The sequence below is a fragment of the Nesoenas mayeri genome (assembly GCF_963082525.1).
Source record: "Nesoenas mayeri genome assembly, chromosome: Z".
NCBI lineage: Eukaryota > Metazoa > Chordata > Aves > Columbiformes > Columbidae > Nesoenas > Nesoenas mayeri.
In genome coordinates, this window is record NC_137542.1 from 35,823,044 (window position 1) to 35,967,222 (window position 144,179).

General features: G+C 40.1%; 2 protein-coding genes across 2 annotated transcripts in view; both read left to right on the top strand.

Annotated features, from left to right (window-relative positions):
- Nucleotides 1-9,565: 9,565 nt before the first annotated feature.
- Nucleotides 9,566-84,811, top strand: GAK (cyclin G associated kinase). Its single transcript, XM_080361953.1, has 28 exons — nucleotides 9,566-9,902; nucleotides 19,301-19,362; nucleotides 20,748-20,807; nucleotides 22,711-22,825; nucleotides 23,121-23,263; nucleotides 26,270-26,395; nucleotides 27,549-27,638; nucleotides 34,177-34,312; nucleotides 34,938-35,050; nucleotides 35,636-35,747; nucleotides 37,881-38,004; nucleotides 45,736-45,785; nucleotides 45,883-46,031; nucleotides 49,349-49,471; nucleotides 52,778-52,911; nucleotides 54,151-54,345; nucleotides 55,365-55,482; nucleotides 57,936-58,015; nucleotides 58,362-58,555; nucleotides 60,431-60,589; nucleotides 61,377-61,835; nucleotides 63,745-63,915; nucleotides 73,203-73,337; nucleotides 73,685-73,804; nucleotides 77,288-77,500; nucleotides 78,921-79,069; nucleotides 80,436-80,612; nucleotides 82,274-84,811. The coding sequence occupies exons 1-28, from the start codon at nucleotides 9,761-9,763 to the stop codon at nucleotides 82,373-82,375; spliced, it is 3,951 nt and encodes a 1,316-aa protein (XP_080218079.1). The 5' UTR covers nucleotides 9,566-9,760; the 3' UTR covers nucleotides 82,376-84,811.
- A 34,815-nt stretch (nucleotides 84,812-119,626) lies between these two features.
- PIGG (phosphatidylinositol glycan anchor biosynthesis class G (EMM blood group)) overlaps nucleotides 119,627-144,179 on the top strand; it is a 94,280-nt gene continuing 69,727 nt past the window's right edge. The window contains exons 1-7 of the mRNA XM_080362773.1: nucleotides 119,627-119,782; nucleotides 130,118-130,173; nucleotides 131,656-131,861; nucleotides 132,989-133,198; nucleotides 134,707-134,895; nucleotides 136,384-136,522; nucleotides 138,946-139,158. Of these exons, the coding sequence (XP_080218899.1) occupies nucleotides 131,769-131,861; nucleotides 132,989-133,198; nucleotides 134,707-134,895; nucleotides 136,384-136,522; nucleotides 138,946-139,158 (844 nt within the window). The 5' untranslated portion in view covers nucleotides 119,627-119,782; nucleotides 130,118-130,173; nucleotides 131,656-131,768. The remainder of the gene's footprint in view (nucleotides 119,783-130,117; nucleotides 130,174-131,655; nucleotides 131,862-132,988; nucleotides 133,199-134,706; nucleotides 134,896-136,383; nucleotides 136,523-138,945; nucleotides 139,159-144,179) is intronic.

The window sequence follows — 144,179 nt, forward strand, 5'->3', positions numbered from 1 at the left end:
TGGGGGGGAAGAAGAAGCTAACAATACATCTACCATGGTTTTATTGTCATCCCGTAATCAAAACCTCGACACAAAAATAAATTTGTAAAACAAAAAGGGGCAAGCTTTTGGCTGAAATATCAAATCTGTGTGCCCAATATAAGCAGAATATGCATGGACTTCAGCTGGGACAGTTACAGTTCTGTGGCTCCAATAAGAACTTTTTTGTGAGGTCCTGAGATACAGAGCAATATTGAAAGTTCAGCTGCTGAAGTGATTCTATGTTTAAAAGCTCTTCTGGTTCATCTCTCCATTTTCCATAGCAGCTTTCTGATGGCACTGATGGTGTTTTCTACGCTTGGTCAAGCAACTTCAGCAAAAGAGACAAAAGAAAACATGACTATTACAGAAGCAATTCATAGTCCCTCAACAAATCGACCAGTGATGAATGTATCTTGGCTGGGACAGCTGCCTTCTAAAACACAACCCCACTGTCACAGGCAATGGAACACTTTTGTTGCAGGGAATTTGACTTAATTTGTTGCCAAGTAACAAACTTTTAATTACTGATCCTAGTATTAAAAAATAAAGACTACAAAAGATCACTTACGGCAAACACTCCAGCTTCCCTCTGGACACCTCTCTTCCCCACTTCTGGGCCTCAGTCCCTTGGGTGAGGCACTGGGGAACAGAGATTTGGCTCAGTGTGCTGTGATTGCTTTTCTTTTGCGCCTCCATGTTTCTGTCTTCACTCCTCTGGCATGGGCTCCTCCAGCATCTGCAGATGCCTTGAAGGCGTAACCGCCCTGTGTCTTCTTTTGTACATCTGCACTTGCGTGGGTGTCTCTCTGCTCTAGTCCTGCTCGGACAACTTCTCTTGAGCCTCCTTTTTCTCCAGTATCCTCCTGCCTTCACGTCTTTCCTGTCCTCGCACCTCTTCCCTCTGTACTGGTGTCTCTTGCCCCCATTTTTTTTTGGCTTCTCACTTACAAAGGTTGACCATTCTTTGTATTTTTTTTCCTTTTACATTCAAGGCTAGAGTTGGAGTATACATATACCCTACAATATAAAACATGCTAAGGAGCATATGTTGAATGAGAATAGTGTATAAGACACAATGTAAAGCAGATTTTTAGAATGCAACATAATGTGAATTCATGATGGAGGAGACTGGAATTCTTCATTTTGAAAGATTTTATGTGATTTGTATGAAGTGTTGTATGGAACATGTAACTTGAGCTTAAAGCCTATCTATTGTACAGAACTGAAATACCTCCAGGCACACAAATCTCTGTATGACTTGTTTAATTTTGCTTTATATCATAACAAATTCTGAAGCTAAAGAAAGGCAATAAAATAGATGAGTTAATGGATTTCATAGGCTACTTCTGAAAATCATTAACTGTGGTTTAAAGTCTTTGTCTTTATTGCTCTCCTTCATATGCATTTAAGCAATCATTGACATCTGAAAACTGATGTTTTTTTGGTGTTATGTGCTGAAAAATTTTGTTGTAAGGATAGATTCAAAACAAACAAACAGAAAAGGCAAACCCGAAAGGGGTGCAGACAGTCTATTTCCTCTAACCTGGTTACCTCTTCATGTATCACTCTGTAGGGTGGTGGTTTTCACTGAGGGTGAGTGGCCTGTTGCGACACACTGGATACCACTTGAGTTACCACAGGTAGGCAGTGCTTTCTTCAGTCATTCTTGCAGCTGAAATATAATATTGCTTTATTTTTTCTGAGGGTTGCCTTGGACTCATTTGTCTAAAAGCTTTGCCTTCATTAATTTTTTTATTACCTCATATATATTTATACTCAGAAGTGTCCTGAAATGAAGACATGCTGCTTCCTAGCAGTGAAGGCTTGTTTGCAGAATGGACACACATTTCTTTTAAGATATTTGCTGGTGGCCTGGCAGGTGGTACCAAAAACTTGGCCAAAAGACTCTTTAATAATGTTTTGAAAGTGTTAAAAAGCAGGCACTTTATTAAGCAAGCTGGCTGCATGGAGGATCACTCCTCTAATCAAGCACATGCATGACTCACACTTCCTGGTTTTTATTACACACACCAATTACATATTCATTGCTTTCTACTGCTTAGTTCATCCATTAAATATAGATTTAATCACACCTTTTGTTGGAAGTAATTTGTTGGTAGTTGAAGGTCTTCATCTGGGGTTTGTAGTGGCCTCCGGTGGTCCTAGCAGCCTGGCACCCACTGGATTACAAGGGTCTGCTCCTTGACCTGGTTTCTTCATCATGCGTGTTGTTGTTTTGTGCTACAACACAGCAAAAGTCATGTAGCTCTTTCTTTATCTAGTGGAACATCCTGTTTTCCCAGCTTGCAAACCAAGGACATGCTGCTTTGCCTCATGTCCAGTCTCTATATAGCTATTGTTTCTCTGTTAAGTTCCTGTTACATTATGCCTAGCCTTGTTACATTACGCTTGGTCTGGTTTCTATAGGGTTCCTCTTATCAAAGGGGATGTGATTTGCTTGTGATGGCCAGTAGTAAAGCCGTCAGTTGTAGCTGAAGTTGTACCTGCATCTCAGCACCACTCTTGTTGCTGTTTGACATGCTTTGGTTATGAAGCAACATTTTCAGACATTACTACTGATTTAGAGAAGCTGAGGTCAACATAGTGTATGGCAGCAGTGTAGAGCTGCTCAGCAGGACAAGATTTTTAAGGCCAGATGCTCGTGTTGTTGTTTCTTGGTAGTTCTGTGACACTGTGCTGTCCTGTGTTCTGAAATAAGCCAAAGGCAAAGAATGCTTCCAAAGGGGCAGTGCTTCTTCACTTAGTCTAGATACTTGAGTCCAGCTGTTTCCTACTAGCATCTCTTCATCATAGTAAACGGTATGACAAAACGGGTCTGTAAAATTAATTGTGAGAGCGTGACCATTGACAAGTTTAAGATTTACTGAGCTAGGGCATAGCTTTTAGTCTCAGAATTCAAGGTAACATAATGAATCTATCTCTTCATTACTGTTTCTGCAGAACATGCTGCTGTTTGCTCTACAGCTCCTCACTTAGCCACTGAAACAATCAGTATTTGGGAAGAATCATAGAATCATTTCCGTTGGAAGAGACCATCAGGATCATTGAGTCCAACCATAACCTAACTCTTGAACCATCACAAACACTTGTTTGCTTTAAAACACTGCACTGTATGTTGTAATGGTACACATAGATGAAGGCAATAAAACTCACTAGTTGTTCCAGGTTATACTATTCCTGCCTGAGCATCAGACCCTCTCATGTGAACCAATTTTGCAGTCTTCAGGACTCAGTTTGCCTCAAGGTTGTTGACAAACTAGCCAGATGACAAACCTGGCATTACTGATTTTATACTTGATTGCACAAATGATTTCTGGGTCTGGAATTATAACCACGTGATGTTTCTATCTTTCAGCTTATGTCCTTGTGTCTTCAAACTGTGGTCAGTTTTTATCAGTGAATGTACAATATGACTTAAGTAAGTGACCAGTATTCTGATTGTCTAGAGTAAATATACTTGCAAGAAATTTCAGTGGCCTTAGAACAACAGTGTAAAGAGATCAAGCATGCTGTATCCCATGGCAAGAGTGATGATGCCACTGGAGCAGGGGATCAGGTAATGGGATTTAGTTTCAGTCACTTACTCAAATTTAGTTTATGCATAAGCAGTTAGAATAGCTTTGTACCAGAACGTTTCCTTAAAAGCTATTGTGCAAAGTGTAAGAATTAGCAGCTAAACACTGTACACTCTCTTAATCACCAAAAGTGCAAAAAAAAAGTAACATGGTCTTCACTAGTTTCAGTGAAAGTGGCTTTTTCCATATCCAGTGACCTTACCAGAGAGAGATCTTATACAGTTAAGCTTTTTATCAGTTGATGTCAGTTTCTGGTCTTTCTAGATTTGGGTAATCTGGTTTTACCTCTTAGGCATCAAATGCTGTGTTATCTTAGTTGTCATGTACGGGGAGAAGACCAAGCAGTCTTTCTGAGCTTTATGTCTATTAAGCCTTTGCAGTGGATTCTTATGGATGCTTAAGGCAGACTCATTCTTGGGAACTAGACCCTGCTGTCACTCCGATTCTTATGCCTGCAGGCATATATATGTTATTTCAGCCTGGTATACATTGAAGTGTATTGACTATGCTTGTTATTGCTGTCTCTTTCTAGGCTTGGCTGGCTTTAAAGTACTATGTGGCAAAGACAGGTGCAGAAATTGAAAGAGAACATGGAGACTGGTGACTTAGTTCCCCATTTTTCAATGCAGTCCCTTGTTTTTCAGTGCAGGGTTTTATGTTTGGCTATGCCACTGGTGAAACTGAGGAATGTATGCCCTTAACAGTTCTCCTGGCACACAAACTGACTGCACTTACAAAGGTTCTGGAACAGAATGGAACATGGCTCTGGATTAGACCAGATGGGAAAGCACAGGTTTGTAACATAAATACATGGACCATAAGAGTGAGAAACAACATAAATAATTTACCCTGTCTGCTACTAAATCAGAATTCACATTTATCAAAAATGGTGCTGTCATTTTCACGTTGCAAGGTGGTGTGAGTTTCATAATGTATGTTTACATGTAACACACATGACTTGTTTAAACAGTTCTATCAGTGTCTTAGAGGGTTTCTTCAAATAACATTTGTATTTTCCTTCTTTTCTCCTGGAGATTAAGAAGACTAACAAATTACTCACCACAGGTTTGATTTTTTTTCTGAATAAATACCATTCCAGAAGCATGGACTGGGATAGTGCTATGGTTCCTCCATTAAAACACAGCTGTTCTTGATCCAAACCTTGTGTACACTATATTGGGCCAGTGGTTAGAGCCACTGATGGCTGTGTTGGAGAGCTGAGTGGATGAATCATTGAATCTACTGTAAGAGTGATGCACTTTGGCAGTGTCAACAGCAGTAAGTTCTCTGTCTTCCAGGCTATGAAATCTGCAGGAGAGGAAAGGAAAGCCAAACATGGCATTTCAAAGACAGAAAGGTGTTTTAGTCTTAATTTCTGTTGCCTAGTAGAGATGAACTCCGTTGAGTAATACTCCTGTTGTTCTTGCAGTGTCTCCATGGATTGTGTCCCTAACTTTTGTCAGCAGAGCAGAGAACATGTGAATAGCCTCATTTATTTATATTATATCCATCCAAGCATTTTTGAAGGATGTTAGAGCAGAGAGGACTTCTTAGTCTGCAAGAAAACCTATATACTTTCAGATCTCTTGTACTATTTTAACTGAACTTGACAGGCTGGACTTCTTGAAAATTTCATGACATACTGAACTAATGGAGAGAAACGCTATCTCTTTCTCCTTTTAAGGCAGCAAACATACTAGTTCATCCTTTGTTAAACTCTGTGAAATTGACATCAGAGCTCAAGCTGGCAATAGGTACCAGCAAGAACTTGACTTCACACACACAAGAACTACTTTCTCATTTTAAGCAATATGGATTTTAAACTCATGTTCTAAAATGCTATAACATAAATGTTGGCTATCTTATTATTTGAGGAAAATGCATTTAATGATTCATTTATCTTTTAAATCCAGAGCTATTAATATAATTCTAGTCTCTATATTCCAGATGAATCTTCAGTGTATTTGACTCTGAAGGGAGAAATGTCAACATGTTAGTGAACAGGAAGTTTCTTTTTTTCCTTAGCTTCATCCGTAGTAGAAGGCTGTATCAATATTCAGCTAATACAAAAAGCTATGCGATGAAAAATCTGTATTGCAGAAAATTACTTGGGTATACCATACTATGTATACATGTAGAGGTATTAGTAGCTGTTCTAGAAAACAATTTTTTCATATAGTGAATTTGGATAGGCACTTCCAAAAGCCGATGCTTCTTGCTGGATTAGGTGATGCACAATTAAACCTAAATCTTTCAAAACAGCCTATTTTCATTCAAACCCAGACTAGCCAATAAGGGAAGAAGATGAATGAAACAGAAGTGCCAGCTTGGCTCTGAAAGTGCCTTTCGTATCTTCCTGGTCTCAGAAGAGATCAAAGGTTTCTACATGCAAAATGAAGACACTAAGTTAAGAAAGTTCCAACCTGTTCTGTTTGCTTTGTGTCAGGATTAGCTTTGTGACCCGCGCTTTCTGAGTACATCACAAGAACAGCTGCACAAAAAAAATACAAATCTTGGAGATGCATTTAATCTTACTTCTAAGATGTACTTTTGAAACAGATTTTCAGCTGTGCTGAACCCAGTAAACCCTATCTAGAGCCATGTAGACATTACTATATTTGCCATTTTCCTAGCTATATTTCAATTAAACTCTATACAGATAAATGCAATGTAGAATGCTAATGTATCACTATTTAATTTATTCAATTCCTAAGGAGCCGAAAGCAATTACTGGAATGGAAACTCAAGTGTATATGTTTACTACATGCTAGTAGACAGAATGAAATTTTCATTTAATAATTCCCTGGTTTATAGCTCTGCCCTGCCTTGACCTTATGATACAAAAGGAAATCCCTTCTTTACCACCTTCCTCACACCAGAGTTTTGGCCAGAATGATTCTTGGCTCACTCTGGGTGAGGATGCAGGAGGACGAGGACTAGATGAGAGTGAAAACAGGACGGCTGGAACAGAACTTTTTCATAAGGAGCTCAACCAGCCTTCAGTAGTACAAGGGGACTGTGAGAATTGGGATGCAAATTAGTAACAGATGGCACAACCTTATTTTCCTCTGCTTTTCAACAAGGATGATGCCAGCATATAGATGGATGAGCCCCACTACATTTAAGAACGAAAAGAAAAGAAATCCATTAGCCTCCCAAGCTGCATAAATAAAACGAACACATTACTCCTTTTGGCCAAGTACGGTTAAAAAACGGAGTTTTTTACCACACTTTTGTCTCAGCAATAAATAAAAACGCGAGCCTTCTAGAGAACTGCACACATTTCAAACTGCATCTTACTTAGTGGCCTGCTTGAGCTCTCCAGTATAGTCCTGGATATTTAAAAAGACAAGGTCAGTAAATTATTACCCAGGCATTCTTTTCAACTTTTTGCCCAGAAAAGCTGCATCTATATCAAGGCCCTCCTAGCATACCTGCAGTAGTTAAGAGTCCCCAATCCATCTTGATTTTTTCAGATGTAACGTTCCTGCTTCTCGTGCTACATTTTTTCTTATACTTCCTTCATATGTAAGAGACAGTTACTGCTCCTGCAACCTTTCTTGGGACAAACACCACTGTATGCTATGGCTGTCCTATTTAAGCAGTATCAAGCAACCAGAGAATTGTACAAATCTTTAGGCTGAGCTTTCAGTAACAGACCTTACAATTGGTGCCTATGTGCATACCGTTTTTTTGATTGAAATTTTGGATTATGTGTGCCAAGATCCTTTCTCAACACTTAAATCTCTCTTTCATGAGTAATAATCCTGCAAACCTTTAAATATAATCAGTTTTCACTAAAGGCTTTTTATTTGCTAATTTTTATACATGAAGAATGGATACATTGATAAAGAATCAAGATTTTCAGACAGTAGCTTTAAGGGCATTTCAAGCAGGCATAAGCTTGGACTGCTGCTGAAAGAAGTAAATAGTCCTGCTGATTTGTCATGCTTGGCTGTTTTTTCCAGCCTTTGGAACATCTCTTCTGCACTGAGGTACACGTGGGGCTTAGCAGTGAAACAGTCAGGAAACTGGCCATGTTAAGACTGGTTAGCAACAACCAGCCAACCAACAAACCAGCCATCTGACTTTGATGTTTTAAACTTTTTTTTTTTTTTAAATAAGGTATATAAAAACATGGGACTACTGTACAAATCTGCTGGTGAATTAGACCACACTTCCTGACTGGTAAAGGCAGGCATCTGGGGGTTCTGGTTGATGGCAAGTTGAACATGAGCCAGCAGTGTGCCCTGGCAGCCAAGAGGGCCACCCGCGTCCTGGGGTGCATAGAGCACAGCATTGACAGCCGGGCGAGGGAGGTGATTGTCCCACTCTGCTCTGGTGCGGCCTCACCTGGAGCACTGTGTGCAGTTCTTCGCACCACAGGATAAAAAGGATATAAAGCTACTGGAGAGAGTCCAGAAGAGGGTTACGAAGTTGGCTGAAGGGTTTAGAAGGGAAGCTGTATGAGGAGCAGAGGAAGTCACTTGGTTTGTTCAGCCTGGAGGAGCCTGAGGGGAGACCTAATCATGGTCTACAGCTTCCTCACAAGGGATGGAGGAGGGGCAGGCACTGATCTCTTCTCCCTGGCAACCAATGACAGAACCAGACAGAATGGCAGGAAGATGTGCCAGGGGAGATTTAGGTTGGACATTAGGAAAAGGTTCTTCACCCAGAGGGAGGTGGAGCACTGTAACAGGCTCGCCAAGGAGGCAGTCATGGCCTCAAGCCTGACAGTATTCAAGAGGAGACCAGACAACACCCTCAGACGCATGGGGTGAATTTTGGGGTTGTCCTGTGCAGGAACAGGAGTTGGACTTGATGATACTTGTGGGTCCTTCTACCTTGAGACATTCTATGATTCTATGATTACAGGACAGTGAGGGAAACACAAGTTGCCATACCCCTGTAATTTACACAATAGCATGAAGAGCATCAGGTTTGTAGTTTATGGAAGCTGATTGAGAAATATGACTTAAAATATTTAACTACTTGTGTGGGAGAATGTAAGCATGGCTACCTGAAACCTTATGGAATTTGGGAATGTCTGGGATCGCCTCAAAACGATGACTGCTGGCAGGAAGCAGATTTCAATAGCAAAGAGACATGATTTTTTGAAGGAGTGTCTTGACTAGCAGTATTCTTTCTGAGACAAAACGTTCTGAGCTTTTGGGGATCTGCTGTCTCAGGTCATACAGCCTTATGCAGGAGATACGCCTTACCAGTTAGTGATCTGCCAGTGCAAACAGAGAGGTCAGCCTTACACCTAAACATGCAGCTAATGTCCTGTGCAGATTGTAGCAATTACCAATATTTATGTCTTGACCATGCAGGGGCACACTGAAAAGGCAACCGCGTTCTTCCGTGCATTCAGATGCAGGCAATGGAGATGGAGGAAGGGCATTGGAAGGAAAAGAGGAGGAGGAAGATCCTGAGGACAAATGAACAGTGAAAGGATTACAGTAATACTCTGTGGGAGAAATGGCCACAACACCAGAGTGTCATCTGCCCAGGGTTGAGTTACTGACTCGATGAACCTGCTGGTTACCGCCAAGCTACTAAGTAATCGCAGTGGGGAAAAAAACCCTGCTGCCTAGCGAATAGTGTCCCTTCTCCCTACCCGGCTCTCCTCTCCAAGCACGGCCCAGCCGCCCGGCTCGCTCCCTCGTGGCGGCCCTCGTTCTCCGCTGCGCCTCCCGGCGCCTCCCAGTCTTCCCCGGGCCTTCGGCTCCAGCAACACCCCATCGCGGCGGTGACACGTGGAGCGCTCGGGCCCCACCGCCTGCTCTGACCTCGCCACCCCAGCCAAGCGCCGCCTGCCAAGCGAGAAGGTGAGCTTCGCCCCTCCGCCCGGCTGCCAGGGGCGGGGCTTCCTTCCCTGCGGGGCGGGGCAGTCCGTCAGGCGCCCCGGCTGTCTGCGGCGGCGGGCGGAGGGGTGGGCTGGAGGAGTTGGCACCGTGAGGTCATAAATGACGCAGCACTCCCGGAAGCAGGCCGGAGCGAAAGATGGCTGAGTAGGTGTCGTGCTGTCGCTGTGGTCGGTAGCTTGGAGGAGCCACCCCGCCCCTCCCGCCGTGCTCCATTCCCTGGTTTCGCCGCGGCCACCGCTCCCTCTCCCCCGCCGGACAGTGCCTGCTGGAGATATGTCGCTCTTCCAGTCTGCCCTGGATTTCCTGGCGGGCCCCGGCTCCCTGGGGGCCACCAGCCGCGACCAAAACGATTTCGTGGGGCAGACGGTGGAGATGGGCGATATGAAGCTGCGCATCAAGCGGGTCATCGCGGAGGGTAAGAACGGGCGGCGGTGACAGACAGGCCGCGCCCGGGTCGGGCCGGGACGTGCGGGGCGGGCTCCGCCGCTGCGGGGCTGAGCTTGTCGTGCTTCGACCCTCCCGGCCCCTCTGCCCCGTCTGCACTTTCCTGGCCGGCAGGGCTTCCTGCTCGGCAGGCCGCGCCCGGCGAGGTGCGGTGCTGTGGGGGCGAACGGGCGCGGCCCGTGCGGCGGCGACAGTCGGACCGGGTCCGGGCCGGTGTTTACTTGCTGCGTGGGCAGCCGTCCTCCCCGAAAGTCTTGTTGCATGAATTAGGGGACATGGATGCACTGAGTTGATGTAAGTGCCACGGAAGGTGTTTTGCGAGGACCAGGTATGGGAGCAATAAATGCTGCCTACTGTAAGGATACTCACTGAGAGGCAGCATGTTGCGTGGCAACTCCTTCAGTTGCTTCATGATTTGAAATACTTGCACCATGTAGCGGAACTCTCAAAGTTTATAATCTATATAGGACCTCATGGAAATGTTGGATTGCGCATATATATATATATACACAAATATATCTCTCTCTATATATATATATATGGATATAATTTTTTTAAAAATGTCAATCTATAATATTGTGCCCAAGGTACAAGTTTGTCTGTGCTACTTTGGTTTGTTTGGAAGACTGTGAAATGCAGGAAAGAGATGTTAATCTTCAAACACAAAAGTCAGGTGGCTGATCTCATTCTGCATATGGGCTTTGCTGGAATACAGGAATTAAATGGGCAGTTTTCAGTTTCAGTGAGTTTTTGAGTAGTCATACTGGCACACTACTTGCTAGTCTGTTTTAAAATAGATGCAGTGTCTGGTGTGTGCAAGCTACTTAGAAGTTAGCAGCAATTTGGATCTTGTGGTCAGAGGAATTACTTTATTTTTTCAAGTACAAGAGACATTGGAAGCATGTCTCAAAACACTAAAATGTGAATTTGTCTATAGTAATGCAGCTAAATAATTCATTAACTTTGTACAGGTTCTTGATGTTATTTAGGTTAAATATCCCAAAGTTCTATTCAGAGCTCCTTTCCATTATGGAAGTTATTTCCTGTAGTTGATTCTTGTAATTATTTTGTATTTAAGTGGCTTTATAAATAGATTTATTAATTTATTTTTTTTCCTGAGTATTTTTTTTGTTGTTGTTGAAAACTTAGTGACCATGATGGAAAGAAAAGTTTGATTACTCAAGATTAGCTACTTTAGTTAAACTTATAAAAATTCACTGGTGTAAAACGACAGGACATTGGTCTTCACCACTGTCTTCTTAAGGGGAAATAAGTTGTAACTATAATCCTTAAGCATTCTTGGCATGTGATCTCAGACAAAACTTGGCAGTTTTTTAGGTATTAAATTGCATTTAAAACAGTGCTAAATGTTGAGTCCTATTTTACCTTCAGCCTTTACTTACAGCTTCCTTAGATGCAGTTGGAGTTGTGAGTGAAATGTAAGCACTCAGTGTGATGTGACTGTGAGGTGAACGCTAAATGGACTGGCTGGTGCTGCTGATAGGAGTGACCACAGCAGTGCCCAGACAACACTGAGGGAAAGGAAGGGCAGGAACCTGTGTTTGAGATGTCTGCTATTTCGTTCTTGGTTCAGAAAACAAGCGTTTCATACTTTGGCTGAAGTCTACTGTTTCCCATGATCTGACACAGGGTTTTTAAAATGTCAGGCGGAAGATGCTGTGTTAGATGTTTTAAAGCAAATGGATGCTTTAAGTCTAGTGTTCTTGAGAATTTATCAGTAACTGCTGCTTTTGTGTTGCACATTTGCCTCAGTGTTACAGTTTTATTTCTTGTTTTTTCTTCTATATTTTACTAACTGAAATTGGGCCTAACTGCTCGCTTTCGCTAGAAAGTAAGACTTTCTAGCTAATGTAGCTAAAACAACCCTTAGAGTATATTCAGTATAAATTTAAAATATATATAAAATATAGAAGTCCAAGTTTCTTCTGCTGTCTTCAGTCTTGAATTTATCTGTAGCATATCATTTATTTTGTTGTCAAAATTGAGCTCTCAACCTGTATTTGACACTTTCTGACACATGCTTGCATACCTTTGACTTATAAGCATTCATTTCTGTGCTTACAGATACAGAATCTCTTTCTCTTTTAAATAAGTCCTTTCATGCCAAATTCCCTACTAGAAAGTCAAGTGCTGCTTTCTGAGTTTAGATTTCAAATCCATGGTGAGTTTTTGTTCTGACAATGCAGAGAGGTAGCCTTTTCTGTAAGATCATACAGTCTACTTCGGTTTTAGTTGGTGTGAAGAGAGTGTGGATTAACATTACACAGTATCATATGACAGCATAAGTTCAGTTGTTCTCTCACCTTCCAACTCTTCTGCTCTGTGGCATACTGCCCATCTGTGTTGATGCAAATAAGCATTTGGCTATGCTGTATGCTGAGATACTAGCTGCATAGTTCACTTGGATGTGTTTCCCCATTCATTTTGCTGAGATAACATGCCAGGGATAGTACAGGGCTGGCTGAAAATGTGATGTGAAGGAAGCGGAGAGCAACCCAGAGGGAGGTGGGCTGATAGTGATCTCTATCACTGATACTACCTCCAAATGTGTGAACAGGCCAAGTTTGTCACAGGATGGACTGAGTGCTCATAGAATATGGTCTCCTGTATTATCTGCTTGGGCATTTCAGTAGCTCACTGCAGTTAAGAAATTTTAGAGGATGTGGGTTGGGTCATTTACATGTAGTCTCTACTTGCCCTTTGTAAGATGGTGACTTCAGATGTCATGGTTCTTTTGGGTCCTCAACTTAAGTGCATAGACTGCCACACAATTTTAATTAAGGAAAATAATAATTGATTGCATACCTAATTAGTAAATATTAGGAAATGTATTTATCTTGTACTCTTTCATGACAGAGGGCACTCTCTTGTAAAGCCGTAAGACTTGCCAGTCCAAGTATTCTGTACTTGTGTATATCACAGCATGGGTGTCTGCTCTCACAAGGGTGTCTGTGTACATGTAGTCCAGCTACATGTGATGAGAGTTCTCCAAATACTTAATAACATGTTTGGTTTTTATAGGATTGGGTGAAGGTAGCTTCAACTGTAGACTCTCTGATTCCTTGCTGTTCATGTGAACAGTATGTGCATTTTTATGTTGACTTTTTTCTTCTTCAGTTGACATCCTCGAGTGTTCTTCCCCTTTGTTCAGGAATGTCAGGATTCCTGACCAGTCTGTACCAAATACTTGAGAGACTGAGATAGTCCTTACTGATTCAATGATTGATGTAGCCTGCATGTTTGACCTTGAGGGACAGTGGGAAGAGCAAGTCACAACAACAGGCTTAACAGTAGTTTTTAGAAATTTCTTGTTTCCTCTCCTGAAAGATGACATATTTGCACAGACAGACAATCTTGCAAATCTGTTTTTCAAATGCTAGATGCTGCTAGCTATTTGCCTGTGTTGGGCAAATAATCTCTTCTGATAGACCTTATGCTTGTTTACCTGCTTAATGGTGGCACTTAAAAATGATGAACAAGTAAATATGGGAAATTTCTTGCTCTCTACCTATGCTTTAGAAGGAATGAAGGAATAGGACCTGGTCACTGGCCTGTCAGTGTATTCATTGAGAGACTGATGATGCCAAAGATGGTCAGTGAATTACAGAAACTCATTCCTCAGTTCTGCCTAGTAATACTACTCCAATGAGAGGGTAAACTTGATAAGAGAATAGCATGTCTAGTAACATACACTGTCAAGTTCCAAAATTACAAAGAAAGTTGAATTTTTGAGAATTGTAAATTTTACTGTTATAACAGCTTTGGTAGCTAGCTAATTAAAGAGAGAAGCCTCTTTGCTTTGTGTTAAATTAATATTTAATAAAATATTTCTACCTCTTACAGCACAAATGAAAGGCAGGATGATGGCTGGATAGCTAAATGAAATTTATAAAACTGCTTATGTGCTTAAAAATTATGTAGTCTTTAAATAATATTCTTCCTTGAATGTTTTTATTGAGCCTTTTTTGTAAAAGCAGATAGCTGTTGCGTTGACCAGGTAGCAGAAACAGTTACAGCGGTTCATAAATTATTTCATCTGTTTGTTGATAAAATAAAAATTGAGTATATAAAAATAAAGAACCTCTCTTCTAGAGATTCTTCTCTGAAAATAGAGAACTTATCCATTTTTATGGTCATCTGTGGAACAAAACCTGATACTTTTCAATCTCTTACAAGGTTGAAAGGATAAAGGAATCTTCTGCAAGCTTTATGTTATGTGTTTGGTTAGGTTAGGTAATGTTTTTTTAAGGGTTTTTGAAGGGTTAAAAATCAGTAGACAAATCCTAGGGGTTCCTGTTGCAACTCTGTGCATAATGTAATGTCCCTACAAATACTCCACTGCCAGTAAGTGAGATTTTATTTACTACTTGACTACTGTTGTTGGGTTTTGTATGTTGAATAGTAGATATGAAATGATCAATGTGTCCTGTTTTTAGCTTTATTAAATTTTCTAGAACAGGGATCACACTGGCAGAAAAATAGTCATTAAAAATTTTTGAATATTTATCTCCTGGCAATTTTGAAGTGAGATAAACCAGTTAAAAATATTGCTCTGTTAGTCCCTTCAAGTACTTTTTATGAAACACTTTGTATTTGAGTTACTCTGTTTCTTGATATCCATGCTGAAGATAATTGGATCAGGAAAATCACTTTGTCATACCTGCTGTTTAAATTTACAGTTTTCATCTTTCTCAACAACTAATTCAACTGTAGACTGATTACCTTTTGAATAGGCTATGGGTTTTGCTTCAATTCTTGAATATATAGTTGCTGTTCTATGATGTACAGACTAAGAATTTGATTTTACATGAAATGGGGCAGTGGTATCCTGGTTCAACTTAGGGTATTTATATAAAACAACTTAGGGTTTTGTTAGTGGAAGGCAGTGATAGCATGAAATGAGCAACACTTGTCCTTCAGAGCTTATTGAGAAATGTGCTGACTGCTCATGCATGCTAATTGTAATGCGTTTGAAAGGTGTTTCTGTTACTGCTTGGGCCAGGTACTCTTTGGCCTGACAAATATGCAGCAAAAGCTGAGAATAAGTGTGATGTTCTCCTGCAGAAGAGTTGGGAAGTTGTTAGCATCAATTGAACAGTCAAACAAAGATGGAAATTTCACTATTTGTGTTAATACCCTAATGAGCAGATTATCGTGGAGTGCTTGCTGGATCTTCAGATGCCAGTTGTATCTCATAAAACACATTGACTTCATAGTGCTGATTTATGTATGGGATAGGTGAAAGAAGATCCAAAAAATGACTTTTCAGACAGTGCAGTGGTACTAGACAAAGCAGAGGAACTTCTGTGCCATTTCAACATCACTTCCTTTGAATAAATTGCAAGTTTGTAATACACCCAGAGTTCATTTAGCCTTAGTTTTTCTGCTAGGTAAGGGGTTTTCTTTGCTACATTGTTTTACTTGTCCTGCAGTTTAGAAAGAACCACTTTGAGAGTAGACATGGATTTTTCCTCCTCTTGTGGAGGTTGGGACTCTGACTTTCTATTTCTGCACCATCAAGTCTTTAAGACTTTTTGGCATGAGTTAATGTAAATACTAGTCCTTTATTTGTCCTTAATAGAGCATTTTCCTCTCAATACAACAATATTTTGCAAATAAGACAAAATGAATCTTCCGTGTGATGTGTCACTTTGTCTAGTTGTGGTGCAATTTGAAGGAAGCTCCACATTGCTAGAGTCGATTTTCTGTATGCTGAAAGAAAGCCAGTGAAAATCAGGATTGAGATATATGGAAGGAAATGCCCTGAAATCTCAAAATATATGTATCTGGGTTACAAAAAGAAATATTACTTCTGGGTCCTCTTTGCTTAACTATCCATGTACACTTCACAACTCTGCAAGGCTTTTGTTCTTGTTTTGCATAGAAGATGGACAATTGAGAATAAACCAGGTGTATGGTTGTGTCAAAAGCAGGGAGCAAGTTCTGTAGCACACATTTAACAACCATTTCTCATGTGTATTAATTTCTTATGCTTCCTTTGAGCAACAAGCATAAGCAGAAGAAAAAGAGCGCAGAAGAGGAGAAACATGATGACAAAAAATATGTGTTATTCAAACTGCTGGATCTGAGTCTAAAACTTTCACTATGAAAAAAGAAACATTCCTTAGTCAGAAAGGTAGCAATAGACCACAGACTTTTTTTTTTGTATTTTGAAAAGCTGTCAGGAATCACATCTATGCAGATGACTTGTTATTAGCTGCATTCTGACAAAGTGAAACTTGTGTCTGTTGTTAAAGTATCAAAATTGCTGCTTTAGCCTTCAAGGCTTCTTCAATATTTTGAGTGTAAACAGGCAGTATTTCAGTTTACCAAGCTTATAGGTACAATTTTACGGTCTCTGCAACTCCTGGATTCACAATATGGTGGTAAGGTAATTAAATGCTATTTTTGGATGGATATAATTTATAAAACTCTTGGCAGCAGAGGTACAATGAACATTTAATGGTTGAATTTATGCAAACGTTGTTAGCTTGATTTGCTGATGGGTGTTTAGAGTTATTATGAAAGGAGGAGAGCTCACATCAAGTCAAAGAGAAGTTGCAACAGCTTGTGGTGTAAATTATGAACTGAAAGTTACTCTGCAAACCATGTGTGCGGCAAACTTTTTGGAAGTGGAGAAAAAAATATTGCAATATCCAAAGAAGAACCAAAGCACTCTGATGGGAATGTGAACTGGAAAGCTTCTACTTTACTGTAGAAGTAGAGAAGTTTTCCAACATGAAGCAGAACAGTGCTGGTTTTTAAAGCTGGTATTTCTCAGGTATAGCAGTTCCTGCTTGCAAGGGACTTCTGGAAGTTCGAAGATGTTCTGCCTCTCCATTTCTCAAGATTGTGGGAAAAAGTCCAGATCTTTGAGTTAGAACCATACTTCATTTTTGAAGCACTTTTGTTTTGTTACTGGGACTTTGCAATTGAAACCAATGCATGACTGAATTTCTTCGAAAGTATGCTTATCAATCAATGCTTGGAAACAATGACAGAGCATCCTTTCTATTTTGATTAAGGGTGTTGCTTGCCCTGTGGACAAAAAGCATCTGTCTGCTTTCAGGTAAAATGTACTATAATTGTACTCCAGACTAGAATTATGGTGTTTCAATCAAGTCATAATTGAAACATAAGATACTCAAAATTGTTTTGTAAACAAATTTGGTCAGTATTTGGGAGGGAAGTGAACAAGTCATATAAAGAAGTTACAGGCAGGGAGTTATTTGCACCACTCCTCTCTCATGATGAGTTAGATGTGTAATGAAACAATGCATTACAGAAGCAATCGGTTTTGTATTTTTGTTCATGTCCCTGTTTTGTTGCTTCACTAGCTGACAAGTAGGAATAATGTAGTTTCACTGAAATGGTTTGAAAAAAAAAAAGTGAAGATAAAGAGCTTGTAGGAAAGCTTGTTGGACTAGTTGAAATGGTTGGGAAAGTATTAGAAACAGTTATATTTTGGAATGCCTGTATGTAGGTCTGTGGACTTTTTGTAGAGGTATTAGCAAGATGTGTGCTTGAAATGCAGAGTAGACTTGCCACATTCCAGCCCTGGTAGGACCCTTGACAGTGTACACAGCTGAGCTGAGCTTGCAGAATAAGTATTCTGTAATCTGGGATGCCTCAGTTTTGCTCTTGAGTAACTTCCAGAAAAATAACTGAAAAGTAATTTTGTGTACTAGGAATTTGTGCTGACCTGAAACCCCTCACTTGTGAAGTGAAGCATATACCTTCAAGATGCAGCTTGCAGAATTATTAGAATAAAATCAAAGAAATATTTTATCAAGTTGAATATAAAGATTTTCTTCTGTAGGGTCAGCATCTGTCTGTCATCTTTTGTGTTCTCATTGATACTTTAGCTTTTCTATGGTGCACACCCTCTTTTGTGTGTCTTCCCTGCACCTGGGATGGTGGTTTTGCTGATTTTGTGTATAATTCACTTTTATGTACCAAAAGTAAAGGTGATATCCATCAGCCTGTCACTTATTTGTTTCATGTTGTGGATGCTACTGGAAAAGTAACAAGATGTGTGGGCAGTACCATTCAGGAGTATGGATGACAATGTGATGGTCAGTTGCCATGTAAAACTTTTGAAAGTACATATGGAAAAGACTCGTATTTGTTTGAATTGCACAAAGAAAATACTGCGTTCACTTCAGCCTCGTGTTTATATTCCTTATCCATGGAGAAAGTATTGTGTACTGTGACTGTACTGATTTCAATCTGGCATCTTTTTAAAAAAGTGCCTTGTCAACTTGTTTCTTGTCTGTGATAATTATTCCTTAATTATCCTATTCTCTTAGCCGTCTTGACCAGTAAAATTTTGTAGTTCACTGACATCTGTATTTATTCTCCAAATAATTGCTACAGAGAACATTGGTATGTAGCTTAATGAAAACAGAATTTATATTAAAGGAGTAGAAAGACAAGTCATTGAAGTTTGTTACTTTGGCTGTTTATCTACTAGAGATACTCTACAATAGATGGAGAGCGTATATGCAACCACACTGTTGGTGTAAGCACAAAAGCAATGTTCCCAGAAGCAGCTAGCTGAAGTAATACTACCATTTTTTTTAAATTGAGTAGAACTGCACAAATATCTTCTTTTAATACAGTTAGATTAACATAATTAACAACTGAGGAAACTTAGCTGACCTGTGACTTAGTTTTAGAGTGGTTTTGTATTGTAGAAATTTGTACAGTGTTCTTGAGCAAATTGGTAGTGTTTGGTGAAATAGATATTCTGACAAAGGAGTCTGAAGGAGAATGTTGTGTGGAATGACAAATTGAGATTTAGTAACAGAATCACCCTTATTGGGAGTGTGTGCTTCGATGCTCAAAAATGCTTTCTGCTTATAGTATGAAGCCTGATGCATGGCAGTTATCCTGGAAGTATGAAGAGGTGTTACTTAACATTTTATGCCCCTTGGTTGTTGCTATTTTCATAGGAAGCCTAACAGTGTATAACCCGGAAATAGTTTAATTTTTAAAATTAGGTAATATTGGCTGTATTGAATCTTAGTTTTGTAAGGGCCTGCATTAAAAAAAGAAATCAAAAAAATTGTTTCATAGGAAACCTGCATATGCAGACTAACAAAATGCAGTAGCAAAGTAGCAGAGTTAGTGTGCTTCTGGCTTGTGCAAAAGGAAGAGAATGTTTCAGCTCTTGTAGGCAGGCTATCCATACTCTTGGCAGGCCACTGAAAAAATATATTCTTCTTGAATGTCGTCTTACATTCAAAAAACATCTAAATTCATGTATTAATAATAGCTCTGTTAGACAACAAGGAATGGTTTACCTGAATGTTGAAATAAAAATTGACTTAATGTGCTTTCTTGTAGGTGGTTTTGCTTTTGTCTATGAAGCTCAAGACCTTGGAAGTGGCAAAGATTATGCTTTAAAGGTAAAATGAATTTACTTCGGTACAGGTTTACAAAGTCTCTTTTTACTTTAGCTTGACAGTTAATCCTTGATGTATGCCACTGAGCAAGTCATTTGGAAAAATCCAGAATGATAAAGTGGTGTTTGTAGTACACTGTACCTGTATTTAAGATGCTATTCCTTTTAGGACCTTGCACTTCAGATACAAAAGATGGGAGTTGCTCTGTTAGGTACTACTGCTGTTTGTCTTAATTCATGACCCTATCCCAAGCATTTTGTTGCATGGGTAAAAAGAATCTCTCCTAGTTACCTGAGGTAGAGCACAGGAATATTTAACTCCTTAGAAGTAGATTTAGCCTACAGGTTAGCCTAGCTTTGTACTTCCAACATAGGTTTCATCAGTATTAAAAATAATGCTCTGTACTTTGACTCATTGATCAAACATTCAACCTTGTGCTTTTCAGAGGCACTCCTCTGGATTCATGTTTTGTGCAGGCTTGTAACAATGATGGTAGAGCAGAAAAACTCAAGTAGTGTGGAAAGGACAATAAAGTAAAGTCATTTACTTTGTCATATTTTGCTAAAAAAAAATTGTCACTTATGTTCACCACAAAATGGCTTCATTTTTGGAGTAGGGGTGTTCTGTGACTTATCAGTATGAAGACATCTATCTTGGAGAGAAGTGAAAAGGGTAGTAGTATGAGAGGTGGGAAAGGTAAGATGGCATTACACTGCCAGTAATTACTTGGTCTGTGTTTTTTTTCTTTTCATACTACATTCTAATGTAAAAAAACACGTGACCATACTCATATGATATGTGTGTTCAAAATATCATCTACAAGTAGCTCCATTTAAAAATAACAGATAAAAGGTGAACTATTACTGTGCTTCCTCTGTTTTGTAAAACTGGCATTTTTGTAGGAAATGCTCAAATCATTTCTAGTCAAATGTTGACTCCAAATCCAAGTGATACTGGAGATAGTAATACTTGATTTTGCTGCCCATTACTCAGGTAGAGTTGGGCTACATATTTTGGAGGAGTTTTGGTTGAAATGGATTGAAGGTTGTTCCTGAAGATTTGAGGTAGAAGACAGATCTTTCCTTGTCAGTGCACAGTGCTGTAGTGAAGAGACTTCAGTGTTTTATACAACCGAGTACTGTCAGAGCAGTTACTTTTTCTAATGTCAAAGGTTATAACTGCTCAGTTATCAATAACCCTGAACAGTACAGGTAGCTGGAAAACAGGGTATTATGTTTATGGCAGTATGTCCAAATGTACAATAAGCCTGCTTCGTTTACTGTCTCTTTGAGTTCATTAGGTTTTTGACAGTAGCTTATCCTTTGTGTTATAGAAAAAAAAGCACTGTTTTAATGACTGTATCTCTCAATTGTTCTGTTCTCTGATAGCGATTGTTGTCTAATGAAGAAGAAAAGAACAAAGCCATCATTCAAGAAGTTTGTTTTATGGTATCCTTTTTCATAACAAATTTTAATATGTTGATTTAATTGCCTGATATGGAAGACTGCTTTACAGATTAAGTTCTTTCCTTGCCATACATTGCTTAAGAAGACTGACAATTTGAGAAGGTCTGGTTTCCTGGTTTGTCAGGAATCTGGCACCAACATCCAGCAAGTTCAGTTCTTCAAAAATTGCAGGAATTTAATGTGTGCAGATAAATTTTGAAGCCAGTGTAGACTTTGTCATGTACTTTGTCTAGCAAGAAGTGAAATTCTTATTTGGGCTTTGCAGTCCTGTGACTGTGGACAAGAGGATGAGGAGACCTTTTGACTATTCAGGTGATACTTAGATCTTAAGTAGACTTCCATCACATGCACTGTATTTATTGTCTTTTCAACTACTCAAAACTTTGCTTTTACTCTCAATGTTTCTTAATTTCTACCTCAGATGTGTCTGGCTTTAAAAAGTAACACTGAATATCAGGGTAGGAATTTCAGTAGAATGTATGGATCAGAAACAAAGAGATATTTCTGTGGCGGTGCTGTCCTTTTCATCCTCAATGATGTTAAATGGTAGGGCATAGTTTAATCTCAGTGTTTTTAAAGGCTTGGTGTTAGTAAATGCAGTATTTGCTTCCCAGCATCTGCTGTGAGACCCTTAGTTTGTTTCAAGACTCAGTGAATAGCTGTGGCATGCTGCTGTTTTGTTTTCCACTCTTGAATATTCAGCTTCCTTTTGAGTTACTGGGCAAAACCACTGATCTTAAATTACTCAAATATTTATTTTTATGATTACTGAAATGCTTGACAAAACCTAACACTAAACACTATTCCAGAGAAGTATAAGTAAAAAGGATGGACTACCATAGCACTACACATTTTTTTTTTAGCTACTCTGACCATGTCTTGCCAGGATTAAAGAACTGAGTGTTCTTTGGATATTTTTTCACAGCTCAAACTCATTAAAGCGCATGTACCAAGGTTTACTGTTGCTAACTTTCCAATGTATTACCATGAAATGAAATTAATTCCTGCAGCTCTGAGTAAAAAGTTATGAAGAGGTGCAAAAGACATAAAATAGTACTTGGATTTCATTCTAACTTGTTGGATCCAACTTGCCCTTTTTAGTAGCTTTGCTGTACATTTGATGTCTTCTTTCTTTTCAGGCTTGGTGAATGCATCTTGTAAATACTGTGTGTTTGTCTCATAGGCATGAGTCTCAGTATTTGACTAAGGTGATGCACATCAGAGACAAAACAAATGGGCATAATGCAATGTAACTTCCACTGGCAGGAACTGAGATCACTTAAATTTTACTGCCTTTTACATAGCTCTATAATGATACCTTGAATTTTTGAGCTGGAAGTAAAACACGACAAAGGTTTTAGTATGGAGAATTATTACTAATGGTGACTGGATAAGTTCCTCGATCTTTTAGAGCTTTTATTTGTTTTGAACTTTATTTGAATTACTTTAAGTTGAAACATGGCATACTTAATACTTGCTTTGGAAAGACAGGTGTTGATACAATAGCCCTTTCTTGATCAGCAAGCTAGAGAAGCAGCTGATAATTAAAAGATCTCTCTGATACTTGTGCTAAGACCTTGCAGTCATAGTTAAATGACAAAAAGAAATAGGCCTGTTACGAAGTCCAGTTTCCTCAGAGCCTTAATAACAAGGGTGTTTTTGTTTTATTTTTACTTTTTATTACATTACCTTTAGTTGCTTCCCTTGAAGTCTTTTTTTTTTTTTCAGCTGAGGCATGGATTTCCCTGTTCAGCTTAATATTTTAATTGCAGTTGTAATGCTTTTTGTGGTTTTAAGCTAACATTTCAAATGAGATGTCTGAACTGCTGTATACAATATTATCAATAAATTTTGCAGTTGTCTTCTTTGAACATGTTATGTCCAGAAAAAACTTTCAGGCCATCCCAACATCGTCCAGTTCTGCTCTGCTGCATCTATAGGAAAAGAAGAATCAGACACGGGACAGGGAGAGTTTCTCCTGCTTACAGAGCTATGTAGAGGTAAACCTTTTCCCAGTAGTGCCTGTGGCCTCTGACAGCCTTTTTGCACAGTTTGCCTCTTAAAGATAACACAGTTCAGTGGAGCTTGAGTTCAGCATAATTTTTTATAAGGATAATGTTCTTTGAGACTACAGTTCAAAAGTATCTTAAATACGAGATAATCATGTGTTTGAGAATAGTCAAAGGACTCAATGCTGTAAACCTTCCTTAATGACAAGAATATCTATTCATGCTATGCTTTAAGAATTTGTGGTGTTCTGTGTGTGCTTATGTAAATTTCTCTGATTTTCTGCAGGACAGCTGGTGGAATTCTTAAAGAAAGTAGAATCCAAAGGACCTGTCTCCTGTGACACAGTTTTGAAGATATTTTATCAGACCTGCAGGGCAGTGCAGCATATGCATAAACAGAAGCCTCCTATTATCCATAGAGATTTAAAGGTACCTTACAATGTTTAAATAAAGGCTGAATTTTTAAACAGCAAAGGAGCCTGTCAGGCTGAATCAGTGTTAACACTGTTGATCAAGTACAATGGACACTTCTGAGGCTAGTGCGTACATGCATTGCCTTGCCAAGACTGCTGGATGTCAGTGAAGCTCATCACCAAAATACTTGGGTCTCCAAATGTCTTTTTCTTATGCTTGTGGTTAGGACTACTTGTCCTACTATCTGAACATGCTGACAGAAAGGAAGTGTGTCATGGTTCTCTCATTAAGTTAGTGTTGAAGGTGTTTGCTTTTGATAAAATAATGAGTTACAACTTGTAAGTTGCAGTTTTGGGGTGAGCATGTTTTTGAAATAGAAGAGATAAAGCTTTGAAGGACAAAAAGGTAGTGTTGGATTTTCTGTGAAGGATTATGTAGCCTTTGAGGAAGTGTAGAAGGCTCTTAGTATAAGAACTAATAATTTGCATTGAATTTAGGACTTGCTTTTGACTTGAATTTTAAAATTTGGTAGGCATAATTCATAGATTTTGCTCCTGAATTTTTCATTATGCTAACTTTTACTAAGATGCTGTAGGGTTATTCTGTGAAAAGGGTTGTTCCCTTAGAAACTTTCGAGATTCGAAAGGGCTTAATCTGTATTTGAATTTAATATTTTGAAGGCAGGGGTTCACCTTTACGTTTATGCTATGCCTTAGATGAAGGAGCCTTAATAATCAGTGAGATTCTGCTGTACTATAAACACATTTGAACCTAGTGGATGTAGGTAGTCTTCGTAAATGTAAACAAAATCAGGGAGGGAAGTCTTGAAACGGTCTGAATTTCCAGCTTGATATGATATCAACTGAATATTTAAAAAAAAGGGAAAATATGTTCCTCAAGTAAGCATGTACTTGATTACTTTGGGGAAAGGGAAGTGAAACCATACTTTAAAAGTAAATATGTGCTAAATGTTTTGAACACTGTTGGAACTTTTGTTAGGCAGTAGTATAGCACCTTAATATAAAACTAGTTTTGATGATGGAGCATTCTTTTTTTTTCTCAGTACTATTGAGCAGGCTTCTAGGTCATGACAAAGAAATTTGATCCAGGCTAGGACAGAACTTTCTTGGTGTTACTTCCTAGAATAAAGTCTTCTATTATTCACTGAAATTTCTATGCACCAGCCCCTAGAAAAGATGCATCTCTTCTCTGAAAAAGGGGTAAAAATATTTACAAATAAATATACAATTTTTTATATAGCCAGCTCCATAGAAGTTAAGCTAATGCTGTGATTCAAAGTCTGCTTTACTTGTCAAGTAATGTAAGTTCCCAGCAGAGATAAAACACGGAAAAAAGGCAGGGATTTTGTTTCACGTTGGTTTCATGTTACAGGTCCTGCAATGCAAGATTAAATGATAGTTGTGCTGCAATAGGCAGAGACCTTACTGCAATCAAAAGCTGAATAGGCTGTACTGTCCTTTCCAGAAGGCTGAACTTAGGTCAGCAGCATAAAAAACTATTTTGAGCCAACCTCACTAGCAACCTGAGATGCTAGTGTAGCCCTTGGTAGGTGTAGTAGCATGGAACGCTAACAACGTTTTGTCAGTTATTTTGGTGAGAAGTATAAGGATTTGTGAACATCTCCAGTGCAACTTAAAAACAAATTCACCTTTGTAGTCGTGGCTGTTTCTGTGCTCCTGTGGTTTCTTTCTCTTGCTTGTCAGTATAGTGCATTCTTTGTTCCTGAACCCCTTTGGACAAAGTTTGCACTTACGGTGTGTATACACAGCACTGTGAGAGCCCAGATAGTTACTGAGTTGTAAAAATTGTATGCTGGTTAGAGTACAATTTATCAGTGCTTCTCTGCTATTATAATTGTCTGGATTTGAACTTTTCAGGATTTGCTACGCAGCTCACAGCTAGTTTGCATGGCACGGGTCATTATTCAGTTAAAACCTGAATAATCAGCTGGAATGTTCTACATGATTAACAGTATTTACCAAAGCACAAAAATCAGAATGTAGGTGCACTGAAGCTTCATCTCTGGTCTTACTGTGACCATTTTAGGCTATAAATTTAATCTGATGTTGAATGCACACCTTTCTTGTTGTCCATGGAGACAAACAAAGGATATCCAACAGAGAAAGGAGTTCAGGTTGCTCATTGAGATCAATATTCTAACCACATCATTAACAGAGCTTGTATCTTCCTGCAGGGTAGTCAAAATTAATTTGGTGGAAGAAGCATGTGTAAGGCAGGTTAGTAGGTTGTTCTAAAAACTGAGGTTTTGCAGAAGGGAGACTAAAGGTGATGTGCTTTCAAAGGGAAGGGGAAGATGAACCTAGTTATCTGAAGTATGGTGCTGTGATCTTAATAATATGCCTCTATCTTTTACACCTTTTCCTGACTTCATAGAGAGAGAAAAATTTTCAGCCCTTTGTGGTTATGACCCCCCACAATATGTCTGCCCAATACGTACTTTTACGTTCCTCTTTAGTTTCTTTTCTGTTTCACTTAGCAATCCAGGAAGGCTGGATTGTAGAAAAATGGAAGCATGATGATGAGCTATTCAGGCAGCATGTGGCCCTCAAATAGCTGGTTTCTGTCTCTGCACAGGGTCATGGCTTTGAGTGTCCCCCAGCAGCCTGCTTCTTCACTGCACTTAAGCTAATAGTGTTTACTTTTATGCCTAAAAACATTTGGATCCCAAGATACGGTTTTTGCAGGTGGTCCTCTGAAAAGCTGTCCATCTCTTAGGCACTAATGAATTAAGGGTTTTTTTTCCCCCTGGTTTATTTCCTCCTATCTTGAATGTTTCCTGCTCATGTGTTTGTTTTTAAAAATTGGTTGTATTGCTGCCGTACAGTACTGTCTGACATCTTTGTGCTCCTGTAAACAACATTCTGGGTTAGAGTCAGTATTTTTTATATGTATGCACAAGTGAATAGATATTTAAAAGCATGTGTGCTAGTGTACAGAAAAAAAAGTATCTTTAATTTGTTGTTCTGCTTCTTTTTGAAGGTGGAAAACTTGCTTATTAGTAACCAAGGGACAATAAAACTCTGTGACTTCGGTAGTGCTACAACTATAGCTTACTATCCTGACTACAACTGGTCTGCACAGAAGAGAGCATTGGTTGAAGAAGAGGTGAGACTATTTTAATGTGATTAACTTTAACGCTGGGTTCATTTAACTGTTACTGTTAATCTGATATTGATTCATGGAACTTCTAAGGCAACTAAAGATTGTCTCAGCTGTAGTGTTGTTCCTAAAGCTTTGCTTTTGTGTTTGTGTTGCCAGGGTTCAAACATTGTCTGCAATGACAATCATAGCTTTTGTCCTGTAGCTGCATATACAAACAATGCTTCAACTTGAGCAGTGTCCATTATGAAATCTGGTGTGAAAATAGAAGTGATTACTAGAGCTTCTAATTGTGCTTTTAACAGGAAGTAAATTGGTTATGCCAAAGTGATTCCCACCTTCTCATCTTATTTTTCTCAGTTGAATCACATAGGAAGATGTGACAAATTTACTCAGCAGAATTTGAATAGTCAGTGTTGCGGTGCCTTTAGAACTACAGTGACTGTGTCAAGTATGCAGTGTGCTTTTTCAAAGTGCCTTTGTTCTTAGTTTAGAGTTGAGTGTAATGATGGTAAATCTAATGCAATACATCAACTGGATTCAGACTTTTAGCTGTGGATATCAAGTGACAATTCAGATGTGAGTTCTGATATAATAAGTGTCTGTAAACTGCCCCTGTTTCATAATCCAGCATATGTGGAAAGCAATCTGTTGATTTCTGGAGAAGCAAAAATAATATTGTACCACTATCTTGTACAGTCTATGCAAAAAGATTGTAGAAAAGGTCTTTTCAGGGATCTTTGTGAACATAGCTTAACTCTTTGGACATGTCTGCACTGTTAAGTGTGATGAGGAAGAGAGGAGTACACACTGGACCATGAAATCACTTTTTGGCTTATTGGTGATTTTCTGTATGTGTGCCCATATCCCTTTTTGCCTCATGCAGAAGAGGTATTTTACTTTACGTGCTTTGCAGTTTGGAAGGACTATTGAATATCACAATGCTATTTATTTTACTATTGCTGTTTTTATTTGTCATATCAAACCTGTTGTGAGTACTGCAGGATTCAGTTGATAGTTTCTACCTTGACAAGTATTTCTGAAATTTATTTTCAAAATGAGAATGCAGTCCATTCTACATGGAGAACTCTTTCCTTGGTTGAAAGCTATTAGTGCTTATTATTCAAGTTTCTGCTTCAAGAGGTTCTCTGTTCTGCAGATCACAAGGAATACAACACCAATGTACAGGACACCAGAAATGATAGACTTGTATTCAAATTTTCCAATTGGTGAAAAACAGGACATTTGGGTAAGCAATTTTTCTCTTGCTGTATTATAGCTGTTTATGTCATAGTGGAACTGATTTTGCAGTCTTCATGTTACTTTGTTGGTAAATAAATAAAAGCACCAAAATAAATGTAAGATGGTCTTATGGCAAAATAAACATGAGTACTGTGAACTATGTATTTAAATACTAAAAGATTGAGAAGGAGTATTTGAGGTTTTCTCCAAGATCTAGCTTGACTTGCACTGTGAGACACAATGCTGAACTTCTTTGACATGCAGTAGAACCGTTGCCTAGTTGGAGCTTGCCACCATACAGCCAGAATACTTAGTCCTTAATTCAAATTCTTGCCTTTAATGCTCTGCAATGCATGTAATCCTGGGACAGCCTATGGCTGAGTTCAAAATTATTATATCTAGGTATTGCATCTAGATCAAATACTAGCAAGTGGCAAGGATGTGAATGATGTAGAGATCATTCTTGCTTTGTATAGAAAGAATGATAAACTGTTAATAATCACTAAAAATCTGTAGTCAGAATTAAATGGAAATACTAAATCCTCAGTTGTACCGTTTTCAGTTGTGTAATACCGTAATAGTACTGAGGTACTGCCTGGTGACTTTACACTTAGGGTCTTAGTTTATTGGATGTTTTTTACAGAGTCAAATGCCAAGCTGTTCAGCTGTTACCTATATTGGCAGTGTGTCAAATGACAAATTGAGGAAATGTAATGCTGGTGCTTTGGAAGTTTTTATTTGGAATCTCAAAACTTCTTTCGGTTTCATAAATTAGTTACAAGATATTGTGGAAACTGTTATTCAGCTTCTACAGCTGTTGGCAGTTTTCTTCTGGCATGTGAAGAAACACCAAGAAAATACAAATACGTTTTTTTTCTTTGACCATTTGGTCATTTCACATTTGTTAAAAACTGGTAGTCTGATCCAAGATTACATCCAGTTAAATAAAAAGCTAGAAATACATTTAACAAAAGCCTTACTCGAAAGGGCAGTTGCAATTTTTGTTTGTTTAGAATAGCTTTGTGTCTGTTAATATTAACATGGTGGTTGTCTGCTGCTGTGTCTTTGGAAGATCTGTTCCATTTACCATGCCTTTGTTGCAACATGTTGTTCTGTGTGTTTTCCTTTATACTGTGGGTACAGTGAAAACATGTGAAGTATTTGGCCATAGAATATGGTGCTTTCTCAGGAAGCCATAACTGATGTTGCAGTTTGTGGTTAGGACAAACAAAACAGTTTTCTGAAGAAAGCAGGTAGGGTGAGTAACACTGTGTGCTTGTCAAGAGCGTGAGCTTAAAAGCATACAGGAGAGAGCAATGTCTTAGAACAGCAACATACAGGAAACATTAGTTATTAACCACATAACCTCCTCAATGGGAGTGTGATTTGATACTGGTTGTCAGATCAGAGGTCCTTAGGCCTGGCCAATTGCTTTCTGTACATTTCCTGCCTAGGTCTAGAGGTGTTCAGAAAACAATCACTGAACCCAAATGCCTCTAGTTCCTTTTTTATTTTCTGAATTAATTTGATTTCCTGAACTGAAATTCAACTGAATTCCACTCAAATAACAGGCTTTACCTTGCCATAAAGATTTTTCTTCATTTAAATTATGTTTTGGCTTGGAAGGTCCTTTGTACAGTCTCTCTTACAAATTTCTGAAAAAGCAAAAGAGTGGGTTTCAGAATATATTTAAGAAGCAAAATTTCAAACCTGGGTTCCTTACCAATATCTAGTTAAAAATTCTTCTAGTCAGTGCAAGACATCTTGCAGATTTTAATTCTGCATGAGCTGAAGGATATCTTTAGATTTCATGTAGTTTAATTCTCTTCAGAAAGTACTTTGGTACATTACCTGTGTGTCATCCTGCAGCTATACTGTAGAACTTTTCATCATTTTAAGTGTGCTGCTTATTGCCTGAAGCTGGTCAGTGGAAAAATAACAGTATTTTGGTTTGTTTCAAACAATCCCCCTCCAAACCCCAAGCACTACCATAAAACCCCAAAAGCTTTACTGTCCCCTTGAAGAAGGGTCAGATTAGCTGCTGGTAGAAGCACAGCAGCAGGTCAGAAATCTGTTCTTGGTTATTTTTGGTCATGTTTTTATGCTGCTTTTTACCTGCTAGCATGTGAGTGCTCAGACTGACCCAGGCAACTGCTGTAGATGAACTGTCTGCAGCTTTGGGGCAGCATCTTCAGCATATGGGCTCTTTTGTCATGCATATCCATATTGTGGGTAGTGTTGGCTTTGAAGAATTGCCTTGCTGAAACTGGAATTGCCTTTTAGTTAAATTGAATCACATTTGGTGTTTGAAATATTCAAAATATATCACCGTTACAATCCTAAGCTACAGATAAAGGAAGGAATTCTTTAGCAATTAAAGCACAGATCAAATCTTAAGTGGTCTCTTCATTTCCTGTATATTCAGCTGATTGAATTTGTGCTTTTCTACCCTGCGTGGCTCTGGATGAGGTCTTCTGATGTGCATAGTGTCTCAGGCTGTGCAAGGTGTAATTTCATTCCTCCAACTAAATTATGATCTGCCTTCTTTGTAAATAGGCATTTCTGTGGCAGAGTAAGTGGTATTTCCTGCACTCTTTCAGTGTATTAAATGTGGACTATATGATGCTTCAGTCTGTATGTTATGGAGAGCTTTTTATCAGACTGACAAAAATTTGCTTGCTATACAATAATACAGAATTGATATATGCAACTTATTTCTGGCCCTGGATTGAGAGGCTCAGTAAGTGTTTTGGAGTAATTACATTTCAAACCTTTGACTTTAATAATGTTCAAATTTTTGAAACTGTTCTTGGAATAAATTGACAAGCAAGGGCAGTTGCAGACAGTAGACACAGAGGACTGCAGATAGTAGATTTCTTAGATAATGTCTTTTCTGATTTGTTTTGTTTGTATGGACCATAAAAGCTTAAGCAACTAAGCTGAGGTTCAGAAGAAACTTTGAGGAGGATTTTTCCAGTCTGTTGTGCAAACATTTGCTTGGAGTAATTGGATGCTCTATTATCAAACTCTTGTAGGCCAGATAGAATATTATTCTATTGCAATAGTATAACTCTGCTGGTATATTTTGTATGCTAGCTTATACTAAAATATTTGTCTAGATCAGCTTAATTACTCAAGTAACAGCTGAAATTATCATAACTAATCTATAACACCTGTACTATTAAGAGAATAATATTCAAAACTGACTTCTGGCTTTGGTGATTGTTCCCTTGTCAGGTTGAGCAGGTCTCATCTTTGGACACATGAAGGGATTTGAAAGTTCCCAGGATATGGTAGTCCTGGTTTTGTAATTTTTGAGGCTTGAATGAACCTGTCTGAAAAATATCTTAAATTTTATTAGAAGCATGGAATAGCTGTCTGATTGAAGGAAAAAAGGGGCAGTCATTTTGGGCTTATTTTCCTCAAATCTTATCAAAACAAGCATTTTAGCAATAATGTTGTGTCCCTCTAGAGTAATTTAAACAAGCTGATTAGCACTTAAATGCTTACCTAGCTGGTGTGTTGCATAACAGAATGTATCTGAGTTAGAAATACAAAAGGCTAAATTCTGTCCCCACAAATAAAATTATTCTTCTTGAAGCACATGATGAAGATGTGAAATAAACTCCTGAAGCCTTTTGTAAGAAGAACCCTGTTCTTGAACATGTTCAGTGTCACAAGACTATACTGTGAAATTAATAAAATGGATTTATTGAAATGATTTTTAAAAAGACAGTAATAGGAGAATCCCTGAACCTGAAAAATTCCATGAAAGGGAAGAAACCCCACAAGCCTATTTAGTAGCAGTATTACTGTTTGGAGCTCTCTAATTGACATGCCAAACAAGTGTTTTGCTAAGTGTTCTGTCCTCTGAAACATCAAGACTAATTGTTTCTCAAGTAGTGTGAAGCTGATCTCTACAACACTGGGAATATATAGAGTTCCATGAGTAGTTGAGTGACACCTGTGATTTGCAAGCAGTGTTAGGAAGCCTAATTTAATAGTCTAAAATCCTGCTTTAAATATCATTGCTTGAATTAAAGACATCATAAGTGAGAAAAAACAGCCAATGGGTTAATGAATCAGAAAATCTGTATTTATAATTTTTTTTTCATTCTGTGATAAGTTTCACCAAAAGAAGGTGGGTTCTGCAGAGCTCCTATTGTCTATGGCTGTGTGGACCTTCCAGCTTCCTGTAGGACAATGATGCTATCTGTTACAGGATACAAGATAAGGTGCAGAGGTACAGGATAAGGTATTTTGTTATCCTTGGGTCAATATCCTTGTACAAAGTTGCAGCACTCCTTTGAGTGGTGAAGGAGGAAGAGGATAGAATTGTGCCATGATCTGGCCAATCCTGTCTTTGGCCGCATCAAAAGGAGCGTGACCAGCAGGTTGGGGCAAGTGATTCTGCCCCTCTGCTCTGGTGAGACCCACCTGCAGTACTGTGTCCAGCTCTGGAGTTGTCAGCACAGGAAAGACATGGGCCTATTGGAGAGGGTACAGAGGACACCACAAAAATGATCAGAGGGCTGGAACACCTATGAGGAAGGGCTGAGAGAGTTGGGGTTCTTCAGTCTGGAGAAGACAAGGCTCCAGGTAGACCTTATTGTGGCCTTTCAATACTTAAAAGGGGCCTATAAAACAAATGAGGACAGACTTTTTAGCAGGGCCTGTTACAATAGGGTAAGAGGTAATGGTTTTTAAGTAGAAGATGGGAGATTCAAACTAGATTTTTTAACAATACAGGTGGTGAAACACTGGCACAGGTTGCTGGGAGAGGTGGTAGATGCCCTGTCCCTGGAGACATTCCAGGCCAGGCTGGATGGGTCTTTGAGCAACCTCATCTAGCTGAAGATGTGCCTGCTCATTGTGGGGAGGTTGGACTAGCTGACCATTGAAGGTCCCTTCCAACCCTGCTCATGTCCCTGTCTGGGGCTGCAGCTGTCAAAGACAGGAGAACCACCAGCTGAAGCAGCCACTCTCTGCCATGGGCAGGCCCTGTCTCCCTGCTTTCCCAGCCTCACACCAAGGTTGTCCATTCTGTGCCTCTCTGGCCAGGGAACACCCATCCCGTGCTAAAAATGCTGGCCACCACCAGACTTCTGCCCACTGACATGGCCACTCCATCACTTGGGCTAGTTGTAGGAGTTCAGTCCCAGGATATCCATTGAAAAATGGCACAGAGCTCCCTCTGCCCATGCCTTTGGGGAGCTTTCAGTTCCCTGTAATACCACCATAGGGTAGGGCTTGATGTTATCTGTCCTGTAAACTGCTGGCAACTTTCCAGCTTAGTGTCACAGGAGGAAGAGGACAGGAGTGTGCTGTGGTTTGGTTGTTTCCTTATGTGGATGTCCAGGTATAGTACAAAGCATCCACCTTCCATCAGCGTGGGCAGCTCTTGCCACCATGCCCTCTCCTTCCTACCCTTGCTCACCTGGCTACTCACTCACCAGCCTGTGCTGGTGGTGTCACCAGCTGCCAGTACCAATGTTCTACCTGCTGTGACACCACCATGAACATGTGTAGTGTTTGCTGGGTGAAAAACTGGCTGGGTGGTTGGACCCAGAGAATTTTGAGTGGAGTTAAATGCAGTTGGTGGCTGGCCACAAGCGCTGTTCCCCAGGGCTCAGTATTGGGGCCAGTCCTGTTTAATATCTTTATCAATGATCTGGATGAGGGGACTGGGTACACCTTCAGTCATTTTGCAGACAACACCAAGTTGGACAGGAGTGTTTATCTGCCTGAAGGTAAGAAGGCTCTGCAGAGCTGGATCAATGGGTTGATGCCAATTGTATGGCATTCAACAAGGCCAAATGCTGGGTCCTGCACTTGGGTCACAACAACCCCATGCAGCACTACAGGCCTCAGGGAAGAGTGGCTGGAAAGCTGTGTGGCTGAGAAGGACCTGGGGGTGTTGGTTGACAGCTGGCTGAACGTGAGCCAGCAGTGTGCCCAGGTGGCCAAAAAGACCACCAGCATCCTGGCTTGTACCAGAAATAGTGTGGTCAGCAGGACTAGGAAACTGATGGTCCCCCTGTACTCAGCACTGGTGAGGCTGCACCTTGAATCATGTGTTGAATGAAGCTGGCAAAGGGTCAGAAGCACAAGTCTTCTGAGGAGCAGTTGAGGGAACTGGGGCTGTTTAGCCTGGAGAAACAGAGGCTGAGGGGAGACCTTATTGCTTGGTGCAGCTACCTGCAAAGAGGTTGTAGCACGGAGGGTGTTGGTCTCTTTTCCCACACAGGAAGTGATAGGACTAGAGGAAATGGTATAAGTTGCACCAGATGAGGTTTAGATTGGTTGTTAGGAACAATTTCTTCACAGAAAGGGTTTTGATGCAGTGGAACAGGCTGCCCAGGGAAGTGGTTGAGTCGCTGTCCATAGAGGTCTTAAAAAATGTGTAGATCTGGAGTTTAGGGATGTGGTTTAGCTGTGGGCTTAGCAGTGTTAAGCTTACAGTTAGACTTGATGATCCTAAGACTTTTTCAAGCCTAAATGATTCCATGAATCTATAAAATATTCCTGTGTTTATCTCTGTGTAGGCTCTGGGCTGTATCCTGTACTTGCTGTGCTTTAAGCAACATCCATTTGAAGATGGAGCTAAACTTCGCATAGTCAATGGAAAATACATCATCCCACAAAATGACACCCGCTACTCTGTGTTTCATGATCTCATTCGTAAGTTTACAATGTTATTTAATTTGGTGTCTTTATGGATATATGTTATTATTGAAAGTATTGTATTACTGATAGTTAAATGTTACTGACGTGGTGGTGAAAAAGGTTAACTGTGACAACTTATTTTATTGAAAATTTTGATCCATTATCAAGAAACTTGGAAATTTTAGATGACACTTCTGTTTGGTTTTTTGTAGTGTAGTTTTCTGTCATGCTTAGGATACGAGTTAGTCCATGGGAACAACTAGTGTTTTGATATGATTTCTTTGAATTTGTTTTAGAATTTCTACTTTCTTTACATTTCAAGTATTAATAGGTTACTGAAAACTTAGTTAACAGTGCCAGAAATGTCTCCCACTCCAACAGTATTAGATATAAAGTTACTTCTGAAGTTATTAACTAACTCATCCTAAAGTATATTCTTTGAAATATTCTTAACCCTAAATGGTATTTTTTCATGGGTACTTGTTATGGAAATTAACTTTGTATACAGATTTAGCAGTTGCACCATTCTATTAGCATTTGATTGCTTGTTGCACTGGAGTGCACTGAAGAAATTATTCACCTTTGCTGGGAGAAAAGCTCTGAAGGGTTTCTGTTATATTGTTTGTATCTCCTTTTTCAGATTCCATGTTGAAGGTGAACCCAGAGGAGAGATTGTCAATTGCTGAAGTTGTGAATCAACTGCAGGAGATTGCAGCAGCTAGGAATGCAAATCCTAAATCTCCCATCACAGAGGTAAAGATGTCTCATAAGGAGTATTACTGATTTTTTCTTTTTTTTTTTCTCCTTTCTCTCTTCTCTTATCCAGTGAGTGTGCGTTTAGTACCAGATGTCAGAGCAGGTCCCCTGTTCCTTAGTCTTCTGAAAATTTCGCGCTAACTTGTTTTGAAATTCAATTGAATTGATCTCTGTCACTTGTAGGGTCGTTGAAAATATGTGCTTTAAAGCACAGAGCTTGCGTGACATTGAAGGAAACTGGTTGTAGTTCTTCCTGCTGGTTTAAAAATCTTCTCTTGATGTGGGGTCACTCTTTAGTATGCAAGTGCTGTTTGACACGCTACATTTCATCATAATTAACTTGCACAGAAAAATCTACTATATGAAGGCTCAGCCTACAATAACTTGAAATCCACTTAGGCATCTTCGATTTGATGGTTAATTTGGACAATACTGCAAGTGAATCCATTAGTGAATCTTAACTTTCTGGCTTTCTTCTGAGGTTCAGCTTACTTGTTCTCACCAAGTAAAGGTAACGTGCAAAGTGTAACAAGTTGGCTAAATGGTCTAGAAAACATTTACAGTGAATATTAATCTCCTCAGCTCCTGGAACAAAATGGAGGCTATGGAAACAATACTCTGCATCGGACATCTGTGACCTCTGTTTCACAGAGCTCCAAGCCTGCAGGACAGCTTAACAGTATGTGTAATGCAGGTAAGTGCAGAAACAGATGACATCTTAGTGTAAAAATAATTTCGTATCTTCTATGTGAAAATTTAAAAAAAAGAGGGTTTTAGACATTTTGTGGAAGTACTAGCTATTTTGCATTTATATCACTGTTTCTAACCTTGTTTTATTTTTTGCGAGGTTTGGTTTTATATTGATAAATGCAAATGAATTTCTTAAGTTCATCGCTGGGCAAGATGAATTTCTGTTTCCTATGTAAAACAGTTGAAACTAAATTGTATTATTGATCTGTAGAGTTGGGAGAGTTGAAATAAGTGAACTGAAACTTTTATGAAAGTGGTGGATACAATAAACAATAATAACAAGAGCTGCAGAGAGAGTAATATTGAGGTTATGACAAACGAATAAAAATGGCTTATTTTAAAACCAAAACTTTCTGATTTCCATGAAGCAACAATATTTTGTCTTGTGTAAAGAGGAGAATTTAAGAGGAGTTTAAATTTAAACTGTTCAAAATCCTCTCAGAAGTGCTGTATCTTAACTGAAACCTTGTTGCTTTGTGGCAGAAGTTGCTGAAATCAGTGTATTTCCTGAGTTTCTGCGCAATTGTGTTTGCTTTCTAAGAACTACTTAACATCAGATATCTTACAACTTAAAGATAGCAGCTATTGTGTGGCTTTTTGTATAACTTTATGCTAAAAAGGGCTTGTTGGTGTCTAATGGTTGAGGTAGTCCAATAAAGAAATGCAGAAGCAATTGCAGGGATTTTAACTGTGGACCACAGTAGTTTGTTAATGCTGAGGAGACACTGAGCTGATATTTTAGCCTACAAAAAGTCTGTGTGAGAAGAAATACTTCCCTAAGCATCTGGGGTCTACCTCTCCCCTTTCTTCTATCCCCCTGTAAAGACTTCTGAACCCCCATGATAATCTGAAGTGTGTCTGACAGACTGATTGTAGTCTAAAGCTATTTAGTTTTGTCACTTCCAAAACACTCATGTCCAACAGCCTCAAAGGGAAAAACCAGCAGCCTAAACTCAGTTTATTGGCTATCGAGTTGTTACTTTAAGAAATGGCCATAGCTTGTACTCTCTTGATCCCAGCTACTTATGGGAGGATTGTTCAGGGAAGACTTCAGGAGGTAGTTGTACCACAGAACATCAGTGGTGAGGAGAAGGAGTTGTGGTTCCATCTGAGGAAAAACAGTAGCTGGACTAGCAGTACTAAACTGAGTCAACCAAAACTTGTCTCCAAAATGACACAATTGAAAGCTGACCTAGCCTTTCTGTAAAAATAGATATTCTAGAGTTCATTCAGTTGAAAATACTTGAACCTTAAGAAAATGAGAAGCTTCATAGGCTTATTTGCATCTTAATTTCTTATTAAAAGGCATTTTCTGCACCTATCTTATAATAACATATTTGAACATGGAACGTTTCCAATAATTTAGAAGATATCAAAGGAATATTTCATACTGTATTCCATTTTCCTTTCAGCTTGATATTTTTGGTTGATATTACTTATGCTGTATTGCCAATGAGACAAAGGATATTAATGGTCTGGGGAAACTTTTTAAATTGGGAAATATTAATTGGAGTAATGTTATCTGTATATCAATTTCTGTGGAAGAATCCAGCTTCCTAATAGGATTATAATCAAAACACTGTCTGGCCATGTGTTTTGTGCAAGAATGAATACTGTTTCTTGTATACAGTCATATTAATAGGGATGTTGTGCTTGAAAAGTAAATTGATTATGCCAGCTGCTTCTGAAACCCTGCATTAAAATGTATCTCTGGGGGGTGCTTCATTAGATTTGCTAACAGTAAACTGCACTTTAAGGATACTAAAGAAGACAGTATTTTGCTGTACTGACAATATGAAATAAATGCTTTACGTTGAGAAATTTTTTACCTTGTTTTCTTTTAAATGCAAACAGTCAATTAAACAGTGTGTTAAGCAATTCACTACTACCTCCTGACTGCAGAAAGTACTGTTTTTTGAAGAGGTCCTTATTAAGGAGGACTTTAGAAGTATGAACCTTACAGCAAGGCATAGCCTGTATGTGCATTCACTTCCAGCTTTGTAGGCAATTTACTTTAGTATGGAGCCCATTCCACGATATGACTTAAAGTAAAATTATTTTTATTCAACTACTCTAGGCCTGACCGTTGCGGAATGTGACCAGACTTATGGAGGGTTCTTTGGTATTCTGAGGGGTGGAACAGAGCGATTTTTCACTAATATTAAGGATACATCTTCTAAAGTTATCCAGTCTGTGGCCAAGTGAGTAAAAAATAAAAAAAAATGTGCTGGTAAGAGTTCTAAATGAAGGGTCAGGAGCTTATTCCAGAAATTATCAAATTCAGCATACTTTTCCAAGCATAAGCCCTAACAGCTGGTAGCTAGCCCTGAGATTTTTATGAATTATATTAACACAAAAGTTACATTAGCAATTATATAATAGAAATGAGGATGTTGGGGGCAAAAGCCTGTCCACAAGTACTACTTTGCCTGCTGTATTTAGATACTGAAAGCCTGGGAGAAATGAGCAAGGTGGAGAGGTATGGAATAGGACTGTCATGGTTCAGAATGAATTATTTGAATTAGTGGATAGGATCTCCATGAATAAGAAGGAAAAAAGATGGAGTGGTGAAAGGTATAAATAAATGTAATGGAGGTGAGAAGAAAAACTGCAGGGAAATAGCATATGAGCTCTTCTGTCCAGTTCAGTTTTCAGGTGGAATCTATGCTCTCAAGGCAAAGTAAGGGGATCTGCACTGTTTGTCTCCTTTGCCCTGTGTTATATAGAAGAATACTCTCCTGTTTCAATGTATGTGTCCTCAGATACCTAGTGGGTGATTATTTTTTTTCTAATCGGATTTTTCAGTCTCATTCCAAATGTTTCTAGCACTTCTATATGATTGATATTAATCTATTTGTACGATTTGTACATTTTAAGATAGTAATAACTTTTTATGCAGTGTAAAAGCGTTTTGTTAATTCTAGGGAGAGCAAGTAAGTCACTACTGAATACTATGGCTGAACTTGAGCCTCGTATGGAAGACTGAACCTTGTCCCTCACTGTAGGGTTTGTGGCCCTTTAATTTTCACACTATGCTCTGGCTTCTGAAGTCTATTGCTTGCAACATGTTTTTCTGTCACAGAGTGTAACTTGCGTGTAGTGCTACTCTGACACATTTGTAATGATCAGGTAAGTTAGATCTGTTGATCTTGCATCTCTGTAGCCACTTCAAGTGCATTTTTAGCTGTTTGCTCTTAGTCTGTTTCAACTTCCTATGTGTGGCTTAGAAAGGCCAGGTACTGTATTTTTTAAAGGTTGTAAAAGCTATGCAGCTTTGGTTTGTTTTTAAGCTTTCTACAGAAGCAATTGACTTAGTGGCATCAAACTTTTCACCCTGGGGAAGCCACACTGACTCAAGACAAAAGGAGGACGTGTACAAGGGGAACGAGCTATTGCATAATGAAAGGCAGTGACTTGTTAGCAGCTTAGCAGAACTGTAAATTTCATGTACAAAGTAACATGAAGAGCTACAACCTTTAGGCAACTGCTTTCCATTTTATTTTGCATGTGCTGCCTTGCAGGCTTCTGTTCTTCATCTCCTTTTACCTGCTGCTTTCTGTGGAACTGATCTTCTTTTCCTCTTCAGTCCTATTCCTGTTCTTTTTGTGGTATCTTGTTAAACGAAATTTTCTGTATAGTAAAGCATGGAAATATTCTGCGGATTCTTTACCTTTGACAGCTCTACTATTTATAAACTTGAACGTTATTTCCTTGTCTTAAATTCTGCCAGTTTTGCTTAGATTTAGGTCTTGCAGTAGAGAAATTACTGTTCTTCCTCTGTGACAGATAACATTTAAATTCTCCTCTACCTTTGACAAAGTTACAAGCCCTACTTTCACATGTCCGTTTTCCGCTATTAGATCTTACTCTGTTACTGTATTTTGGTTGTATACTACATGCTTCTGAAGTATTCCTGCACTTCATTTTCTTGTACTCTTGTCTTCACGTAACTTTCTGGATCGTTGTGCCCCCATCAGTCAGTTAGGCTTGAAGAGGTTTCCTCTTCCTGCTCTTCCAAGTGGTCTCTTCCTTAAAGACCACTTTCTTAAAGGAACTTTAATTACTTTTTAAAAAATTAATTTTGTGCCGTTTTCCCTTCTCCTAGTGGTGGATTAGGACTTTGTAAAATCAATATTTTTTTTTTTAATATGGAATGACTTATGCTGTGCCTGCATCTTATTTTTATTTCTCTTGCCTATAAGGTGTATGTGGCTTTTTGCTTTGTTTGATTTCTTTGGTTCCATAATAAGTGTAATGTGCAAGCAAGGAATAAAAGAATAACTGTACATCCAGTTGCAGAGCTCATCTGGCAGTTTCTGAAGTATAGGACAGTGAGTATTTGCTGTCTGAAAAAGATGCTGTTCAGTTTACATGCTCTTCTGCACAGTTGTTTGTTTAGATTATAGTGACTGCCCAAAATTAATCTTGTATCTGTTTGTTCTTAAGAGTTTCTGTGCTACTGCTGAATTGGTAGTTAGTGTTCTGAGGCTGAACTAAAGGCTTGACACTTTAGTTAGAATTTCTTTTCTTAAAAAAAAAAAAAAACAAACAATGGGAAATATGATTGAGATAGAACTTGAGGCTCTTGAGTCCTGCATAGAGCCCTATGGCAGGTTTATTTATGCCTTAAATTTACATGGGACATAAGGAACTGTTGGAATCCTCTTAAACTGCTTCAAACCTTACCTGGCATGACTGTCTGTGGTAGTGTTTCAGCCTCTGTCAGGAATGCAGGTGCTGTTGGAGATATTTAGGGCTTGTCTTGTGGAACTTACTAAATATTAGTCAAGTAAAACTCTTCAATTTTACATCTTATTTGTATTAATTATAGAAAGTCATATATGGATGTTTACTAGAACTGAGTAGCTGGTGAATGTAGTTGTTTTACATGGTTTTGGTTTGCAGCTCTTAATGGGTGGGAATATTGTAATATCCAAGTTAGATAAATGAGCCACAGACCTTTTCCAGCTAATGGGGGATACAGCACTTCCATGTGCTGTGATGGATTGACAGAGAATTGTCAGGCAGTGTATGTTAAATCCCAAGGTTCATCATGAGATAAGTCCCTCACAGATGTTTTGGACTGAGCTGATTGAATAAGGGTTTATATTTAGGTAACTTGTGTACATCACCTCTTGTTGACAAAGTGTGTGAGACTGTTGATACTTGTTTAAGCTCTGCACTAACATAAATATTGTTTTTGTGGAGGACTCTGTCTTCATACAACTGCCATTTTGTTTTCCTATGTTACCTAAGTGAATTTGTTCATTGGTTTGTAGAGTGAGAGAAAAGGAGATAATGCACCCTGTCTATAAATATGCTAGTGAGAACTAGTTTCTTCACTACTTATTTTCCAGATAATACTTAATCAATACGGAAAGAGAAACTCTTTCCTCTTGCAATTTGTCAATATTCTTTACTTGCCCTTTGTTCTGTAATTTTCATTGCTTGACAAGTCTATCATGTGTATTTCAAATTTTAAATGTATGTAACAGCTCACTGAAATGGCAAAACATTAGTTAATGTGATCAATACTTAATGTTGTGTGGGACCTAAGGTAGTCTCAGGTTCTTTAGCATTTAACGTTCTCTGCGCTGCTGAGACTCCCACCACTGGGCTTGTGCATTCTGAAACTATTTGTGCTTTAACCAAGCTGCAGTGCTACTTCTTTGTTTACATGTGCTATGGGATGTACCTGTTTCTGTCATGGTTGTTCTTTTGCCTTTACAAATTTGTGTTGTGACTACAGCTGATGCCGTCAGGGATGTGAGAATACCTCTTCTACTGTTGCATCCTTGACTGCCTTTCCAGAACTCTTCAACCAACATGAAACATTCTGGACAAACCAAAATGCCTCTTGTCATGTGTTTTCCTCAGCAGACTTATACACTCCTCATATTGGAGTCTGTCATCTCATTAGGTAGGCTCTCTCCTTCCTACTTATCTTTGCTTTTCTGAATTCTGGAGTAATTGCCTTTATCTTCAGACAGACTTCTTTCTCACTGAATCCAAACTACAGTAGTAGAGTTACTGTTTTGTAGGTTTTTTCTTCTCTCCCATGGCTGTCTTTATCTTAACTTAAATGTTGGTCTCTTGTTTATCCTAATAAGTGATGATTTCTGAAAACTAAAACACATGTCACAGGCTACTTGGAACAGGACAGTGAATGAGGGACATCTTGATTGTCCCCCAGGACACCTCACTTGCAGGTGTCACAATCTCTGTTGCAGATTCAGGTCAGACAGAAGTAGTTTGTAGCTACATGAGGGAGAACACAGAACAACAGAGGTTTAGCTCTCTCTCAAACTGGCCTAAGAGAAAGTAGTAGGGTGTATACACAGATACGGCAGAGCAGTGTCTGCATAGAAGGGAACTTTGTTCCAGCAGATGTGCCTGTGTGTGTATGGTAACTCAATCTGCAGCCATGCAGCCTCAGCGTACCTCCATTTGGCTCATCTCTCTCTTGCTTGTGATGTCACTGTGCCCTTGAGCAGCTTTTATGCTTATTGAGTTCTGGCATCCATGCAGGTTACAGATACCTTGCCAAAAAACATGTAGTAATGTTGTAAGTATCCAGTCTTCACTGGTCTTGAAAGCAGCATGCAGAACTTTAGGATCATAAAATTACTTTGCTTGGAAAAGACACTCAACATCAGCAAGTCTTGTTTTGCGTTGTTAGAACAGTCTCTTCAAGAGATTATGATCTAGTAATCTAGGAAACAATTAGCTGCATTTTATTGCTAGCTTTCTTTGCTTCTAAGGTAACTTCATTCCTGGTTTGATGCTGAATTAGTGTTTTATTTTGTGGATTTTTGTGTTGTACTAGATGGTTCTGTTTCACAAAACTGAATCATTCAACTAAGTGGGAACAGATTGCAAGTTTCAGTCCTGCATTTTCTTCTGGCTTTTAAAAATTAAACTGCAAAAATGGTGGTGTTTGGCTAATGAATAGATATTTTTCTATACTTGTGAGTGTAGAGATGTCTGGAGGAAAACAGATTAGTCTTAGAGCATTACTTAACTGAAGATAATGGTTTATGTGCTCACATTGTAACTGTGCTGGTGATTCTGTCATTCTTTATTCTTTCACATCTTCAGGGGCTAGTAACAAAAGGTAACTATGGACTGTTGTAGAATTTAGTGCTGTATGCCAAGTAGTTGATTTTGTGAATGTAATTATTTTTAACTTAATTTGTTGGAATGATCTTTTATTTAATATTAGTTATGGTCTTTAAGTACAGCTCTTTTCTGGCAACATAGATGATGCCAACCATTTACATATTAAAAGGTTTTTAACATCTAATTAAAACTTCTACTTTTGCTTAGGTGTTTATTCTGCAAAATGAGAATTCATATCTTATTTGCTACATATCCCATTGGAGTTCTCACTAAAAGGCCTTGAAGTAGTCTGGTATCATCAGAAAAGTGGCTGATTGTAGGTGTCATAACATACTTTCCTGTTTAGCTTAATTAGAGCCTTAAAAAGCACCCTGAGTTTTCTGTATGGATCACAAGCCAGAAACCCGCCTTACAGTCTCTCATTTACATGTTCTACTCTTATCACCTTCTAGCAACATTAATGTGTAAGTCAAATTTCTGCTGTTAACAACATGAAAGGAAAGACTTTATTCTTGATATTTAATTACAGGGTTATATCTTGAAATGTGTAGGAATGCTTACCAGTGTCAAGAATAAGCATTTTTTTCACCTTCCTGCTATTTAAAGCAATCTCAGTTACCAGTCTCATTTACAGAAGAGTAGCTTGTGTTCAAGTCTTACTACTGAAATAGCTCAAAATAATTCAGAATAAAGTTCAAGAAATAGTAATTCAAGTACAAGGTCATACCTTTTAAGGAGACTTGTATTGATTTTGCAGTTTTGCAGCTACATTTTAAGACAGCACAAACATTTTGAAGCTTTTTTTAGTTGTAACAGGCATACAAGATTATTCCTGTGAAACAGCAAAATCAAATCGGCTGTGCTCTGTTAACATACTAAGTCGCACTTTTTCAGCAATGTGTGATGAGATCCATGCTCCTAATAATGTTGCATTTTAATTTAGACAAATGTAAATAGCAAAGCTAAATTGGGTGGTGTTGCTAGTAAGAAGTCAACATAAAGAGCTCTCGCAGAAATGGGTGTGGGGAGGGTCTTTTCTTTGCTCTTAACAGTTCTGTGCTTCTGTTTCAAGTTTCTGCTTATCCTCAGTGTTACAGTATTGATGAGATAATGGTTCCTTGTTCTCAGGATATCATATTAGGTGGTTCTTTATCTTGATATCAAAAAAAGTTGGTATCATTAGAATGTTCTATGTGTTTTCTTGCTTGAAGCTGGTGAGTTTAAGCAACAAATAACATTTAACACAATCATATAGACTATGCTCATCACTGATCTTAGTAAGAAATTGTGATTAGATCTGAATGTTTCTGCCTAAACTGGTTTGGCTCCAACAGTGTTACCACTTGAGCTACATGATGTAGTTATGTCCTTCCAAAAGTGTGAATAATTTTGAAATGGTGTTTACTTGCCCATTTTGTTGACTTCCTTATGCACGATTTTGAGGCTGAGTTTTTTTAGTGCTTTGTGTAGTGAGACTCTTGAACTTCCTTGTGGTGATTTCAATTTCTCTTGAGACCTTTGATCATTATCATTGTTGGGACACTGATTATGTCATTCCACATAAAAACTGTTTAATGTCCTTACTTTCAGAACTGTTTTTCTTCCCTTATCTAAAACCTTCCTCCCAAACCTAGTAAATTCAGTAATCTTTTATTTAATCCCTCCAGCCCCCTTCACGTTTACTAGCAAGCAGTAAGGAAGCAAAGCATAATGTTCTCTTCTGACATTTCAATATTTGAGTGCAGTATCCTAGGTCTGCTCTTTCCACCAGTGTCTTGAAACTTCATAGTGATAGAAGAGTATTGCTTTAATAGTGCCCCTGCATTCTGTAAACATGCAGCATAGTGTTGTGATGATACTTTGATATTCTAGAGATAACATGTGATTGACTTACTTAAGTTAGAGATATCTAAACCAAATTCTGTAGATGAGGTTTGTTCTTATTTTGCCAATCAGGAGTTCAGACCTACATGATAATATATTCAAGGTTGCTGACCTGCACTGTTGCTTCTTCTGTTTTTCCCAAGCTTTTTCATGCTGCTACGTAGCAGATACTCTAGAAACAAACAAAAAAACCCAGTGGTCTTAAAACAGTAAATTTATTGGTATGATGAGAGTGATTAGATAGAGATGAAGGGAATGGACCTAAATTAAAAAGAATTTAAAAATAATTTTAAAAAATCCCTGGGAGATTATTTTTTTTAAAAAAGACTGCTCTTTAGAACTGTGTACAACTATATAAGAAAGAGATGAGTAATGATTGATGCCTTGCTCACTATGGGTGTTTTGGAAGTGAATTTTTTGAGGAATAATTTAAATGAGGAAGAGAGGTACCCTCTGTTCATTTGGAATCCAGAAATAGGGCAGCACAGTCATCTGGGTCAGATAGTAATGTTCCAGAGTTATACTACTTCAAAGGTAATGTTTCAACAATTTGTCCTTGTTTTAAGCAGCATGATGCATTATTCCGACATCTTTAATGGAGGACATCCTTATTAGGCTTACAAACTGATACCTACGATGAACATTTATCAGTAAGAGAAGGGGCTAGAGGAATGAGTTAAACATTGAAGGCATCTGTACAAAATCTCCAGAGATGTTTTTGTTGTGACTAATGTAAATGAGTAACTGTTCAAATACAATGTTTATTCTGAAAATTCTACTCTGAAAACAAAGTGTGAGGTAACAGGCCTCACATTGAAGAAATGAAACATAATTCATGGTGGTGTGTATAGTCTGAGACACCTGGGTTTCAGACTTCTGGCTTGAATGGTTCTATTTCCCAGTATTAACTTCAATGTGTTCTGTTTCAGTTATGCAAAAGGAGACTTGGATATATCATACATCACTTCCAGAATTGCTGGTAGGATAACTATATCTGTCTTAAGAATAATTTCTGATTGTTCTTAATATGTGGAAAAAGTGAATATTTCACCTGGTGTTTCTTGTTCTGTCTTCAGTGATGTCCTTTCCAGCTGAAGGTGTAGAGTCTGCCATCAAAAATAACATAGAAGATGTGCGGTTATGTCTGGACTCTAAACATCCTGGCCACTATGCTGTGTACAATCTCTCTCCAAGAACATACAGACCTTCAAGATTCCATAATAGGGTGTGTATAGCTTTTGTGTTTTTCTATACAAGGTCCTTCAACAATATCTTGATTATACCTTCAGCTTTTTACTGTGAAATATGTTTAAGTATGCTGCATAATCAAAAAGATGTCAAAAGTATAGGTTTATACATAATGTCAATGATTAAGCTATAATCTGCTTGTCTTTGCTTTCAATCCAAGCTTAAGTGACTAAAGAGTCATCTTTAACTCTACTGACTAAAGTCTTTGTTTCCTAGGCTAGTTGTATCTTAAACATATACAAGTACCTTACATATTTCAGATTTAAATGGTGAATACTTAACATAATGAAAAATCTTACTAAAATTTCAACCTCTCCTACATTCAGAGATTTTCTTTTATCAAAGGTAGTATTCCTTTGACTGATTTACACAACTTTTTTACTGGATTTTCTCCTTAACCCACTACATACCATTTGACTCCCATATGTGGCTCAGCACTAGCTGACTACTTGTTGGTATTGCTTGAAATATTGCTATAGCTTACCTGAGTATCTGTTAGCCATTCTGGCTAGTTCTCTGATACTAAAATGAAGACAATTGCCTAATTCAGTAGCAAGGTGATGAGGACAGCTTGTTAGGGGCTGAGATATTTAACTTTAATATCTGCTTCTAAATACACCTCAACTGTTCTGTAAGTAGCTCAACAGCAGAGACTGTTACTGTGTTGTGAGTTGTCTAGTACTGGCCAAATTAGACCTCAGATAAACAGTCTCTAGTAATCGTGCCTCTTCCGCACAGTACTGACTGCCCAGAGACCTTTTGGGCCTTATCCTGCAGAGCCATCTTTTGCATTACTTCAGTTATTCAAGTTCCCTTAAACTATCAGGTTGAGGTATGTTTAATGTATTCTGTCTGGTGCTTGCTTCCTTCATTTTTTTCCTTGTAAACTTGTAGACAAGACAAAGTCTTTTCACACATGGAAAAATACCCAAATGCTTGTTGCCTTTTTTGGGTGTAGGCAATCAACTTTTTTATCTGCATTAGGTTCAACATGAGGTTTAGGTAGAGGCTGTTCAGTATGGAAGGCAAAGTTTAATTGTGCAGGAAACCTCCTGCATGATTATTTGGAGCAGGTGCCTCAAAGCAAATTCTACAGCAATGCTTCTTAGCACTAGATTGCAGGAAAGTCTGAAGCAGCGATAGTGAAGTGATTTATTCCTCTTCCTACAGAGCTATCAATCTCTTTTTGTGGAATGATAAATTCTTTGACTGGGAAGTTGTTTACACTGTGGATGGATTTTTGGTTATGTAAGTCTGAGGTGCCTATACACTGATACTCCTGATGTATTGGTACTGTGAACAGTAATATGAGCACAGCTATATCTGGCAGTGATCTGGAACTCTCCTGGTCTACATTTATCTTTTTTACTTTCATATAGTATTATGATCTTTGTGTTGCTGGGAAGTAATTGTAGATCATAACTTTAAAAATATTGTAGGTTCCTGCCCACTTCATAGGCTGAGAGTAGGAAGTTTCTACAAAACTTTGTCTTCTGTTTAAAAACAAAAAAGGCAGCTATTTTACTTGGAAAACAAACTCTTTAAATATATTGGGGAAATTTTCCCTGTCCATCTCTGAAATCCAGATGCACAATGGGCAATACTGACTGAATTCATTATTCAGTGCTAGCTGAGAGCACCTTCATGGGAAGCTGAGGAAGCTTAGTTTTTCTTTAGTGCTTGCAGAAGATTATTATGGCAAGCCTTAAACTCGATCAAAGGAGAACAGCTTCTGTAATTCTTAATTCTGACACTTTGCTTGGTAGGTATTTATGAAATTATATATTCTTGCTGTATGCTTTCTGTATGCAAATTTTACAAATTTATTTAACCTTGGTTAAGGTAGATGGTAGTTTTGAAGTCATCTTTGTTAGTTTTGAGTCCTACTTGGAATAGGTTGCTCAGAGAGGTTGTGTACTCTCCATCATTTGTCTAATGATCGGAACATTTTGAGCTTGAAACATAGCCAAACATAAGGTAATGTTGTAGGTTGTACATCTTGTAACAAAACTAGTGTTTGAGCAGAAAGTAAAGAGTAAATCAGAAAGGTTAGTTCTTTTTGCTTCTTTGGACACACTTGCTTTTCTATACTGTTTTCTGGTTTGTAGCTGTAATATTGCAATATGCCCAGGAAAAGTGGTGGAGTCACCATCCCTAGAGATGTTTAAAAGGTGTTTAGATGATATTCTTAGGGGCATGGTTTAGTGCTAGAGTTAGTTTAGGTTATGGTTGGACTTGGTGATCCTGAGGATCTCTTCCAACTGAAATGATTCTATGATTCTTTCACTGCTGTTGTAATATTTGAGGCACACCAAAGCCCACATTGAATTCTGTGGTGATCAGGAATATAAAGGACTGCTTGCCTTAGTTCACTGGTGACTTTGCAAAGCTTCACTAACAAAAGTATGTCCAATTTATATCTCTCACAAAGTGACAATTTCTGAAACTGCCTTCCTTTTTAATTGCACTTCTAGAATACAGTGAAAAACTGCAGGAGACTTTTAATGTCAGACTGTTTCTTTCAGCCTCCTTTCTTGTGCTTGGCACAAAAATGATCTTGTTGAGAATTTATAATAGCTAGTTCAGGTAATTCATCTTGGAGTAACTGCTGAACTCTCTTAAGTGGGTGGGAAAACATGTTGGTGATAGCAAAACTTTGTCTTCCACATTCAGTGATTGTGGTCCTGGCTGAAAAGAGATAAGAAAAGTTTGCTTTTTAGGTTGTTTTCCTGGTCCTGACAGAAGATCTGCTTTTAAGTATTGCAAGTGCTCAAGGATCAGGTTTCATATACTACCTTTTTACTAGACAGCTGCTTTTAAGAATATAGACTCCCAGTGGTGAAGCTGATTATTTGGTAGTGTTCTATAGCACTAATTGCAGAAGGAATATTACTTAGCTGTTGAGGCTCTTTGAATAAAAGACGCATTTAAAAGCAAACAAAGTCTTTGTTTTTCTTTGTTTGTGGTTTTTTTTTTTTGTTTTGGTTTTGGTTTTGCTTAAGATGTGGACAAATCAAGTTGAAAGCTTTTTTTACTTTATTCCTTTCTCTAAGAGAATTTCAGATAATAGTCTGAGTTGTTGATACACCAGAGACAAGACTGGAGGTTTTTTTGCACTTAATGCTATAAAATGGTGCTTACAATGTGTAAGGCTACTTTTCCTGAGCATCTTGCTTAATTTCTACCTAAAAGTGGCATTAAAGTGTAAAATTGCCTTTTATATACACTTATGCTATGGAAATGTATGTGACTATGTAATCTCATTTCTCACCTCTGCTGTCTCTTTCATTGCAGGTTTCTGAATGTGGCTGGCCACCAAGACGAGCACCAAATCTTCAGAATCTTTATAGCATATGCAAGAACATGCATATATGGCTGAAACAAGACCAGAAAAATGTTTGCATTGTGCACTGCCTTGTAAGAAATTGTTTTAAGTCTGAAGTGCTTTGCTCAGTCTGGCTTTAAATTGTGAATAAGGATGCTAGTATCCACTCTGAATATTACTGTCGTTCTTTACTGTGAGACCTGGGGGCAATTCCATCCTGTTATGTTTTTAGGAAAGTTATTTGCATATATTTTACTCCTTAGGCAAATTAGTAGGGTAATGTAGCCCTTGTTTATTTACATGTAGCAAGGCAATATTTAGAAGGGATTAAGGCAAAGTAGCCTTTGAGAGAAACAATCTGCTCTGCTGTTTCAGTGTTTGCAATGTTTTTTGTTCATGTTTTCTGAGTGACAACTAGATGTACACTTCATTTCTGAGTACTGTCTGTTTAGAATTTAACCTGTATCTGCAGAACTGAAGAAACTGACTGAGGCTTTGGGTGGAACTTGCCTTTGGTGACAGTGGATTGCTATGTAATTTGCACTGTTCTCTGTGTATCATTAACCTTTATATAACAAAAAGCCAATAAAACTATTGATAAAGAGCCACCTTATCTCAAACAGAGGGGGAAAAATGAGTTTAAATAATAGTTACTATGTTCAAGATTTGAAAACATGAGGTTACTGTTACATTTACATAAGAAAATCTTGAGTAAAATTTTGACATTCTTATTTGCCTGCACAGTAAAAAGAGAAACATGACAATTGTCGCAATGCTTATGATGCTGCTGGAAAGCACTCAGGATCACTCCTTTGATATGGTATAGTAGTCTCTGTGAAGTATCACTGTCAGTATCTAAAAAAGGATTTGCTAATCTGGCAAAGTGTACTTCCTTGAACAGTTTTGGAAGGAAAAAATCAGTTAATCCCAGCTCCTGAAAACCAGTGGGATTTTCAGGTCTGCCTTTGAGGTTAGGAATCTAGTTCTATATTAAAGTAATAGTATCTCATTATCACATAATTGCTGGTCAAGTAGGTAAGAAGCAGTGTCATGAATTAGCACCAGTTTTTGTAGCAGCTTTCACTTAACTGTATCCCTTAAGGTACCTTTTCCACAGGGAAGCTGGTATATATATATATATATATATGGCTGCATGCCAGATGTGATGTGAAGAGTATATACCAGAACTACTAGAAATGAATGATAGATGCAATATGTGTCTTGGATTCATCTAGCTGGAAATTTTTTAGATTTGAAAGGTAGGAAATCTAGGTTGAAAAGAATGATTTGTCTGGTAGAGATAGAATGTTCAAGTTTGATACAATTTCTTGGATAACAAAACATGGAAGTTGCTTCTTGTAATGGTGAAACTGCCTCTAGGTGGCTGGGATTCAGAATCAGATAAGGCTTCCATGTCTTTTGACCTTTACTGAAGAGGTTTGCAATAATGCAGTAATTCTCAATTTTTTTACATTGTAATTTGAGTGATCCAGTTGAGAAACAGCAGTTGAAAACAAGGTTTAAGCTCCCTGCTTCGGTTACAGTTAAGTCTTTCTGGACTGGCAAGGACTGGGTTCTGTTGTTAACTGGCATCCTGTTTTGTTGATATCACAAGGCTGTAGCATGTATGCCAGCGGCTGCAGTAACTCCAAACATCTGCAGTCATGCTTTGCTGTGTGTAATTATTTAGTCATGCAGTGATGGTCATTCTTCAAAAATTGCACAGCTTTAAGAAGATCTAAGTACAAGGTCATCCTGGTGGAATTTAATGGCAAAGAGACTTGCAACTGGGCATGCTGCAACTCTTTACATGTGTTTGTCTTCCCTTTGCTATATTTGACCTTGTTTAAATGAAACAAATTAAGAAAAAGTTATGTTTATTTTATGAAGGTTATTTTATTTTCAAAATGGTTTAGACACAACTTCTCTAGCTTTTTGAGGCTTTGGAACAAAACTTAGGCTCAAAATCTAGGTTTTTCTAATAGTTTTTTATGGCTGCCTTAATGATTACTTATGCCTAAGAATGGTTTCTTTTTGTAACAAAAAATTGATTATCTTTATAAAAGCATACAAGGAGAAACTGACATTCTTACTGTCTGTTCTCCATATGGGAGTGCTTTTTTTTTTTTTTTTACTCCTGTGATTTATCAAGCTTCTTTCTGAAGTGCAAGGTTCTATCATCAGATTTGTTTACTATGAATAAGATATTCTTTGCTGTACTTCTGGTTATAAAGTGGTCTTTAAAAGTCCTTTAAAGTTGTCCTTTATGCCACAGTTGCACAGGGTTTGCTGTGACTTGCTTGCTGACCTCTTTGTGCAATGATCTTTTTTTCCCTTTGGTGTGCTGCTTTAATTTGGAAGTGGCTTTGTAATGCAAGTGTACATAGGACGCTGCCTGTCATGCTGATCAGTGTAATTTCATTCTTTCCTTGCATTAATTAATGTTTTGTCCTATGTGTAGGCATCTAAGGGTAGGGCCCATTTTTTGTTCCGTCTGTATGAAATTTGACTGAAAGGCAGTGTCCAGCCCATCGAATTGTAGACTGGTTTAGTGACTTCTGGAAATCATTGGGCTTGCTAGTTACACGAGCAGCAATAATATTGATTTGTTAAACTGCTCTTTAAAAACCTGGCTCTTGTGATCCTGTCAGACCTTCTTTTTATTGATCTAAGTAATGATGAGAATAGAAGCCTAACTTTGAAGGAAATGCCTGTTAAAAGAAGTTGAGGAAAAACATTTCTTTCTTCCATACTTGTATGCCAAATGACTACAAAAAATCTTTTACATGTTGCTAGGAAAAGCTTGAGAGGTCCTGTTCTATCAGTCATTTCCCCTTCTGAATCTGCAGTCTTCTATAACATAGGATGAGTCTGGGATGTCTGTAGCTATAGTCCATAAGAGGTTCAGTGTTTTAATTTAATTCTCTTAATTTTGTGGCAAGCTATTAATCTCAGGCAGTTTTAGTGAGAAGACTAAAGAGTTTAGTGTGGCTTAGTTCTTCTGAGTTCTTCTTAGTTCTTCTGAGGACTTCTCTCATAGCAGAAATCTGTGGTTATCAGCCAAAAATAGCACTGAACTGTGGTTTCAGATAGCAGCCAGGAAAAAATACTTTCACTAATACTCATTTTAAAGTAATGAACATCTACTTAGAATTTCAAACTGCATTGAGCTAAAGGAATTTACATTTGAGCAAGCAGGTAGTATGTAGTATCTTTTGGATTGTGTGGAAATCAAATGAAAACATATCATATTCAGATACAACCTTGAAATCTAATGTTAGCACTAGACCTTTACTTCATTACATTAAATAAGGAGATACCATGTTCTTCAGTAACTTCTGTAATGCTTTTTTTCTTGAGATTCAATAACAAAGTTACAATTTTATTTTTTTTTGTAGGACGGAAGAGCAGCCTCTGCTGTTGTAGTTTGTTCTTTTCTGTGTTTCTGTCGCCTCTTCAGTACTGCTGAAGCTGCAGTTTATATGTTCAGTATGAAACGCTGTCCTCCTGGCATTTGGCCTTCTCACAAAAGGTACAGTATCAGATTGTATGGTACTGTTGAAGCAAGTAGTTATACAACTGTGAATATGTTACCATAATATTTTTACAGGATGCTTTTTGGTAAGAAAAGCTATTTTAGTAGCGTCTGTGTTTGAACAGCAAAATACTTGGAAAAACAGATGTATCATAAGTAGAGAAAGTAGTTCTGAATTTTTTTAGCCCTTAAGTTACTAATGATGTTCTTATCAGAACTGAGTCAAATATGACCTGTAGTGAAGAAATGTTAGGAACAAAAACAAGGCTGTTGCAGTGCTATTGAAGGCACTATTGAAGTATAGAATCTTCTTTCGCATGTGTAAGATTTCCATGTTTACTAGGTTATTACAATAAGTTTTACTATGTCAAAGTACTGCAAGTTCTTTTGAAAAACCAGTAAGTATTTCTGTCAGTATTTTCTGTTTAGGTAAGAATGCCTTCTGCTTTTTAAAGGAGTGCATGCTGAGGTGACTATCATATACTTTTGCAAATGTATAAAACTGATTATTTGATTTAATCTGGTAGATCTTATCACAAAGTCTCAATAGCAAGTCACACTGGTAGTAAGGGTGTTTTCTACAGAAAGGATTAAATTTAGAAAGGTGAGAAGTAAGGGTTAGTTAAGTATAAATGACAGATTAGGCTGTTTTACAGATTAACTTATTATATTTAATGGGTCCTCTACAAGATAACGTATTAACAAGGATGAATTTAAAGACTTCAGGAAGCTTTGAGTTACTAACTTCAGAAATGCTATGCAACTGTCATCCATTATGTGTAAGATATAAATAGTTCTCCTAGTTCCCTGTTTTAAGGCCTTTGGAAAGAGTGGCTAGTTTGTTTTACAAGTAAATATATGTAAAGCTATAGAGGCAATGTCTGGAAGGTGGGACACAGATGCCAATGAGTTAATATGCAGTGCCTTATTCAATTTTCTGGGCAGTATATTTTTCTGTTGTGATGCAGCCATCAGGCTTTTGCACAGAGACTGTGTTGCTGTCCCTAAACTGAGAGGCTAGCTAGGCATCATAAATATTTCTGTTTCCATTTCGTTTTCCTTTTGTGAAATTATATCAGATTTGAAAATCCTTTTGCTGAAAGTGCTATTAAGTGTTCCCAGTATTTTATTGTTACCATTTGTCACCTCTCAGTGGCTGGAAATGAACAGAAGTAACTTGTGTATGTGTTCCCCTATTTTTAGAATTTGGTTCTGACTACCTGTTGATTTTGGCAGATACATTGAATACATGTGTGACATGATGGCTGAAGAACCCATTATTCCTCACAGCAAGCCCATCCTTGTCAGATCAATCATCATGACTCCAGTTCCTCTTTTCAGTAAGCAGCGTAATGGCTGCAGGCCGTTTTGTGAAGTTTATGTGGGAGATGAGAGAGTAGCCACTACCTCCCAGGAGTATGACAAAATGAAGTAAGTACAGGCTATGATTTGCTCTGAAACAGCATGTTATATTTTTCTAGACTAACTTAAATACGAAGCTCTTACTGTAAAGACAAAGAATGATTGTGCATGTGCCAGTTGAGCAGAAAGCTTCTTTAAGGTATGGAACAGCTCCTCTGTCCCCCTTTAGCTGATCTTGAAAGGTATATCATGGAGAAGAGACAATGTGGTTATAATGGCAACTTGGATCTGTTCCTGCAGAAAGTGGGGATAATGGTGGGGTGCCACAGTGGATGCTGGGAGGCAGAGGTGAGCAAGACCTCTCACTCCACATGGTATAAACTAGGAAGCTTGATCCCTGATGTACATGTACTGAACTGCACATCATGTCTCCGTCATGGAAACAGTAAGCATTCATCAGGCATGGTAGCTGTAAGGAGAGTGCTTATTAGCCCCTGTACAACACTGGTGTTTGCTGTTGTGACAGAGCACTGGATTTGTGAATGGTACTAGCAGTACTAGGTGTAGATAGCTACAGACAGAGGAAAGATGAGAATACCAGAGTCCTTCTAGCTTTGCTATAAATTCAGGCCCCATAAGGAGTTTAATGAACTTCAAGAGAGCAGGAACAGGAACAGTGTTACAATAACAGTTTTCCCATTTTTCTTTACCACTTTCGCTCAGTGGGAGTCCTGATATATCACAGCAGTGCAGTTATAGTTTCTATCTGCACCTCTCTTTGGAACAGCTTTCTTCATAATATTTTGTCTCTTGCATTTCCCAGCAGATCTTTGAAGGCAGGCTTTTCCCATAGTTGATTTGAGAACTGTGGGTCTAAATACATCTGCTCTGCTATAGGCAACTGTTAATCTTATTTTTTTGAGCAGCCTTTAAGTTTTAATCAGTTAGAGCAAATTTCTTCTCTGTAATAGGAACTTGAAGCAGATTTTTATGGGTTGATATTGAAGGCCTTGGAGAAACCAAATTAAACATAAGGTAGTATACTATTTTTTTGATAAAAATTAACTGTGGTTATGTGTTTTCTTCAGGGAATTTAGAACTGAAGACGGGAAAGCTGTAATTCCACTAGGTATAACAGTCCAGGGAGATGTTCTCATTGTGATCTATCATGCCAGGTCAACACTAGGAGGCCGACTACAAGCCAAGGTAATGATAAATTTAACAGTCTCCATGGAGGATTTGGTTTTTCTTGTTGCAGTTTCGTATTAGCCTTGTATTTGTGATCTCATTAAGCATGTCGCTTTATTTGCTATTCTTTGTTTAATATAGTGTGTGTGAGAGTTTCATGTACGTGGGAATTCAGCTTTTTCAAGCCTAATAATTATGTCCATTCATAGTGCTCTGCATGTAGAGGCTTAGGTAAGCATTTCTGGAAATTACTTTAGTTATATTTGCATGGAAAGCCCATGCCCAGTTTTGTGGGGCAGTGGTATGTGTTAAATTGCACAAGCCAGAACTTCTTAATTCTTTGCACACAAACTGCAACCAAAAGAAAAATACCACTCAATAAAAAAGTGGAATTCCAGGGACTGCCTGTACAAAATAGCCTGGAAAAATTCATGTGGTTTTGTACTGTATTTCTAGAGCCAGACTGAATTTTTAATAGCTGATTTTGTTACTGGCCTTTGTTCTACTTGGGAGAATGCATGTTTCCTTTTTTAATTCAATTATGGATGCAAATGTATTGCAAGATCACAAAAAACTTGCTAATGAAGCCTGTCTTTAAAGTTCTAAAAAAGGATTTTTTTTTTCTCCAGATGAATAACCCAAATTAAACTTGCTGATCCATGTAAAAGATAGGAATGGATAGTTCAAAGTTTAGGGTAACTTGGAACATTGTGAAAATTGATCCAATGGTTCTTCAGACAGTTTCCATACACTTGTGTCAAACAATCGTATTTATACAGGTCTACTATTACTGAAATAAATGTCTTTCCCTGTGGTGTTTATTTCTACTTTCTGTGTAGGAAGGTGAGTATCAAATCCAATCATGTTGCAGACGTTTGAGACTTTCTTAATGTCCCTGGAGTGCTAAGGGCCATAGCTTCCAGAACATCCTAAAACTGAAAACTCAGTGAAATTACTCTAATGCACAAAAAAACCTAGTGTATGGTTCAAGGTCATCAGTGAAGAAGGCATAAAATTGGGGAAAATTTCAGCCAAGGTTATCTCATACTCCTTATGCAATCTCAGTTGATGACTGCTGCTTTGGTGTGGTTTCTCTGGCATTAATTCATTGATTGGAAAAGATGAAATTTTTTCATCTATCTGCTGTAATGTGTTTAACAGAAACACAACAGTGTTTCCAAAGCTCCAAACCAGGGTCATCAGAATAATATTCAATGTGTCCTTAGTTTTAAGTACTCTAAATAGCCTCCTGAAGCTCTCTGTAGAACTCTTACGGAGATCAAGTGTGACATTTCAATATTGCTGTTAAGTACCTAGAGCTGTGCATTGTGAACATCTCCCACTTGTTCATCATTGTTTTGAGTGAGAATTTAGTTTATCTTCTAGAAAATGTCTTGCGTAGTAAGGGGTTAAGAAAACTGATTTAATAGGGTGTTCAAATTTTTGTATATAGTTCAGGGTAGGGATGTATGAATGAGAGGAACTCTCTCCAGTATGTCCATGTCTCTCTTGTACTGAGGAGTCCAACACTGGACACAGGACTTCAGATGTGGCTTCACAAATGCTGGATAAGAGGGAAGAGATCACATCCCTCAACCTGCTAGTAATGCTTAGCCTGCTGCTTGACTTCTGGTTATGATGTAAAATAAATTCTCATTTACAGGGAAAGCTTTCATAATTCAATTTTGTTCTATCATATTTACTGGACTATTACTGTATGACTTGCTTTGTAAGAATTGACGAGACTATTTAACATACGTTGTAACTTAAACCAGGGAACAAACACATTGTGGATTGTCAGTTTGCTGTAGCTTGGATTTGTGCCAGACCAGGAGCTACGTAAATCCTCTACAGTAGCACTTTCTGTATTCTTACATGCTGATCAGACCTAGGAAAGTACTTTTTCTGGCAGCGGAAGAAATAGGTGGGGAAAGTTTAATGGTTACAATGAATCAGTTTGGAAAAGCCCTCTAGTTCTTTCTGGGGTTGAATGGTTGACTTAAGTTGCACAGGAAAAATAACTCTTTGCATGTCTTATGAATGTCTTTTAAATGTGATACATTGAAAACTGTTCTGAATGAACTCCTTTATATATGACATGTATGTCTTAATTCTTGTATTGCATGATGTTTTTTTCTGTATGTATGTTATTCAGAAAAGTAATAAAGGCAGTTTCCACCTCTAGAACAGGGTCTGGATATACTTAAGACTTTGACAGTTTGAGGTTAGTGTTGATACATAGGTCTTTTGATTTGTATCTGGAAGTAATATATTTATCTATGTTCTGTCTTAAACTGCATTTAAATCTCTCCAGATAAAGTATACATGGAATTAAACTGAAATGGTAGCAAAACAAATGCTTTAAAATATTTCACATACTGAAAATAGTTAGCCTCATATTATAAGCAGAACACTGTGCCTACTGTTCATGTGGATTTATGCAGTTTCTATGTACTTCTTATTTTCAACAGATGGCTTCAATGAAGATGTTTCAGATTCAGTTCCACACAGGTTTTGTGCCCCGAAATGCCACCACAGTGAAATTTGCCAAGTATGTTGACACCCTTTTGTAGGAGACTAGAAGAAATTTCCTTTGAAACTATTTAACCTGCCAAAGCAACATATGGCAGAGAGAGGAATAGAATCAGTGTAGGAAGCAGATGACTTCAATTGCAATAAGATACTTTGGTTTTCTCACCTCAAGGAAACTGAAGGTTTTGTTCGTAAGAAAAAAATTTCTATACCAAAATACCACATGTTGAAGATACATGAACAAGTAAACAAATACAGCATGTTTTAGGCCTTATACTAATTGCTTTAAAGTTTTGTCTTGGACTGCGGTGAATTAATCTAGTTAGCAATCAGTATCAACAATCTATTTGTATGCATCTTTGCAGATATGATCTGGATGCCTGTGACATACAAGAAAAATACCCTGATTTATTTCAAGTCAATCTGGAAGTAGAGGTGGAACCCAGAGACAGACCTAGCTGTGAACAGCCACCGTGGGATAACATCAATATAAAGGGACTGAATCCCAAGATCCTTTTTTCTACCCGAGAGGAACAGCAAGATATTTTATCAAAATTTGGTAATGAATCTCTTGAAAAGCTAGAGAACATGATAAAGTTTCTAATGCACTTAGTGTTTGAGGCATTTGTTTCTCTTCTGACATTCCTTTAATGAAAGAAATTTAAAATATGTGAGTTTTGTAAATATCACTTAAAAATTTCCATTATATGAACGAGTATAAACTATCTTGCAATAAGGGATTATAATGATCCTTGTCTTACCTCAGCTGTTGTTGTATTTGCTTGCTTTAAAGTGACGAATATGCCATTTGCAGGGATTTTAGCAAATGAAATTGTGACAACCAAGATTTGTACGCAAAATGTCTTGAAAGAACTATATTTGGCTAAACTGGCACCATTACCACTTCATTTAAAATCATCTGAGCATTCCTCACAAATGGTCTCAAGTAAAAATGTTTTTATCGAGGTCTGTCTTACGTATAGCAAAGTAATGCTGTAATCCAATTTCTCAACTTTTCCTAATGTGGTCCAGCAGATGTTTTCTTTTTCAATACTACATATTCTGTGCTTCATTTGTAGATGCCTTGCCTGCATTAATTCCAGTTAATGCTGTTCAAAATCTTTCTTCTTCTGGTATCAGTAATTAGCTTTGACATGTTCATTAATGCTCTTAAGCCTTCTTTGTGCTTCCCAAATAAAAAGTGTGATGGAGATTATTGTTGTGATTTTAGCACATCATTCATGAGATCATACTCTCTGCTCTTAATATGGTACATCTTAATTACTTTTTTTTTTATACAAGGTAGTTGCTACTGTGTGTTTTTTTTTTTTCTTTTCGTAGCAGGATATGTTTGTTTTGTATTATGATTTAGGTCATTTTCTTCAACTGAATTTATATAGATTTAAAAAATTCTACTGTGAGCACAGTGCTTAGCTCACTAAAGTTAAGGTGTTTCAGGATCTATAAAAATTACTCTTATTTTAAGTCACTTTAATTTTCTGACTGATAAATTAAAAGTAAGGGTTTCAGATTCCTTTGACAATATTTCTTAAAACTGATGAGATGGGAATAGGACAAGACCAAGTTCTGTAAACTGCTTTTAGAAAACTTGCCTTACTAAAATTTAATTAGCACTATTTCATTAATCATTATCTTTCATGTATGTTTTCTGAGACTGGCTTTTTTTCCAGTATCTCTGTAAACTACAGCTGAGTATGTGGATGGAGGATGAAAAAGCACTCTACCAGTTTGGTATATAGGTTTAGACAAATAGCTTTCTCCCAAGCATTCATCCCATTCTTTTTTAAACAGTGGATGAACACTACTAATTTAAGGAATCATCTTATTTGTCTTGAGGAAATCTGCTTTTTGAGATGATATAGCAGTAGGTAACATAGCCCAACTCAGTCTTACACAAGAGTCATTCAACATCTGATCTCAGTAGAGTAAGAAATGTAAGGAGTAGTTGGTCACAGCACACAGCATATTACTTAACTCCTTTGTTTGTTAACAGCTCCATGTTCTTCTCTGACTTTATACTCTGGGGTTTTTCTATAGCTCTATTTGGTCTTTTCTGATGTTCTGTTCCTTATTGCAGATGTTGTTCATAACTCTTCCATGTTTTAGGGGATGGCTGGAACAAGTGAGGTGTTAATTACATGATCCTACAGATGTAAATAGAATGCTTGAGTGTTTTGCTATGAGTTTGATTTAATGTTATAGTTGAAAATATGGTCTTACCAGCTTTTGCTGTTGAAAGAAGTTAATGCTAGTTTCAAATGAGGAACAGGGTAGGAATTTGCAGATTAATAGATGCTTTGAGACAATTGTTTTGGTATAGCAGTCAGTCTGCAAGTGAAATACCAGCTGCCATGACCAGGACTAAATTTCAGAAGTTTCCCTCTAAGGATCTGGCTTAAAATCTCTTCCGTAGGGAAACCAGAGCTACCTAGGCAACCAGGTTCAACTGCACAATATGAAGCAGAAGCATCCCAGCTGGAGCAGTCTTCAGAAAGTGCACCTACTGATACAGAATCCCCACAGAGCAGTAGTACTGATGCAAATAACTTCTTTCATTCTCTGGACTGGAAAGGTACAGGTGTTCCTCTGAAGTAACTATTTGTTGTGTGTTTGTCTTGCATACCTTCCAATGAGTGCTTAGGCCTTCCTGTGTAGCAAAATTCACTATTTCGCCACACATGAGAAAAACCTATTTGAAGAGTGAGCTCTACAGGTTAACAAGTGGTCATTCCACTTCATTTAAATAAACACCAAGTAATGGGTTTTAGTGTTGTATGAGACTTACATCCTGAGCTAATTTTTTGTGCAAAATCTTAGCTTTAAAGGTCTGTGAGGAAGCTGTTGTATTCCCACAGCCCCATTTAAACTGGCTGAGGAACAGAAGAAATGCAAAGTAGACAGTGGAGTGCAGAGCATTATATATGGACTGAGAAAATAAAACTTTAATGTGCATGTGTAAGTCCTTTTTCTGGGTTTTGCTTCGTTGGCAAAAATGTCAAACTACTTATGCTGTCATTGAATGCTATAATTGAATGGAGCAGCAGCCACTGAGTAATCTTCCGTGCTGTAAGTGATATGATATCCTGAGATGAGCTCCTGACTGTCCAAGTCAGTCTCATTTTGAAAAAACTTGTAATATGTGCCCCTGCAGAGTGGCAAGGGTGGTAGTGAGCTGCCCCTCTGCCTGTCCTGTACAAAGAAGTGGTAGGCAACTGTTAGTACTAACTTCATAAATTCTTTTGTGAGCCTTGATTAATTAAGGATTCATTTCATATGGTCTCATCATGTAAGTCTGCCATATCCTAGTTTGCAGAAGAGTCTTTGTAATCTAAAGCTGTTATTTCTTTTTATCCAAAAAGGAAAAAGTCTGGAAAGTGGAATAGAGGACAGTTCATCTAAAAATGTTCATATTCAACTACCTGATGACAGAGAGGAGAGTGATCCTTCAGATGAGGAACTCCCTACATTTTCAGGTGAAGAAAGTGCAGTAATTATTCATGAAAAAGACTCTACTACTCCAGAAGGAGAGTTGCTTTTTGAAGCCCTATCTGCACCACTACAAAAATCTCTTCCTGAAGAGAACATAGACTTACTGGGACTGGACTCTGATATTTCACCAGAACAGAGAGAATCTATGTCAGAAAGAAACTCTTCATCAAGTAATGCAGAATTGTTGAACAATCTGTTTGTGGCTAATGCATCACAGATTTCAGAAGAGCCCACTGGAGATCTTCTTGGAGAAGGAACAGATTTCTTTTTCAGCAGTCACTGTCCAGCTGCTACGCAGGGTACATCTTCAGGAGCAGCTATGTCTTCAGGTATGTAAATCTAACATCAGTACTCTTTGGCTAGCTGACAGATAAAAACTGCTGCTTGCATTGTGCTTAGAAAATGGGTACCATGTTTTGATCTGTACACTGAAAACATGTCAATCTACAGCAAGTATTTAAATAGAAAAGGTGTTTTTACTGCATGAAGGAGTGAAATTGCTGTATATTATCCAGGTTTTTTGTTATGTTGCCAATATCCTATTAACTTTAAACTGTGTAAACAGAAAAGTGTAAAATTTTGAGCTTAAATGAGATTCAGTATCCTTAAAGAATCCATAGCTTTCCCATACAAACCTTACTGCTAGATCCTTTTCCAAATTCAGGTGTAAATAACTTCTCTTGCTAAGACATAGAATTGCAATAACTTACTGCGTTCTTACACTTTATGTAAAGCATTAGCATTAGATGTGGTGCAGAGTAGTGCTGCTTGGGTTGAACGTCTGTGGGAATTTTGAGTCTTGATCATGTAGGACTACTAGGCAACTGGAAATCCCGTAGATTACCATTTAAAGCTCAACAGTACTGCTAAGAGGTGTTTCCTTGCTGTTTTTACTGATGTTGGCAGGTCTTTATCCTAAAAGAGAGCATTACACACTGCTATCTGGTATTTAAAACAAGAAGTTTTAGTTCAAATGTTCTGTTCCTCTTACCAATAGTTACTCTTACCAATATATGACTAAACTTCTGGGAATACCAATTCTCTGCCTTAAGTTAACAGTAAAATTTTTGGGAATGGTAATCAATCTGGGAAACGGCTACAAGGTTTATCTTATTGCACAATAATTCACTTGTACTAAAAGCTTTAATCTACATACAGCTGTAAAGTGGGTTTTTACAGAATTTAGGTGATTTCAATGCTTTTTTTCTTTTGAAGCAATTCATTATTGAACTTTGTTACTGTGGTCAATGAAGAACCACTTAATTTACCTTTTTTACATAGGCAGAAGTCTATGAAAGAGAAGCTTTATTACTTCACATTGGGTAAGAGATGATTGCAGAAGTGAGAATATTTGGCCACTGTATTTCAGTTTGCACATAAAACTTGTACTTGAAGTTTTGTGTATGTGCGATGTTGTAGCAGGAGAGCTTGTTGACAATACAGAGTTTATTTGAAGTGTTACTGAGTCCTGTACAATGTGATCATCACCTTAAGATGTGCTAGGGGCACAATGGCAGGATTATTCTGTCTTTTCAGCTTCTGAGTGAATCTGGCAGGAGTCCCTGGACTCTTGAGAATTTTGACCCCAGAGGGCAGCAGAAACCGGAAGATCTTGAGCCATAATTCCAGCTGACAGTCACATGCTACTCCATGCTGACTATAAATACTCTTCTAATTAGTTATTTTCTTTGTTGTGATCTCTAAAGACGGTTGAAAACCTTGCTTCTGTTGATTTTCATTCTGAAGTTGATTTGCTTTCTATCCCAGAATCACCATGCCTTCAAGTCCAAGTGGTAGTATTTTTTTACTTACTTGATATTCTTTTTAGTAGCTTAATAGTCTGGGGTTTGTTTTTTTTTTTGAGGTTTGACATTATAGAGTATTTAACAACTGTGATTCTTCTGTTTGTATGTAGATGATCACTCTAGTCTAAGGTGTGTCTTACGTGGATGAAATCAGTAATGGTTTTGAATGTATGCAGACTTCCTAAGGATTTGTGTTTGAAGACATAGCTGTTTACATTGTGTATGGTTGAAATACTTTTTGTGCAAACATGAATACAGATGTCTAGAGGAAGGGACAGATGATGACTCTTTGCTGTTAAAAATTCTCAGAAGGCTGCTGCAGTTACTAACATCAACTCCACTTTTTGTCTGTGTCCCCAGAGAAGTTAGGCTTTTTCAACTTTGTGTACTCTAAAACATGTTAAGATAATTTTTATTTTTGCTTCATTTTTAGCTGATCCTTTTGACCCCTTCACAATGTCATCAAGTTCAGAGCATCAAGCTGTGTCTGGTCCCAACTTCTTTGGGGACTTTCTTAATTCAAGCTCAACATCTACAGCTAGTACAGTTCTTTCCACACAGAGTTTGCTTCCACCGTCTTCGAGCTCAGATTTCTTAAATTTAGGTAAGTGTGCTCCTGGTGTTCTGTTTCTCAACAATTTATGCTGCTCTCTGCATTTGTCTTTCAGCTTAGTCAAGGGGGATTAGTGTCTTAACAGATCTACTTGTTGTGACTGCTGTTTTAATTAGCTTCATGTTCTGGGAATGCAGATACAAATGCACCCAAGTAGCAAGCGTTTCCTGTATAACATCATGCTAATATTTATGATGCTATAGGATTTCTAGTATTGCTAACCTTCTGCTAGGAGCTAGAATTCCTTCTGAGAGCTCTTAGAGCTGAGGGTACACAAACACCTGCAAACTTCCTTTCTAGATGGTAGAATACTGTTTTCATTGTATTCAGAACTTAAAGATTTTGTGGAAGCCTTGGAAAAGAAATGAGCAAGTCAAGTTATAGAATAGCCAGTTCTTAAAATGCAACCTGAGGCTAGCTTAGACCTTCTTGATCTGGATGCATTCTGGTAATATACTTAGAGTATGTTATGTAATACTGTAATCTTACTTGCTTAATTTGATTTCTCTGGTCTATTCTTGATGAAGCCTTTTCCTCATGGATTTATCTTAAAATCTATTCATCTTTAAAGAAAAAGCTTTGTAATATGTTTAGTCTTCCCATATCTCCATCCTAAGAATACTATTTCCAAAGTGTTACTAAATAGAGCCTCTAAGTATGCTCATTCTTTGAAGAGAAACATACCCTTGCAAAAACAGTGGAGTGGTAGAGCCAGGAGTGTTGCTTTTTGAATTTGACTTACACAGAAAAGTGTGGGTCCTCTCCATAGGGATGGGAGTTGTTGTCAGTCTGTAACAGCTCTTTTCTGTTGCACACTCATCCCCACAGTGATCCCTGTTCTTGCCATGGGATACAGTCTTTCAAGAACATATGTCTCCATAGGGTACAGTCCTTCAAAAACAGACTGTTCCAGCATGGGTCCCTGAGGGGCTCCAGCTCCTGCCAGGCACCTGCAGTTGTGTGGGCTTCTCTCCATGGGCTGCAGCTTCATTCAGGGCAGGTCTGCCTGTGTGGGATAATCTCCACGGGCTGCAGTGTGGGTATGTTTTCCACTGCAGTCTTTTCCATGGGCTCTGGCAATCTCTGCTCTGGCCACTGAAGTACCTCCCCCCTATCCTTCTTGACTGACCTTGGTGTCTGCACAGCTGTTTCCTTCACACATTTCTTATTCCTCTCACAGCTGTTGTGCACTGTGGAAAAACAACCAAACAAAAAAACAATCCAAAACAAAACAACAACAAAAAAACACTACCAAAAAACCACGAAAAAATTCCATGCCAACAACAAAACAAAAGCAACAAAGCCCACATACCCTTTCTTGCTTATGTCTTCCCAGAGGTGCCACCATCTTGGCTAAGGGGCTCAGCTGTGTCCTGTGGTGGGTCTGTTGGAGCAGCTCAGGCTTCTCTTCAGAGTCCACCCCTGCAGACCACTCCTTATAAACTGGAGGTAGTTAGGAAAGGTGGTCTCACGTTCCTTACCCTGAATACGTGAGTGTCTTCTTCCCAGAGCTTGTTACATGCAGTTTTCATAGAATGTCTCAAGGTGGAAGGGACCCACAAGGATCACTGAGCCCAACTCCTGTCCCTGCATAGGATGACCCCAAAATTTACCCCATGTGTCTGAGGGTGTTCTTCACTCACTTCTTAAATACTATCAGGCTTGCGGCCATAACTACCTCCTTGGGGAGCCTGTTCCAGTGCTCCACCACCCTCCTGGTGAAGAACCTTTTCCTAATGTTCAACCTAAATCTCCCCTGGCACATCTTCCTGCCATTCTGTCTGGTTCTGTCATTGGTTGCCAGGGAGAAGAGATCAGTGCCTGCCCCTCCTCTTCCCCTCGTGAGGAAGCTGTAGACCATAATGAGGTCTCCCTTCAGTCTCTTCCAGGCTGAAAAACCAAGTGACTTCAGCTGTTCCTCATATGGCTTCCCTTCTAAACCCTTCAGCCAACTTTGTAGCCCTCTTCTGGACTCCCTCCAGTAGCTTTATATCCTTTTTATCCTGTGGTGCCCAGAACTGCACACAGTGCTCCAGGTGAGGCCGCACCAGTGCAGAGCAGAGTGGGACACTTCCCTTGCCTGGCTGGCAATGCTGTGCTTGATGCAGCCCAGGACACAGTTGGCCCTCTTGGCTGCCAGGGCACTGTTGGCTCATGTCCAACTTGCTGTCAAACACAACTCACAGATTCCTCTCTGCAGAGCTGCTCTCCAGCATCTCATTCCTTAATCTGTATGTACAGCCAGGGTCCCAGGTGCAAAATCTGGCACTTGCCCTTATTGAACTTCATATGGTTGGTGATTGTCCAGTTCTCCAGCTTGTCCATATCCATCTGCAGGGCCTCTCTACCCTCAAGAGTGTCAAAAGCTTCTCCCAGTTTGCTGTCATCAGTGAACTTACTTAGTATTCCCTCAAGTCCCGCATCCAAGTTATCTATGAAGACACTAAAAGGTACTGGCCCTAAGATGGATGCCTGTGGAACTTCACTATTGACTGGTCACCAGCCTGACATAACTGCATTTACGAGAACCCTTTGAGCCCGGCCCATCAGCCAGTTGCTCAACCACTGCATTGTGTGTTTATCCAGCTGTGTGCTGGACATCTTGTCCAGGAGGATACTGTGAGAGACAGTATTGAAGGCTCTATTGAAATCCAGAAAGATCACATTGACAGGCTTACCTTGTTCAACTAGTTGGCTAACCTTGTCATAAAAGAAATTAAGTTTGTTAAGCAGGATCTTCCCCTCATGAACCCATGTTGGCTGGGACCATGACCTTGTCTTTCAGGTGTTTTTCTATACCTCCCAGAATAATCTTCTCTGCGATTTTTGCCAGGCACAGAATTAAGGCTGACAGGCCTGTAGTTGCCAGGGTCATGCCTGTTGCTCTTATTGAAGATTGGGACGTTTGCCAGCTTCCAGTCATCTGGCACCTCTCCATGTTCCCAGGAGTGTTGAAAAATATTGGAGGACTTGCTATGACATCAGCCAGCTCTTTAAGTACCCTTGGATGAATCCCATCAGGCCACATTGACTTATAGGGATCTAGTTGCAGCAGCAAATCATGGACAAGTTCTAGATTGATTGGGATTTTATCATTCTCACAGCTTTGGTTCTCTAGGCCAGAGTTCTGGAGGCCACAGAGCCCATTTTCAGTGTCAAAGACAGAAGCAAATAAAGCATTAAACGTCTCTGCTTTGTCTATGTCCTTGTTTATGAGGTGACCATGCTTATCAAGTAATAGGCCAATGTTATATCTGGCTTGTGTTTTGCCATTAATGTATTTATTATAAAAGAGTCCTTTTTATTGTCCCTCACAGTACTGGCCAGCTTCAACTCTAATTGAGATTTTGCCATGCAAATTTCCTCCCTACAGTAGTGAGCAGCATCTCTGTAGTCCTCCCATGATGCCTGACCCTGCTTCCACTGACCATCTACTCTATTTTTTCACTGTAGTTCTAGAAGAAGATCCCTGCTCAGACAAGCTGGATTTTTGCCTTGCCTGCTTGACTTTCAAAATTTTGGAATTGCCTACTTTTGTGCTTATAGGAGGTTGTACTTAAAAAGCAACCAACACTGATAGACCCCAACACCTTCAAAAGCTTTTTCTCAGGGTGCCTTACTAAGTAGTTCTCTGAGCAACCTCAAGTCTGCTCTCCTCATATCCAGAGCTGAGATCTTGCTGGCAGTCTTCCTCCTGTTAACATAGATTTTAAACCTGACTGTGTTGTGGTCGCTGTGGCCAAGGGAGATACCAATGGCTACTTCACCCACGAGACCCTCTCTGCTAGTGAGGCACAGATCTAGGAAGGCACCTTTCCTGATTTGTTCCCTCAGTACCTGCACCAAGCAGTTATCATGCAGATGCTTTAGGAATCTTCTGGACCTGTTGGTGCCAGCTGTATGATATTCCCAATTGACATCTGGCAAGTTGAAGTCCCCCATAAGCACAAGTGCAGATGACTTAGAGGCTTTGCTTAGTTCCTTAAAGAATAACTCGTCAGTGGTGTCATTCTGACTGGATGGCCTATAGTGGACTCCCATGACAATATCCACTTTGTCTGACCCTTAATCATTACCCGGAGGCTCTCAACCTTGCCATCACCAACTGCCAGCTCCATGCACTCCAACCCCTCTGCTACATACAGTGCCACCCCCACACCTCTCCTGTACTGACTGTCCCTTCTGAATAGCCTGTAGCCATCTGTTATGGCACATCAGTCACAGGACTCAACCCACCGGCTTTCACTAATGCAGATTATATCATATTCCTGGGACTGGGTCAGGGCTTCTAGTTCATCTTGCTTTTTCCACATGCTGTGTGTATTAGTGTAGAAGCACTTCAGGTGTGGTTGATGGTGTTCATCACCTCATGGTGTAGTGTGAAGAATCTCGGTAGCTCACAGCTCCTTAAGCTTTGGTGTGTGATCCTATTTCTTGTCATTGACAATCTTGGTACTGTCCTCTTCCCCTTTCCAATCTAGTTTAAAGCTTTATCAAACAGCCCTGCTAGTTCCTGAGCAAAAACCCTTTTTGCCTTCTGAGACAGGTCCAGCCCAAAGAATAGAACCAACCGATGGCTGAAAACCCAATGTTCTGGTGATGGCACCAGCCTTGGAGCCACATGTTGATCAGCTGGGTCTGCCTGTTTCTTTCTCACATGCTACTAAAAGGATTGAAGAAACTACCTGAACTCCTGATCCTTCAACCAACTGCCCCAAGGCTCTGAAATCCCTTTCAATTGCCTTTAGGCTTCTCTTTGCTACCTGTTCACTGCCAACATGAAGAACCAATAGTGGGTAACAGTTTGAGGACCTTCCTGGCCTATGGAGTTGAGTCACATCTCTTACCCTGACCCCAGGGAGGCTGCAGTCTTCCCTGCTGGTTGGGTCTGATTGGTATATTGGACCCTCTGTTCCCTTCAGAAGGGAATAACTTATTGCAACTACCTTTCTTTTTGTCTTAATGTGAGTGGTTTTGATGCATTTGTGTTTTATGTGAGGTGTAGGTTGCCTAAGTGACCCCTCCATCCCAGAAGGGTTTTCATCTGCCACATCAGCTGTCTGCCTCCTATCCAATTCTAGGGCCTCATACATATTGTGTAGGGGTATCTGGGAAGGTGGGGCAGGCTGAGAATGGACTTGCTTGCTGCCCCAAGCAGTAACCTGTTTTGAATTGACTCTTGTTGGACAGTTGGTCTAGTTGACACTGCCTCTGGGTGATGCAGTCTGAGTGCTAGCTACAGAGAAACTGGATTAAAAAAACAAAAATGCAGTATTTGCCTGAGATGAGTGCTTCCTCCTTGAAATCAAAGGCTAGCCAGCTGATTGCCCTTTCTACCATGTACTTAAGCATAGTATTTCAGCTGTGGTTGATTCTGCTGAGAAGGTCCCACTTGCTGCTTTCTTTGCAATATTTTTGTTCTGTCCTATAGATACAGTAAGAGCTGTATGGTTTAGTTGTATGCTTGTATAATTGCCAGTTTTATGCCACTTTTAGTTATGATGTTGCCACTACATAAAGTTACCTAACAGACAATGATTTTTTTTTTTCTGTTCAGTAGAAAGTTTGATCAATACTGATCTGTGGAGCTTCATCTTAGCCAAAATCTATCTCACTCAAGAGGCAGGGACCTCCGGAGATTATCTAGTTGACCTGCTCAAAAGCATGGTCAAGTAGAGCAGGCTACTCAGGACTGTGTCCTTGTTGGTTTTTTGGTGTTGTTTTTTTTTTTTTTAACTTCTGACGATGCAGTAAGGAATATTAGTATCTGTAATGCTTTTAATATGAATTAGTGTGAGTGAAAGGACATGATAACTAGTAACTGGAGAAGAAAGGGCAAATCAGAGAATGTTCTCAAATGGCATATTCGGAAGAATTGTGTTGTGTGAACAGAAGAAAGCTCAAACATGAGGTCATTTAAGTGATAAAAGATTTTCAAGTCAATAAAAATAAATTAGTAGTAATGTCAGTGTTCATTCAAAACAAGCTGCAGCAATGAGATATGGAGAATCTATTGCTAGAGCAGTAATAAGTGTCTAGAATTAAACTTTATTGATGGATAAGCTTCCTTCGGTAGTAAACAATTGTTAAACCTCTATAGATACCTGGGGAAAAACTGTTTTCAGTGAACACAAGTTCAAGAATTAGAATTTTAGGGTTATATTTCTCAGTATGTATTGAAATTTAAAATTATAGAAGTTTTAATATTTCATATCAGTTTGTATGAAAGGTAGTTCTTAAGAGAATATCTGGTCTGTTAAGGCATTTTATTCTGTAATATGAAAATGTTGAGCAGTCGTTGTTAAACCGCAAGGTAGTTTAATTTTCTGTGAAAAGCTGTAGTAATTTGCCAGTGAAGCTAGTGGGTGGGATGACTGTTCACTTCAGAATTGGTAACTGGTTCTTAATTAGCCACACTTGCAAAAACAAGCTATTGTCAGTAACTGGACAAGTGTCCACTTTTCCGTCATAGGTATCTGTTCAGTGAGCGTTTTTGAGAACAGAATTAGTTAATTTGGATATTAAAGTAGCAGGTCATCTTAATGCAAGCTGTGTCAGGAGTGTATTTCCTTCTGTGAGAATGAAATTATCTGATCAAAAGATAGCAGGACATGTGGAAAGGTGATCAGAAGAAACATGAGTCACCAGTGTAGTCTTCTGAGCACAAATTAGTTTCTGTGATGCCTGTGTTGTCAGTCAGGCTTCAGACAAGGTTAAAAAATGTCACATTATACTAAACTAACCTCTTGATTCACAGAAAATCCTGTTGTCCTGTGTGATTAAAGGTTTTCCTGTAGAGATGACAAGTTAAATAAAGAAAACCTAATGTGAAGTTGTGTGTAGGGTATAGTAAAATGCAAGTCTCTTATTTTGGAAAGCTGGGAAGTGTGATCCGATTACCACCAACATATTCTTGCATCTTAGCTTGGTTTGAGCAGAGTTAGTAAAGAATTATACCCTGACTTCCAATGGTCTACTGCTGTACAACTAAGCATTATAAATATGCGCATTAAAGAACTTAAAGCAGTTGTAGATTGGCTTGCCCATGATCTCAATGTTTCAACTTCAAGAATACTTAGCTATGCTTCATGTTTTATTCTTTCTTTAGATATTCTGTTTTGTTACCTTTGTGTCGTATGTGGTCTCATCATACCTCTTCAGAATATGTAGAAGTCAGAGTATCATGTTTGTGATGCCATATTTTGATGTTAAAATCCATTTTAATGCCCAAGTTGTACTAGAAAGAATATAGTATAAGAATAACAGTTCCAGGAAGGCATTGTATCTGTGCAGTATATTGTGCATTGTACTCTATTGTTTCAGATTTTTCTGGTAAAAGTGTATTGGATGCATGTGAGGTTGTACTATTCATAGTGAAATTACTGCTGTACATAGTAGGCTACTCCTGCTTTGCTCTGAGTCAGGGATGTGATGAACTTCACTGGTCTTAAATCAGCAGTTATAAAACACTGGATTCCTGTAGTGTGTTCTCAAGCTTTCAAAATCATTCAGCTTTAGTTTACTTTATTATTTCTCTCAGCCTGGTTTTCTCATAGTTAATTCCTTAAGTAGTTGTAAATTTCCCAATATCCCTGTAAAAACAAATAAATAATTAAAAACAAGTTTGTAATAATGGAGATCATAAGCCACAGTTATTTCTAGCTTAAAAATCAATACTAATATTAATTCAATGCCCACTTAACATTTGAGGATCGCACATAGAACAGCAAATTCCTAAACTAATGAAGAATAGACGCTTTTGGATACTTTGTTTATAGCTGGTGACACCCCTGAGTAACAGATAGCTGGGTCAGTACTTATTGAAGTAAATTCATACTGTTTCTCCTGTGGTTTCAGAGGCAGGGAGATGAGGTTTAAGTGTGGAGAAAGGGTTGAAAATTGTAATATACCTACAGAACACTTTGGCGGCTGATTTGTGCATTTTATTCTTATATTTTCTTTCACATGCAGCAGAGAACTCTGTTGTAATACAGACTTGGCAGATATTTGTTGCAGAGCATTTGATGTGCTGTCTTTGCAACTGTAAGATCCAAGTATAAGTAGAGTTAGTGTATGAAGTGGTGGAGGGGTTATTTAATTTGCTTCAAACTGTTTCCTCAAGTAATATATTTTCTGGGATTTGGTGTCAATATTCAGAACATAATGTTGCAAAGCTGTGAGAAATTAAAAGCTGTGATGAAGTAATCAAAACATGCAAAGAATCGAAATGTCACTTTTTTTGTAAGGATGGCTGGGTTAGCTTTCCAAACTCTAGGTATTAGTGTCTTAGAGCATCACAATATGTACTGGTTTTGCTGAAATATCACCTGTCCCTGTGGCAGTGACTGTTGTCATAGCATTGAAGAGATGCTTACATTCAAAAGCTGTCCTGTTTCACTGTGACTTTCTGCAAGCTGTACTCAAAGGGAATGCTCAGAGCTGGTATGCAGCTTTGAGTGTTTCATACCTACGACATATCCTGAGGATGGCTCACTTCATACTGTGTGTGAGTGAGAAAGGGGGAAATAACTTACAAGTTGCAGGGGTGGCAGTTATCCTATGTTGGATGTGACACTTCTAGAAATTAGTGGAAGCACCTTTGTATCCTTTTGAATGGATCTGTTTCATTGTCTGTTTTCACTTGGCAGGTAGTTTTGCTTTGCACATGGAAAAGCTGCTTTTATCTGTGGAGCTGGTGATTCTTAATCTTTTCCTAGAAGAGACCACTCTTCCTCTATCCTGCTCCTTAGTTGCACGCATTCATTCATGTATTGAACCTAAAAAGGCTACTAGTTTGTCAAGAGCTCCCTTTGTCACTGGGATCTGGGGCAGGTAAACCTGCAGTTTGAAGTGACCTGGCTCTACCTATGTAGCAGCCAAACTGCAGAGTGATATAGAGCAGCATTTCATGAAGCACTGCTGCTTTCTGGTTCCCCACTGTGTTGTCAGGAACACCAGTGTGCCATGAAGCCATCCTTTAGCTAGTCCTTTCACCGAGGAGACCTAGGCTGTTGAATTCATAGTGGTGCCTGTGCATGAAAATATTTTATCTATGAAATGCATGGGATATTTCAAATACAAATGAAGGAATTCTAGTGGTAAAACCCTCTGAGTCTTTAAGATTGCATGACTGTGTAATAGAGATATGTAAGCAAGCCATGTATTTAGCCATTATAGCTGACAGTGTGGTATTCTGTTCTATTGGTATTGGCAAAATAGCCATTATTGTGATGGTTTTCCTAAAATAATAATCAAAATACTTATTTTTTCTTTTCTAGGGAATTTGACACCAGAGCCACCTAAAATACCATCTTCTACAAGCCACCCAGATCTCTTAGGTGGATGGGATTCTTGGGCAAATTCCTCAGCAACAATTGATGTGGCGTCCCCACAACTGAAGCCTCTTTTTGAAGGTATGAAATGAAGTTCTTCCATTAGGGGGAATAAGGAATACTCCAGACTTAGTCAGTTTAATCACCTGAAACTGCTTTTTTGCTTTGCTTTTACTTTTCATGCTTTTTTGCTTTGTTGCTTAAAGGACTCCATGTTCTTGTGCTTAGAAGCTCCTTTAGTAAGGCACTTGTATAGTTTTTCAAACAAGTTCAGAGGAACTAAATAGTTTCAGTTGTCTACAGTAATGGTGATTCTTGTAATGGTAAAAGATGTCATGGCACAGAATGCTGTGGAGGTTTACACTCTTTTATTCATTCCCTCAATTTCCAAATACACTAAGTACATTATACATTTTCCTATTATACAGTTCAAGCTTCTACCACAAGGAACCAGTCCAGTGTGTCTTCAGGTCAGTCTTTCAGCCAGACTATATCTCAGAATTTTGATCCTTTTGCTGATCTTGCCAACCTTGGATCTGGTCTTCCAGGTATGATCTTACTTTTCAGAGATTATACTTAATGCCTCTGTGGTGTGATTTGCTTCTTGTACCAATAAATGTAACTGATGATAGCTTATATAAAGTACTTCCTTTTAATTGTTAACAACCAGCTTGAGACTGTTGCTCACGGCAGACCAGTGTCAGGAAAAAACCTAATCTTTACAGAGATTGTGTGAAACATCCAGAATAATTCAAGGTGTTTCAAAAAGATGGACCCAATTTCAAAGCACCCTGGATGGAAATTTGGTCCATCTTTTTGAAACACCCTGTATTTCAGAAGATAACTACAGCTGTGATTGAGGAACAGTATATATACCTCACGCTTCAGAATATAGTTGAAAAGGTAAGTGAAACCAGGTATTGCAGATTCAGTAACTGAGCGTGAGGTTTCTTATCTAGCATTCATTGATACTGTGCTGTGAAGAACATAAAATGAAAGCTAGATTAAATTACTTGTTAGATCCAAAGTGACAGCTGTTTTCCTTTTAATTCAGTGCTTTTCTTTGAATTCAGTAGGACTTAATAGCTCTACTACTCACATTTGTCATGTTTGTCATGATTTGTTGTGCAAGATAAGTACAAACCAAGTCCATATGTGTACACAAATGTCAGTTTGCAGTGGTGTGCACAATAAGTTATGGAAGATGGGACACATTGCAGAGTAATACTTGTCCCAGGATGTTATGTTCACCCCAAACTCAGAAATTAGCCCTGCAGCATTCTCAAACAGCAGAAAAACAATGAGTAATAAAAAGAACTGAGGTCCTTGCATTTCAGAACCACACTGCCATAGCAAGTGGCTGATTTGTAGCTGTGAAATGTGACTGTCTACTGAGAGTCCAAGGAACAATTTGGAATGACCTGTAGTTGCTGAGTTGCAGAAATGTTTCTCCCTTAGCTTGGAACTGACAGAGGTTTTATTCTGTTGCCTTTGCAGTTAGCATTGTGTATTGAATTGAGTTACCCTTTCAGTAGAATTATCTTATAGAAACACAAGTAATATACAACGTTTGGCTTCTTTATGTTGCCTGTGCATAATTACTTGCAAAATTCTAGTATTAAAGCAGCAGCAATAAGGCTGCTCTGCAGTAAATGAACTACAAAATTTTCTAATTTAATAATTCAGGGTACTACGGACTTGTTAAATCTATAGATAGTGTGACAGGAAAAAACTCTATCTTTGACTTAGAGATGCAGGTATAACACACACTGAACCAGCGGAAGACATTCTACTGATTTTAGTAGGATTTAGATCAACACATTAGTCTTTCAGTTAACTTCCAATAGGAGAAATGACTGCATTAAAAAGTAGCCAGATGTCACTGTGCTAGTTAACCTTAGACTTTAACTGAACTTTCAGGGACTTATAGGAACTGGAGTTTAGACTTGATGTTGTATTTTTCATAGGTGTTTTTTGGCCTTCACGTGCAAGTCATTATTCTGGAAGATGAGTTATTAGAATGAAAGCTACTTAATTGGGCATGCTATATAAAAAGAAAAGAAATAATAGCTTAGTACTTAATAGTTGTGTATTAGGCTAGTGGTAGGAAACCAGTAGTGTTCTCTGGTAGCTGGTGGTCTCACACACCTCATGGCTAGGAATGATCTTGTACCATAAAGTACGATTGTAGTGTTGAAAAGTTGCTGCTGATAGGGAGGGCATTGGCTTGACCTACAGGAAGAATTGGTTGGTCTTGAAGACTGAAATAATGAATGTAGAACGTTTCAAAAGAGTAGTTGAATAAGAATTTTTCAGTATGTAAGGTCATGTACTCTGACTGGTAACAGGGATTTCTTGTGTAAATTTCACAAGTTAAAAGTGACTGAAACTGAGTTGACTAGGCAATTGGGTGCTTTAATGAAAAAACAGTGCAATCCTGTGTTTGTATCAGGTGTTATATTGCAATACTAGGTTTTATCAGATGTGGTATTTAGAGATATAGTATGGTATCTTGTACATGGCCCTGCGGAGACATCCTCTTGTATAAGCTGTTATAACTACAAGCAACAGCTACAAAAGAGAGCTATGGGGAGAGATGAGGTGTGGGGAGCCAGTTTTGAAAGAGGAAACTGTTTATATTTATATATATATATATATGTATATTTATATATATATATATATATACAGACAGGTTTGTTGTTATTTCTGAGGCTTTAGGATGAGTAAAAGGAAATGGAAATAGCAACAAGAACAAGTAAGCTTAAACTTGCTTGGGATATGTTTGAGCTGAAAGTTATGTTCTGATCAGCAAGAGCTGATGAATAACATATGTGGAGATGCAAATACTAATTTGCCTTCCTCCAATACATAATTAGATGGGATAATAAGTTTGTCATGCAAGACCAAGTGATGAAAGATTTGTGGTTTCGAAGTGTCAGTTTTTCATTTGTATTATACTTTTTAGCTGGCTTGAGGTGTGCAACCATATTTGACCAATGGTCTTGAAATCGTGTTCTGTGATTTTTAGGAAGTTTTTCCAACATGAAGAGGTCTTAATCTGTTTTAGGATTCCATATGTGTGGTATAAAATCTTTCTTTTCTGAAAAATCTTGGTGTATCTACATTCAGTTGTCATGCTATTTTCCCTGTGATGGGTAGGCCAGGCATATACAACCTGTCAAGGGAACTGAGTTTCTATGCATCTTTTGAAATGAAGTCACTCAAAGGCAATTTAATGGTGGCTTGGTTTAGAAATAAAAAATACCAGGTTTATTTTCATCAGCAAGACAAACCTGAATAATGATTTTCAAAGCCTGGAGCTTTATTCTGCTCCATTTGTTTACAGGGAGTATTGTAGGGAAGAGGCCCTATGTGTTCTTCCCAGAGTGAGTAGCAGATGAAGCTGCTAAGCAGTGTTATTTATACAGGTTTAATGAAGGGAAATGGGATACTAAAAATTGAGTCAGTATTGATAGACAGAGGCCTATAGACCACACCATATTACTACAGTATCTCCTGCAAGTTTCAGTCATTTTTCATTCATGTGCAACATTACCTGCCAGTGCTGCTGTGCAATGTTCTCATCTTTCTTAAACAATTGCAAGAAAACACTAGAGACTTTGAAAGCATTCATTTGAAAACATTCTCAATATACTACATTTCCTTGATCATATAATTAGTTTTTCAGTATCCTCTGACAGACATTGAAGTGTAATGAATTGGGAGGCACAACTATTTTCATTGAATATTTTTGTGGCCTGGCTGATGAGACAAAAGTGAATACTTCTGCTAAACCTGGCAGTTGAGAACCTGAATTGTAAGAGACTGAAAGATTTTCAGTAATGGCTCTAGCTCCTTCCATCCAAGTTACTTCTTAATCCAAGTTACTCTTCATTTTGCATGCTTTTCTGTTACACTTTCTCTTGTATAGCGGTATCACAGTAAACTGTGTGGTTAGATGTCAAGAACAAACTGTCTTGCTCATATTAAACAAGTGACAGCTGAACAACTAATTTAGTATTTATTGCTAGGTTCCTCCAGTGGTGGAGTTTCAAATATTGGCTTTGGTCAGAAGACTGTTCCATCTCAGAAACTGGGAAATCAGTGGCAGAAATCCACAAAATCACAAAGTATATCATGGCAGTCCCAGACTAAATCCAGCACAGCAGCAAAACCAAATTACACACTAAACTTCAGTGTTATTGGAGGACGAGAAGAAAGAGGAGTCAGAACCCCAGGCTTTGGTAAGTTTTCTGAAGGCATTACTTAAAATGCTTTGTGTGAAGTTAGATGCATTTTTAGCTGCAGAAGTTCTTGTTACCTCATCTTTTTATTAATGTTTAGGTTGTAGCTACTAGAAATCAGAGAAGACCTTGGCAAATCTGGTGTCCTGCTTTTGCAAAGCTGCACTAGAATATCCCAGAGACAAGCTGACCTTGGCTCCAATATTTGCAAGTTCAGTCATAAAGTCTCAAGGCTATATTCATTCACACACATGGGTACTGGTTTTGTATCACTGAGTTAGAAAGGTGAATTTGATCTATCCAGGGAGAGATGGTTGCTAGTGTTGATTCATGCTAAGTCCTCTTGCAATACACAGGTAAAAGGATGCAATATTTTTTTCTAGCTGAAGAATAGAAGCTGGTCTTAAAGATTGAGATTTAACTTACTGGAAATTCTTGTGTTGCAAACATGGATGGGTATGGGAACAGGTGGAATCATTTTTGGAATCAGTCCCTTAAGATATTCTTATTGAATAGGCAATTTGCCTATTTGCATGGGTATGACCCCTTCTGCATTAACCTTCTTGGAAAATTTTATTTTCTTGACATGTCAGTATTAACATAATGCCTTCCTTTAGATTGGTTATAAGTTAACAGCAGGTAGTTCTCTTAAGCTGAAATTATTCTGTTGATCTGTATCTGGAAAGAGGTGACAAGATGGAGTGCCAGTGTGTTTAAGTTGTTAACACAGGAAAGTCTATTTGGAGAAGAAGGAAAAAGCAGGTTGAAATGCTTAATGGGGCAAGGGATGTTGTGATTTCTCATAGTTGAAAACAGGTGGACCTCAGCTAGACAAGGACCTGAGAAATTTATGCAGTTGTCCCTGTTTTGAGTAGGGATTGGCCTAGATGACATCCAGAGGCCTCTTCAGAATTCAGTTATTCTACAGCTCTCTACAATTTTTTCATTCTATAATGAATATTCTTGTTTATATTTTATTCCTTTATTATTCTGCTGAAGTTTCAACATACTGAAATGTTGACTACATGCTTTTGACTGGAGTATTGAGTATATGGTCACTTGAAAAACTGCTGCACAGCAGTTAGAATTACCTTATAGTGGAAAAATTGAACCATTTCCAAAATCATGAATAGGTAGATGTGTACTCCCTCAAATCCACTTAATCTTTGAAAAAAGAGGACATGGAAATATTTAGTCACATGTATACACGTAAGGTTATCAGTTCTGCTGAACTGAAAGCTTGTCAGTGATCCCTTTCATTCTGATCCTTCTTTTAATCTTGTGGAGTTTAATAAGGCACTGAAGTACATTTATCATGGTAGCGAGGAACATTATGCAGGTGTATCTAAGTGCAGTACATTTCCTCCATTAATGCATTCTCCTATGTAACTTTTCATGTACTGTTTTTCTCCTTTCATAGGTCAAAAGCCCAAAGTTTCAGAAAATGACTTTGAGGATCTCTTATCTAATCAAGGATTTTCAGCTAAATCTGATAAAAAGGGACCAAAAACCATTGCTGAGATGAGAAAGCAAGAAATGTCTAAAGATATGGACCCTTTGAAGCTCAAGGTTTGTTTAACACTGGTTTTGATTTAAGTGAAAACCTGAGCTTATACTTAGAATATGCTGATAACAGAGAAGTGGATACAATGACTAACAGAGCAAACTGCTAAAGAATGAAACTTTTTTGTATTTAAATTATACGACTGTAGGTTCATTAGTATGAATAATAGCCAGTTGGCAGTGAAGCAGCAGTTGCAATAGCACAAAAAGTGTGTGGATCAAAAGCAAGTTCCTGTTTCTTTCAGCTGAGCTTGGGGAATTTTAAGAACCTGTTTTCTTGTCAGTCAATTTCTTGAAGCTAGAACTGTTCTTTAGTGTTTGCAAAGGTCTCCATAGGAAAGATGGATTTTTCTGATAATACAAAACTACACTTCAAAAAACAGGCAAGTGAGAATAGCTGTTGTTAGAATGCCTGCTTCATTACATTTAGTACTTAACAAGTGCTACTAGTGTCCTAAGAAGTTACTAAAAGATGTAATTCTGGAGGTGGGCTGTAGAACTAGTCTGTGGGGTGTTACCTGATGTTCAGATTTTGTGTGTTACTCGTTGATAACATCACTGATAACATTGATAAAGCTTTGTAGTCTTTATGATCCTTTAGAAAAGTTTATAAAAGAACTTCAGAGATGTGCTGAAATTTGTTGTCATAAAGTGTCTTACCTGAACAGAGTGTGCATAGCTTGCATGGGTACTTTTTAACAAAACCCACCATAAATGGAAATAAATACAGATTTTTATTTACCATAATTGTTGCTGATAGAGTGCAGAGATTTTCATATTGCATAACAGTGGTTAGTTAACACACTGTATCACTATAGCAGTGACTTGAATATTGCTATTTAAAGTCTGTGAAATAGCCACTTATTCTAATCAACTTTCATGGGGATAGCTGAAATAACACTTTAGTTTGTGCAACTCTGCAGGCTGCTTAAGTAAACGGTAACCATTAATATATGTCATCTTGATTTGTACAAAAGTTTCAGAGTTTTAGTAAATTACTCTTTTGCACTGACGTGGAGTTAATGTAATTGTAATAGATGTTTTTAATTACTCCTGTCAATCCTATTTAATTTTACAGGGTTTTGTAATATGTAACTGTCTCAGTAATCTGTCTTGCAATGACTGAATTTCTGCAATAAACTAATAATGAACTACTCTCTAGTGACAGATGCAAAATATCATTTTTGGGCTGCTAATGATCTGCATGCCAGAAGGAAGAATGTAGTAACAGTTGGATTTAGGAGGGGTGACTGCAGCAAGTTATTTGTACCTGGGTTGTAATCTTGTAATCCTGTACAGAGTAAAGGTTATGTCTGTAGACTGAGAATGCTTGCAGTGCTGCATTAAGTTCAATACATTCTGTTTTTCCCAGATTCTTGAATGGATTGAAGGAAAGGAAAGAAATATCAGAGCATTAATATCCACTCTTCATACAGTGCTTTGGGAAGGGGAAAATAAGTGGAAACCAGTCAGTATGGCAGATCTAGTAACTTCTGAACAAGTGAAGAAATACTACAGGAAAGCAGTGCTTGTAGTTCATCCAGATAAGGTGAGAGTGTTCCTCTGATCTTCTTTCCTTTAGAAGGAATACAAACTGCTTTTAGCACACCTTATTTATTAGTAACTGACAGATGCTGCAGCCTTGCTTCTTAATCAGCACCCTATATGCTCTTCACTTTGCTTCCATTGTCTTTCAGTGTCTGTCTGAATTTGGTGTCTTGCATCCAGGTAGTACAGAATTTTTCTTGTCATCCTGGCACAGTATAAAATTCAACAGATTAATGTTAATAAACAAAAGATCCTATGATGGCTGTACTGAGCATCAAAGTTGGTTATTTTGGGTTCTGACTGCTGGCAGGTTTAATGCTGATTAGTGGAATCTGCTTTGTTTCTAACAGCTGATACGTCAGGTCTTTTAAGGACTATTCACCAATACATGAAGACTCAGAGGCTGCCATGGCAAAACTGATGGGAAAAACCTGCTGAACCTCCTTTATTAAACAAATTTATTAGGAACTATAAAAAGTAAACTTTACTAGAGTAAAGAAAATAGTAGTTGAAAAATACTTGATGAATATGACATTCTAGGTGCCTTTTAAAAATATATAATGCATTTAATTGCTGTTTGTTAGTGTCCCAATGTATGGGGGTAGCTTCTTGTTCTGAACCAATGCTCTAGCCTGTATTGTAGTTATAAAGATAAGCATTGAATATACCTGGTTTGAGTTTTCAGGTTTGCCTTCATTGGTAGTTCAGGAAGCAATAATCTAAGTCCTATGTCGTCTTCTATTCATGACAGAGGAACAAGACATTGTTCGTTCTTTTCTTCGTTCTTTTCTTCCCCTGTCTTTTGCTGTTCTTGGCCATGTGGCTTCCTCCACCCTTATGGTGTGGTGTTTTCTGTAAGCCCTTTAATGCATCAGTGTCAGAACACAGATCTTGTTGAGGCATTGTTGTCTTTCTTGGTTTTGGTGTGGTTTGGGTTTTTTGCTTTGTTTATTTGTGGTTTTGTTTTTTTGGTGGTGGAGTTTTTTTTTTTTCCTCTCTCCTGCCACATAGAGTTAAAGCAGTACCTAAAAGGGTTTGTAAAGTACTGCAGCTGGTGAAGGCCAAACAGTAGGAGAAAGGGGAAATATAATGGAAAGGGCTATGGGGCTTCCCATTTGTCTTGGAAAGAACCTGTAAAAATGACTTATCTGGGACTGGATCTTTACTAACCATGGGGGGCTGGGTTGGGCCTGAGGCAGAGCTGCTGTGAAACAGAGAACTAGGAGCATGCTGTCTTCATTTGAGTATGGAGGCAAACATGCAGAAAGCTATGTCACTCACAATTAGCAACAGATTTTTCTCCAGGAAATCCTGTCCAAAAGATCCTTGCTTAAATTTTATTGTTGTACACTACTGCAAGGTCTGTCAGAAAGCAATTCCGAAAATGATTAGATTTGATCATTAACTAATTTTTAATAAAATATTTATGTAAAGAACAGCTTGAAAAACTGTTTCTAAGTTTTAGCCATTTATGAAGGCTTTGGTGTTGTTTAAAATGCTCATGGCAAACTTTGGATAAGGCTGGAGAGAACTGGGTGTCTGCAAAATTCACACAGCAGTCTCAAGTTGTTGAATAAGATTGCAAATATAAAAGGGGTGAGATCTTTAAGTCATGTAATTCCTAATATTTTTATGCTTCTAATAGGTTCTGTTTGTTTTCAGGCCACAGGACAACCTTATGAACAGTATGCCAAAATGATCTTCATGGAATTGAGTGATGCATGGTCAGAGTTTGAAAACCAGGGATCAAAGCCGCTTTTCTAAAACTTTACCTTTTACAGAACTACTTCAGGAAACTGGAGCTGAGCATTTTCCAAGCTGAAGTGCTTTTTTCCATGATGTCAGCACAGCTTCTAATCATGCACTTAAATGTGGTGATGTATTTTAGAAGACGTAGAGTACAAAGCATTACACAGATGCATTAGGAAAACAGCTGCTCAGTACTTGAAGAAATCACAGTCTGGAAGTAAAGATTTCCTTTCAGTTTTGTACATGGTAAAATAGAATTTTAGTGAACCTCCATGATTTCTGACATACTAGTATTAATTATAAATCATTCAAATGTTCCTGATCTTTGTTTTACCTCTACCTTCCCCATTTTTTCTGTTACTTTCAGTAGTCTTGTGATTAAATTTTGATGTTTCATGTCTGTCACCTTATTTGAAGTGCTTTAGTTATCAGCAGTGAATTTGCTTGGCTTATCTCAATCCTCAAGGTGTATATTTTCATCTGTATTTTATGTAATCCATCTGATAATCATTCTGTAAATAATGCTTTCTGACAATACCTGTGTTCTTTACAATAAATTAAGAGTTATTTCAGATCTTTTTGCCTAAATGTTGGAAAGTCAGACAGAGTTGGGTTTTTTCTACATATAATGAATCTAGAAACAAATCTTGACTTCAAGGACTGCATGTTCCTGCTGTTTTGTTATTTATTGTGAAAATTTGGAAGGCAGTACTCTGACCAGTGCTTTTTTCCTAGTTCTTTAAATGGTGTCTTACTTCCAAATTCAGTGGAACATTCTTTCCATTGGACTTCAGATACTCTGATAGAAATAATGTTATTCTGAAACTTGAAGTGTAAGCAAAAAAACATATTAGTCTGCTTTGATTTGTCTGACTAAATACTATGTTACTCCTTATCATCTGGAGAGCATTTGAAGTGCTTTAACACATTTTGCTGCATGTCTGAACTTCTGTATTTCTGAGATGTGCATGACATCATGGTGTGTATTGGTAGACTGCATTTCTGCTCACTAACCTTTCAGGCACTGGCTTTTGCAAGATGGGTAGACACACAACTTGCCCTGTTTTCCCATCTCCATTCAGAAGGCTGTTTTTCACTTGTGCTTGGGTGAATTAATGCAAATGACCAATGACTTATACTCTTTGCAATAACAAAATGCAATTTTCCTATCAAGTTTGAAAACGTTGAAAACTAGTATTGTGGTATTAAAGCTTTGGCAGAAGTCTCTTGATACAGTACAGTTGAGCATTCAAGGGGATATTTTTATAATCTTGCTGTTTTATACATTTTGCATGCTTAACCGTGAGTGAAACTGTACTATTATCAGAGGTAACTGTTCAGCTGAGCAACATCTGAGCAGAAAACATGGGATTCTAATGCCACTTGAACAGTGTGTTAGATGAGGTTATCCACTGCCACATGAGCCTGAGAATTGATGGGTTAAAGACTTGTGAACACAGGTTGAAATTTATAACTTCTAAGCTCACATCTAACAGTTACTTGTTAACCTGTGTGAAAAGGTTTTCTGTGTATATATTCAGCTACTGTGATTTTTGTTTAAGATGCCAGGATCAGTTATGGATCAGGAAGGTTATATATTATTCATAGCTGCAGTTGTATTTCAGTTACTGCTTTGAAGCAGTCTTAAACCTCAGTGCATTTCTTCATAAAAACAGGTAACTTGCTGTCTGATTTAGAGTAAGAGCTAATCTTTTTTCCTTCAGACACTTCATTAACTCTCTGTATGTGTGGTCTGCATCCATCAAAATTAAAGGACAGATCTGTTGAAGATCTGCATGTCCTATGGCAGATGATATCTAGTAGTAGGTTTAAAAAGACTTACACTGATAAATAGTGACTGTGACTCCTATAAACAGCTGAGAGATAAAGCATTTCTGCTGGAGCTGCTTTTAGTAAGGAAGGACTACTTTAAAAGCCCACTTTCTTTTCAGCACATACAGGCAACTTAATTTTGAGGGACACATTTTTAATTGCTCTTTTCATGAAATATGTGCATAACAATTAAAATTGAAAATTGGGGGGAGATAACAAGCACACAAAGCAGAGTAAGATAATATTTTCTGGATGATCTCTACTTTTCTGTATTTATTTCTGTATTCTTGTTTGCAAAATTTCTTTATCAGGAACAGGACTAGACTAGAATCTTAGCTGTGATTTTAAGTGAGCAGGGAAACATGAGTGCAAATGTTTTATCTGGAACTAAAGATCTCTTGAGACTGACTCCCCTGTCTTGGGAGAATTCACAGCCAAACTTCATGATTTCAAGAGCCATTTGATACTTACTGTAGTGTCAGTCAAGTTGATAGGACCCTTCAACCTATTTTATGGCTTAATCAGCTCTGGTCCTCAGTGGGGGAACTGGCTGATTACTCTGTCCTGCTCCTTTCTATGTAGTTAAATTTTGGTGCTAAGAATGTGGGAGAGGCTCAGTTTGGTAAAATCTCAAATCTTTACAATGAAACTATTTGGTATTTGGGGGGGGGGGGGGGGGGGGGGGCGGTGTGTGTTTTTGTTTTGGTGTTACTGTGTCATTTAGCTGTTTTGCATACAAGAATGTTCAAAAAGTAAGGCACTGTAAGCAAACTTTAAAAATTAATGTGATTAACACAAATGTAGTAAACTGAAGTTTTGTTTTCTTTAGAAGGTGAAGCAGCGTGAGGAACACTAAAAGCTTAAATATTATTTTTTTTTAGTTACAGGAATCTGGGAAGTGGGAAGTTAAGGTAAATTTTAAATAAACATATATTGAGTCTTCATTTTTGCTTTAAAGGAGAGGGTCAATTGGGAGAAAAATTCAAGAATATTTTTTTAATTCATCTTAAACCAGTAATAAAAAAATTGGGAATGAGGGCTTTTCAATTGTTCTCATGTTCTGTATTTCATTGTTAATTGCTTGTCTGCTTTAGGAGATATAGGCCTTCATTCAAACTATTACACATTTCACTGTAGCTATATTCTTAATGTCCTCAAGCTGAAGAGCTTTTAGAATAGGCTACAGAAATATAGTTTAAGCTGAGACTTTATTAAATACTGTGAATTATCTCTGGGCTTAGAATGTCTGTTTTCCATTCATGCTTATTCATTGCACAGTTAAATTCTGAAGTGTTGACATGAAGTCTTGCCCAGAAAGCTAGATGGCAAAGCTTGAGGTTGAGGTAACCAAGTGTTGCCAGTAGGTTGATATTGTGTTTATCAAGACTTCACACATGGCACTTGAAATTCTTTTGTGTAGCATCTCCTTGACTCTTGCAGCAAATCATGGTGCCTTTTGGCCTGTGTTTGTAGTTCCTTTGTCTATTAGCTGACTAATAGCATGCTCTTTTTGCAGGCTACCAGGATTAAGTTCTTAAAAGTGAGTAGCTTGATGTGGTTATTGCAAGAGCAAAGAAAATACAGGATAAGCTAAGGGAAGGGTGGAGAAGAGCATCCAGACTCTAACCTACATGTCAAATGTTTTCTAATTCCCCTCTTCATTGACCTATCCCTGCCTACTTCTGCTAGAAACAGGTCTAGAGTAGTAGAAAGAACCCTGTTTGTAGCCTACTTTTCCAGCCCTTTTAGAAGTGCTACTGACTGGCTATAGACAGTAACAAGTGTTTATCCTTTTTTTTTGCAGAAGCTGCTACAAAACAGGGCTTATAGCATGCTAGGGCAGTTTTCTGCTAGTTATTTCTGAACTAAGTTGCTTGTGTTACATTGCAGTTAAATCTAGAGAGTCAGGCAACTTTTAAAATAGAGATCTGTGAAGAAGAATTGATGTTAAGAGTGTGTGTGGTTAAAACCTGCCAAATGGAGAAGAGAGTGGTGTTTTGACTATGTTGGAGGGAATCAGTGTCTAAGTTTGGGCACACCTGTTTTGTGTTGCATGGTGCTTTCTGATTTCCTTGAACTTAACAGCAGGGAAGAGAAAATGAACAGTTAAGCCCTTGCATTCATATTACACCATGGGGTTATGCTCAGTATTGTTAGCAGGTAGTTATTCCCAGACATCAAGCCTGGGAGGAAAAGTTCCTCTGTGTTGCCACTTGAGTGCAGTTCAGGTAGTTTGCCAATAAGTGGTAGCTTCCTTCAGCAAATACAGAATGGACAACTTAGAACAGGGCCGATGAAGTACATTTCCTTGAAACAGTGGCAGAGTCCTTGGCATTGAACCTGTAAGGGTAACTAGTACTCATGAAAAATGCCTTGTTTACTTCAATTTCCTTCCTACTTTGAGGAAATTCCTCTGGTATTGTCTTGTCAAGTACAGAGTAACAGTTCCTGAATGCAGGCTGTGTCTCAAAGCCACATGCACAGGATTATTATTTTGCACAAACCAAAGCAGAGTTTGAGTGTAACTGAAATCTTGTCTGGCTTTGGGACTGCTGGGCTATATGAACTGTTCCACCTCCCAAGGCCAGACTGCCATTTCCCCAGCAGTGGCATTATGTTTGCATAGCTGTTGTCCATTGCATTCTCTGCTGCTCACCAGAATATTTCAAGGGTAGAGTAAATGTGGAAACCTTGTTGTTCCCAAGCTGTGTCCTTAAATGCCTAACCATCACGTTTTAAGGAATGCTTTGTAAAAAAAGTTCAAATTAGTCTTGTACAGTTGCTTGTGTTTTTTGATTCAGTTGATATTTTCTGTCAAAACTTGCAGATGATTGACCTGTGAAAGCTGTAAAAGGAATGTATCAAGATTGTGACCTTGATGAATCTTGCAATGTTTGCTTGCTTGCTCGGGTGAGCTTATTGTAGACAGCCATTTAGACTGTGTTAAACTTGTAACATGCTCCAAAAATACAAATTCAGTCATTTTTATGAAGGATACCTGTTCTCTTAGAAGCTTTTTACTACCAAAAGGGGATTAAGAGGCATTGTGAGAACTCACAAAACTCTTTAGTGGAATGTACTGTATATTTGCAATGTAGACTTCTAGAAAGCAGTTGTCATCTCTGATAAGGACTTAGCTTGCTCTTTTTTTTTTTTTTTTTTATTTGCCTGTAGTTGTGATTGTACTTTCTATACCTGTGATTTTTCTGGTTTGGGGTGTGTGGAAGGACAGAATTGATACTCAAGTCTTATTTTTACCATCCTTCAGAAAACGCAATGTACTGAGTAATTTTGCTACTAGTGAAATTAAGATTATACCTGTATGTATATAAAGGTAATATAGCCAAATTAAGCCTTGTTTAAAAGTACATTTAATGTTTAGCACAATGTCCTTGAACAGCATATTTTGCTTTGAAATGTAACACAACTTAACCAGTGATCAATTAAAACAAACAAAATTGCTTTGCGTGTGTCTTTCTTCAGCAAAGGGAGAAATTGAATACCCAAAGCATTTCTACTACCTCTTTCAGAACAATACGCAGGTGTTAGAAAAATGGTTCTAGTTAGTATACTGAGGTTGACTGAACCTCTTGGAAAGCAAATGTCTCTTCAGAAATGTGGCTTGTGTTGGAGAGGAGTCCCTACAGTGCACTCTGGGGTTTGGCAGCTAAACTTCTTGGACTGCTGCCTGTGTTGGGCTGTATGGGGTTCGTGCACAGGACCTGGTGCAATGCAAAGCCATCCTGTCCCTCAGGGAAGCTGTTGTATAGGTGTGTGACAGTAAATGAAGAGAAGGAAACAAAAGCAGGAACAAGTGAACAAGACTGAGGCAGGAGGGAGGAATGACCAGCCTGTAGGGAGAGTGGGATGTATGGTGATGAAGGATGGCAGACCTGGGAGATCTGTGAAGCAATGCTGGAGGAGTCATCACTGGTGGGACAGTACTAACTTGGTGTCCAGAAGCACCTTTTGACTCCATGCTCTCAAATAAGAATGGGAGAAGCTAGATCTTTTATAGTTGGGAACAAGCCACTTGGTGGCATTGCGAAAGTTTATTTAAAAAACAAAGGCGTAGAAATGTAGGATTACCACAGGGCATCCCCCGAGGAGGAGGAGAGAAGACAGAAGATATGGGGGAATAGAGGGGCATGACCAAAGGAGGATGTGTGGGGTAAGCATGAGGCAGAAAATAGCGTTAGCAAGCTGAGAAGCAAACAAAACAAAGTTCAGTTAGGGAAAGGCCATTGACATAGGTGTTTTCATATTCTGCTTACTACTTCAAATAGTCTCATGGGTTTCTAGGAACTTAGGCTAGGTCTTCTAGCATTTGCTTGCTGAATAATCTTTCTCCCTGTATACCATACAGAACCTGCTGCTACTATTGCTGTTAATGTGTTTACTCTTAACATGCAAAGCTGCTGAAAAATGTGTTGATACCTGTTTCCAGTCCTTTACTGCTGCAGTAAAGAAGAATTATGTCAGCCAGTTTAATCTTCTTTTGCCATATACAAAGTCTCTGGCTACTCTGTATTTAGAAAGACTGAGCTGGGAGTACAATCCACAGCATATGGAAATTCTGGGGTGTCAAACTGGCAGGCATCCATAAGAAATTACACCAGGTGGGCTGAATGTGTTATAAAGAAATGGCATGGCCTTAAGTTCAGTACCAAGCAGAGCAAACAAAATGGCAAGGGTTAATGACGCATTTAATAAGGCAGCAGAAACACTGAAGAACACTTTGTACTGTGGTGTGCAGAGCAGTAGGTAGCAATCAGAGCCAAAGCCTTCCAAGTTTGCACCCTGGACACCTGGCTGCTGGAGTGCTCTAGAGAATAGTTTGCCCTGTCTCAGCATTGGTTCCATTGTGAGGGTGAGAGGAGGACTTCTGGCAAATTTTCAGTCTATGGCAGAATGGAGTAAAAGGCACTGAAGAAGGCAAAATGGAGTATGTAGGTAGATGAAGACTTCAACTCAAAGGATCCCTTTCAGGACAAACTGTAAGGGATTCTACATCTCCTGTAATCTGTGAAACAGTACTGGCTCTTCTCCTGGGGTGGCTCCTGCTCCTCAGCAAAGGTCTGAGCACACACAAAACAGTGCCATTGAATTTCTCTGGTGTGTAATGCTGCTGGCAGATGCAAGAATTAAGGAGTTATCTTCGAGTGGGTGTATGGGGCTCACATTTAGAAAGGCATCACTTGGCCATTCTCAGCTGGTGAAATTCACTACTTGCTTCCTGGTGTGTGGTTTTGGTGATGAACAAGACAGCAGAAGCACTCTGTATGTTGCACTCTGAGGAGATGAGATTGTCAGTGCACTGCATCCCTGCCAGACAATACGTGATATTCAGCAGATTTCTAATGTGCAAGATGAAACCTGAAGGAACAGCTCATCCAGCTTGCTGAGGAAGAACCAGAACCAGTCAATCTGCAGCAGTGAGCAGTTGGGATGTCTCATGGCTCCTCTTTTCCTGCTGCATGTCTGGTCCATCTGCCGTCTAGCTGTGGTTCACTCTAGAGGCAAATAAGGTGCCAGGTTTATTATGAGAACAGGGACTACCACAAGTGTTTTGACTGACTGAAATAAGATTGAACCAGTGCATGTTTTGCATCATTTCACTCAGACTTTTTTGTATATTAGGGCTAAACTTGCCTCTCTTGCCCTCACTGACTCATCATGAAACCAGAGATGATGCAGGGTTTTTATTACCAACATCCTTTTTTCACAGCTATCTTGCTTCACCATGGAAGCTGCCCTCCATTTTCCTTCTACTTCTCACCGAGCTTTTCTGCTGCTCCTACTGAAGAGAAGCTGCTAAATTAATGTATACTGTGATTAAGTTACAAAAGCCATACCCATCATTAACCAATTTATGTGATAAATGCTTTCTAACCACCTGCAAAATGAGGGGATATTTTTCAAGTTTTAAATGACAAGAGGGAGACAGAAGATTAAGTAATATATTGTTTAGAAGCAGAGAGCTTAGCTTATATTTGACTAGTAATTAACAGATGTAAGTAAGAAACGAATCAATAACTTCTTACTAAATTTAGGATTATGCAATTATTTCTTAGTGTAGATATATTGTACACTAAAAATTTCCAAAAATTGTAATGAATATGCAATAACTGTGTGAATATAAGCAATGCAAGAGCGTCCAGTTGTTGGAGCACTTCTGGTGGATGATCCCCAGTCTTGCCCAGCACTGATAAAATAAAGAACGCCTGCTTAACAGTATAATTGACTTTGTTAAGTTTATTTCTTTGTTTCACTACCAGCATGAGCCTAACACCTATTAGACCTGGAAATTCCTCATCTGATTCTGTGGCCCTTTGCTGCAGCTTCTTCCCCACATGTGCAAGGCATGGGCCACTTTCAAGACTCCTATTCCTTCTCCTGTGTGGGGAGCATCAAGAGGAGCACATAGCTCATAGAGTTGAGCTGCTGTCTTTTACCATCTCCAAATGTAAAAAATGGTGTTTGGGCATTGTTTGCTATCCCCAATTGTAGAAAAGGGTGTTTGGGGATTTCCTGGAGAACTACAAAGTCTTTGGAGGAATTCAGCTAAAGGAGAGAGGCAGAAGGGACTCTGTTCTGTGCTCTGCTTTTCTTAATGAAGGCAGCTCTTCTTGGCCTTGTGGGCTCCACAGTAGGTGACAATCCTCTTCATCCTGACAAGAGAGGAGGATGGGAGGTGGCTGCCCTGAGCCAGCCCTTTTGATGGCAGGCAGGGCTAGAGGGGGCAGGAACTGAGGGGTGAGGAGCACCAACCCTCTGCCATGCACCCCTTGGGGTGAGTGGCAGCTGCATGGCTCCACTGAATAAAATGCACAGGATTGCAAGTGGAATTATTCCTCAGGAATAATTATGTTTCTTTGTTTTGATTGGCATCTGCTGGCAGAAGGACATGTTCATAACCATTTCACACTTGTATCACAGTCTTTTTTAACCAAACCCGTGCCACACTGATCATTTTGCATGCATTTGCATATTTTGTATGTGAATGCTGCACAAAAAGAGCTGCTTTTGGCTGTCTGAATTCGTGGAGCTGATGCTGCCTGAAGCAGGGCTCGCAGTGTCTATGGGTCAAGGGCTGGAAGAGCAGCAGAGGCACACAGCTCATCTCCACAAGTTCTGCTGGGGAATGTGCTGTGCAGCTGTTCCTGTTTCAAGTTGGGGCCCTGCTGCTTGCACCCACCAGAAGCCCACAGACTTTGCCTCTGCTGCTTTTAACTGTTACCAAACAACAACAGGTGATGCATTACTTGAAGCGGGAGCAAGGAACCTGCTTTGCTGTTGCCTTCTTAGAGCTGAAGGTAGAAAGAGATGTGCGCCACAGGAGTCTCTGAAATGATGTGGGGGCAGACACAACTGATAACAGCATAGGAAAGCAAAGGGCTAAGGAATAAGAAGGCAGATCACAGGTCTGTGCATTGCACATGCCCAGGCTGTGATGTGTAGATGCAACCTCAGTACAAATATGCAAGTATTGAGGATGCAGATACTCAGACTCAGTTGTCTGCCATGGGAGGAGGAAGAACAGACTAAGGAACCAAAGTTTCCTGGCAATGCAATTCTGACAGTGCTATCCAAATACTTGCTCGGAGCCCCCAGTAAATGAGGCTGTACTGACTGTTCAGCCCAGGCTGCTTCACCTCTGGTGAGGTTGCTGAGTCATCATCTGTTCTTAGATGGTGCAAAGGATGCCTGTCTGCACCATCAAGCACTAGTCTCAGGGGTAAAATCTTCAAGACACCCTCTCATAATAATAGAAAAGACTGATCTCTCACCAATATTCCTATGTCCCAACCTGAATGCCACAAAATTCATCTGGTCAGCATGTTAAGTACTTAAACCCAAGTGCTGAATTAAGTTCTGTTTTGGGAAGTTGCCTGTCTGACAAAAGATGATAGCAGCTTGAAAAAAGTTTGATCTACATTTACTTACCCTCATGCAAGAAGGTATAAAATTCAGCCTAAGTGACAGCATTTCACAAGGGGTTGATACCAACAAGACCTTAAGAATGGCTGAAGATCGGGAAGAATGGTTGGAAACTGCACCTTTAATACAAACAAGTATCTTGTTTATAGAAAACAAAATTAGATGAGCTTCAACTTCTAATTATGTTGCTGTCAAGTGTAATGTGTCTGCTTCAACTGCGAAATGATAAACACAGTTCTTTAGTTTCAGTGGGATGAAAATAGTGTTAGAAGATTACTCCTGATGCTGGAAGATCAGCAACTGCTCTAAGAGTAGCATAGACTGGAAGATCTATTGCTGTGATCCACCATGGCATTTAATACCTCTTATTCTTTTCCACAGATAGACTGAAATTCAAATACATTTCCCAAATGCACTTTTCCTAGCACAGGTATTTGTTCTTTGTGCAGAAGCAGACAAAGAAGGAGATGGTAAGAGATCATGCACTTCCCAGGAATGTATAATGAAGCTCCAGGTTTGCAGAACAGTGAAGAACCTTTGTATCCCTTAGCTACACAAAGGCTGTATGATATTTCATGATCCCCACTGGGCAATGGGCAGGAGAATGCACACATCTACCTGGTGCTCCTATCGGTGTCCTCCTGCCAGACCCACACCCTCCACTTTCTCCCAAGAAGACACTGAAGTTCACTGCAAGTAAACCCAAGCATTTTTCTTCTGTCCTTCCCTAGGAAATGAATAAAACTTTCCTGGAGCCTGTATAGGAGAGTTTGGGGAAGGTGCACGTGGCTGGGAAACAAGCATTATAAAAAGTACTGGGGGCTATCTAAATGGAGGCAGTGCTGTGCCACTCCCCATGTGAACTTTGGAGCCTGAGAGCCTGGATATGGCTGCTTCTGTGTGCATAGCTTTGCTTCTCAGCTGGTTCCTCCAGCAGTGAGCAAGAAAGAGACTGGCCTCCTGGCCTGTCCCACTCTAACTGAGCATGATCTTAATATGGTGTTGATTCCTCCAAGTTCTGGGTCCTGGCAATGTAGAAACTAATCCTATCTCAACTGACCCAGCACAACTAGTTACTTCATCAACATCTTGTCTTAGCCCTTCCTGTGCATAGTTCATTGGTGTCACGGAATATTACCCCGAGGGACAACAGGGTCCAAAGCAGCCTTTATTAAACTGGTGAAACAGGGTTTTAATATTCCAAAAGTGACTTAAATACAGGTTCGAATATCAGCTGGAAACTTATTTAGGGGCGGCAACCACTACAGCAGGCGGTCCACAGAGTGCATGCACGTGGCTTCACTCAAAACAATGCCGGAGTCGCCCCTGAGTCCCGGAGAAGCACACACTTGACCAAGCCTATCCGTAATTATTTTAAAAAAAAGATACGCGTACTTGTAATGAGTACGGAAAGTGTACGCTCGCGATTGTGCGAGGAAATAATTTAAAGTATGTGTGCAAACGTGCACAGAAAGTATAAATATACTCGCAATCCTGCGAGAAGTTTTACTCACGGCCGTGGCGGCGAGGCAAGCGGAGACTCCGTTCCGGGGAGCTGGAGGGGGGCCGTGGCTCCTGGCGGCAGTGGCTAAGCTCGTTCTCCGAGAAAACTCCAGGGCCAAAGGGAAGTTTTCGACGAGAGTCCCGTTTTTTAAGAGCTTGACCTGACTGCAGTCATTCCTCCTATTCCCGGAAGCCCCCCAAAAACATCCCCCACCCTGGGCGTGGGCGCCCAGCGGCCTTTGCCACTAACGACTCTGGTATGGGTGCTCTGGGGCCAGACAAAGAAGCTGTTAGGCCCACGGCAGCCAGGAGAGAGGGGGATGTGCCCACTCCTCCATACTGAAGGAGGGAGGGGGAGAGTGGGGGCAGAAGAGGGGGAGAGAGGCGAGGGGGGGTTGCATTCTGCCACAATTGGCATCTCATGTCCTTTGCCAGGAGAAATGCTCTGTCAACAGTGTGCAATTTCTTTGTTCTTGGGTATGTTTAGGAGGATCTCTTTATGTTTCAACTCCACACTTGCTTATGGGTTATGCTTTCTCCTCTTGTGCGGGTCCACAGTGTTAATTAAACTATGATGACTCAGCCTTGCTGTTTGTCTATGACATAATTTCTTGGAGAATTAAGGAGGGCAGTCAGCAGAACTGCTACTTTGGATTTCTGAAGGGCAGACTTTGATCTGTTTCGGAGGCTGGTTGGCAGAGTCTCCTGGGAGACAGTCCTGAAGGACAAAGGAGTTCAGGAAGGCTGGTGTCTCTTCAAGAAGGAAATCTTAGAGGTGCAGGGGCAGCCTGTTCCTGTGTGCTGAAAGGAAAGCCTGTGGGGAAGAAGACCAGCCTGGCTGAATAGAGAACTGCAGCTGGAACTCAGGAACAAAAAGAGAATTCCACTCCTTTGAAGGAGTGGCAGGCTACTCAAGAGGAATACAAGAATGCCATGAAGTTATGGAGGAAGAAAATTAGAAGGGCCAAAGCCCAACTAGAGTTGAGCATATCTACTGCTGTAAAAGGCATCAAGAAGTATTTCTATAAATATACCAACAACAAAAGAAGGGCTATGGAGAATCTCCATCCCATGATGAATGTGGAGGGAAACATAGTGACAGAGGATGAAGGAAAGGCTGAGGTACTAAATGCCTTCTTTGTCTCAGTCTTTAATAGTCAGAACAGTTGTGCTTCAGGTACCCAGCCCCTGAGCTGGAATGTCTGAGTTGGATGGGGAGAAGAATGAAGCCCAAATGATGCAAGGGAAAATGGTTAGTGACCTGCTACACCACTTGGACACTGACAAATCTAGTGGGACAGATGAGATCCATCCAAGGGTGCTGTGGGAGGTAGTGGAGGTGATCACTAAGCCACTTTCCATTATCTATCAGTAGTCCTGGCTAACTGAGGAGATCCAAGTTCACTGGAAATTGGCAAACATGCCATCTACCTAAAAGAAGGGCGAGAAGGAGGATCTGGGGAATTACAGGCCTGTCAGTCTGACCTTGATGCTGGGGAAGGTCATGGAGCAGATCATCCTGAGTGACATCACATGGCACATACAAGACAACCAAGTGCTCAGGCCCAGTCAGCATGGGTTTATAAAAGGCAGGTCCTGGTTGACCACCCACATCTCTTTCTATGACAAGGCAATCCACCTAGTAGAGGAGGGAGAAGCTGTGGGTGTTGCGTACTTAGACTTCAGTAAAGCCTTTGACACTGTATCCCACGTTGTCCTAGAGAAGCTGGCAGCTCATTGCCTGGATGGGTGTACTCTTCAATGGGTAAAGAACTGGCCGGAGGGCTGGGGCCAAAGACTTACGGTGAACAGAACCAAATCCAGTTGGCCCTTGGTCACCAGTGGTGTTCCCCAAGGCTCAGTACTGGGGCCAGTTCTGTTAAATCTCTTTATGAATGATCTGGATGAGGGTATTGAGTGCACCCTTAGTAAGTTTGCAGATGGCACCAAGTTAAGAGTTGATCTGCTTGAAGGTAGAAAAGCGATACAGAGGGATCTGGACCGGCTGGATCGTTGTGCTGATGCCAATTGTACGAGGTTTAACAAGGCCAAGTGCTGGGTCCTGCATTTGGGTCACAACAACCCCATGCAGTGCTACAGACTTGGGAAGAGTGGCTGGAAAGCTGTCCGGAGGAAAAGGATCTCGGGGTGTTGATCGGCAGCCAGCTGAACATGAGCCAGCAGTGTGCCCAGGTGGACAAGAAGGTCAACAGCATCCTGGTTTGTATCAGGAATAGTGTGGCCAGCAGGACTAGGGAAGTGATCATTCCACTGTACTCGGCGCTGGTGAGGCCCCAGGTGCCCAAGGTGAGGCACCTTGAATACTGTGTTCAGTTTTGGGCTCCTCACTATAGAAAAGTCATTGAGGTGCTAGAGAGAGTTCAGAGAAGGGCAACGAAGCTGGTAAAGGGTCTGGAACACAAGTCTGATGAGGAGCAGTTGAGGGAACTGAGGCTGTTCAGTCTGGAGAAAAGAAGGCTGAGGGGAGACCTTATTGCTCTCTACAACTACCCGAAAGGAGGCTGTAGCGTGCAGAGTTTTGGTCTCTTTTCCCAAGTAGCAAGTGATAGGACAAGAGGAAATGGCGTCAAGTTGCACCAGGGAAGGTTTAGATTGGATATGAGGAGAAAATTCTTCACAGAAAGGGTTGTGAAGTGTTGGAACAGGCTGCAGTTATTATAAATTTCCAATATCACTCGCGGTTTAAGCGAACAAATCTTTTATTATGTCCAATTGATTAACAGAGGCATAAGCAAAATAGCACTGGGTGCATGGGGAGTCTGCGCTCTGCCAACATGGGCACCTTAGGTTTCTGATGAAGCCCTTTTATTGTCTCGGCCAGTCCTTCTTGTGCTCAGACTCTATGGTTGGTTGTTACTAGGGGTCTTCTCTCTTCCTCATTGGTGGTTGAAGAGTTCCTTCTTCCCCACTGTCCCTTTTCTTACACATGTGCTTAAAAAGCCCCTCCCAGCCTCCCTCACAATAGTTTGCCAAAGGACTAACTGTAACAATCCTTCTGAATTAAACCAGTCCCATGCCTTATTTGGTCAACAATGGTTGTTTATGCAGCTTGGCAGAATTTTCCACTTAACCATCTTCTTGCCATGAATCATTATCATATTTCTCACAGAGTCACCATCCCTGGAGGTGTTTAAAAAGCACGTATATGAGTTTCTTAGAGATGTGGGTTAGTGCTAGAGTTAGGCTAGTTTTGGATTTGATGATCTTGAGGGTCTCTTCCAACTGCAATGATTCTATGATTCTTACAAAAGGAGAACTACACAACTGCACAAGCTAAAGAAAACTTACACCAAAGGAGTTACGCAAGAGCATGCACACACACAAAAGCTCAAAACCACAAGACAAGAGCAGACACTAGCCATTAGACAATTTTGCTTCTGCAGCTAGGACAAGCTAGACAATATGTGTGTAATCCTATGAGAAGCTGCAGGTGCTGGTGATGTGTTTTCACTAATTTTGCAGAGATGGCTGAAATCAAGCAAAGACAGATTCAAGGCCTGACAAGGCTTAAGGTTTAGTATAACAAATTAATGTATAAAGCTTGAGGTTTATTATCAGTATGGCTGAGCTACAAGGCTACAATTTCTAGGTGAGTAAAGGCAAACCCAGGGTCTCTTAAGACCTGAAATTTCAGAAAATCTTGTATGTCAGTGATATGTTTGTGGTGAGCAAATACCCACCTTCCCCTGTAAGGAATTTCCATGAGTTACAAGGAGTTAGTTTTTTAGCTACAACTCAGGTTTCTGCAGCGAAGATCAGCCTGTGCAGTTGGGTGCCTGGCTTGGGCAGATGTGCATCCTTGGTGATGTGTGGGCATTGTGTTTCCTGCACATCATGGGTTATGTCCCAAGCTAGGCCCAGAGGTGGATCTGTAGGAGGCCATAAGCCTTTATGGAAGAGAGGGTTTCTGTGGCATTAACAACCTTATGTCTTCCCGGAGAGTTTAGTAAGAAACTTACGCTTTGCAGTTCTGCTTTTTGCTACAGGGCAGAAGAAATATGCTGAACTGCCTGAATAATCCTATAATAATTGGATAATAAAGAAGTTAATTCAGTAGGGGACCAGATGTTTACATAATTGATCTCTAGCAAATAACACATCCATCTAGCATTTCTTGCTTTCAGATATGCCAATATGGATCTTTCAGCCCTAGCACAGAGGATGAGATCACATGAGCTGTTTCCCTCCTCTCTGCTTGCAACATTGTTCTTTGCACAGTCACCAGGATTAGGCACATCTAATGGTGGGAGCTGGTGCTGGTCTGTTGAACCATGGGACTTTGCATGAGTCTGCAGCTATGCAGACTGGTGGTTGCAGTGTGCTTCTTGGTAGAAATACTTCTCTAGGCAGAACTGATTCTGCTCCTTCAGCTGCAGACTCAATACTAAAATCTGACAGGGAAGCTGAGTCAGCATTGCTGCAGGGAGGACTGTTGGCAGGAACTTGCTCTAGAGCTTACGGGGGCTGCTGCAGGAAGCAGCATGGCTCTGGAATGCTGCAGTCCGGGACCTCTGACTTCAGGGCAGACATTTTGGAAGCATGGCATATGACACCTGGGAAACGGCACACTGCTTCCCCAAGGAACCCAACCTGGATCCACCTGCCTTGTGTGGTCTAGGACCCTGAAAAAGGGTGTTGGTGCACCTGCTGTTGTGGCTTCAGGACAGATCAGACCTCGGGGTTTCTGGAAAGCTCCCTAATACACTGCGATCATGTGTGCCTGAAGCATTGGAACAGCCAAACATGCAAACTCATGAAGTAAATAACTCACGCTTTTTCCTCATGAATGACAACGTTTAATACAATTCATTAAAAGCTTGTTCATTAAAGCCTAAGCAAAACAACGCGGGCTGCAAGGAAAGTCTCCGCTCTACCAACACGCACGCCTCTGATTCTTTGTCAAGGTCTTTTTAAATCTTTGCGGGACGTCCCTGCCTATCTTTATGACGTGTCAGTCTTTTTGTGCGCAGACTCCAGGTTGTTGCTAAGGGGTCATTTCTACCCACCCCCTGCCCTGTGGCGGTCGCCCCGGAGGAAGGTCACCTTCTCCTTTGCGTTCACCTGCCCCCACCTTTCCTATACAAATGTGCATATGGTATATTTAATTTCATAAACAAGTTCCACAACTCTTTACATAAAACTTAACTATCTCTTCATTTTTCTCAGATTCAGAGCTCATGCCTTGTTTGGTTATATCTGTAAACATATCAGTCTCATGGAAATTCCCTTTAAACATCTTCCCAGCACGAATCACAACTGCATTTCTCACACTCAGGTTTAATAGTTCAGCATCAGAGGAGGTATCTGCCCTTCTCCAATGGCTCACGTCATAACAACATACCCTTTTGTGCCATGGAGTTGTTATAGTTGAACTGTTTTTTTGTAAGCTGTATTCGGTTTTGTAAACTATGTCTAAGATTCTTACCTCATCTTGAAGCTTTGCAGGTTGTATTCAGGTTCTTATCTTAGTTTGAGAATAGAGAGCTGAAAGCTAGTCCTAATCTTATCTTGAAAGTGTAGGATGTGCATCCGAGAGTCTCACAGGATTCTATAATGAGCATATGGATAGTGCCGCATGTGCTGTGGCAAGTGGTAAAAAGGACACGAGCGAAGAAGACTACTTACTTCATCCTGAAGACCACCTAAATGACCACCAGAGGACACTGCACATGCTTAGAGTAATTCCAAAGATGTCGTAATTGATATTGCTAAATAGTTGAGGAATCTAATGAATATGCAATACATATGTTATAAACCTGATGAATATGTGTATGACCAAATTGTATAAATGTAGTGGAGTTCAAATCAGTGGTTAAAAATCAGCTTTGGGTGCGAACCCGTGGTTTCCCAGCGCTGAAATAAAAGCACCGCATGTAACTACGTCTGTGGTTATGTGTTTCGTTTGCTAACAGAGCCAAGGGACTGTGTAAAAGGAATTGGGTGTCCTCAGCCCAGCCCTCTGGAGACACACACTCTCCTGCCTTTGCTGCTTCCCCCTAGCATACCTCATGCTGGGGCAGGAGACCAGAGCAACCAGCCCACTGCTGCGTCTCCTGCAAATCCCATCCCAAATGTCTTGGAGAGGGGGGTGATCCCTGCCTCCAGTCCTCTTCCTGTCACCACAGCTACAAAGCATGGGACACAACATTCTCCTTACAGTTCAGAGTTGCATTTCTGAAGTCTTTTACACACCTGCTGCAACAGACACATCTCTACAGCACAAGAGGCTTTGCTGTTCAGTCTGGTCCTTCCTCTGTGCTGCAGAGGGGCCAGCACTTTCCACGAATTCTGCTCGCACTTCATCACGTCTGATGATTGCTCTGAGCTTTGGGTCACTGGCATCTTTTAAAGCTTCTCACCTTCTGCCTGAGGAGCTGCCTGACACCTGGACCTGATATTGTACGGCCTATGCCTAGCACAGAGTGTGCTTTGGCCCCAGAACAGGCTTTGCATATGTACTTTGGAGTCCTCCTGCACATCTGGGTGCAAGACTTGTCAGGTTGCAAATGATGCAGAGCCCTGGGGCAATGCTCCCTGTCAGTCAGGAGGGTCTGGGTGATGGGAACTGGCTGACAGCCATCTCCTTTCTGTCATGTGCCCAGCATGATCTGCCTCCTCCTCACTCTCTGTTTGCTGGAGTGCGCGGAGACTTAATTTGTTAGTGAGCAGACACTGGATATGCAGAGCATGTTGCCATATGCATTGCCAGGTTTACTGCTAGGAAGGCTTTAGTGGCTGTGAAATGAGATAAGCCAAACAGCATTACGTTGGTATCGGTGGACAAAAGAATTGAAAGCAAGGATTTTGCATAACAACAACAGCAAAAAAAGATGTACTAAGCCTGGTGTCAGATGGTTCATGAAATAATTAGTGTTTCCAAGTGTGTCCTAATTTCAGACAAAAGTGAAAATACAACATGATGAACAGAAAATTATGGGTTATACTTTTGGAACAAGAGACTTTAACTGTGCCAGATGGGCCCAGATATTTCCTCCCACTCTCTGAAATGATCACCTATTCAAAGAGAAACATTGTGGGAGAAACTGTAACAAAGATGCAGGAGGAAATTTTCCACAAGCAATGATTACATTAAGGGGACTTCAGGCAGCTCTTACTGCTCTAGTGAGGCTAATTTTGTAGGAAAATAGGAAAATTTGAAGTGCTTACTTCTGCTCATGCTTCAAGTTTGCATTTTGATCCAAGACTTTATAATCAGTTTCCTCCCTCATCAACTGGCTTTGACTCCAGTTTTCCTTATGGCCATCTGCTTTTTCTGTTCCCGGTTAATGCAAGCAGGCATCTTCTCTCTGTGTTTCAGCTTTCCTGATGAGTTTAATAACAGCTATTATATTTCTTCTAATCCACTTTTGAAGTTTCAGTTTGAAGTTGCACCTGAGAGGAATGGTTTTATATCATTGCAACATTTGACATGATCAACCTAAACAGAGATCTTTGAAGAATGTCTTGCACTGTAAGGATCTCACTGCTTCCCTGCATATTCATTTGAAGCTGTTGATACTGTAAAATCAGCAAATCAAAGAAACTTCTAAAATCAGGGTTTAAGGTTTTAAAAGCAAGCATTCCATTTAATGATTGACATGCATCACTCAGGCACCTCAGGGTATAGCTCTGCCTAGTGAGGGCCCCAAACAATTCCCAGATACAGGTGATATCCACAGAGACCATACGTATTCATTACATTTCCAGGAAATCATTTGGATATGCATTATATTATTTTCTTATTCAGCTTATAACCAAAAACACTCCAGCATGAACCAGCCCTTCTGCTGGTGTCACCACCTTATTTTCTGAGCACAAGGGCATTGTCTCATAATCTTCTGCTTATACCAGACCATTACAAATACCGTTCTTGTAACTTAATGCCTAATAGGTGCCTAATACCTAACAACTGTGAACCTTATTAACTTAGCAAGTGCCTAAAATCTATGACCCTTATTCTTATTAACTTTTTAAATTACTAATTGCTGATTTTAGGTATCACTGCCAAGGGGTTATGCATGCATGGGCAGGTGGGAAGCCTGCATGCACTCGTATGCAGATGTATCCACGAGAAAAAGTGGGGATTTAAGGCTCTAACATTATGAGTCTGGTAGATGTTAGGAAGATGTCGAAGCCATCAGGTCTGGAATAAGTCTGGGCATGGGGATGCTTGATCTGTCCGTCCTGGGTGCTGCCTTGCTAGCCAGCCTGTACTCCCTGCTTTCCTCTTCACCATCCTGGATGCAGTCAGTCACATAGTATGATCAGAAAGAACGTTTGGTTTATTTTTCTGCCTCACGTTGCAGCGGTCAGGTGCAGAGCTGCATGGCAGTTGTCCTTGTACAGCCCAGTCTGCACACCTTAATATCCTATTACTTGATCCTCCTCTTTGTTACCCTTGTCCTTTCCTTTCTCAGCTCAATTCCCTCCCACATAAACAACTCCCTCCATATTACAGCTTCTCTACTGGCTCCAGTTTTGCTACATCAATACTCAAGTTTGGTATTTCTGACATAGTTACCCGTACAATCTCTGTCCTCTATGCTGCTCCTGTTGCAGTTCCCAGATCGCTGCTGGCCTGGCAAGAGTCGTTCCCCAAACATTCCCAAAGCTTCCCTCTCTGTGAAGTTCAGCCACTTCTCACATCTCTGAATGGTCTGTGAAACCCAGCCAGCCCTCATGGTGGCCTCAAAATTTCCTTCTTCTTCCTCCACCACTCTCTGTCCTGAAGAGCTGGCAGAGTGCCCTGCAAGGCCGTGTTTCAGCACTATCCATGGGTTACCTGTACTCCATCTTCACTCTTCTTCATTACAGCAGGGAGAGAGAAGACACAAAGTGCAGTCACCCACATGATCTCTGCCATTGCCTGGCAGGGAGGATCGAGAGGGTGCAACTGTGAGAAACAGGCACAACTCAGTTGCCTTGTGACTGACTTTTCGTTGAAGCTCCTTGTATTATAGTGTCCTGGTGTCTCCATTTTGTGAGACTCCTCTGCAGACTGGGTATGGTACCTCCTCCCTCACATGTCCTCTCAGCTTGATGGATGTATGAGCATCGCAGGTAGTCTCCAGCTCCATCTTCCCCTCCTTGGACAATGTGTCACCCTAGAACTGGGACTGGTGTTAAGGTATTGCCCCACTTGTGTAAGTCCCAGATGCTGGCCTCATGCTGTGGGTGGCCAATGGCCTTCTAATACACCCCAGGATGCCATTGGCCTTCCTGGCCACAAGGGCACAGTGCTGGCTCATGGTCATCCTGCTGTCCACCAGGACCCCCAGGTCCCTTTCCCCTACACTGCTCTCCAACAGGTCGTTCCCCAACTTATACAGGAACCAGGTGCAAGACTCTACACTTGCCCTTGTTATGTTTCATGAAATATTTCCCCGCCCAACTCTCCAGCCTGTCCAGGTCTCGCTGGATGTCAGCACAGCCTTCTGGCATGTCAGCCACTCCTCCCAGTTTTATGTCATCAGCAAACTTGCTGACAGTGCACTCTATTCCCTCATCCAAGTCACTGATGAATATATTGAATAGTACTAGTCCTGGTACTGATCCTTGAGGCACACCACTAGATACAGGCCTCCAACTAGACTTGGTCCCATTGACCACGACTCTCCAGCTTCTTTCCTTCAGCCAGTTCACAGTCCACCTTGCTACCCGATTATCCAGACCACACTTCCTCAGTTTAGCTGCAAGGATGCTATGGGAGACTGTGTCAAATGCTTTATTGAAATCAAGGTAGACCACATCCACTGCTTTGCCATCATCTGTCCACCTGGTTATGTATTCATAAAAGGCTATGAGGTTGGTTATGCATGACTTCCCCTTGGTGAAGCCGTGTTGACTGCCCTTAATGACCCTCTTATCCTTGACATGCCTTGAGATGATGCCAAGGATAAGCTGTTCCATCACCTTCCCAGGGATGGAGGTGAGGCTGACTGCTCTATAGTTACACGAGTCCTCCTTCTTGCCCTTTTTGAAGACTGGAGTGACATTTGCTTTCCTCCAGTCCTCACCTCAGGCACCTCTCCCCTTCCTCAGGACTTACCCAATGCGTGGTATTTCCAAATGTGGATTTATCACTGAGAGCCCCAGGGAGCAGAGCTAATACTCATGTTCAGTTGTTCCAAGCAACAGTACAAGCCAAACAGCTGTTAAAAAAAAACTTATGAAGGTAGTAACTACTCATCACCCCCTCACACCTGTCACCTAGTAGCTTACAAAATCTCCTTTCTGCTGGTGGGAATAAAGATGCTTTTTTTCTCCCTCTTTTCAGTAGGTTTCTGTGTAGGAGTTTGTCGCACAGAAACAAAAATTACATGAGTTCTGGCTTGATCTTGACGTAGGAAGACAGTACCCTATGTGACACTCTCCCATCCTGGGTACACCTGCAACAGATCAGCAAACAGTATTTAGGAGGGAGGGAGATGCAAAGGTTCCCTGTATATCCTCAGGCAGTATAGCTGCAGAAAGACACAAACCCACCTTAAAATATGCCTTTGTAGCTGTTTACCTGCAGCTATGACTACCACAGGATCTCAGAAGTGTTGGATATTCATTTAGGAAACTGACCTCCAGGGTAACCACCAGCCCCTCCTTACACTTTTACCATGTGTGGAAGTGCATGAACCACAATTCCCAAATGGAGAGTGCTCCCTACATGCACCCTGGGATATGGGAACATGGTTCCTGCCACTTTGACAACCCAAATGCAACATTACTGATGGTCTACACCAGGGGTGTCAAACTCACTTTCAGCCGGGGCCACGTCAACCTCGTGGTTGCCTTGAAAGGGACAAATGTAATTTTAGGACTGTATAAGTGTAGGAGTAGTTACATTTATACAGTCTAAAAATTACATTTGGCCCTTTGAAGGCAACCGCGAGGCGGATGTGGCCCTGCGTGAAAATAAGGTTGACACCCCTGATCTAAACAATTTCTCCCTTGTGATGATTTTTTTTTTTTTTTTGCTTGGAAGTGGAGGGCAGTGGGAAGACGTGTAAAACTGTAGCACTGTGAGACATAGTGGTTCCTCAGCAGACTCACAGAAACTGTCCTACTGTCCTATGAGTACAAAAGCTACTCTCATATCTCTGGTTCATGTTAGTGTTTCAGCACTTAGAATATGAGATACTGCAAGAGTCACTGAACCATAATCAAAGTAACTTTCAAAAGCAGAGGAACTGGTTGAAAATTAATTTGGACACAGCATTTTTTCCCCAGTCTAGGGGCTTGGGCATTTTGAACCCTAGCATTTAGCCATTCTCACCCGGAGGGACCCCTCTGGGGGATCCCATATTTCAGAGAAATCCCTTCAAAGCAAGAGTCAGTTGCTAAGCCGGGCACAAGGGAATCTGAGTGTTTATTCATCCTTAGCGGATGCCCCTTTGAGCATAACACAGCAGCTCCCCATAGTGAACAAACCTCTGCTGTTAAGTCAGCAGGACTGTGGCTTGGACTGGAAGCTGTTCACAGAAACCCTGGGAAGCAGCTTTTCCTATGTTGATAACAGTGCTCTGCTTCCTGGCAGCCTACAAATGGTCAGGGATTTATTTGCCAGTATCTGTACACTCTAGTTCCTTCCAGAAGAAATACATCCCACCACTCCTAGTAATCTTGTTGCCTCACTGGGTATAAACACAGGTTTTTTTTTTTTAGAAGAAGAAACAAAAATTCTTTAGCATTATTTATTTCAAAAATAATTTTAGTTTTTCATGAAATATATGATTATCAAATCTTCTTGTGAAAATAGCTGGTCTTTGCTGCTGTCTCAATGTGTCAGGATGTGCCTTCTCACATGGGGCAGGTGTCAGGTAAAGGCAGAAAGAAACTGGCTTGTTGGTTTTGTTTGGCTCTTTTTTTTTTTTTTTTTTTAATCACAAGGGCCAAGTTGCTTTAATAAATTTCATCTGGTTACCAGCAATACAGCATCAAGCGGACACAAGCCACCTACAAATAAATGACTACCTCTTGGCTTGTGAAAGGAATGTATGCCACATCACTGCAGTTGGGATGGCTCCCAGTAAATGGCTCCAATTCAGTCCTGGGAGGATACTTGACTGTCACCATGTGGGATACTATCAGAATTAAAATGGTACAGGTCGGTTCTCATCTCCACACCCTCATCTGCCACCATACTCTACAGAAAGCTACAGCTGGAGCTGTCTGCTGCAGTGAAGCACCTGTCCTGTCCTTGCTGCTCCCTATGTGTTGGTGAATCAGGCAGGCAGACTCAGTTGCAAACTGGAAAAACTTGTTCCTGCTGATACAACCTGGACTCCATATTACCAGGTAGTGCATGGCTCAGTGGTGTCTGCTTGGTTTTCAACTGTAATCCTGCAATCCAGTGACTAGTGCATGGAGCTACTGGCTTGAATATGCAATCACATCAACAGTGGGCTCCCAAAAATGCTGCCTTCTTCCCACCTTTCCTCTCCTGTTTCCCTTCACTGTAGAACCTGGCTTGTGCTGACTCATGTGCCTCCTGGGGAAGCCAAGTTTCTGAAGAGTCTCAGACCCTTGTATATTTGGTCTTCGAACTTGCTTCCACCACCACCTGCAAGCCCTCCACACTGCGCAGAAACCAGGCCCTCCAGCAGCTGAATCTTGGCCTGGCATCAAGCCCCACCAGTCAGTCACATGCCTGGGTCCCAGGCTAAGGCAGCCACTGCCAACTCTGTGCCACCTTCAGTGAGGGCTGTCCACAGGTACACAGTTAAAAGGGATATTCTTGCACCACCTGAAACCCAGGTATGCATCAAGCTCTCTTTATCTCCGAAGGCCTTGAAGGTGAAATTGGCTTAAAGTGGATGATCAAAGGCTGCCAAGCAATTAGCATAAGTCATGTTCTCAAGCAGTGCCCACTGCACCTTCTGCTGAGTAGTAGGCTGGGAGAGGGATCTGCTGGTATGTCATCATGGGGTGCCTGTGCACCTGATGTGAATTTTGAGGGGGATCTATACATGCCTTCTCAAGGGGCTTTGTGGGGACCAGGGGAAGCTCCTTGCAGGTGAGGGTCTCTGCACTACCTGCCCTGGAGCCTGGGGAGCTTCCTGAGACAAACCCCTTTGGCAGCAGCATATGTGCCACCCAGTGTCCCACCGCCATGGGGATTTCCAGCATGTGGGAGAAAACACCCCATGCTTGAGCACCTCTCTCAGAAACATGTTTCTGAGGGTTCTCTCAAGGAGAAAAACCTTCTGATGTGGATCACTGCTGCTTCCTGTGTTTTGCAAACAACCTTTGTAAGGATGCCACTTGTTCAGGTGTCGTGCAGAAATAAGCCAAATGCCTCACCAAAAGTCAGAGAAACCTGTGCTAGGCTGGATCCTCTGTATAAACACCCCCACCCCTCCAAACAGATTCTGCTCTGACAACAGTATCCTGTCTTCCTCCTTCTCCCCTTCTACTGGCAGGTCTAACAGTGACTAGATTTGGGAGTTTTGCTGTTTTAATGATATGATAATCATTCTCCCTCTGCCCTACTTCTAGGCTCTCTGGCATTCAGAAAGGTCAATGGTTTCGTTCCTAAAGGAACTGAATACATACTTATTTCGTATCTGAAGAACTGAATAAAGGAGATGGTGATTTTTTTGACACCCTATATTGGGCCCCACCTCAGATCTTTTCATCTAGTTCCCCAGGTATACCTTCACTGCATGGACTTTGCACTCCAGCAAGCAAAGATCTATCAGCAAAAGGCATCTTTTGCCAGTTGGCATAAATCTATCTTGTTTGTGGTAACACACCTTTTAAAGAACACTGTTTTGTGAAAACAGAGGATGCAGCATCTATGTGCTGCAGGGCGGGTCAAGCTGTCCACCGTGCAAGAAGGGAGAGCAATGGAGTGTGCAAGGAAGCTCAAGTGTTGGCTTGAGAGCACCTGTGGACAGACCCACATCTGTGCCTTAGAGAGGATGCTGAGAGAAACTTTCCCAAGGACGTAGGGAGGCTCTGGCTGCAGCTGAGGGGAATTACTGACTGGTGGGAGGACATGTATGCCTGCCAGGAACTGCCTGTCCTGCCTGAAAAGTGCTGTGAGCTGGAAGGAGTTCATTTACTATGCCTTTATTTCTGTTTCACTGACAATGAGTTTCCTCAAGAGCAAGTTGTCTAGTGTCTGTTCTGATAAAATGTTGTCTCCAGTAAGGCTCATGGTATCTTCAGGGCTGCACCATGGCCAGTGTGGCCATAACAGACAGATGGTAAAAACATTGCTTTTGTTTGTTTGTTCAGACTGAGTGGGAAAGTGCAGAAGTGGGGTTCACTCCAGCAGTAATGGTTGGGTGCTTGTTCCTTGCACAGGCAAGAGGGAAGGAGGTTGGTACCTGCTGTTCTCCCTCCAGACTCAGCAGGCATAACATCAGCTTGGTGGTGACCATAAATTCATGAGGTTCATGAGGATGCAGAGCATGTGCAGAGTTCAAGGCATCAACTCAAAAGAAGGCAGACTGTGCAAATGAACTGAAATTAGAAGAAATGTATTGAAAATGAACTGTATAGTTCAGCATGTGAATTCAAATGAAAGCACTATATATATATTAAACACAAGAAATAGCATGTGCTATAAATTCTATAAATGTAACAGAAGGGAGTACTTGTACCAAACATTTTGAAAGCCTTAAGATGTTAAAATACCACAGATGGCTAAGCAAACATTGTATACACTTCAGATGCAGTCTAGCTTTTTTACTTTGCTTTTATAAGAACTAGCCTGGCTCTCTATCTTGTAGTCACTTTGAGCTACTAGACAATAAAACAAAGCAAATCAAGTCTCCATTACTACTATAGCTTCTTGATGAAGATGACGTTCTCTTTTTCCTCTTTTATCCAGCTTAAGCTGAAACTCTTAATACTCATAATCCTTCAAAGAAATCTAAGGTCTCTGAAAGAAATGCAAAAATTTATTGTCTTTGTTACTTTCTTCTTTTTGAATACACAACTTTGGGATAAAAACAGCCAATGTCTTTGCACAATACCCAGGTCAGCAGATCTGGTCCATATCTGGGGTTTCTATGTTCTTCTGAAAAGCCTGCAAACCTTCCCTGCATTCTCTGGGTAGCAAATAAACGTGCATTCCTGCAAGAGCCTGGGCTGGCTTTCTGATTAACTGAAGGCACTACTGGGTGCTTTGCTCCTTCACCCTCCTTTGTCCTACACCAGTTCTGAAACAACACAACTGTCCTTCCAAGAGATCTCCATTCCCATTCATATCAGTTGCACCAGCCTGGAGAACAAGTATATTCCTACTGCTTGTATAAACAGCTACATGGTGGTGCTTGCTGTGTACCATCTCTATATAGGGTGAGACACTGATGTAAATACCTATGCCTTGTCCAGGAAGTGGACCACCTTCATTGCAGCAACTCCCAGTGGTGATAAATTAGTGCAGGATTTCTAGCAGAATCTTGCTCTCATTGAAAATATACCAGTCAGCTTCTGCCATTTCACCGCAGTCCTTAAGCAAAATCTTCAGGACACATTTGAAAATACTTAGTTTAAATGGGGGAATACTGTGCTCTGGAGGCTTTGTAAAATAAATTAATGTTTAGTAGCACAATAAAATTGGAAGGTTTGAAAGCATTTCTCTCTTGATGCTATGTTATATTGTCTTTTCCTTGATTTCCATGTAGTCTTCTGTTCCCTACAAACTTCAAATTAAAAAAAAAAACTTGTATTGAGAAAATATAACCAAGCTGCTGCTTGACTATGGCTCTTGCATTTAGAGGTGTGTTGGTGATTCTTTCCTGGAGCAAGCTTAGCTGTTAATGCAGCTGTGTGCTCACATCAGTGCCTGACTCTGAGACTGGGTCCATGCAAATAACTGAAACCTCCCATAGAGCAAAATTCTGCTCATTCTGATTAGGAAAAGCAGGTCCTTGGTTAACGCTACTGCCTTTTCTTTTTCTCATACTATTCTTACGGCAGCAGTCCCCAGATGGTACTGTCTGGCCATTTAATATGTTTTATCTTGTTTCTCTCTTTCTCTCTCCTTTTTTTTTTTTTTTTAGGTTCACAGGCAGTGCAGAGTCTTTGAAGAAATGCTATATTCTTCCATATAGAAAGAAGGACTGCTTCCTGGGATCCATGTCTTGGTGATGGGATTGGTCATTTCTTCATATTTTTGGAGTCTTTCCCTCAGAAATGGCTTTGTTCTTTTCAAAACCTGTTCTCAGGTGGAGAGGATTACATTCCTCATCCAGTAATGGTGAATTTCAGAAAGAAAGAAAATGTCTGTTCAGTAAAGTCATGTTGAAACAACAAAATGTGGAAGACAGACTTATGGTTACTTGGTTTGGGATGCAGAGGAATAGCTGATTTAGAGAAAGAAGTTCAGAGAAGGTAGGTGCTCATTCAGAGACAGGATGTCTTATGGGTCATAACTTGTTTACATTTTTATGAACGATTTTTGGCACAAGAATTAGAACTGGATTATTTAAGGAGATGAGAGTGATGATATAGCATAAGTTTCAGTAACCTAAAGTGGTAAGGTTATGTTATTGACAACCAGCAGCCAGAGTCTTTGTTCTCAGCTGGAAATACATCACAGGTGGTGTCGGAAAAATGAAACATGAGAGCATGCCAGTTACAAGATGATCAGGGTATTTCTGGGGCACAACTGTGGAGAAGCTCTTCAGCTACATCATGGCCATTGCCAGCACAGAGGAAAGAGACTCTCAGAGTCAAAAGTGACCTATTCAGGCCTTCTTTGAAACACTCCGTGCAGCACTTGTCACTTGCAATATTGAAGTGAGGCTCAGTGTGCCAAATGAGAATGTTGGTGGGTGCAAAACAGCTGAAAGGGGCTGAGGTGTAATGACAGTGCTCTCTACAAAGTCATCAGTGCAGGGGGAAAACCAGCTGGGAGTGAGAGGAGCTAAGCTGGATGACATGCCATGCTGGCACATGAACAAGGGATCACCAGTATGTTGAGGGTGGAAATCAGCATCTTTCTAGCAACTGCAAGTTGTCTTTTTGCAACAGCCTAAGAAGCCTGAATAGCAGCTAGATGGAGTGTGGCAGGTTTATGGAATAAAACATTGTCCTGGTTTTGTTTGGGATAGAGTTCATTTTTTTCCTAGCAGCCGGTATAGTGCTGTGTTTTGGATTTAGTTTGAAAAGAATGTTGATAATACACTGATGGTTTAGTTGTTGCTAAGCAGACCTTTCAGCTCCCCATGCTCTGCCAGCAAGGAGATGCACAAGAAGCTGGGAGGGGGCACAGGCAGGACAGCTGACCCAAACTGGCCAAAGGGATATTCCACACCATGTGATGTCATGCTGAGTATATAAACGGGGGAGCTGGCTGTGGAAGTGGATCTCTGCTTGAAGGTGGGCTGGGTTTTGGTCGTAGGTGGTGAGCCATTGCATTGTGTATCACTTGTTTTGTATATTCTTTTAACATTATTATTATTTTCTCTCTCTTTACTATCCCATTTTTTTAATTCACTCCCCCAGCCCACCAGAGGAGAGGGGAGGGTGATCAAGTGACTGTGTAGCACCTGGTTGCTGGCTGGGGTTAAACCACAAGCATATAAGGTGATGGGAAAGGGTTGGTTTCAGTGGCTGATGGGTGCCCTCTTCATTTACTTTGCTGTGCTGTTTTGCTTAAATAAAGAGATGTGATTTGTCGTAATTAGTTCTTCCTAACAGAGTTGTACCAGATAGCTTTTTTGAGACTATGCTTAGTCACTGTTACAAGTAAAAACCCACACAAAACAGATGCGAAAACAAAGAAAAAATCTTAACCTCCTGTTATTGTACTGTGTGATTTTGGTGTTCTGGGTATGCTGATTGTTAAACTTGCAGTTCAATCTGCTATAGTTTTAAACTGAATGGCTAATGGAAGATTTCTGTTTCAATAACAGAGAAATCTCACATGCCTGTTCTAATAGCACATGTATTCTAGGAATGGAAAATCCTTCTTACTAAGAGCTATATAAAAATTTCATCTTCTTAACAGTTCTTGATTTTTAGTTACAGTAATTCTTGTGTTCATTGAAAGCTTTCAACAGTCATTAAAATGGATACTGAATACTGACTAGTCCCTTTTTTTTTTTTTCCCCTGCTATCAGGAACACTGGTCACATTTGAAAATCTTCCAAAGGCTCTGCTAATTTCAGTGCAGCTGTGACCTAAGCTTCATTCTTGATCTACACTTTGAGAAAATAGGCACTGAGAATAGCTAAAGTAAGGGAGAGAACTTGCTTAATCCTTGTTTCACTTGATGGGGGTGCCAGAAGCTGTTTTGGAAATGAAAAGAAAGCTCAGACAAGGAAACTTTATCAGTTTACTAATGCAGATAAGCTTAAGAGCTCGCAATCAAATGTAAGGACTCCTTGCCCGATTTCCTCTAGAAACAGGTCTTACAGGCTCATAGTGTCTCTATAAGTCAGTGTCACTCCATTTTAATATTTAATCCTCATGTCAAGTACAAAGAAACATGGCAGAGAAGCAGAAATGCTGCATGACTTGAGGAAATAAGTGGCTGAGTAAAGTTGGGAGTACCTATGAAAGGGTGGAAGCAGTAAAGCAAATTTCTGTCTCATTAGACTTTAGGAATTCATGATACTTCATAAATGCCTCAATGGCAGTGGAAGCAAGACATCCAGTCATCTTAAGAAATGAAAATGTAGAAAACCTAGAAGGTTGCTTGGCAAACCACTGTTTTCTGGCTGAGCTGCAGTGGGCAGGTGCAAACACAGGGACAGGTACAACAAATGCGGTGATGCACATAGTCTGTTTCAGGTACCAGCTTCTGTCAGGTGACACTGCAGGCTTGGCTCCCTGTGACCAAGGCGAGCTGAGTTCCCTCTGCTACCCTATGCTCCTTCCCAGGGCATGCAACAACTGACTCTCAGCTTCACTCCATGGAAAATGCAGCACTTTGCCATTGCAGAAGCAAGTTGGGAAAACGCCCAAAGCAATAGTCTTGGAGCCCTGACTGATTTGGGGCCTGGAGATGAGTGGGACCGGGCATGATGCAGAGTGTCACTGATGCACGAAGGAGCAGCTAGCCCTCCCCGACAGGCCGTTAATTGGTGATGAAGTTATTAAAGCAAGAAGTTCTGCCTAAAGGATATTGGAAGAGATTAATCCTGAAAATAACAGAACTTGTAAACCTCTTTGAGAATTTACTGATGCCACAGTATGATGATGCTGATTTTTTACCTTAGGCGACTAAAGACAGCTAAATTACTGTTTCTGCCCCTGTCACAAACACTTTTGCTTTCAATGATTTCTCTGTTGACAAGTTCTTGTTTCCTGTGCCAGCACAGTAACAAGCATCATTTCCTGAACCCCCTGCAGCCACTGACACATCTTATTAAGGACTCTAGTATAGGTTCAGCTTCTCCCTTGGTGATGGCTTTGCTGTTTGGCACCAAATTTGACAAAGTGCACATTTCGGTTAGCAAATGGGCAAACAACCTGCACTCTTAATGCCTGACAGCCTTTCTCATTTTCTTCTTTCTTAAGCTAAACCATCTAATAGTGCCTGAGCATAAAGATGAGCCAGTTTATGATGCTAGCTTGATATCGCAGGGCATTTCCCAGCAGTAAAAAGCAATACATGAAGACTTCTTTCCTGGAAACAAGTATTCGGGGTAAGAAGCATCAGAGAAGAAGCTGGTTTCTAAAACAAGAAGTGCATACATTACATGTTATTTTTGAACATAAAGAGTGTGGTGTTTATGTATTAATAGATACCTAGGTGTCACTGTTTGCTGCAGGGTGACAATAAACCATGGCAGATGCTCTCTATGAAGCCCCTGCTCTCCCCACTAGGAAAGGTAATAGGAGGAAAAGGGAGAGACTTATGAGTGGGAAAAGATAAAAATGCTTTCCTAATGCTACTAATAAACAGAGAAAATAATACAAAATACACAAAGCCAATCATGAATTTCCCAGCGTAGCACAGTGCTGCCCAGCGGAGCTGGCATTGCTCCAGAGGCTGCAGGGCAGGCACCTGGAAGTCCTGGGCTAGATGCTGCAGTAAATTGGAACTGGATTCAGGGATGTAGGGTCTGGAACCAGGCTTTGGATTGCAGGAACAACAGGCAGGGTCCTCTTCCGATGCCGGCCATGGTCGAAGAGAGCAAGACCCTCGTGATCTCCTACTTTTATAGGGTATATGATGTGGATGGGATGGAATACTTAGTTGGTCAATTTTAGTCACCTGTTCTATCTGCCCTTCCTTGCAAATACGCCACTCTCACTTCTGGGATGTGCAAAATTTATCAGTAACCTTGGTTGCCATAGCAATAAGTCTAAACCTGGGCCTCTTCTGCATGCCATTGCTACTATTATCAGCTCTGGAGTGAACAGTATCTGAAAAAACATACAGCCAAATTTAGAAAAGTGCAGTTACTTGGAAGAACGTAGCTGAAAGGAAAATTCACTAAAAGAGAACGGGTTTTGTTTTAAACTAAACCAGGACACTAGACTTAGAGTAAATCAAAGACAGTGTTACTGAATATCTGGCACCTGCAGGTGAATTTTTAAGTTAGTTCATTTTAAAATGAAGAATTAGACTCAAAGAATGGAGAGGTGTGAAGAAAGAAGGCTATGAAAAAAAAAACACAGACAACTTGGCTAGGATTTCTTACTTAGAAAGGTTCAGTAAATTCATAAGTCATGGAGGAATATAACTGCATTTCTGACTTCAGCATTGTAATTGTGATAATCACCATTGTTCACAGGGATCCAGGAAAAGAAGATTTCTGCATCATCAGAAATTCTTAGTAGGAAAAGACAATGTGACTAAACCCAAGCCCTAAAGCAGTAGGCAGGTCAGGCAAACAAGGAGAGTTGGAGGGGGTTAAAGTTGTCACTTACATGCTAGGGACAAATGTACTCATGTCATGGAGGAGGAGTGAGGAAAAGAGGCAGTCCTGTCTTTTGCAGTTGTGGAAGCAGTTGCTGAGTTCCCTGGTGACCAAGAAGCAAACATGGTTGTTGCACATTTTCTGGTTGCAATCTTCAAATCATCCCCATTTTCTCCCACTGCCCTGTGGATTCTTTGGCACCTGCAAAAGGGTTGGCTTACACCACAGAGGGTTTTCTTGATGGGGCACTGACACAGTCTGTTTGCTCTTTACAGGTTCTCATTATACTGGGAAGAACCTAGTATCAGCACGACCCCTGTTCACTGCCTCTCTAGAAAAGAGACAAGGCTGTCAATAAGAGTGGAAGAGAGGCTATCAAACATAGAGCATGGCTGCACAGCTTTTTATTTAGGAATAAGAAGCAGAACAGGAAAGGAAATGGGATTAAAGGATGAGACAGTAAAATAAATTGGCAAAATTAGAGGGAGGAGGGATTTTGGTCAGTCTTCATGTGTAAAGCAAAGCTGTTGCTTCAGCTGTGCCCTGATTTGGCTCCATCGGCACCTGCCCTAAGGGCTAGATAGCTGGTATTACAGTAGCTGGTGGAGTCTGCTGACATTTTGGGGTGTTTCAGATATTTGTACCACCAGCATCACGCCACCTACTTAAGTGGTTTTGGAAGTTTTCCCTGAGGACTTTTTAATTTGTGTTTTATCCAGCCCATTTAACCTGAACAAAAAAATGACATTGAGTCAGAGCATCCTGAGATCTGTTCTAACCAGCAGTACATGTGGGGATCAGGCTCAGCAATCTCAGCCTATGCTTGCAGCTCTCAGAGAACCTGCCTGGATGGGAGCACGAATGCAGTTCTAAAGCCAGGGCTTTCATAAGTAGGAATGACTGTTTATGTCTCTGTGCAACCCTGTGAAGAGTAAGGTGGATAGAGATATTGCTACTCAGCAGTATAAGCTTTGAGTGTAAGGCTTTGGGGGAAACATCCTCTTTCTTCAATTAGCTTTTGCTCTGCAGCTTTGTTTCCCCTTTGAAAGCAAGTAATTTCATACTGCAGCAAGGAACAAATCTGCAGTCTCCATAAACAAAACAAACTTTGGTTTCCTACAGCTCACCACCTCAGAGGTTACCAGGAGTTATTTTCTTCAGTGACGCATGGCTGCCTTAATCTCAAATCCCATAAGCTTTGCAAGCATGGTCTCCAAAGTATCCAAACCTGAAGGTAGACTCTCTGCATGTGTGTGCACATGTAAAGATAGACACAATTATTTGATGTGATTAACACTATTGAATTATATTTAAATATATTTTGTCTGTTTAACTGTCCTGTATGTGCAGAAATGCCCATTCGGTCTCAGATTTGAGGAGCAGGGTTTACAATGATAGTGCTTCTGTATTGTCTTTTGCCTCAACAGCTACAAACATCTGGAGACTGCACCAGAATGGAGAAGGGAGATTCACACTTCAGTTGACAGTCTTTGATTACCTTTTTCTGATGTTTAAAGCATGGCTTAAAACCAGAAGAGACCTGACATATATTCAAATCATCAGGTATTGAAGAATGGAGAAATTATAGGCGATAAAAAATTACTATGGGTCCTTCTGGATTTCTAACTACATAGTAGTGCTTTCAGAGTGTCAAATCACCTTGGAAAGTCTTTTTTTTTTTTTTTTTAAGTTACAGCTTCACTTAACTGATATGCTACACACCCCTTGTATGTAAAAATGGTGACTTTTACTCACACTCACTTTTCTGACTGTCCCCATTCCTGCTCTTCCTTCTGTGTTCCCCAATATTGTATTTAATGGATTAGGGACAAGTTCAAGAAGTATCACTCTGATTACAGAAAAGGGATGCTTGCATGAGATGTTCACAAAAGCAGACCTTGTCAAGTTTGGAAGAAATTTGCAGGTTTCATATAAACACACACACACACTCACACACATATGAAATCCTCTTAAATTAGGACCAGAGAGGAAGAATAATTGAGGCAGTTCAAAGAGCAAGGTGGTAAGCTGCAGGTCCCCAAAAGTTAACTTATCAGCAGATAAAGAGACCTGTGAGCCAGGCTGCAAAGGAATCACTCAAAATAAGGTTAAGTAAGAAAAAGGGAAAGAAGAAAGTGAGGCAACTGGCTGCACACTGGCTGTATTTGAAACTAGAGGAGAGGTGAGGGAAAGATTTGGCTTTTTTCCTAGTCAAAACATGAAACATGAGAAAGAATCAGGATTAAAGGAACTGGGGAAGCAAGCATGCTGGGTACTGACTAATGTACAGCTTTTCATTCAGTGGTGGCAGAGAACAGAGATTGTTGGAAGACACTGTCGTTCCTCCCTCATGGGACACAACATTTTGCCTTATCTGCTTTTTGACTGTTGCCCTAGTAAAGAAAAACCTTGAAGGATGCCAGAGAGATGAACAACAACACTTGCCTGCTTTTAGTGTTGGTTGCAAAGACCTTCACCAAAATGCGTTCCTACTGTTTTAGTGGGACCAGTGGTAGGCCTGGTAAAAGACAAGACTTGGTTTGCTTTCTATCTGCTAATCTCTCAGCAGCTTTGTGGCAATGCCTCTAGTGAGGGCTGGGCACAGAGCCTTAAATTTCTTCTTCTTCCTCAACACACAGACAGGTAGGTTTGCTTGAGTGACTCTTCACAGCAGCGGCAATAGCAATCTACTGTGCAGAGAAAGCCGCAGATTCATCTCCCAGGTGGATGAGCTGCACTGTGCTCTTTAGAAAGAAACACTTGCTGGTTCAACGAAACAACAGCCTTCTGAGTGGCATGAATTGCACTTTATTGCACAGCCTTTCCTGACACTCTGACATAAATGTTTAACCTGCTGTCGCAGGGGAGTAATTTAGGATTCTGCTTGCTGCAGAACAATGTTTAGATTTCTTAAAGAGAAGCGTGACCTTAAAGAGTTCAGTGGCTGGTTTGCTCTGTTATTTACTGCATGGGGGAATTACGTCAAGCCGAATGCTGCTTACCTTCTCTCCAGGTGCCTGTACCCATTCATGAAGCAAACTTTCAGGTGTCTTTCCTCCCTGATAACCGTTTGCTCCAGGGGGCTGTGTCTTGGAGCTCCAGAGAGAAACTTTCAGGCGAGGCCATAACCGTTGTGGTGCAAACTGTCAGGATTCCTCTTTCCCTGATAACTGTTCGCTCCAGAGTCTGTATTTTAGAACTCCAGCAGCAAACTTTCAGGTGATGCCTTATGACCACATGCAGAGCAGATTTTCAGGAGACAAGATTCTCAGAAAATAAAAAATTTAATGGAGTAGAATAGCAGAAGGGCTGGCTCAAGCTGGGTACTTGCGCAGAGGTCCACGCAAGCATTGAAAACTACAAACTTTTATATCTTTACAATCCATTCACACCAAGCCTCAGTCCAATAGCAAAATTTCGCCACCAGGACCCTTGCTCCCCATTGGACCCTTTTTCCCTGACTCCACGTGGGCCTCTGTTCTGTTCAGTTGTAGACATTGGTTTTGGTCCATATCCTTGAAGGTGTCGTTTTGTCTGGATAAATCCTTTCTTCTTAACAAAGTGCAAACAGGCCCCGCACTGCGGTTGTCTGTGTTGTCTCTGTCATTGTTTTCCCAGTCAGCTGCATTTTTCCCAGCAAAATGCAAGCTAGACTTTATCTTGCGGGTGTTTAGTGTAGTGTGCAGTTGCTTTTGGTAAATATGAGCTTAAAATTTTAGCAAATCTAGTCTACTAAGTAACATGAATCAAAGAGTATATTAAAAATAATATAATCCTATATCTCTAAATAATCCATTACATTTGGTGTGCATCTACTTAAGCTAAATTTTTAATATTGAACTTGAATTGCGCACATCCACTGACCTCTGAGTAGTAAAACCATTGCCATATAGCTCACTTATTTAGCAGGGAGAGCTCAAAGTGGGCTCATCCAGGCAGCCATATTTATAGAATGAAGTGGTTGACTTGTAGTCAAATCGCACACAGTAGAAAAAGTATGCATGAGACTCCCCACACTCAGAAGCCACCGGCATTCAGTGTGCCATTCTGCTTCCCTGTGGGTCTCCTGGAAGGAGTTCTTGGCCTAGCTGTGGCTCAGGCCTTTACCTCCTCTGGAGTCTGGACCAAACAGCTGCTGGTTTGGCTGGGGGGGGGTTGAGTGCACCTGCCACACCACCTAAAGGCTACATGATTTAGCACCTGTTGGCATAAACTGGTGCACACAATGCTGGCTATATGCTTACAAAATGGGGAGCACACAAACATTTCCTCTGAATTCTCCTGAACTGACCAACTCTCAAAGGGCATAAATCTGTTATGCACAATGGAAACTTGTAAAATGGCCACAGAAATGCACAGCAGGTATTGTGAATATGTTATGGTATAATATACTCGGATAGACAGATCTAATCTTGTGCAGCACTCAGATTTTTTCCTAGATGTCTGATGCCTGCAATTAAGTGCAATAATGAACTTGAAAGCATTTTTCTACAAGAACTTGCCAAAGGCTTCAAATCCGTGTTTCAGAGGAGGTAGCTCACAGCACTGCTGGTTCCTGGAGCAAACACCAGCTCTCAGACTGCACAAGCAAGTGGCAGCAGCACAGGCTACCCTTGGGTCCTGACATCTCGGCATTTTCCTGTTCCTTCAGCATCGCAGTTCCGAGACGGGCGCCCTCACCCGCAGAAGGGCGCACGGCAGAGCAGCTCGCCGGGGATTCGCGTCGCTGGCCCTTCGAGCGCCGGACTGCACCCCGCTGGCAGCCCGGCAGCCCGCGCCATCCTTTAACGCAACGGCCTTTCTCCACCCGCTCCGGCGCCTCCCCGCCGCCAGGGGGCACTGGCCTCAACCTCTAGCCAGGCCTAGCTGGGCTTTGCGGCACAGCCGGGGCTGCTGGGAAGCTCAGCTCCTCCCCCATTCTGACCTCCCATTGGCGAGAGTGAGGGGATCTACTTCCTGTTTGTGGGTCACACCTCTCACGGAGGGGGTTGGCTGGCAGCTAGCCAATAGTAGTGCTCAGTGGATAGGCAATATGGCTCCTGGTTGGTCAGCGACGGGGACAGGGGTGGGGTGAGCGTGAAAGGGCGGAGCGCCACGGGAGAAGCGGGGAATGTTGGAGGTCGGTGGCGCCGGTGTAGGATGCGGCTGCGCTCGGGCGTGTTCGCCTCCTCTTGCCTCCTCGTGGAGGCCCTGGGGGTCGCACTGTTCCTCCGCGGCTTCTTTCCAGTGCCGGTCAGGTCCCTGTCCCGCAGAGAAGTCCGCGGGGACCCTCCGGCCGAACCAGCCCCGTCCGGCCCAGGTAACCCGAGCAGCCCGCCCCTCCCCTGGCGGCAGGGCAGGGTCCCTCCCCCGCAGACCCGCACGGCGGCTCCTTTTCACTAGGGCGACCGCGCCCTCTCCTCCCGCAGCCCTGGCAGCGGTTATGGCGGTAGCCCTGGGTCCGGCCTTGCCGTCCCCGCTGTTCTTCGGCCGGGTCCGGCGGTATGTGGGACGGGGCGGCGGGGATCGCTGTCTTGCCGCTCACCGTTCCGTCTGCCGCCGTCAGTTTGTGTCAGGTCTCTTGGGCTGTGAGATTGTAGAGATAGGAGCAGCCGGTGTGAGCCTCGTGCTGTGAGCCCCCTCCGTGCTGCAGGACTGTTTGGTGTGACACCGTCGTGTTTTCAGGCCAGTTTCCGAAATAGTTTAGGACTTAACTAATTTTGCATGTAGTTATCGATCACTGCCAGCAATATCTGCACATGGTCACAAAAAGCCTTAAGCATCAACTGTTGTGTTTTGGGAGGTTGTGCTTCTTTCTTTTTATTCCCCTTTCTATATTTCTGATGCAGCCATCATACTCATACTCTTTGATGTTAACTTGTTTGCATTAAATATTGCCATTTCAGTTATACCACTTCCTGTACCCGCTCTTGTTAATTTACTGATTGTGTTGTGCTTGCGAAACATTGTTTCGGATGCTCACTGGGATGTAAGAATATCTTACTGCTGCTTTAGGGAGACTTTAACGCTTCAGGAATGAGGAAAGCAACTGTAGTAATAAGAGTTTCCTTCACAGTCTGGTCAGATTGCAAAATGCACAATATTACTTTGTGTTACTGTTTCTCTGAAATCATGGCCTCTACAGGTCGTGCTGTATTCCTTAGCTGAAATTGTGAAACCAAAATTTTAACATATCTTTTTAATGCAGAGTAGTTAGAAGATGTGACTGGACATATAAGACAGCTATGTATCAGCACAAGTTGTATTAAAATAATGTGAGGTAGAGGAAGTGTTCTTCCCCAGAGTATGGAGCTTGTGGGGTGAAACTTCTGATTCAGTGAACAGCTCAGTTGAGTGGTTTTTGCTCTTGCTTTGGACATCTACTTATGGTTAACTTGGTGGAACAGGACTGTAACTGCCAAACTGGGTCTTTAGCTGCTTTTTACTGTTATGTCTCCCGAAGTATGTGACATTATGCATGTTGGGACAGACTTACTTAAATTGTAGGAAACAGTGGAGGGAAGTGAAGGTTTTGTGATTTAGAGTGTGTTGTGCTGTTATCAGTTAAGCAGCAACACTGAAAGAGTCTAATCGTAACAGACCTGAGTTGATGCTGCCAAATGGCAGGTTGCATTTTAGTGGGAGATTGCCAGGACTGTCAGAGGTGTTTGATAATATGCTGTGACTGAAATGTTGCATTCACATGTGATTGTTAACAGGACACTAACATGGAGGGAGACTGGCTGAGAGGGAAGTGCCAGGCAATTGGCTTTTGAAATGACTGGTTTCAGTTTAAGAGTATAAATGTGTGCCACAGGGCTCACAAAAGGTTTAAATTTTGGCATGCCATGGGCTATCCTAGATATAGGTAGGCAGAAATGGAGTGACAGTGGAAGTATACTTCCTTTCTGTAGTTCTTGGATTACAATTTGCTGGCAGAGTGATCTCTTGGTCTGGATGATAAGCTCTAAAGGCAAGCAATTGCTTACAAAACCATGATACAGAAGGCTTTCAGCCTGCTTTAGATCTGTTAAGAAAGGAATATTTCTTCAGTGCTTCTGTATTTCCTGGATGTCTCACTTAGTTAGCCCTGACTGCCATTGAATCCATGCTGTCTTGCCTATGGGATGACTGTTTAAAAATGTGTAGTTGCTTGTATAATAGTGAATCCTTGCAGCACATTGTTGTGGGAAGGTTTTGGTAGAACCTATGGTTTTGTTAACTGCGCGCAGAAGTTCAGCTTCATTTAAAGTAACTGTTTGCTAAATAACAATAGCAGGCATAAAAAAGCATGCCACATGCCAAGGGTTGCACAATGTGTTGCTTTAGCTATCTTATAATAAGTATTTTCAGATGGTGTGTATTTGTTTCGTAATTCCTTTGCACTTCTCATGTGTTGCTTTTCTGTGCGAGAGACGGAACCTGACACACCAATGTGATGTTCACTTTATTGTTGGACCGGGCTAACTTTATACCAAAGCTGCCCTGTCCACATGCCTTGCAACAATGTGATTGGTTGTAACACGTGCTATACAATAACGTGATAGAGTGCATGGACAGTACATGCAGCCTGCACATGCATGTCCAGCGATTGCTCATTCATTGTTACCTTCTTATGGGGCTCCTTTAGTTTCTTTTGTCTCTGGCTTCACCTCTCAGCCAGGCTGGCGATAACTCCATCCCCCTGCGGGGGGCGAGGTCTATGCCACTACATCTCCCCCTCTTTTATTTAATATAATATTAACAATATGCCGTATCATGCTTTGAAGACTGTGCGAAATACGGGGTAAGAACATTAAGGCTAATACAATTACAATTAGCAAGAGCAGACCTGTTTTCAATATTCCTTTTAATCAAACAAGGTATCCAACCCAAAAAACCCAACATCTTCTGTTATATTAATGTTCTGCAAGTTTTTTATCTTTTTATCTTTTAAGTTCAAACAACACATAAAATCAAACTCTTCATAACTGTGACCATAGCTGTCGAAGGTTAAGATTGCGGGGTGACAATAAAACCCTGGCAGATGTATTGTTAACCCCCTCTTCCCCCCCCACTTCCCCCTTTTGCCCCTCCCTCTTCCCCCCTTTCCACTAAGGAGAGGCGATTGGGAGGAAAAGAAGAACAGAGAGAAGAGAGTTGGAAAAAATTAAAGATGTTTTACTAATGCTACTAATAAGAATAGAGAAAATAATACAAAATATACAAAACCCATCTTGAAAGTCTCAGCAACTGCAGAGCCAGCACCCAAAGTCCTGGATTAGACTCCACAGCCAACCAGAGCTGGATTCAGTCTCTCACTAGGCCTCAGTTCGCAGGGACGACTAGCAAGGTCCTCTCCTAATGTCGGCCATAGGGAAAAAGGAAAAAGGAAAAAAGGGATCTCCCATTTTATATGAAGTATTCACGTGAATGGAATGTTATACACAGTTGGTCAGTTTCTTGGTCACTTGTTTCTCGTCGCCCCTCTCGTGAGATGTCCATCCGTGCTTATCAATAAGTTTGCATTCCATTGCTAGGTTTTACCAAAACATGTGTCTAGTTCTCCAGGAAAATGCAGTTAATATGAAGGCTGTAGCTGACAGGCAAAATTCACTGAAAGAGAAACTTGTTTTTAACAAAACCAAGACATTCCACCCCTTTTAATATGCCATTCACTGAATGCTTAAACCTTATCAATACAATTTATCAATACAATCTAATTAATCCCTACTACTATATATATATACATATGTACATATATACACAGGAGTAATTAATCTTAATCAGTGGACCATCCTTTGAAAAGTTCATTAAGTTCATTTTGTCACAACAGTCTCCCAGGGCAGGAAAAATGGTACAAGTGCATCTCATGACCACTGTTTGTGGGTTAAAGACACCAACTTCGAAGAAGTTGTCAGGCGCCACTCAGAGAAGCTAGCTCTGGTTTCATCATCACTGTCTTGATCTGAAAGACACTTATTAAATACTGTTAGTACGACAATTCACATCATGCAGTTCAGTATTGAATATTTTCACCTAAACTCAAATCCCCTTGAGGTACACACCGAACTTCTCCATCCTTAAGCATCACCCACCAGGTGCTGCCAGGTCCCTGGGCAAAAACAATCCCACGAATGGGCTTGCCTTTGCCTGAGGCAGGAGTAACCCAGACTGCCTTTTCTAACATATTTCTCATGTATACTACAGGGACTTTATCTCCTTCTACAGTCTGTAGAATTTCTGATTGGGCAGGCCTAGCTCGATTGGTTGATCCCCTGGTGTTGACCAACCAAGTGGCTTTTGCTAAATGTGGATCCCAGTTTTTAAAGGTTCCACCACCAAGTGCCTTTAGTGTAGTTTTTAGCAAACCATTGTACCTTTCAATTTTCCCAGAGGCTGGTGCATGATATGGAATATGATATACCCACTCAATACCATGTTCTTTGGCCCAATTGTCTATAAGACTGTTTTTGAAATGAGTACCATTGTCTGATTCAATTCTTTCTGGCGTACCGTCTCGCCAAAGGATTTGCTTTTCAAGGCCCAAGATAGTATTTCGGGCTGTAGCATGAGGTACGGCATATGTTTCCAACCATCCAGTGGTTGCTTCCACCATTGTAAGTACATAACGCTTACCTTGATGTGTTTGTGAAAGTGTAATATAATCAATTTGCCAAGCTTCTCCATACTTATACTTCAACCATCGCCCCCCATACCATACAGGCTTTAACCGTTTCGCTTGTTTGATTTCGGCGCAAGTTTCACATTCATGAATAACCTGTGAAATAGTGTCCATAGTTAAATCCACCCCTCGATTGCGAGCCCGTTTATATGTTGCATCTCTACCTTGATTCCCTGAAGCATCATGGGCCCACCGAGCTAGGAAACGTTCACCTTTATGTTGCCAATCCAAGTCCACCTCAGCTACTTTAATCTTAGCAGCTTGATCTGCTTGTTGGTTGTTTAGATGTTCTTCGGTGGCTAGACTTTTAGGCACATGAGCATCTACATGATGAACCTTTACAGGCAGGCTCTCTAGCCAAGCAGCAATGTCTTGCCACAGTGTGGCAGCCCAAATGGATTTACCTCTGCGCTGCCAGTTGCTTTTCTTCCATTGCTGTAGCCACCCCCACAAGGCATTTGCTACCATCCATGAGTCAGTATAGAGATAAAGTATTGGCCACTTTTCTCGTTCAGCAATGTCCAAAGCCAGCTGGATGGCTCTCACTTCTGCAAACTGACTAGATTCACCTTGTCCTTCAGTGGCTTCTGTAACTTGTCGTGTGGGACTCCACACAGCAGCTTTCCACCTTCGATGTTTTCCTACAAGACGACAGGATCCATCTGCGAACAGTGCATACTGCTTATCAGTCTCTGAAAGAGTATTATACGGTGGTGCTTCTTCAGCACATTTTACTTCCTCCTCATCTGGAGTCATCCCAAAGTCTTTGCTTTCTGGCCAGTCTGTAATCACTTCTAAGATCCCTGGGCGATTGGGACTTCCAGTTCGAGCTCGTTGCCTGATCAATGCAATCCATTTACTCCACGTAACTTCGGTTGCATGATGTGGAGAGGGAACCGTCCCTTTGAACATCCAGCTCAGCACCGGCAGTTGAGGTGCTAGGAGGAGCTGTGCTTCAGTACTGATCACTTCTGAAGCAGCTCGAACTCCTTCATATGCTGCTAGTATCTCTTTTTCGGTTGGAGTATAGTTGGCCTCAGATCCTTTGTATCCTTGACTCCAAAAACCTAAGGGTCGACCTCGGGTTTCTCCTGGTGCTTTCTGCCAGAGGCTCCAGGTAAGTCCATTATCTCCGGCTGCAGTGTAGAGCACATTTTTAACATCTAGTCCAGTCTGAACTGGTCCAAAGGCCACCGCATGAGTTATCTCACGCTTCATTTGTTCAACGGCTTGTCGTTGTTCAGCGCCCCACTCAAATTGGTTCTTTTTACGAGTCACTCAATAGAGAGGGCTCACAATCTGTCTGTAGTCAGGAATATGCATTCTCCAAAAACCTACAACGCCCAAGAAAGTCTGTGTCTCCTTTTTATTAGTAGGTGGAGACATTGCTGCAGTTTTGTTGATCACATCCATTGGGATCTGACGACAGCCATCTTGCCATTTTATTCCTAAAAATTGGATCTCTCGTGCAGGTCCCTTGACCTTGCTTTGTTTTATGGCAAAACCAGCATCCAAAAGAATCTGAATTATTCTCTCACCTTTCTCGAAGACTTCTTTCGCTGTGTCGCCCCGTACGATGATGTCATCAATATATTGCAAGTGTTCTGGAGCTTTACTTTGCTCCAGCGTGGTCTGGATCAGTCCATGGCAGATGGTAGGACTGTGTTTCCACGCCTGGGGCAAGCGATTCCACGTGTACTGGATGCCTCTCCAGGTGAAAGCAAACTGCGGCCTGCACTCTGCTGCTACAGGAATAGAGAAAAATGCAATAGCAATGTCAATTGTAGCATACCACTTAGCTGCCTTTGACTCCAGTTCAAATTGCAGTTCTAGCATGTCAGGCACAGCAGCACTCAGTGGTAGTGTAACTTCATTCAGGCCACGATAGTCCACAGTTAGTCTCCACTCATCACTAGACTTACGCACTGGCCAGATTGGGCTGTTAAAAGGTGAGCGAGTCTTACTGATCACACCTTGGCTTTCCTACTGACGGATCAACTTCTGGATAGGAATCAAAGAGTCTCAGTTGGTGCGATATTGCCGGCGATGCACTGTCGTGGTAGCAATTGGCACCTGCTGATCGTCAACCATCAGCAGTCCTACAACAGAAGGATCATCTGAAAGACCAGGCAAATCAGACATGTTCCATTTTTTCAGTGTCCACAGCTGCTATACCAAATGCCCACCTATACCCTTTTGGGTCCTTAAAATACCCTCTCTTGAGGTAGTCTATGCCAAGGATGCACGGAGCATCTAGACCAGTCACAATGGAATGCTTTTGCCAGTTTTTTCCAGTTAGGCTCATTTCAGCCTCTACAACAGTCAGTTCCTGGGATCCCCCAGTCACTCCAACAATATTGATGGATTGCGTTCCTTTATAATTAGAAGGAATTATTGTGCACTGAGCACCAGTGTCCACTAAAGCTTTGTACTCCTGGGGGTGTGTTGTACCAGGCCATCGTATTTGTACAGTTCAATAAACTCTGTTATCCCTTTCTTCCACCTGGTTGGAGGCAGGGCACCTCTAATTTCTGTTTTGCACAGTCTCTGGGTGTGAATTAGAGGTTCCTTCAAGAGCATCAGAATCTCTTCTGCTCCTTCTGTAAACTGGAGCAGCCACCTTCCTAGGAGTTTTTCCTTTTATCTCACGTACTCGTTCTTGAAGTTCTGAGGTAGGTCTTCCATGCCACTTATTCATGTTTTGTCCCTGCTCGTGTAGGAAGAACCACAGTGAACCTCTTTTTGTGGGCTGCCTCTGTCCTCTCTCTCGAGATTGGAAACGCCTTTTCCTAATAGCTGAAACATAGGTTTGTGCAGGTCGTGGACGGTATGTGTCTTCTCTGAGATCTTTGATTTCTTGCAATAGCTTTTCAAACCGGTCATCAGATTTTTCACACAGTTTCTCCACAGCAGAGACACAAGCCTGTAGAGAACCAGCAAGGCTGTCCTCAAAGTCACGGAGCTGTTCAATCACTGACCAGATGATGATGGCCAGATCATTCCTGCCAATGACTTAGCATATGCAGGTGATGCACTTTGTACAAACCTGTGCCACAGAGGTCGTGAACAATTGATTCTATCTGGGTCTGTTCCCTCTTGGCTGTTTGGTCCAAAATAGATGATCTCTCACACAGCTAATTCTCTCAGGAACTGAATACCTTTCTCCATAGTATTCCATTTCCCTAACTTGGATATACAATCTTCCTTGTAGGGAAATCTTACTTTCATAGCTGCCAGGAGTCGTGTCCAGAGAGTAGTGGCATTAGACTCTCTTGAAATTGCCCTATCAATGGTGGAATCTCTTGACAGAGATCCCAGCTGCCTGGCTTCACCACCTTCCAGTTCAATTGTATCTGCCCCATTGTCCCAGCATCGGAGCAGCCAGGTTAAAATATTCTCGCCTTCATGACGACTAAAGTCTTTTCGCAGATCTCTCAGCTCACCTGGAGAAAAGGACCGAGTGGTGGTCACTTCATCTCCTCCCTGTCCTAATGGTGCCCCTTGGGTTGATGTTGGCCCTGTGCCATCATCTGCTGCACGGGTAGTCTTTCTAGTGACTTTCTTACAACCAGCAACTGATGCTGATATGGGTTTACCATCATTTGATTCATTTCCAGAGTCTGAATGACTGTCACAGTGATCGCTGTGGTTACAGCGGCAACAGTGCCCAGTGTGTGAAGAAGGGGGGGCTGCCTGTAAGGCTGGAGAAGTATCTGCAGTGACCTTGGCAGAGGAACTCTGCGTAGGAGCTGTAGCTTCAGCCTGCGAAGCCGTTGGGGGGGCAGGGGGGGCCGTGGCTGCAGCGGCAGCTTTCGCTGTTTTGCTCTTTCTCGAGCAGCCAGAAGTGCTTTTTGCTAAAGCTTCCGAAGACGCGTCTCTTTGTTGTCCTGAGATTTGCGGTGCAAACCTCCTATTAAACACCATTTCTCTTAACAGAAGCACAAACTGACACACATTCAGCAAACCAGATAACACCATCACAGTTCTATCAAAACTCCAAGGATATTCAAAGCTCTCTAAACCATTTGCGAACTGTCCTAGTGAAAAAACGAAAGTATTGTTAGTCAGCCTTTCTAAAGATTCACTTGACCAATTAGGAAACACAGAGCCGTACTGCTCTTTAATCTCTCCTGGAGGCTTTTCAAGGTAAAGCAGAAGCGAGTAGAAATTCATTAGCGGCTGCAGTATAATGAAATAAACCAGTGACAAACCACACAGTATCATCATGACCATTGTCCAGTTCCTTGTTGCTATATAATGAATACTTCGATTTAAAAAGAAAGCCCAACACAGATATGGAATCAGTGAGCACAATGTAGAAAATAACTGATACAACTTATGCCATAACATCTTTAAATCAATGTAATTCACTTTGCCTTAATACCACTAAATAATATCCGAAGCAAACAGGCGCGCGAGTATCACAACTCTATGAGTTGGCACCGTGCCAAGAAAATTGAAAGGTACATCAGAGCAGTAGAAAAGCCAAAAATCTCCAGATTTACCCCTTTCTCTTGCCCCACGTTGGGCGCCAATTATCTGTCGAGGGTTAAGATTGCGGGGTGACAATAAAACCCTGGCAGATGTATTGTTAACCCCCTCTTCCCCCCCCACTTCCCCCTTTTGCCCCTCCCTCTCCCCCGCTTTCCACTAAGGAGAGGCGATTGGGAGGAAAAGAAGAACAGAGAGAAGAGAGTTGGAAAAAATTAAAGATGTTTTACTAATGCTACTAATAAGAATAGAGAAAATAATACAAAATATACAAAACCAATCTTGAAAGTCTCAGCAACTGCAGAGCCGGCACCCAAAGTCCTGGATTAGACTCCACAGCCACCAGAGCTGGATTCAGTCCCTCACTAGGCCTCAGTTCGCAGGGACGACTAGCAAGGTCCTCTCCTAATGTCGGCCATAGGGAAAAAGGAAAAAAGGGATCTCCCATTTTATATGAAGTATTCACGTGAATGGAATGTTATACACAGTTGGTCAGTTTCTTGGTCACTTGTTTCTCGTCGCCCCTCTCGTGAGATGTCCATCCGTGCTTATCAATAAGTTTGCATTCCATTGCTAGTTTTTACCAAAACGTGTCTGGTTCTCCAGGAAAATGCAGTTAATATGAAGGCTGTAGCTGACAGGCAAAATTCACTGAAAGAGAAACTTGTTTTTAACAAAACCAGGACAATGGCCAATAACAAAAAATTAATTGGTGCTCTGTTTTACGAAGTGGTATTCTCAACACTGGCTACATCTGTTGCTAAAAGTGATAACACCTATGACGTTATCGAGTTGTCATCATTGCAATCGGTTTCTTCTTTGTTAGCTAGCCAAAGTCTCACCCACTTTACTGGGATCCACGAATTTTTATGGTTACCTGTAGAAACACAAGCATATCCCCTTTCCTAGCTTATTAATGACATAGGACCTTCCCATTGTTGTGTTGTTGGATTAAACACACTAACCTTGGGTACATTTTTGGAAAAATCTTTGACATTTTTGATATAGTGCATAACAACAGGTTCCATTTCAGTTTCACTTTTAGGGTTAAGCCAGTTCAGCACATACAATGCCTTCATCAAAACCTCTTCTGGACTCATACCAATTCCCCCTTGTTTTTTCAAAACAGACAAAAGATATTTCAAGGTGCAGTATGCATGCTCAATAATTGCCTGGCCAGTAGAATTACAAGGGAGTCCGAACAGGTATTGTACCTTCCACTGCATGAGGAAGGTTGCAAGTGTATCAGAACAGTACACGGGACCATTATCTGTTTTGATCTGTGTAGGAACACCCATGACAGCAAAAGCTTGTAATAAATGATGCGTTACCACTTTTGCATTTGCTGAGGTCAAAGCTGTAGCCCACAGCAGTCCTGAACAGGTATCTATGGACGCATGAATGTATTTTGTCTGCCAAACGGTGCAAATTCAGTAATATCAGTTTGCCATATCTGACCTGGCTGCAAACCCCCAGGATTTACTCCCTTTTGTTACACAGGCACTACGCCGGCACAATCAGGACAAGCTGCAATAATGGATCAAGCTTGTTCCTTGGTAAGTGCAAACTGTTTTCGGAGTGATGCTGAGGATTGATGGAAGAACTCGTGAGCTTGTCTGGCTTGTTCAAAAGGAGATACATCTGTCACTGCCACAAGTTTGTCTATAATGTTGTTTCCCTCAGCTAGACGACCTGGTAGGTTAGAATGGCTTTATATATGCATTGTAAATACTGGCGCTGTCCTATAATCTAACATGTTCCACAAATCTAATAATGCCTCAAACAACAAGGAATTGGAAACTCTCTGCAAAAATGCTCTATGTATTCTTTGTACAACTCCCACAACATAAAGAGAATCTGCTACCAGATTAATTGGGCAGTTATGCCATTTTTGTAATGCTGCTAAGCGTACTGAGGTCAGTTTCTTTTAAGATGTCCTGTCTGTCCGCAAGTAAAACATGCTAGGCTGCGAGAAGAAGTTCTTCGGCCTCTCGTTGCCTGCTTAAGCGCTGCAGCCAAGGCTGCAGCATGGGCTTGAGCATGTATTTTTGCCTTTTCTACCTCCTGTTGCATAATTACTACTTGTGTACAAGCTTCCACCATCTCTGCCAGAGAAGCAGTTTTTCCCAAGCTGGCTAATATCTGTTGGCATTGGGTATTTGCATTCATCATGGCCAAATCTTTCCCCACAGAAGCTTTTGCCTCTGGAGTCAGGTTAGGAGAAGCAGCTATAGCTTCTTTTAAACGGTCCACAAACTTCATATATGGTTCCCCAGGGGATTATGGACTTCGATTTGGGCTCTGCAGCTACCATCTCTGAACTGTTCTGACACACATTCTTCTACCTTGAAGGGTGCAAGTGCGCACAGATACTTTTCCCTTCAAATTTCACTGAAATTCCGTGTCTCTTTGTAATTTTCCTGTTCTCTTATGGGGGGATTTGGTTGAGAGGCATTGCCTGAGATATATTCTGGTGTGCAAGATTGGGTTTTAGCACAGATGAATGCTACATCTTTTTTCTAACACAAGTTGCCTGTTGGATATATAGTTCAGCTTTACCATTAATAAATCAATAATATTAATATATAATTATGCATTAATGTTTTACTATTTTAACTATTTTATCAATATGTTAATATTGATATATTAATGAATTAACCAGAGAGAAGGTAGCAGCTATCTCTTTTTATTCCTTTGAACATTCTCAATTCCATAGCTTTTTCTTGATTCTCCCAGTTTTATATCCTGCGTTTGATTCACATTTTGTTTTCCTTCCTAGATGCAGTATTGGATTTTGCTGTTGTTGTTGAGTCTTTGTTCTGGATGACCTGAAAATTCAGCTTCCTCTGATTACTTTTCATGTTTGCTATTGTTTAAAACTTTTTGCTTCTGAATGTAAAGTTAGCAAAGAAGTTTGAAGCATTCATTTCTGTGGTGAAGTTGTCTTTTAAGTTCTCTCTTGCCACTCTGAACATTTTTGATGACTTTTATACATCCTTTTTTTGATGACTTTTATAAATCCTTTTTTTGATGTTTAGGAACAGTTTCTAACTGGACCAAAATTCCACCACCACTTTTCAAAAAAGTTGTCATTGTGCTGATAGATTCTTTGAGAGATGACTTTCTGTTTGGACCAAAAGGCAAACAGTTCATGCCATATACAGCACAAGCTGTTGAAAAAGGGACATCTTACAGTTTCATTGCTGAAGCAAAACCACCCACTGTGACTATGCCTCGAATTAAGGTAAGTGGTTTTGGTTTGGGATTTTTTTTTTTTTACTTAGGGTTGTTTCATTTGACAAAGTTTTGAAGGCTGGATTATTTAATATGCTTAGAGTTGGCATAAAGCAGAGGTTGGCTCTGTTACTGTAATTTGTGGCTGAAACTCACTTAGCTGTATTGGGGCATGTGACAGAGTCCTGATTTGCCATGGCCCAGAGGTGCTTCCTGCAGGAATGGTCAGGTTGGGGGATAGAAGGAAAGTAGAGAGGCTGAGTAGGAGGAGCAGGTAACAGCTTCTACTCAAGTCATTGCCTTGGTTTGTTTCTTTATTTGGTAGCTTTGTGGTGGGAAGGTCTGTGAGAATCAGTTAAAGGCAGTTAAGGTACTAGTAGAGGCTTAAATGATTGACATAAATTTTTCATGTGTAGTCACAGGTACGCTGTAACCTCTCAGGTGTCAAATTTCTCAGTTGTCTTCTATCCAAGAACATTTTTGTTGGTATTTCTCTGTGTTCTTATAACTTCTGATGGGAAATCCAGTGTAGTGTAAATTTGTTTTGTCATAGGGATGTTTTTGTAGAGCTTAAAAATAAAATTGTGCTGAGTTCCAGGTAACTAAAAGATGAACTGTGACAGTGTCATAAAAATCCTTAGCTGTCCAGGCTTCTCAGTGGTGGATCTGAGTGACATTTCTTTCACTGAGTGAGGCAGTCAGGTAACTCCTGATAGGTGAACTTCCGTCCGTTTTCCAGAAGATTCTTAATTATTGTTTTGAATGTGCTTCGATTTTTATTGTTAAGTCAGTTTACTTAGGCCTTTTAAGCTATCCTTTTTGTGATTTAATGACCAATAAATGAAGTGACAACTGGCATGCAAAGTCATTTTGCTGTCCACCAGTTAAGAAAATACAGTTATTACCTTTCTGTAAAGCAGTTTTTTCTGGCATCAACCAGTACTGTGTTGTGGCAGGTGACATGATGTGGCATGGCAGCTCATGTGTTCTTTTACTTCATTAAATTTCTTTATTGCAAGTATAATTTCCCTGCCTTCTACTTTATTGCTTTCTCTTAGGTTAAATACTGTCTTCTGAGTAGCTGGAAACTTTTCGATTTCTGTTAATACATCTTCATTCTTTTCTTGTTTTCTGTAGGCTTTGATGACAGGTAGCATACCTGGTTTCATTGATGTTATCATGAACCTCAATTCTCCAGCTCTGTTGGATGACAATCTGATATGGCAGGCAAAAACATCTGGGAAAAGAATAATCTTCTACGGTGATGATACTTGGGTTAAATTGTTTCCAAAGTATTTTGTGGAATATGATGGAACAACATCCTTTTTTGTGTCAGACTTTACAGAGGTGAGAAGCTTTATATAGTCCTAGGTTAAATAATGTGAGTACAAACATAAAGTGGCAACTTTTAAGAATGAATGAGTAAAACTATAACTGTTCCAAAATTTTTCTGGCAATTGAATAGAAATTAGATTTATGTGTGTTTTCAGTACTGGCAGTGTGGGGCTAAGCATTTCGGTCTCCCTCATGGATATGCTGCGGGAAGTGTTTGGATGATACAGTATCAGAGTGTTACTGTATAATTTTCCCAAACATATGGTATTCTCACAAAACTTGCGGTAGGAAGTTAGACTGCTTGCTTTCTTTAAAAATTCCACTGTCCATGTTTGCAGTTTGCTACTACATGTGTATTTGTATATGTCATCTTTAAAAGGCCCGTTAACGTATAATCTTGGTCACTTAGAGGCATTCTTTTTATAGTATTGTATAGCTTTTGTAGTTGCAATATGAGTAGTGTTTCAGTATGTTATCAAAGAGGGGGCGTAGCAAGTAAACGAAGCAAATTGTGAAAATTCTTATTCTGGGCACAGTAAAAGAGTAAATTGTTCAGCTATTTTGGTTCATAATTGGAACCTTTATGATAATTTGTAAAACCTCAGGCCATTGACCTGCTGCTACTGACTTATTTTATTACCATGTTTAAGGAAGTTAGATAAGTGTCTTACAGTTCATGTTATACCTTCATTAGTTACTCTAATAAGACTTGCAGAAGCTTCAACATGGAGTGGAAAAATGTAAACATGCTGCTGGGTCTGCAATTATATGGCTCTTAAGCTCTTTATGCAGTCTTTATGCTTTCTAAATGTAGTCCATTAAACAGAAAGCTTTTTATAGTTTTGTAGGTAGTTATACCCAGAGTCAATAAAGTGGTGTTGCATATGAAATTTTGTAAGGATTTTTAATATCCATGGAGGAATACATGCAACTAAAAATAGGTTGTCAACCTGAGGAAAACATGTGAGTATGAGGTAGACCCCACGTAGCACTTTTCAAATAATTTGTCTTCTTATGTCTTCAGTTCTTTTTCTCATTGCAAGCACAATCTTTTCATGTTTGCACAGTAGCAAAAACTGAATTGAAAGAGCAAGAGTGGATTTTTTCCCCTGTGCTTCCAAGCACCAAAGAGAGGCTTTTCCCTGTACCTCCTTCTTGTGAAGTGGTGAATCAGGAGCGTGAAGCATGAAAGTGACTGAAAATTTATTGAAAGAGTTTTTAAAACTATCTGTGGAAACATGGCAACCCATTTTCTTTGTTTGTATGTAATTTGATGCTTCATAACCAGAAAAGAGTGAAGTGTGGTGAAGAATCTGTTTAGTAAGACAGATTTTTTTTTTTGGATTGCCTGGCATTGGACATATCGCTCTGATTTTTTTTTTCCTTATTAACCTTGTAAGTGACTGTAATTTTCATCAGCATCTACAGAATTTTCATGGGTAATGTGATTTAATTTTTATATGCTTTTTACAAGGGGGAAATAATTTTTACCTTTCAATTGTTTTCCTTGTATTTGTGAGGTTGATAATAATGTTACCAGGCATTTGGATAGAGTGTTGAAGAGGGAAGACTGGGATCTCCTTATACTACATTACCTGGGGCTGGACCATATTGGACATCTGACTGGGCCAAACAGCCCATTAGTGGGACTAAAACTTAGTGAAATGGATAACATCCTGAAGAAAATTCATATTTCTCTAATTTCCAAGGTAATATAGCTCCTTTTTCGATAAATGTCTGTTAGTTGTGGACTAACTTTAAAATGCTTGCTCATTTGTGTGTGGTAGCTTGTTTATTCCTTGACCAAGGCATGTATTCTTCTGTTCTTTTCCTTCCCTGGCCATTCCCCACTTACCAGTATAGTGTGTAGCATTTTTAAGCATTTACTGGTTGACTGTTAACAGTCTCTACTGAACAGCTGTGGGGAAAAAAAACTCCCCCTTGGTGTGCAGGAAGAGGAGAAGAATGCATACCAAAATCCTCTTATCACTCATGGACTAAAATGGTGCTTGTTGTGCTTCCTAGTGATGAAGTTCAGAAGGAGGAATAATGGGTGCATATAGCTAATGGGTCTGATTTCTACAGTTGTGAAGGCATACCTATTTCTTAAATATTGAAGAGATTAAAATGGAAATGATGGTTGTAAACAGCATTTTCCTTGTGCTAAATGTAGCACATAAATTACCCAGTCTGAATCTGGTTTTAGGTTTGGAAATATAGGATGTTACATATCTAAAGAGTCTGGTTGTTGAAATATCAAGACCTAGTTCCAAGTGGTCTGAGGCTTTTTTCTTGGTTTTGGCAGCTGCAATTAAGAGTTGTTGTTCATAAAATTTCAAATGGGTACTAAGAGAAGTTAAATCTTGCTTGTGGCAGTTATAATCTCCTGCATGTTGCAGTGGTTTTGCTTCAGTTTGTTAGTATGTCTTGCTTTTGCCAACTGTATGCAAGCTCTTATCTCTGTTTTAGAATACAGAACTAATAAAAGCACTTTACTTTTGGATTAAACAGGTAGTAATAATAACTAGAGATGACAAAAAGATGCTTAGTTATAGAATGACAATATTTATTGTTTGATGTTTTTGATTTGTTAGCTCAAAATTGTTGGTTAGGCCTCACTTATGCTTCTGTTTCTCTTTCTTCAGAAAAATAAATATAATTTGACATCAGTCATGACAGATTTCTACCCCAAAAGCACTTGGGAGACTAGAGCCTAAATAGGATTAGCTTCTTGTATTAAATTTCTATTATGTTAGTATTTACAATATTAATAATCTAGCATTTACATTATATTATATTAAAAACTCAAGCTGAAAAAGTGGAAGGAGGGAATAGTTCTCTGTTAATGCTGCTGTTTCTGGACTCCTGATTTTCTTCCCACAGTATGATGACTTTTGTTTAATCTTTCAATCATTTTTTTTTGTGATTCTGTAAATGATGGTGGTTTTTTAAAAGCGTTATTGTGGTTTTTGTGACATACTGACAAGTATGTATGTGTGCCTTAACTGTTAAAAATGAGTATTACACTTAATCACAGGCATCTGTTGTAAGCTACCCTGGGTGTTGTGAGAAAATTTTTTAAAATGAAATTTATTTTGGGAAATATTAACATGTGAAAGTGATAAAGATTGTGAAGCACTATATATATATGAATCTTGTTTGTACGGTAACTTAAATTTATTTTTGTGACTTGGCAGGAAGAAGCTTCTCTGCCCAATTTGCTTGTTGTTTGTGGGGATCATGGGATGTCTGAAACAGGTAGTCATGGTGGTTCTTCAGAAGGAGAAGTACGCACACCACTGCTATTTATCAGCTCTGCTTTTGAAAAGAGAAGTGGTAAGGATCAAAGAATCTCAACTTTTTTTAGAACATGTTGCCATCTCTGGTTTATATTAGCTTTAGAATTCTTTCTGAGAAGTGCTTCAGTTTGATCAACAGATATCTGGCAAGCCCCATTCTGTGTGACCTAAGACTCTTAGCCAGAGTTTGCATCTGTGTCATGGAATAAGCTTTGTAACCACTGAGAGTACTGGGTATTTCTCACATTATAACCTTCTGCAGCACTGTCCTACTTGCATGTTGAGAGCTAATGAGATCTGCTGTGAGGATCCTGGAATACTGGTAAATGGATAGAATTAGAAGTAAAAACCTATTTTAAGTGATTTTTAAGTTCTATCTTTCTTGGCCAGAATATTACCGTGGCGTCCGTTCTTCCCTCTCAGGCAGCCAGGATAAAGGAATGAATGACAGTTTTTCATGCTGAGAGTGACAGGTGAAAGGAAGAATTGCTTTTGTGAAAGAGTGAGAGATGACAGTAGTGAAAACATGAGTATTGTTTGCTAAGTGTTAAGGAAAGAACATGATGATATTTGCTGTATTGACCAGGCTGTTAATTTTAACCCACTTATGTGAGTTTATCTGTTTCTGAAACTCAGTCTTTAATTCTGTAATATAGCTTAAGGTAAGAGGCAAGAAGGGAATATCTAGTCTAATTTGTAGAATCTTACTTAAGTAAACTCCTTGACTGAGTGAATCGGTAAAATGTAGTTATACCAGGTGTGAGTATTTTCTTCAAAATAGTACTTCCCTCTACCTTTCATTCTGCTTCCTGCTCATTTCCATCTGATCTCCTTGGTTTTAAAGCCAATTTGGAAAACTTTGTCTTGTTTATCTTGCTGGAGGCTCATGCAGCACAGTGGAAGTACATTTATCTATCTGTTCTTTATAAAGCTGTTATCCAGCTGCAATAGAAAGCATTACTGATGAGTCATTGAACTCTTCAGAAATAAAAACAAAGTCAAGAGCTGACCAAAGCTCTCAGGTAAGTTTTTACTTTATGAATTTCGCTGGTATCTGTTGACAACTGAGATACACAAATGTAGCTTCTGTAAATGCAGTCTCTTGTTCATTGGGATTAGTTTCTGTTAGATTTAAACTGGCTATGCACTTTTTATAATACAGTGAAATACATATTTCTGTTCACCTCTGTTTTGGGATCAAGTTTGTAATGATTACAAAATCATGCCCATGTAAATTTCCGCAGCTTGCTTCTCAATGCTACAGTAATCAGAATTTTCATAACTGCTCCTTATGATTCTACTGTACTGTGGTTAATTTGGTAGACCTCAAAATAGTAATCATGTGGGCTTTTGCATTAGTATGCTGTCAGAGTATTACTTTTGTAGCCTGCAGCGATGTGTCACCCATGATTGGCTAAATGCATTTGGCAGTTTGGCTTTTTTTTAACCAGTAAAGAACCTGCATATGAAGATGAAATCTGAAAACTGCTGACACACAGGCACTCATGCAAAGAGGCTTTGGGGATTATAGATGGCATTCTGTACAAGTACAGGATTAATCATAGATGAGAAATGAGAAAGGTTTGAGTGCTCTTAAAGGGAGCCTTGAGAGTAATAAAGACTGTATGTAGAATTCTTTCTGTGCTGTACTTAAGTCAAAACACTCAATGCCTGGAGTTACAAAGAGAATGAAGTGAAAGCATAGTTGAGAAACATGGTTATGTAACTAGTAAAGTACACAGAGACACAATTGACAAGACAATCTTAAACAAAAGGTTACTTATGTTAGTGAAGTTATTCATGTGTAGAAGTCTGTGGGACTGAAGGCTAATCCTGATAACTGGAGTAAGGTGATAGGATTCTGCATAGAAGCCTATAAAAATCACTGGCTTTGGCTGCATGGAGCCATGGATTTGGACATTCAGCATTCTTAACCTGAACTCTAATTCTGTTTGCCTAGCAACCTAATATTAATTAAATATTGAGCTGCTGTTAGTCTATCAAGAAGCTTCTAGAAAGTTGTCAGCATTGTTTTAGATTCTCATTCTTCATCCATTTAGTTAGTCTACTGTAGTGCTTTCTGTTCTTTCTAATGCAAAAATTATCAAACCCTCCTAGGATGTAGTCTGCAACTCGATATTAAGGTGATCTCCCGGACTTTTTTCTTACTTGTACAGCATTCCTGTTATGTTTACAGTGGTTGCTAGCAATGAAGAGTGATACTTGCAGAGAATTGAATGAATTTTGGTTTTACAACAGCAGATGACAGCAGTTAAAAAAGATAGTTAGCTTTCTGTAGATCACTTCAAATAGCTGATCTAACACAAATGAAAAAATTTTGAAACTAACAAGATCCCAGCTGTCTCTGGAGAAACATAATGGGCCTGTTATTAATATACTTTTTTTCCTTTATCTTTTTTTTTTTCTTTTTCTTTTTTTTTTTTTTTTTGTTCATTTTAGATCCTCTGACCCAACCTGAACTTGTGCAACAAACTGATTTAGCTAGCACACTGGCAATAGGTCTTGGTCTACCAATTCCAAGAAACAGTGTTGGAAACCTTATATGGCCAGTTGTGGGAGGCAAGACAATGAGAGAACAACTACGTTTTGTACACTTGAATGGGTTCCAGCTTAGCAGACTGCTGCAAGAGAATACACCTGCATATGAAAAAGGTAAATCAGCTAAAATAAAGTCATATGTACAAAAGGAGATTGTTTATAACACAGTTTGGGCTTTTAGGTTCAAGAGTATAGCATGGCACTACAAATTCAGTTGAGACCAATGTTCAGAGAAATTATGCTGAGCACAGTCTTACTGTAACCTACTCTGGCACACTACCTCTGAATAAAGTCTTTTTAATGACCTGTACTGATCCTGGTAGGCAAAAGGGCAGAAATAATGATGAAAGAGTAAGATTGAAGTAAAACTGCCAGTGTAGTGGTTTTATATCTGCTGTTTGTTAAGTATCCTATATAGGGCACTGATTCTGAGCTATTTGGAGGAGTAGCACAATGAACTGAATTTTCTAGTTTAAATAAAAAGATGCTTCAATTAAAGCTGTGAAATAGTGTACGGTAAGTTAACTTTTTATTTATTCTTATGTACAAATTTACTTGGAGTGAGAACCTAGAGAACTGCAAAGTTGCTTCTTAAAATTCACATATGTGACTAGCAAAATGTAGTATTTCATTAGGAAGAATGATACAAGTGGCAATACAAGTAACCAAGTTAATATGATAATTATGTGAGAAAAATTGAGTCAGAAGATGGAGAATATTTTACTGTGGACATTAGAAGATGTTTTTGTCTTAAAGTGACTGTGAGGCTTGAAGTCCTTGCCAATTGACTTATAATTTGTTGAATCATTAAAACAACGGGGTGAGAATGCAGAGCTATTTTACAAATAGGAATAATTAAACTGGATAACAACATGAAGTTTATCGAGATAATCATTATAGGTCAAGAATTAATTATCTTTCAACATCACAGCTTCTAATCATAATTAAACCATGTCCAGGAGTGTAACAAAACAAATGCCACCTATGGTAGCAACATGTCAATAGCAGGACCCATGCTCCATCTATTCTGATTTTTTTTTTCTGCACAGATTTCCTCACTTAACCCATTTGTGTCAAGTGAGGAAACTTGCCCTCTTGGTAGAGTTCAGGATATCACTGTGTTACTGAAAATTCCAACACAGTGCTCCATCTGATAATATTTCTGCAAGCACTGGTGAAATAGACTGAAGTTTCTACCAGCTTCTGGTTTCTGTCTTCACTTTCATTTTATTTTTGTCCAGGAACAGCTTACTTTCAACTTTTAGCTTTCATCTGAGAAATAAAATCAAAATTGTGGAGCATAGAAATGTGAGAAATCTTTATGCTACTTGTTTATGTCTGCCAACTGCTATTAGAGGTTCTACCCTACTGGAAATGGGTTGGGTGGCAAAGTATCCATTGATGAGCTTCTCTCATTTCAGTAATGGAGAGCCTCAGTAACATGGAACTAGATCCATGTCATAGTAGCTTTTTTTGGAGAGTCTGAAGGTGAATTCTCCCCGTTGCTGTAAACTTCTTAGAGGGTCTTGTGTGTTGTTTGGGTTTTTTTTTTTTTTTTTTTGGAGTATCCTAGATATGCAAGGCTATAGCTCAATGCTTTGGTCAGGACTATTAAGAATGGCTGGGAAAAGAGATGTGCTGTTCGCTGAGTGTTGTTGGAATTATGTGGATACTTCAGGCCCTAGAAATATTAAAGAAAACGTCACAAACTCAGTAAGTAATGCTGCATGTATTTAAAAGCATGCATGAATAGCCCTTTATTTTGGCTGACTTCTAAGTGAAGATAAATACCATCCCAACTCTCCCACTCTAGACACATACACAAATATGCATATCTGTGGTGATTCCTATGGGAAAGGAATTAACTTGCAAAGAATTCATTATATTCGGTAATGAGAATCATCTTCAAGAGGTATACCCATTTTTAAAAGGGCAAAAAGGAGGACCCTGGCAACAAGTGACTAGTCAGCTTCGCCTCTGTGTCTGGTAACATCACGGAACAGGTTCTTCTGGAAGACATGTCAAAACACAGGAAAGACAGGGAGGTGATAAGAGAAGGCCGGCATTACTTCACCAAGGGCAAATTGTGCCTGACTAATCTAGTGGTCTTCTATGATGAAGTAACATCAGTGGACAAGAGAAAAGCTGTGGACATCATCCATCTAGACTTCTCTAAGGCTCTTGATGTGGTCTTCCCCATCATTCTTGCTACCATATTGCAGGTTTGATAAATGGACTCTTAGATGATAAAGTAATTGGCTATGTCCATAGAGTTACACTCAATGGCTTAGTCTCCAAGTGGAAGCCAGTAACGAGTGGTAAAAGGTGTCCCTGCCCGTGACAGTGGGAATGGACTACATGATCTTTAAAGGTACCTTCCCTTCCAACCTGAACCATTCTGTGACTCTGTGATTGTAAACTGGGAAGGTAAGGAGTGAGAGTTCCTGTTCATTTGAGAGAGCAGTGGCAGTGCATGCAACTCTGCCTGGGAATGGATGTCACCATTGAAGCTGAGAACTTCTGGGTCAGAATTAGTGGACAGACCAACATGGGCGGTATTGTTATGGCTGTATGCTACAAGACAGTAGGATTGGAAAGAATTAGGGCTTCCTCAAGCCTGAAGATCTACTATGTTCACCATCTGTGGTGCTCATGTGGTGCTTCAACCATCCTGTTGCAGTTCAGGCTAGATAACTGGACAGTGAAGTGAACCGAAAAGTGGCTCAGCTGCTGAGCTCACATAGTTGTGGATCAGCAGCACAAAGTCTACCTGGAGGCCAGTCACCAGCAATCAACTCTAGGGCTTGATACAGGCCAATACTGTTACACATCTTCATTAATGACCTTGGTGGTGGGAGAGTGCCTCCTCAGCAAGTTGGCACACAATACAGAACTGGAAGGAGTGGTTGATGGAGTAGGTGGGTGTGCTGCCATTCAGAGGCACGTCAAGAGGCTGAGGAAATGGACTAACGAGACTCTTTAAGATTCAGTAAAAGGAAATGCCAAATTCTACACCCGGAAAGAAGTAATCCCATGCACCATCACAGATTGGGTACTGACTGCTGGAAAACAGCTTGATGGAGAAGGACAAGGGGTCCTTGGGGACACCAAGTTGCATATCATCCTTGTGGAAGGAAGGCCAACAGTATCTGAGGCTATATTAGGAGGACAGTCATCAGCAGGTGAATCCTTCCTCTTTTCTCTGTTGTGGTGAGACCACATCTGGTGTCCTGGGTCCAGTTCTGGGCTCCCCAGTAGAAGAAAGGCATGGATATAATGTAGTGAGTGCAGTAAGAGGCCATGGAGGTGATGAAGGGATTGGAACATCTGTCACGCAAGGAGATGCTGAGGGTGCTAGAGCTGTTCAGCTTAGATAGGAGGAGACTCAGCAGGGATCTTGTCAATGTAGGTCATGTGTGATGGAAGGAGATAAAGGAGATAGTAAAAATAAAAAACAGGGCTACTTAGTGGTACCCAATGAATAGATGAGAGGCAGTGGCATAAATTTTGTGTGAGATAAAACTTTTATGTAAGGGTTGTCAAACACGCAAGTTGCCCAGAGAAGCTGTGAAGTCTCCATACCTGGAGATGTTCAAGACCTGAGTAGGCATAGTTCTGAGCAATCTTCTGTAGCTCACGCTGCTCTGAGCCTTTGGTTTTTTTGTGGACCATCTGGGTACTCATCAGAGTTGTGCTGACAAGTCATAGGCCATACCATTTCCGAATTCCACAGACAATGTATGCTGCCAAGTTTTTTTGAAGGAAAGAAACCCCAGAAGATAACCCAATTAGATATCTTACTTGCATTTGTTGCTGCAGGTTTGAGCTTTCCAAAGCAGATTCTCAGCTAGGAACATGTGGTGGATCATCGCTTTTCAATTGAGTGCTAAAAGAAACAGCTATGACCTTCTGTTTAAAGTGAAAGATACTTAAAGGGATAGCCTAAGTCTTGCTGTTTTTTTAAAAAATATTATTTTCAGCTCTTCAGCTCAAAAAGAGTAGATTCTTCTAAAGGGGAAAACATGGAATTCCTGCAGAGAGTATTGTAATTTGCAGCACAGAGATAGGGCACCAGTTATTAGTACCTTGAATGCCGTGGCTGAGTCATCATAAGAAAAGATGTACTCATTGTAAACTATAGCCTAATGTATACATTCATTTTTGGTGCAGTGTTCATTTACTTTTTAATGCAAAAAGTCAGCTGTCAATTGAGATGAGTCACAAGTCAGATAGGAAGGCAGAATGACCTTTACATGTTGTTTCATGAAGAAGCCATGGAGTTCCCTGGATTCAGCCACTTTGATGTTAAGAACAAACTGGCACAGTACACAAAAATGTATTTGTCTTCAAGTGTTTTTAAGTGTATCTCTTAATAAACAGCAGAATAGAGACAGCTGCGTAACATTTTAATTTCCCCCCTCCCCCCAATATTTGTTCATACAAATGTGCATTTTCAAGCCAAGAGGTGGAAAAACAATTCATGGGACTTGGGTTTTGATTTATTGAGGCACAAAGGAATTGTCAAGGTTAAATCTAACTTCAGGTACATTAAATTTTTGATGAGAAACTTGAAGCTTGACTAAGGGCTTCATTATTTTAAAAATGTCATGCTAGTAAATGCTAACATGAGGCATTAGGCTTTCTTTTGATAGAGAGGGCACATGCAGCTTAAAAAAAAGTCTGGAAAAGGAGAATAAAAACAGCTGACAAAAATGAACAAGCTGAAAGGAGACATATCGAGAAACACGGTTTGGTTTTCTGTGCAAGTTCATACCTCAGTGTAAGGTGGGCAGCTGTAGGTATCTAGTAATGCTTCCCTCATGTTCTGAACATGCATCTGAATGATGAACTAGGATTGTTTCTTTGGAAGACACTTCACAGTGGAACGAAGAGTCACACCTGAGAGCAGGCTGGATGTTGTTATTAAAAAGTGTCCACTTTTCCATTTGGAACTAATCCTGAACTTGTATTAGATGCATGTGTTGACTGAAATAATTTGATTGTTACTGGGAGATTCATATATTGAAACTGGAAAAGTCACTTTTACATTATCCATTTTTTCTTATATATATGGGGGGGGGGGTGTTTGTTTTTTAATGATTGCTTACCGTGACTAGAACTGAGTGAAATTTTTA

Excerpts from the sequence above, each read along its gene's own strand:
- GAK (XM_080361953.1), top strand. The coding sequence starts at position 9,761 with ATGTCGCTCTTCCAGTCTGCCCTGGATTTCCTGGCGGGCCCCGGCTCC. Across the intron at positions 22,826-23,120 it reads GCTTACAGAGCTATGTAGAG|GACAGCTGGTGGAATTCTTA; the intron begins GTAAACCTTTTC and ends GATTTTCTGCAG. Across the intron at positions 45,786-45,882 it reads CATCACTTCCAGAATTGCTG|TGATGTCCTTTCCAGCTGAA; the intron begins GTAGGATAACTA and ends TTCTGTCTTCAG.